At 42.3% G+C, this 121,896-nt stretch overlaps 1 protein-coding gene and 3 long non-coding RNA genes across 7 annotated transcripts; 2 read left to right on the top strand and 2 right to left on the bottom strand.

The window, feature by feature from the left end:
- The first annotated feature begins 3,303 nt into the window (after positions 1 to 3,303).
- On the top strand, positions 3,304 to 47,647 carry LOC137323108 (Krueppel-like factor 5). Of its 2 annotated transcripts, none has more exons than XM_067986545.1 (4): positions 3,304 to 3,639; positions 14,226 to 15,093; positions 26,208 to 26,267; positions 45,257 to 47,647. In XM_067986545.1, exons 1-4 carry the CDS (start codon positions 3,463 to 3,465, stop codon positions 45,433 to 45,435), a joined length of 1,284 nt encoding a protein of 427 aa, XP_067842646.1. In that variant the 5' UTR covers positions 3,304 to 3,462; the 3' UTR covers positions 45,436 to 47,647. The 2 variants fall into 2 exon arrangements, with proteins under 2 accessions (XP_067842646.1, XP_067842647.1); XM_067986546.1 differs by lacking the exon at positions 3,304 to 3,639 and adding an exon at positions 6,077 to 6,157.
- Positions 15,229 to 28,867, bottom strand: LOC137323111 (uncharacterized). Its single transcript, XR_010963311.1, has 4 exons — positions 28,815 to 28,867; positions 28,001 to 28,102; positions 20,602 to 20,671; positions 15,229 to 15,433 (listed from the first exon to the last, which is right to left on the bottom strand). It is a non-coding gene; the product is annotated as an uncharacterized lncRNA (long non-coding RNA).
- On the bottom strand, positions 46,822 to 86,557 carry LOC137323110 (uncharacterized). Its single transcript, XR_010963310.1, has 3 exons — positions 85,898 to 86,557; positions 64,509 to 64,615; positions 46,822 to 47,032 (listed from the first exon to the last, which is right to left on the bottom strand). It is a non-coding gene; the product is annotated as an uncharacterized lncRNA (long non-coding RNA).
- Positions 86,463 to 118,453, top strand: LOC137323109 (uncharacterized). Of its 3 annotated transcripts, XR_010963309.1 has the most exons (7): positions 86,463 to 86,709; positions 103,720 to 103,884; positions 103,989 to 104,022; positions 107,311 to 107,370; positions 111,103 to 111,204; positions 117,098 to 117,391; positions 117,687 to 118,453. It is a non-coding gene; the product is annotated as an uncharacterized lncRNA (long non-coding RNA). The 3 variants fall into 3 exon arrangements; XR_010963307.1 differs by lacking the exons at positions 117,098 to 117,391; positions 117,687 to 118,453 and having other exon boundaries at positions 111,103 to 111,615; XR_010963308.1 differs by lacking the exons at positions 111,103 to 111,204; positions 117,098 to 117,391; positions 117,687 to 118,453 and adding an exon at positions 108,306 to 109,228.
- The last annotated feature ends 3,443 nt before the right edge of the window (positions 118,454 to 121,896 follow it).

The raw sequence follows: 121,896 nt of genomic DNA, 5'->3' as shown, positions 1-121,896 counted from the left end.
AAAACGGATTGTAAGAGTGTCTACAAGTACGTAAAAAGGAAGAGGGTAGCAAATGTAAACGTTGGTCCCTTAGAGGCTGAGACAGGAGAAATTATAATGGGGAATCAGAAAATGGCAGATGCGTTAAACAAATATTTTGTATCGGTCTTCACAGTGGAAGACACAAAAAGCATACCAGAAATAATGGGGAACCAAGGGGTAAATGAGAGCAAGGAATTTAAAACAATTAATATCACTAGAGGAAAAGTACTGTCAAAGTAATGGGACTAAAAGCCAACAAATCCCCTGGACCTGATGGCCTATATCCTAGGGTTCTAAAAGAGGTGGCTGCAGAGATAACGGATGCATTGGTTATGATCTTCCAAAATTCTCTAGATTCTGGAACGGTCCCAGTGGACTGGAAGGTAGCAAATGTTACCCCACTATTCAAGAAGAGAGGGAGAGAGACAACAGGGAACTACAGGCCAGTTAGCCTGACATCAGTCGTCGGGAAAATGCTGGAATCCATTATTAAGGAAGTGGTAACAGGGCACTGAGAAAATCATAATATGATTAGGCAGAGTCAACATGGTTTTATGAAAGGGAAATCATGTTTGACAAATTTGTTAGAGTTTTTTGAGGATGTAACTAGCAGGGTAGATAAAGGAGAACCAGTGGATGAAGTATATTTGGATTTTCAAAAGGCATTCGATAAGTTGTCACATAAAAGGTTACACAAGGTAAGGGCTCATGGGGTTGGGGGTAATATATTAGCATGGACAGAGGATTGGTTAAAGGACAGAAAACAGAGAGTAGGGACGTCATTCTCAGATTGGCAGACTGTAACTAGTGGGGTGCTGCAAGGATTGGTGCTTGGGCCTCAGCTGTTTACAATCTATATTAATGACTTAAGCTGAAGGGACTGAGTGCAATGTATCCAAGTTTGCTGACGATACAAAGCTGGGTGGGAAAATAAGCTGTGAGGAGGACACAAAAAAGAGTCTGCAAAGAGATACAGACAGGTTAAGTGAATGGGCAAGAAGGTGGAAGATGGAGTATAATGTGGGGAAATGTGAGGTTATTCACTTTGGTAGGAAGAATAGAAAAATGGAATATTTTTTAAATGGTGAGAAACCATTAAATGTTGGTGTACAGAGAGACTTGGGTGTCCTGAGAGACATAGAAACACAAAAAATTAGCATGCAGATATCGCTGGCTATTAGGAAAGAAAATGGCATGTTGGCCTTCATTGCAAGGAAGTTGGAGTACAAGAGTAAGGAAGTCTTACTACAATTGTACAGGGCTTTGGTGAGACCTCACCCGGAGTACTGCTTACAGTTTTGGTCTCCTTATCTAAGGAAGGATATACTTGCCTTAGAGGCGGTGCAACAAAGGTTCACTAGATTAACTCCTGGGATGAGAGAGTTGCCCTATGAGGAGAGGTTGAGTAGAATGGGCCTATACTCTCTGGAGTTTAGAAGAATGAGAGGTGATCTCATTGAAACATATAAGATTATGAGGAGGCTCGACAGTGTAGATGCTGAGAGATTTTTTCCACTGGCTAGAGCGTCTAGAAATAGGGGGCATAATCGCAGGATATGGGCGGGGTCAACATTTAAGACTGAGATCAGGAGGAATTTCTTCACGCAAATGGTTGTGAATCTTTGGAATTCTCTACCCCAGAGGGCTGTGGATGCTGAGTCATTGAGTATATTCAAGGCTGAGATGGCTAGATTTTTGGACTCTAAGGGAATCAAGGGATATGGGGATCGGGCGAGAAAGTGCAGTTGAGGTTGAAGATCAGCCATGATTTGATTGAATGGTGGAGCAGGCTCGAGGGGCAGTATGCCTACTCCTATTTCTCATGTTCTTACGTCCCTCACTTCCTCTACACCTCTCAATATCCTCCCATTTATTGTGTATTCCCTTGTCTTGTTTGCCCTCCCCAAATGCATTACCTCACACTTCTCCTGATTGAATTCCATTTGCCACTTTTCTGCCCACCTGACCAGTCCATTGATATCTTCCTGCAGCCCACAGCTTTCCTCCTCACTATGATTTGGAATGCGCTGCCTGAAAGGGTGGTGGAAGCAGATTCAGTTGTGGCTTTCAAAGAGGAATTGGATAAATACTTGAAGGGAAAAAAAATTGCAGGGCTACGGGAAAAGAGTGGGGAAATGAGACTAACTGGATTGCTTTTACAAGAGCGCACACGGGCTCAATGGTCGAATGGCCTCCTTCTGTGCTGTAATGATTCTATGATTCATATACTTATCTAGCTTCCCGTCATGCTATTTGCCTCAACTACTTCTTGTTCCACATTCTTATCACCCTTTGGGCAAAGAAGTTTCTCCTGAATTCCCTGTAAGATTTATTGGTGGCTATCTTATATTTAGAATCATAGAAGTTTACAACATGGAAACAGGCCCTTCGGCCCAACATGTCCATGTCACCCAGTTTATACCACTGAGCTAGTCCCAATTGCCTCTATACCCATTTTACCCATGTAACTGTCCAAATGCTTTTTAAAAGACAAAATTGTACCCGCTTCTACTACTGCCTCTGGCAGCTCATTCCAGGCACTCACCACCCTTTGAGTGAAAAAATTGCCCCTCTGGACCCTTTTGTATCTCTCCCCTCTCACCTTAAATCTATGTCCCCTCATTGTAGACTCCCCTACCTTTGGGAAAAGATTTTGACTATCTACCTTATCTATGCCCCTCATTATTTTATAGACTTCTATAAGATCACCCCTAAACCTCCTACTCTCCAGGGAAAAAAGTCTCAGTCTATCCAACCTCTCCCTATAAGTCAAACCATCAAGTCCCGGTAGCGTCCTAGTAAATCTTTTCTGCACTCATTCTAGTTTAATAATATCCTTTCGATAATAGGGTGACCAGAACTGTACACAGTATTCCAAGTGTGGCCTTACTAATGTCTTGTACAACTTCAACAAGACATCCCAACTCCTCTATTCAATGACCTCTAGTTTTGGACTCCCCCACAAGTGGAAACAATCTCCACTGTAATTGTACAGCAAGCACTTTACAACTCTCTTAAGACAACTGGGGTGGGTTTCTTCCTGTATCTGCAACAGGTAGATGAGTGCCAGGTTGAATCTTATCTCATCATGTACCTGCTCTATTAATATGTAACTTGATGCCTCAAGTTGTATCACCGGTCGGAATTAGTCCCCGCCCCTCTCTCCCCCTTCGTCGATTGGTAATTCAGCGCGTCATTCGGATCGGCAAAGGCTCCCGATTGGCGGGCTGGGATGCCAGTCATGTTGAGATTGGAATACAGTAGTGGAAGGGAGAGTATCAAAGTGCGAGAATGTTTGGACACTCGGCATTCGCTGGGTCCGAGTGAAAGCTTCGGAAGCGCTCGATGCATGCTCGACACATCCTAGCAAAGGTTCCTTTTTCTTAACACACACACACACACACACAGAGGACCACCCACCCACACCCTTGTGTGAAGCAAATGGCCAGCAGCGTGCTGAGGGGCAGTTTGGGCGGGGGCAGCTCCGAGGAGCCCGTCTTCACGCAACTCAAGCCCGTGAGTCTTAACACGGAGGAGCAGGCGGCGATGTTTGAGAGCATGAAGAATCGCACCGTGAGGATGCTGGCGGCGGACAGCCAGGTTGACGATCTGGCGCAGGTAAGGCTCCAGAGGGGAAGGTGCATGGACCAGGGCAGGGTTTTTTTTTAAAGTTACCTGAGGACTGCTGGAGAAGGAATTGCAATACTAACCAATGCCTGACTGATGTCAGAGGAACTGAGAAGAAACTTTCACCTGACTTGGAAAGGCAGTCCAACAATTGGAACAACTTTATAAACTTTTTTTAAAAAACTATCCCATCGCAGAAGTTTCTCATCTAGTTTTTAACCTCACCGATGCGCTGACAGAGAATGCAAGTAGTTTGTAAAAGTTGGAATTATTTTCCATAAAACACTGGAATTGAACAGCGTTTTTTAAAATCTATTTCCAAGTTTTTCTTTCATTTTCTGATCTGGCTTCAAATTTATAAAGTTACCGTCGTCCTTTAAAACGTTTTAAAAAGGAAGAAAAAAACGCCACAGGTTGCGGGAAAAAGCTTCTCCCGCCCATTCATCCTTTAACCTTAGCGGATGGTCATTTATTGGATTTTGAGATACACAATTGCTGAATATTGTGAATGGGTCTGATAACGAGGCGTGTGTAAATACTGCGAGCGGGAATGGCCAGTGAGTGATTGCTGGGGTGGTGATGTTGGTGTCTACCAGTTGGCATTAGACTTCAAACCAGACTCTCTGTCTTACAGGCGAAATACGAGTTGAGATTCTGTTGCACGGCATCGTCGTAGCGTCTCAGTCTCGGGTCCTGGGTTACACTGGCTGGAAGAAATTTGTCGGTTTTGCACCGAATTATAAGTAATGCAGAGTTGGCATAATTTAGCTCGTAGTATTCCCCCCCCCCCCCCCCCACATTTATTGCTTTGAAGATACACAGTAAGGTCTGATAGGCAATTGCATCTCCACTTCCTCCCAGTTACAGGTCACAGGCGGGAGTGGCTCCTTCGTATAAACTCGTAGAGTGGAGCGGTTCAAAGCGACATGCTACTGGCGATCGGATGTGTGGGAGGGGGAAGAGCACAACGTGCTTCTCCATCTCCTCAGACTCCCGCTATTACATTTACAGCATGCACCAGACCGAGGGCGAGGATGTGTTTTATTTTTATTTTTTAATTTTTTTTTTGGGTCGTTGGCTGAGAGCGTTGAGAGCTGCAGCTGGTTTAGCACTTGCCGTGTAGCATTAAAGCATCTGACTCTCTTCTCGCCCACACAGCGAGTCATTGAGACGAGAAAAAACTTCCCAACACTTTGAAACTCTCCCTGAGCCACTGTACCGAAAATATGCCAACGACAGCTGGAAGATCTATAATCAGAAAACTCTAAACGCGCGGCCAGCATCAAACTTCGAAATTTTATTTCTGTGGTTGATGGAATCCTAATTCACTGCATAGTTGTTCAAGTACAGTAATTGATAAGATTTTCCATTAGTCAGCTGATTTTCATTGACGGGCGGGGGAGGTATTGCTGAAAGATATTTGGCATTATGTGGAGCTTTTACAGATGAAGGGGGAATGTAGCATTCGTCTCTCCAACGGCACTGTGCTTGATGAATGTTTTTCCGATGACTCTGTGTGAACACCCCTCCGCCCCCGGCTATGTTGATCGGTGTGTCAGGCCATTACCCAATTGTGTTTTCTATTTCAGATATTTTGATCTATTTTGGAAAATATTTGAACAACTGCTTTGCAGTTTAATTTGCTTCAACTTTATTGAACTGATGAATATATACCCTTATTTCTCTTGTATACGGTAAAGGTATTGGAAAGCCTTATTTATGTGTTATTTTAAACCACATAATGGAATAATATATTTTTTAAAACTAAAAATCTCAATATAGTGTTCTCCCTTAGTAACCAAGTGTGCTGCTTCACATCAAATGGTAGCCTGCACATCATAATCCTTGTACTTAATTCTTTCCATATTTTGTTATTGGCTATCAAAAGTGCTAAGCACTATGGATGTGTTGCATGAAACATTTTAGGATTAAGACTCTCTTTTTAAGGTTTGTGTAATCAAGTGGTTCAAAAGATCAGATTAAAACAAGTAAAGGAATAAGAAGCAGATGAATTAGGTTGCAGTTGTGAGAGTGCAATGAAACGTTTCTGGTACCCTGGAGGTGCCTGCTAATTCCTGGTACCAGTTTCTGATGACTCCCTACAGTCCTATCCCAAACAAATGGACTGGCTAAATTTGCAAGCTGCCAAAAGTTCATGCTTATGGTAGACTCCTATTAAGGATGTGTACATGTGTTAAACATAGAATAGTGTTGTCACTAGGCTTATTGAATCTGTTCATACCAAAGAAAAGGTGCATTTAAGCCAATGTGCATTGAGGTTGTATGATACTGTTAATTCATCACCTCAAATTGCTTTCTCTAAAGTGAAAGACTTGTAATCACCAATACATCACCCTAGTGTTGTATAACCCAGTAAATCGAGAAAAATCTCTAATTGTACTGCTGGTTGTTTTTTTACAGTTCAAGTATGAAAATTTTACATGCCCATCATTATACTTTACTGAAATCCTAGTGACAGCACTAAGGTGTATGCCATCAGCTATATCAGGTTTGTTTTAATCTTTCCAATGATGAGTCACTAACATTATGCCTGCCTTGTAGGGAAAAGCCACCAGTTTTCAACAATGTTATGGATTGTGCGATCTAATTGTTGTTTGGGGCTTGCATGCCCCATAATTAACCTTGTAACTTCTGACTGTACATTTAGAGACTTAGCTGTAAAAAATAGTTTTCTTGCATATGTTACAAACCTGTTCAAGGGTTCAGAGTTCAGTTTTGGGATTACGTAATTTTTGTCTCATGCTGCCAATGCCAGTTTTTCATCCCAGAATTTGGGAGGAAGTAAAGAATGAATTGGCATGAGTGCACAGATTGTGAATTTGAAGTTGACCTCTCCTAACTAATGATGTTGAAAATAGATGTCTTAATGGACAAATATATTGGGTGTGAGGTGGGAGGGAGAAGAGAGATGTTTTTTAAAAAAAATATTACTTAAAAATTTTTCCCTAACATTTGAAGTTCCAGGTATGTGATTATGGGTATTCAAGGTGGAAACCAGCCATGTTGGGCTGAGTGGGGATCTAATGCTTTCCAATTCCAGATGCTGACTGCTAGAAACAATTATCCTCAAGCATAATTTCAAAAAGTTAATTACAAGCTAGGAGTACAGTTAAGATTAGTGTTTGTGAAAATTTAAAATCCTCATCCTAGTATTCAAATCCCTCCATGGTCTCACCCTTCCCAATCTCTGTAACCTCCTCCAGCCCTACAACCCTCCAAGATCTCTGCGTTCCTCCAATTCTGGCCTCTTGTGCATCCCCGATTTCCATTGGCCCACAGTTGCTGGCCCTAAGCTCTGGAATTCCCTCCCTAAACCTCTCCGCCTCTCTAGCTCTCTCTCTTTTTCTTTAAGATGCCCCTTAAAACCTACCTGTTTGACCAAGCTTTTGGTCACTTGTCCTAATATCTTCTTATGTGGCTCGGAATCAAATTTTGTTTGATAATTGCTCCTGTGAATCGCCCTGGGGCACGTTACCATTGTTAAATGCAGTATAAATGCAAGTTGTTGTTGTTGTTGGAAGGATAACAATTTCTGCTTAACATAACTTAGTCAGAGTTGACTGGTTAATGATCCTACTACATATATCATAGAGCAATTCTATTCCAGTTCTTTTTTTAAAAAAAAACCCCTTACCATGTTTTTCCTGGACTTGTATTTAAATTTTCTTAGATAAACCAGTTGTGAACGTGCCAATGCAGGATAGCACCAAGTGTGCAAAGAATACAAGATAAATTAGGAAATTGAGATTAGGAATCTAAGTTTTAAAAGGGTAGGAAGAAGAAAAGATTGAGGCAGGTAAAATATTTCATCATTTTGAGGTCCCAGGAAAGAATGAGTTTAAGTAAGAGACTGTGTGATGATTCTTGATTTCTACACCGCAAGATAGAGGGAGGAAGAGAAGTGTAACATGGTGAAATTGGAGCTTAGCAAGAACAACAAATGGAAGTTCAGAGGATCACCAGCTCTAGGAGCATTGACAAAGTTAAGAAAGATTATAACCAAGAAAGGAATTGAAGCCTAGATCTGAGAGTTTGTCTATCAAGAAATTACCTTTTTCTTGCATCCTGCCCAGGAGTGTGAAACAGTTGTTGGAACCTTTCCAGAAATCAACATTTTTGAAGTCTTGAGCTGCTTTTACACTAATATTTAATGCTGATTCTGGGAGCCCTGCATCCATGAGCTAGTTGCTAGCATTTATGCTGTTAGACAGGTTTTCTATAGCTCATCAGCAAACTTGGAGACCCAGGTAAAATGGGTTTACAAGTATGCTACTGGGCAATGGAAAACTGATTTAATAGCATTAATGCCGAGGGCTGGCTTTGAGAATCTGAATTAAAGAAAAATATATAAAAGCACTTTTGCATAGACTTGGGCTTCGTAGAGAGATAATAGATGTTGAGGGAAAGGAGAAAAGTAAGTTTAGCAATGACTGAGATGTGAGGGTTTCAGTTGAGGTCAAAGGAGGTATGAGAGGCTAAGACTATTGATCAATGAAGGACTGTTGGTTAGACTTTGAAGAAATGATGGTAGCTGTTGGTTAGACTTTGAAGAAATAAGAACATTATGGAACAATAGTCTCTGTACTTTAAAAAAAATAGATTATCAGGGATAAATTAAATTTTGTTTGGTGTGAATTAAGAAAAGATTACATCTTTCATCTGCTATGATTACTGTTAGAATTCCACGTGTAATATGTCATGAATAAACACTGCAGCTAGTGATTGATTTTCAAGTGACGAACAGATTTAGCTAAAGGTCATTCACACAATTGTGTGAAAAAATGATTGGCTGATGACTTAGCAAAAGCAACAGTGAGAATCAAATCTAATTGGCATAGTGGTAATAAAAATCGTACTGAGCCAACTGTATAAGTGGAATTCAAATGTTTGCCCACCAAATATTTTTCCACTTTGCTTCCTTCTCCTTTTCTTCCTTCCTTCTTCGCCTGCTCTGCTCACTGTACAGTATTGCATTCCATTAAAGATTAAACAAGCAAGTTTACCAAAATTCACATATTTCCGAGGGTGACCATGCTCTGATTAATTTCATAATTTTCGCCCACTGCACTTCATTCTTTCCTTTCTCCTAAGAGCAAAATCATTGAATGGTAGAAATATTCAGAAGGGCAAAAATATCTGTTTAGTGGAGTCTCTATTTAGTGATAACTACAACCAGTATTTTTGTAACTCTTGTAATAAGTGGTGTGGCAGGGGCTCCTCTTGCACTTGTGTGTTCATCACACCTGTTGCATATGTGCTAATGATTATAATACAGTGCTAATATGGGTTGTTCCACAAAATAGCAAATCCACACCAAAACAGCTAATTTATAACCTGTGTAATTTTTTCCTATTCACAACTCACAAAGTAAATTTGTGTTCTGTAAGAGGCCACTTATAACTTTCACATTGACAATTATACAAACGATGGTTGGGTAAATATTGGGTTTTAATGCTTTTACCTATGTTTTTTATACATTTTTTTAAAGCTGTTTTCTTTTGGGATTGAAGAGGAGTGGGTAAATGAGCATTACGTATACTACTGAACATTATGGCTAACCCTGAAGTTGCAAGCTGTTTTCTTTAAATAATCTTTTAGCCACATTGAACACTGGTAAGATGATCATACATTTCCTTGCCTTGCAACCTTCCCTCTTAGTCACCCATTAATGATCCAAAGCACAATAATAAAGCCACCAGAAAGTCTTAAGTGGTTTTAGAAAATGAGAAATAGTTGATGTTTTATTTTAAGCAGGGCACATTTTTATGCTTGGGATTTCCTAAGCATTTTTTCTCTTTAAATCTCTGTGTGTCTCTCTCCATTTGTGTGTCTTTTCCTCTTTCTCACTCGTTTTCTTGCACTTGCTCTCTCTCTGCTTCATTCCAGATGTTGTACGATTTTTTTGTTGCAAAAAAGCACAAACAAAATATTTAATAAACACCATAATTTTGTTCCAATTTCAGTGACTTTAAAAATAAAAAAATGCATGAGTTTTAAAGCATACTTCTAAAGCTTGAAGAGAATTGCAGCCAAATGTTCTCTTGTGACCCATGAGTTTGTAAACCATTACCACATTCATCATTTTAAATTATTCTTTCATTGTTTTTGTTCCTGGAACTGTATCCGCTTCATTAAACATTAACTTTTACATGCAGTAACATTTAAAGTGCAGTTCATTGCATTCTTAAGTGTCTGCACCTGGACAGATAAAGTTTATTCTCCAATCTGAATTGTTTGCAGAATTGATATTAGACCAATTCTGTTCAAGCTATACTTTATGGAATAAAGTTAGAAAGGTGAGTCATCTAAACATGCAATATATTAATTTTTTTTCTTCCTGTTGATCTTTTGAAATTGTACATGTACAGTTGACTGTTTCAGATATATATCTTTATAAAATTGAAATTAGACTTATTCTACAGGATGCTTTCCTCGGGTTAGTTTTTATATAAAGAAAATGAGCATTGTTGAAAAAGTGAGATATGTGTTTAAAAATAGATTGTATCTAGGTACAACCATTATCTTATGACGGGTGTTTTGAAGTTTTTCTAGGCGATGCTCAGTTTCTAACCAGTTTGCTTTGGAATCCCGCCCCAATGCTAATGATGGCTGTCTGAGTGTGTTTGGATTGTGGTATATACAATATTTGCTGTATTAATTTTTGCAGTGTAGTCTTTAGATTTTTTTCTGATTTAAAAATCATTAGTTGCAGTTGTGATTTGGTGCTTTTGTTGAATTAGTCACTGTTGTTGAGCCTTCCTTGTAGATATGCATGGTGAAGTGACTTGCAACTTCTAATGTGACAGTAATGTCCGTTTTTCTAATTCTACAGAATCAACATTTGAGCATCAAGCATCTCTCTTTGGATCCAAACTCATATAGAATTCTGTTACTTGTTATAGAAAATAATGTTGTGGAGAGTAGTGTAAAGATCTATTTTCCTTAAACTCTACTTGTATTATACAAACAGTTGGGATTATAGTCACTTGAAATCATTACTTATAGTCTTAATGAGCTGAACTGTGAATGTGATCCTTGGGGGTTTACGATTAGGGTTACCCAGTTAGCTTGTGTATGGGGCATATACAGTTATATTACATTACTCATCCTCGTGAAGCAAATTGTTCTAATATACAGAGGGGTTGCATCTAGAAATATCGTACAGTATTATACTGGCGTCATACTCTTGATTCACAACCATAGAGGGAGAAGTGGGTCGCTTTTTTCTAAAGTCCCATGGAGTAATCAATTCCCTGTGATTTTATATTTTTCTCTCCGCTGCTATGCTTGACAAAGAGCAAGTTCCCAGTAATAATTTACAAAGGTGGTATAACAGACATTATACCAAATGCTAGCTCTATACCAGACTTTAGTATAATGTACTTTCAGATTGAATCTATACTGCATTTTATTCCAGTCACTTTTTTCTGTTATTATATACTTATTGACCAGTAAAAGGGAGAAAAAAATGCCCCCATCTAAATCCTACTGTAGACGATCTGGAGACCTAGACCTAAGTGTCTGCAACTGGTGTCTAATGTTGCTCTATGTTATGTGAAAGCAGCCCAGGATGATGGTTCTATTCTTTCTCTCATATCTCTCTTTTTCTTTCCATTTTTCTTGTTTGGCATGTGGCCTACGCTTGACATCTCCCTGGGGCGGCTTAGTTGAGATTGGGAGCTCGCACTCTAGGGATTTACAGGCGCAGATCTACTTCTTTCTATTCTGTGGCAGTGCCTCTATGTCTAGAAATTATGCCTAGTGTTGTTTGGCTAGCTTTGTGCTTTTATAAAATAAAAAAAACGATGTTGAGACCTGTATTGCACGTTTAATAGATGGTCGTATTTGTAAGTTACCCAGGTTTTGGTCTAGATTTCTCAAACTTAGACAGAGTAGATTTTTTGCCCTAAGCCCAATAGCAGCGGAGCAGAACGGGTGCTCGAGGACCAGGAAATCTGGCTAAGAGCCATGTAACCAAATCTATGCCACTTTTGTGCTGAACATGATTTTCTGGCAGGCATTTTACACCAGCCTAAATTGGTCAAGCTGAAGCTGAGCCGCAGCTTCATTTAACTCTAGATAATGAAGGCTGGCATGATTGTCCATCTACTTGGAAACCGATTGAGCTAGATTGTACCTAAGGAGTGACTGAGCTTTTAGAGGACCAGGTTTTTTTAGACTTATTTTTGTTTTGTAGTACATTTTTATTGCAAACTTCTGTTTTTTAAGCACTGCAAATAATGTTTACGTCAGTTTTATTTTACTTTGAGAAAATGTTTTTATCATCTAACAATGCGTTTAATCGGAACCTGATCTAGCTGAATGTTGTCTGCTAAATCACTGGAAGGCAGATAATATAATTTACATTTAGTCGTTTACAAGACTAGCAGAGCAAGGAGAGCTGAAAAAGGGACAAGGAAAAACTAGCCATACAGTTTTCACAGGAGCTCAGGAAGATGCAAGTTCAAATCGTTGATGTGGATTGGATTTAAAGTATCCTAGTCACAGTATTTCATGATGTGGAGATGCCGGTGATGGACTGGGGTTAACAATTGTAAACAATTTTACAACACCAAGTTATAGTCCAACGATTTTATTTTTAATCCCGAAAGCTTGTGGGATTAAAAATAAAATCGTTGGACTATAACTTGGTGTTGTAAAATTGTTTACAACAGTATTTCATAGTTGAGTAGTACAAGATGAAAAAAAGGTACGTCACAGAGGCAAACAGGCACTAGCGTCAGACTGCTTGCACAAGCCAACGTGCCACCAACTGTATCTCCCGGCCATGGTACACCTATCAGGCCGTGACTAAAGACAACTACCTCCGTAAGCTTTTGGTCAGTACAAAGCTCATTGTATATCAGTACCATATCAGGTAGAAGGACACCTGTAGCCAACTTACATCAACAACAACAACTTGCATTTATATAGTGCCTTTAATGTAGTAAAACGTCCCAAGGCGCATCCATAGGAATGTTATCAGACAACATTTGACACCGAGTCACATCAGGAGATATTAGGACAGGGACAACACTGCTGGTGACGGTGAAGATCACTTCTTCCCTTGACTTTTTTTGCCACCACATCCTGCTGTCCTCTTGGGAGGGCGTCTTGAAGTTTCAAGCAAAGCAGTCCTCCTCACACGCATCTCATGCAGCAGCAACTCTACTTTGCCAGCCATCAAAGTGGGGACTTTGGGTGCTGCATCACTTCCATCAGTCGCCCACTGATTCCATTTCCTGCCTCTGCATTTGTTTTGCCAGTCACTTTTTTTTTGTGCCGCAAAAGGACTTTGGAAAACCTGAAATATACAGCGGAAAGATGTGCACTTTTAAGTTATTTTGCCTCCATGTGCAGCTGCTTACTTTCAGATGGTGCATTTTGTTCATTTTCCCTGCAGCTGTCTAGCGCATGTCATTTCTTGCACCATCTCTTTGGTAAACTCCCATAGCCAGGTTCAATATGGGCTGGGAGCTTGGCATGAATATGTAATTAGAGTCAATCCTGAGAGCCTGGTATGAATATGTAATTAGAGCCAATCCTGAGAGCCTGGTATGAATATTTTATTAGAGCCATTCCAGAGAGCTTGGCATGAATATGTAATTAGGGCCAATCCCGAGAGTTTGGCATGAATATGTAATTAGGGCCAATCCCGAGAGTTTGGCATGAATATGTAATTAGAGCCAATCCTGAGAGCTTGGCATGAATATTTAATTAGAGCCAATCCTGAGAGCTTGGCATGAATATGTAATTAGAGCCAATCTAAAAAAATCCTGGGAGATTGGTCCTCCTGGAGACCAACAAGTGTTGCGTTGGATGTGATTGATTTGCTGCTTTCTCTTGACCTGAGGAAAATCTACCCTAAAACTTATCAACATTCAGTTTTTTTTTTAACAGTTATCAAGCTTAAACTTCAATGATGGAAATTTTTTAAAAAATCACTTAGTTTTATTTTAAACAAGATTAACTGGAATAGTGCGATAGAGTTAGTCACCTTGAAACCGTGCTATGATTGTTGATTTTTACCTCCCTACAGTTGTATTAACTTTTAATGTAATTTGGTAAATAACTGAAATGTATATATTTTGTAACAGTATGAACCCTAATGTGAGAATAACTTTTTGAACTTTGACTAGACTGGGCTTTATGAAAGAGTGACATCCAAGTTGAATGGGTGCTTTTTAAAGTTTAGTCTTGGTCAGTCAACACTGCTAAGATTAACTTACCAAATCTTGGCTCTTCTGTTGGAGTTCTGGTTGTCTTTCCAATATTTCAGCAGAGAAGATGAGAGATGAAACTAACTGTATCGCAAAACAGTGGTTGTTTCTAGGCTGTAATTGTAAACCTGTAAAGCAGTCTGGCTAGGTCAGCAAATATTTTAGTGGGTTTTTAAAATGCCACGCCTTGCACGAAGTGATGTTTGTGGCTTGATTTTATATTGGCAATTCTTCAGTGAGGCCGATTTGAATGCACTTTGTTCCTGTATTTTTTTTAATTGAGCCTTTATTTCACTTGATATATTTACAATCAACTGTCTTTTACTTTTCCTACAGACTAGGTGTGAGATGGAGAAGTATCTGTCACCCCAGCCGCTGCCAATCGCAGAGCTGAAGAAGTACAGAAGAGACAGTGCCTCGGTGGTAGATGAATTTTTCCAGGAGGAAAGGTCCTCGCCTTACAGCGTCAACATCAATGTGATTCTGCCCGACATCACTTATCTGCGAACTGGTCTTTATAAACCCCAAAGGCCATCCATGGTCCAGGCCCATTCAGAACCGGTTACTGTTTTTACCCAGTCAAACAGAACAATTACGACCCAGGCCCTGCCAGAGTTCACCAGTGTGTTTAGCTCATCGCAGTCCACAGATGTCAACACCACGTTTATCAAGCAGGAGCTGCCCTCTCCTGAAATGCATCTGCCTACATCCCCTCAACATGGTCATTTGTACCAGCTACTGAGTTCCCCAGACTTGGTAAGCATTCCTGGTAACACTGCTCATACACAAGGCAATGCAGCTTGTATGGGCAACCTCGCCAATGCTTCCGTAACGACAGGAATGACTGGCATGGACACACTCACCACAGTGCAGCCACAGACGGCAGTGAAACACTTCCACTCTATCTCAGCAGGTGCATTTGCTGTGCCAGCGCAGTTCTTCCCACAACAGCCGACCTACCTGCCGCCCTCGCCACCAAATTCCGAGCCCGGAAGCCCTGACCGGCAACCAGAACTGCTGCAAAATATGACGCCACCTCCATCGTATGCCGCCTCTATTGCCTGCAAGTTGGGGTCACCCACTGCAACCCATGCCCTCCCAGCAACCTTGCAGGTAACGCAACAGAACATCCCACTGGCTAAATTCAACCGGAGGAACAATCCGGAACTGGAGAAGAGAAGGATTCATCACTGTGACTTTCCAGGTATGTTGTATAATTCTAAAAAGAATTCTCCAAGTAAATGGCCAATAGCCTTGGCCTTCATTTAAGGAAGGAATTTTAAATTAAGTTAAAATATAATAATCAAAACAGGAAAGATAATTATAATCTGTTTAATGGTTTACCAAATAATAATTAAAGTACTGCTGTTTTGGAAGTTTGCCGGTTGAAGTAGTGATGGATTTCCTTTAACGGTCTAGTTTTTCATCAGTAAAATATTATTTGAAAAGGAGGATTTCTTGGTAATTACTGCATGCGGATGGATGACATCATCACAGTACAGTTGAATCCTGATGTAAACAATTTGTGAGTCAGACGTGGTTACCTATAAGTAGATGTACAGATTGACTTGATATCAATTTACTTGCATTAGAATTACATTCATAATCTGAGTGCGATAGTAAACAATCAACAGCATATCTGCACAACAATTTTTCAGCCACTATGCCCTGCCCCCTGGAATTCTCTTCCAGAACCATTTTGACTCTCTGCCTCTTTTGCTGGCTCCAACAAACCGATCTCTTTGACCCTGCCTTTAGTTTTTCACACTTTCCCCCCTTTTGTAATTTCAATGACCTCCTGCTTTGTATAGCACTCATCCATTTTATTATGCACAGAAGTGCTTTATAAGTGTATGTTGTCATCCTTCATTACTGTTGAAAATGATGCTGTATAACAATGCATGGTACTTTGCACACAACACAGTTCTTGCAGATACATAAATAGAGAGTATACAGTTTCTCACAGTTTTGAGTTGCTTGCTGGTAGGGCTACGGTCATTCCTTGGCATGAGGCTCAGATCGTATGGTGAGAGCGGAAAGAGATGGAGGATTTGTTGGGTAGTGAGTGCTGCCAGTGGGGGGTGAGGGGGGAGTAGGGAGTTGAAGTCTGCCTATTCAATAAATGCCTGAGATCCCTTTGACTGTGGTGGCTTAGATGCGTATTGAGACAACGGGAAGGGATTTTGTGTTTTCTTAGCTCCTACTGCAGCTTGCATCACTTGCTCTGATTGGCAACTGTCTCGCAAATGTTTTGTCTAAGTGTTTCTTGTAAAGGGATATTGGATTGTGCCAAAGCTCACGGAGGCACCTCCTTGCAGCTTGGAGACTGAGAGTGAATAGGGTTCCTTACTCTGCTGTCAGGTAGGTTGAATAGGCATGAGAATGTATCTAGGGGTTGGTAAGGCTGGTTATTGCCTGCAGACCTTCAAGGTCTCTATCCAGAAATGCTGGAGGAAGGGGCAAGACCACAATTTGTGTTGGTGTGTGCCCTTAATAGTGACTACACTTCAAAAGTGCTTCATTGGTTGTAAAGCACTTTGGGAGTCCTGATGTCGTGAAAGGTGCTATATAGAATTACATGGAATGTACAGCACAGAAACAGGCCATTTGGCCCAACTGGTCCATGCCTGTGTTTATGCTCCACATGAACCTCCTCCCACCCCTCTTCATCTAACGCTATCAGCATATCCTATTCTCTTCTCCCTCATGTGCTTATCCAGCTTCCCCTTAAATGCATCTATGCTATTTACTTCAACTACTCCTTGCGGTTGCGAGTTCCACATTCTTACCGCTCTTTGGGTAAAGAAATTTCTCCTGAATTCCTTATTGGATTTATTGGTGATTATCTTGTATTTATGGCCCCTAGTTTTGGTCTGCTTCACAAGTGGATAAAAACCTCTATTAGGGCACCCCTCAACCTAAGTGCAAGTCCTTTCCTTTCCTATATTTTCTCCAATATTCATCTGATTGAGTTGATTGAAATTTTCAGAAGTTGCGTGGAGCAAGGTATATGCAGTGAAGAATCTTAAGTTAATCCTCTCTCAACCTGTTGCAGGTGGAAGATATGCCAGTCAGCCTGAGCTCCTGTTCCCAGGATGTATGGTAGCTTTGTGTGTATTGTGATGACCAAGAATAGTATTGAGCAGAGGCAGGAGACACTTGGGGGCAGTTCTTGTTGCGGAAGGCCAGTTCTAACGGGGTTAGTTTGTACTGCATTTTAGGCAGCAGTACTTTGATCTGAACACGGTTTTGGATCTGGAGATATAGGATGGTGGAGTAGAATCATCTTGGATAATGTGGAACTTGGCAGTGAGCCGCTGCAAGGACAGGTTTCCGATGCTATAAGTGAACTTATTTTATGCCCTACTACTTATTTGAGTTTCTTGTACAGTTTACTTCATTTGTAGTGGACCTGGCTTGTCTGGATAATCAAGTAAAATGGACGAAAGCTATTTTTTTTAAAGCCAAGTGTATTCGAACTAATACATTTAATTGCTTAAGGTGGACATTTCTTTTACTTAAATTGACTGTAGTTTCAGGAACTGTATATCAATTAAATACAATTTGATTGCAATCCAGATAACCTGGAATCACTTTGCTCTTTGTGTTGCCAACGAAACTGAGCACGATGCTTCTTCTGGAATTTGAGCTCTTAATCTGAGTCTGTAGCTAGTAAACTGCCTGCTCACAGTTTGACTAAATATTTTGCACCAGAAGTTATTAAGATGACAGATTAAAAAAATCTGATGAACATCTACATGCATAAAGGCATTTTTAAAGATTTGGTATAGTCGTCATTACAAAGTCAAGGACAGTTCTGGTTACCAGGGACATCAGTTAAACCAGTCAAATCAGCTCTGATCTATGCAGAGGCATGCACTATTTCAACAGTTAAAAACACTATATAGTTACGAGCATATGTTTTCACTTTACAAAGATAAAGGACTTGAGTACTTGAGTACCTATGAACTGTCTATCTATAGAAAGGACTTCAAAGGTGAGTGATTATGTCTCACCGGTTCATGAGTATTATATGGGCACGATTTTAACATTGAAAAACAGGTGGGTTGGGTGCGGGGTTTCATTCAATATCGCAACCATTTCAGAACTGCCCCCAACCCGCCCACTTCTGGTTTTCACCGGGGCAGGTCGAGGGGCGGGCGAACAACCTGCTCCCAGGAGGTGGGTTGGTGATTAAAACCTTTCAAGGAGGCTGCGGGCCTCCATCTTTGAAGAGTTTCCAATTTCAACACCTGGGGGCCGGGATTCCTGGGCCTTCCCCTTCACACCATGTGAAAGGAGGCGAGAAGACCCGAAACTAACAGGTAAGTGCCTTTCTGGCACAGCTTGTGGGCCCGGAGGAGCAGGCATGCTTCCCCCAAGCCCAACGAACCTACCTGCAGCGAACCCCCTCAACGATCGTGGTCCCCACCCAATGATCACGGACCCCCACGATGACCTTTTTGGCCTTCATTGCAAGAGGATTTGAGTACAGGAGCAGGGATGTCTTACAGCCGTTGTACGGAATATTGTGTGCAGTTTTGGTCTCCGTATCTGAGGAACGATGTCCTTGCCATGGAGGGAGTGCAACGAAGCTTTACCAGACTGATTCCTGGGATGGCAGGACTGACGTATGAGGAGAGATTGGGTCGACTAGGCCTATATTCATTAGAGTTTAGAAGAACGAGAGGTGATCTCATCGAAACATATAAAATTCTAACAGGACTAGACAGACTAGATGCAGGGAGGATGTTCCCGATGGCTGGGGAGTCCAGAACCAGGGGTCACAGTCTCAGGATACGGGGTATGCCATTTAGAACCAAGATGAGGGGAAATTTCTTCACTCAGAGGGTGGTGAACCTGTGGAATTCTCCACCACAGAAGGCAGTGGAGGCCAAGTCATTCGATGTATTCAAGAAGGAGATAGATATATTTCTTAATGCTAAAGGGATCAAGGGATATGGGGAAAAAGCGGGAACAGGGTACTGAGTTAGACGGTCAGCCATGATCATTTTGAATGGCGGAGCAGGCCCAAAGGGCCGAATGGCCTACTCTTGCTCCTATTTTCTATGTTTCTATGTTTCTGTGACCCCCGGTCCAGACACCCATCCCCGATCCCTCCCCCCATGACTGACTCCCCCTCCCCACCCCGTGCCCCCCATGTCCACTGGTGCCCCATGCCCACCAATGCCCCCATCCGACTGTGTCAATCAGGCCAGTCAGTCGGTTGGCAAACTGACAAAAAATAAATAAAAGACGTCCTTACATCAAAATCATAAGGACTTCCGGGCTTCCCGTCTGCAATTTGATCCCCGCCCTCTTCCCAGCTCGGGGTCAAAATCATGCCCAATGTGTCTCTTTCTCTATCTCCTTTAATCCCCTTAAAATTGGATTGTGGGTGTTACCTACCTGATTTTATTTTGTGTGTGTGTGTAATAATTGATACAACAAAGCATTTAAACTTCTATCATTACTAAACTCATAGGCTATAGAATATTGTTTATTTTTGTAACTTTTTTCTCATCAATTTTCTCCCCTTTTCATCTCTACTGAAGGCTGACTTCTTACAAGAGTTCCAGGTGTGCCCTTTGCTCTCTGGTACCTTCACAGCCAACCATTGCTCATATGTGAGCCTCAGAAAAAGCAGCTAAACTCGATTATGCCATTCTCTGACATATCACGTACCACACTTACGGTGGGGTCACCATATCCTAACTCGCACCAAGTCCCGTTCTCCCATCGCCTGTTTGCTCGCTGACCTACATTGGCTTCCAGTCCACAATGCCTTGAATTTAAAATTCTCATCATTGTGTTCAAATCGCTCCATGGCCTCGCCCTTCCCTATCTCTGTAACCTCCTCCAGCCTGACAATCCTCCAAGATCTCTGCGCTCCTCCAATCCTGGTCACTTGTGCAACCCCGATTTTCATCGCTGTGCCTTCAGCTATCTAGGCCATGAGCTATGGCATTCCCTCCCTAAACCTCTCTGCCTCTCTACCTCTCTCTCCTCCTTTAAGACACTCCTTCAAACATGCCTCTTTGACCAAGCTTTTGGTCACCTGCCCTAATATCTCCTCATGTGGCTCGGTGTCAAATTTTGTCTACTGGTTGTAGCTGTCACGAATTTTTTTTAAAATTGTGTTCCACAGTAGCTTAGAACACTACCCTTTCACTTCTGGGACTCGAATTTGAGCCTATCACAAATTGATAACCTCCGTCTGCCACTTTGAATGTATTTGGGATAGGCTGAATCCAGTTCGAGGCTATACCTAAACTGGGAGGACTTGATACTGACATTGAGTTCAAAATGCACAAATATGTTCTAGGTCCAAAACCAATGTTCCAAACCTTGACTAGCACAGAAATTTATCAAAAGTATAATTTAACGTAATGTGAGATTGATTACTCACTATACCATTTATGTTTCAACAGCTTACTTTTCCTAATTGAGGAGTAACAACTCTGTATTTTCTCGAGAGATTATGAGCCCCACTGTAGCAATGCAAATCTAGAGATAGTGTGGGGGTGAAATTGATGTTCAACGGTAGGGAAAAAAGGTAAGCGGGAATCGTCAGCCTTTTTCACCCCACCCAATTTTGTTTCCCATTAAAGCAATAGAAAAGAAAATCGGATGGGTGTAAAATGGGCTGCTGATTCGCTATCGCCTATTTTACGCTAGCACTGAAGACTAATTTCTCCTGCTGTGTGTTTACCTTGAATTCTTAAAAGGGAAGATTCCTTCTTTCGTCCTTTTCTGCTCCTCATCCGCCGCCATGTAGCATCCTATTGAGAGGAGGGAACTTCAAAAAAAAAATATATGTGCATATGTTTTGATAGTGTTGCTGAATTCTCTTTTAGTATGATTCAACACACTGTTGAATTTCAGTGGTTTATTGAACAGTGGATTCCCTTACTGTAGTGCTTGCTTTTTTATGGTGACATTATTGCAGTAGGATAATAATTTTTCTCCATAGCTGCAGAGAAAACTTAAACCTCAATAGTGGACCTATTTTTTTATTTCTAGGTAGGTTTCCAGTTGATTATAGATTATTGTGTTTTTTTGTGCCCGTTTTCTCTCCTCCCTTTCACTCCTGAAGTCATTAGTTGCTGGCTCAGGTATGGTTCCACAGTTTGTGCTCACCTTCTAGCGTCATTGTTAATGGTATGTGTCAACAAGCTATTTGGTCATGGGGTGGGGAGAGTGCGTTTTCTCTTTCATAGCCCGAGGGCACTGAGGCTAAGTGTGTTCCTATTGCCACCCTGGCACGAGATTAAATCAAGCATTTTCCTGGTTTTTATGCTTTAGTTACTCACTAAGCCATTGGGTGCCTTCTGGTTTACTGCTTATCTTTTCAACGCATCTGATATTGGGATTTTTTTAAGGGAAAATCATGGATCAAGGTTTTTTTCCTATAGTTACTGCAAGAAGGAAGGACATTTGGTATAAAAACAGAAAATGCTGGAAAACACTCAGCAGGTCAGGCAGCATCTGTGGAGAGAGAAACAGAGTTAATGGGCTCGATATTGCCAGGGCTGCGGGTTCGCGGCGGGGGGTAGATTGGGCGCGTGGGTTACGCGCCCAGTGAAATCAGTCTGCCCCGCGCGCGATCGCAGCCTAATTGGAGCCACTTACCTGCTCTTCCGGGTTCCCCGCTGCTGATCTGCGCGTCGGGCGGGCTGCGCGTGCCCAGTAAGGTCTGTCAGCTGGAGGTGCTCTATTTAAAGGGGCAGTCCTCCACTGACAGACGCTGCAACAAATAGAAAAAATTACAGCATGGAGCAGCCCAGGGGGAAGGCTGCTCCCAGTTTAATGATGCCTCACTCCAGGTGTCATTAGATGGGGTGAGGAGGAGGGGGAGGACAGAGATCTTCCCCCCGGCGGGCGGGAGGAAACGGCCTGCCTCTGCCACCAGGAAGGCTTGGCTCGAGGTGGCAGAGGAGGTCACCTGCACCACCAACATATCGCCCACCTGCATACAGTGCAGGAGGCGCTGCAATGACCTAAGTAGGTCAGCCAAAATGAGTACACTTACTCATTCCCCTGCACTCTGTCTGCCACATCACCGCCCCCACCCCACATCTCCTTCAGCACTGCCAACACTACTCTGTCACATCACCCCTCATACCCACTGAAACCTCATCCTCATCTTACCTGCACTTATTCACCTCGCCAGTACTTATCCCGCCACTACCACTCAACCCAATCCTCATACAATCTCACCCTCTCATGCATCTCTTTGACGGTCAGCCTCACTCAACCTGCCACTGCTTGTGCTGCAGCCACAGGGCATGCATCACATATGTGCAGTAGGAAGCGTAAGGCAAACGTGTCGTGAGCATGAAGGGGATGCACAAGGATGTTTGAGGGTTTGTCATGGTTTTTACTGCTATTTAATTTCTGACCAACTCACATCACATATTATATTGGCACCACTACTGCCACGTCTTTGTGAATCTTGTCTGGTTTGTGCAATAATGCCCTTTCCTGAGGATCACAATGAAGACCCACACCTGATGCCACCCATTGTGTCACTGCAGAGTGGGTGTAGGTGTATTTGTAGGGCTCTTTTGTGCAGACGACTGAGAGACGTCGGCGATGTCCCCGGTTGCACCCTGGAAGGATGCGGAGGAGAAGTTGTTGAGGGCAGTGGTGACTTTGACAGCGACAGGTAAGAAGATAGTGCTCGGGCCAACCGGGAGCAGCTCGGCATGAAGGAGGCTGCAGATGTCCACGACTACATGTCGAGTGACTCTGAGCCTCCGTGTGCACTGCTGCTGAGAGAGGTCCAGGAAGCTGAGCCTCGGTCTGTGGACCCTGTGGCGAGGGTAGTGCCCCCTGCGACGCATCTCTCTGCGGTTGGCCTCCCTCCTGCTGTACAGGTGGATGTGTCACAGCACTCTGTTGTGGAGCTCCACGTGTCAGAGATGGACAGCGTGGCCGGCAAGCCTGGTGAGGCTGGTGATGCTGTTCGTCCTCCGAGGAGGTCATGACTGCAGCTACGGCGGCCCCCATCCGGAAGATGTACATCTGAGGGGGTCCGCAAGGTAGGTACATGTCTCTGGACCCCGGGGTAAGTGTGCAAGTTGGTGAATTTGATTGTCAGGAGGAGGGTGGTGGAGGCCAAACTTTGTCCCAAGTAACAGAGTGGCCTCCTGCAATGAGTGAGGGTCTCCCCGCCCCCCCCCCCCCCCACCTGTCAAATGGACCTTTGCAGCTGCCACAGGCTGATGGCTGCAACATGTCCATTTCAACTAGGAGTGTTTCCCCCAGTACGGGAAACAGTCCCAGTTGTTTCTAAAATCCCACCCCTCCTGACATATTCCCTTAATCAGGTCTGTTAATGACCTGAAATTCGCAATGTAAATAGTCTTAAGTGGCACCCTGCTGGCTTTAATTGCCTGTGGGAGTCCCACATGCGGGGGCTGTGCGCGCACCTCGGCGCGTCTGTGGGGAACCTGGAAGTGGGCGGGTTGGAGCCGGGCTCCCGACCCGCTCCGGGAATCCCCGATTTTCGGAGCCCCTCCGCCAGGATCGCACCCGATAGCGGGTGCTAAAATGGAGGCCAATGTTTCAGGTCGATGACCTTTTAACAGAACTGGAAGATGTTCGAGATGAACAGCCTTTAAGCAAGTGCAGAGCCAGGCAAAGCTGGAGGAGAAAAGAACAAAAGGTCCTGTGATAGAGTGGAGGGCAGGAGTGATTAAATGACAAACGGGATGATGGTGCAAAGCAAAAGGGGGGTGGTAATGGGACAAATAAAGAAACAAAAGATAGGTCCAGAGGAGGTGTAAACAGCAACAGCAGAATAACAGAGGGCGAGGGAGGCATGGAAAATCTGGCAAGAGGAAAAGGCTTCCCTGGCCTGGGATTGTGGCAGAGAAAGACCACCCTGCCGGCCGTGTACCGAGAGGGGATCCCCGCCCTAAGCACCAGCCCACACCTCCTCCACTCCCAGTGTCTCTGGTTCAGCCGTCCTCCATTGCCAGCACCCGCTGTTGGAGAAAATGGGAGCGGTGGTTAAGATCTAAAGTTGTTGAACTCAGTGTTAAGGTCGGAAAGCCGTAAAGTGTCTAATAGAAAGATGAGGTGCCGTTCCTCGAGCTTGTGTTTGCGAAGCAAATTTGATGCTGTTTGCACTGAATTCCTCCGGGACCAAGTTATAGCGTATTCTAAGAAATTATAGTACTCTGCGATGGTGAAAAAAGGATATTGAAATTCTTCCTTCAAAGTTCTGATGCACCAAAACTAAACATGAAATGATTAGTCACTAGTCTCAACCATGACTTGTTTTGCTTTCGTGGATGAGATTAAAATCTTTCAACAAGTGATGCTCACCTCCAATTTGAGGAAGATGAAAGCTCTATCGTTCTGTTCAATGTACTGCTTGATTGCAGTGACAGTTCTCTCTCTCTCTCTCCCTCTCTTCCCCCTCCCCATCCCAAGAATTCTAGAGCCATTGTGAAATTTTCTTATCAGGAGCCAGGAAGGGGGAATAATTAAAGTAGAGTGTTCTGATTAGAGGAGAAAGAAATCACTGATCACATTGACAGGAATGAAATGGCAAGATTGCTGAATAATAAGATACAGTGGAATTTGGTATATTGGTGATCATTTACATGTAATGGTTGCCAAAACTGTAACCCATATGTATCTTTGTGATTATATTTCCTGATAATGATCAGTTTGGTTTGGTTGTATTAATCAGATTTGTGGTACCATATCTTTATAATCATAATCTATTGCTCCAACCAGGAAATTCTTTCCTTGCTGGCTGATAGATTATAATTAGAGGTACAGCACTGCCAGTCTGTTTGTGGCATAAAGGAACAGGCTTCAGTTTGAATGTTGAGTTTACAAAGCAAGGACCAGCATCTTTGAATTGAAGTTTGGAGTTGTTCTTTTATCAGACCTGAAAATTCACAGGAGGAAACCCAATGCTGTAAGAGCTCCTGGAGGCTGCCTTAGTAAGTCTCGCTGCTCTGCATCTCCCCACCTGCCTACAATTGCAGATACAAGCAGAAGACAGAGGTAAAACAAAAAAGTGAAAGGGGAAAAGGAAAAATGGACTTGGACTTGTTTCTACTTTGTGGCTTTTTATTGGATTGCCCATTGTATGTTTAAATAAAAAATGTGGTTACTGGACATGGCCAGGAAGGCTACAGATGTATGCCAGTATTGAAAGACTCTTTAATAAAATCTGAGGTGATCTGTTTGAAAGCTTTGCAGCTCAGATGAAGTTACCACTCAGCTATAATGATCAAATATGGACCATTCCAAATTGATTATAACTGATCTTCATTGTAACTGGATACCATATGCTAGTAGCATTGAGTTTCACTTTATTAGGAGTGACTACTATGAATATTTTTTTTAAAGTGCATTTCATTGAAACTTTTTCTGAATTGAAGGCTTTTATAGATTGTTGGTCTCCTTAAGAAATAAGAATAATTTAGTCTACTTATGATGGTAATTGTTTGCCTAGATGTTAGCCTTGGCTCAGTGGTAGCAATCTTACCTTTGAGTCAGAAGGTTGGGGTACAAGCCCAATACAGAGACTTGAGAACATAATCTCAATTTCAGTGCAGTACTGAGGGAGTGCTGCACTGGCAGAGGTGGCGTCTTTCAGATGAGACATTAAACTGAGGCCCTGTCTGCCCTCTCAGGTGGATGTAAAAGATCCCATGAGCTTATTCAAAGAAGAACAAGAGAGTTATCCCGATGTCCTGGCCAATATTTACCCCATAGCCAATATTACTAAAACAGATTATTTGATCATTTATCTCATTGGTGTTTGTAGAACCTTGCTGTGTGCAAATTGGCTGCTGCATTTCCCTACATTACAACAGTTGCTACAGCTGATGTATTGAAAGGCATTATTTAAATGCAAGTTTGTTCTTTCTTTCTTTGTACTTGCAGTGAAGAGGAAAATAACATGCATAAGTAGCTTTAAAAAAAACAGGCGAGTTAATGAGTTAATATTTCCCAATTGGCATTTGTGATAAAACCCCTCAAAATGCACTACATTGACTTGCTGGTAGTTTTACTGTACCTGGCTATCGATGATATTTAGCGTGTGTGAAGAGTAAAGGGCAAGCTGTTGAATACATCACCATCAAAGGGCCGAAAGCAATATTGACTTATGGTGCTCATGTGAATAATGTTGATGTGCAGTCGATAGATGTCGGTGTTAAAAGTTGGTATGTGCTGTGTATATAAAGGGTGATCAAAATGATCTAGTGCTGTAGTTAAAAACACACCATCATATTTTTAGCATTTAAGTCAAACATGTATTTAACCATCTGTCATTCTGTTTTCCAGGTTGCTCTAAAGTGTATACCAAAAGTTCCCACTTAAAAGCACACCTGAGAACTCATACTGGTAAGAGCTTTTTTTAATTCTGTTTACTATTTTTAAAATGCCATGAGGGTATTTGGGTTTAAAATAGAGATGGCTGACAACTGAACGCACACTGCTTTGATTTGTTTGGCACAATGTTGTATTAAGGTAGAACTAGTGCATACTGGCGTGACAGTCAGAAATTTAAAAACAATATCAGAAATGCTGATGGGTTTGGTCTGTGCCAAAATATGAGGCCCGGTGCACTGTTTTTTAATCATATAATTTTTATAGCAGCAGTTCACTTTGTTTTGGAATCAGTCTTGCACAATGGTGTAGATCCGGCATAACTACAATAAGATGAAATTCTCACGGTTGCGTGAGCCTGTAGCATGCACATTATCGTAATTTTGTTGTGTTGGGGGCAGGAGAAAAAGAGAAGGATGGAAGATATGTGGAAATCAGATGAAGAGATAAATTTGCAAGAACCTAATCTAAGCTCTCAACTGAAACCCCTGGCTGTGGCTGTATATAGTGCTTCAGCAGGAATTAACATCTAGTAATGCTGCGTTTCAATAACGAGGAAGGTGACTAAGCAATGAGGCACTGAAAGTAGCACAAGGCCCTGCATGGTTCATGAGGAACATGTTTGTGCTGCTAGTATATTTTTACAAGTAGAGGTGGTGCTTGGACTTTAATAATGGTGAGGGACTAGCTGAGAGATTCAACTTTAACCAAACAAAAATGTTTTAATTTACTTTTCTTGGTCCCGTGAAAGCTTTAAGACAGTTAGTAGAGGAGCTTGAAATCTTTTGCTGATCAGAATGACTCACTGGGCTCGATTTCTAACTCCCAGGCTGGAACGTGGCAAAGCGAGGAGCGGGCCCATCCAGGAGTGGCAGCAGGGAAGTTCGGCTGATTGTAATGGCCAGGCCTCATTAATATGCAGTATGCCGACTTCCCGACCAAAATGACCGGGCGTTACAGAGCATTTACAGCACAGAAACAGGCAATTCGGCTGAACAGGTCTATGCTGATGCTCATGCTCCACACAAGCCTCCTCCCGCTCTATTTACTTCATCTCACCCTATCAACATATCTTTCTATTCCTTTCCCCCTCATGTATTTATCTAGCTTCCCCTTAAATGAATCTGTGCTGTTCACCTCAACTACTCCATGTGGTAGCAAGTTCCACATTCTCACCATTCTCTGAGTAAAGAATTTTCTCCTGAATTCCCTATTGGATTTATTAGTGACTGACTTATACTTATGACTCCTAGTTTTGGACTTCCCCACAAGTGGAAACATCTTCTCTACGTCGACCCTATCGAACCCCTTCATAATTTTAAAGACCAGGCCTTATTAATATGCAGTATGCCGACTTCCCGACCAAAATGACCGGCCGTTACATTGCATTTACAGCACAGAAACAGGCAATTCGGCTGAACAGGTCTATGCCGATGCTCATGCTCCACACAAGGTCACCTCTCAGTCTTCTCTTTTCTAGAGAGAATATCCCCAGCATGTTCAGTCTTTCCTGATAGTTATAACCTCTCAGTTCTGGGCAGTTGGCCTGAAGCAGCTACCCGGCCGTTAAAATTGGGAGGCAGAAGGCCATCGCCGGGGACCCAGGGGAACACTTCCCCGGCACTAGGAAGGGAATTCCGGTCGGAGGAGAGAGGGAGGCGGAGGAGAGGAGAGGCCTGAGATTTCCGTGCACTCCTGCTCCTCCTGGCCCACAAGGAAAGCAGCAAATATAAAATTTAAAAACTCACCTTCCTCGGCCTCTTTTGGTTCTGGCTACTGTTCCCAGTTTGCCTGGTGGAGAAGAAGCCACAATCTTGTCTGCAAATAAACGTCACAACTCGTTGCTGAACCTGTTTTCAACAAATATGCTAAAACTGGAAAACCAGGAACACAAGTCACATTTGTTTATTCACAAGTATAGACGAGTAAACTTGTTTCAACTTGACCAGGGCATGACCCTCCCAGTCCATACAAGTGAAAACCAAACTCCCCTCCCAAGTTCTTGATCAACTTGGGTTCAGATCTGGTGTACAATAAAGATATCTCTGCACGAGATCTGAACCTCAAATATAAATCAAAGTGGCTCAGTTTGAGGATGACATTCTTCTTCCCCCCCCCCCAAGACCATGTTTACCTGCACCCCTGAGCATTTATATAAACCACAGTTTTTGTAGCTAAAACACCATGTGACACATGGGTACGAATTTGCAACTGATTTTTAAAAAAATGGATGTCGTTAACAAACAGCAATACTGACAGAATGATTGTGGGTGAAAAACATTTCAAGCATCCCAAACAACTAGCAATTTGCCTATCATGGCCCATGTTTCTGACATCACTTCTGTGAACCAATTTGTTCAACTTCAATACTTTTTACCCTTAGTATTACACTGTAGTTTATTGGCACACGGGTACTGACACTAAAAGATGACGTTCAGGCTAAATGGGTATAAATGGCTTTTAAATTGATTTTTAAGAAACATTTTTTCACCCTATATATTTTTAAAAAAATATCTGAGCATTATAACTTTTTTTTATGAAAGACTTAAAAGGTGAACTTACATGCTGCTGCTGGCGACCCACTTCTCTGTTTCATATAAAATGCAGCTGAAATGGTGCTCAAACAGGAAAGTTTTACAATCAACTAACATAAACTCCCTCCCCAGTTTTCAAGCAATTTTTCTAAACTTTCAAGTGCAAGATCATGCAGGCTCTCTTTTGAATTGCTGCACTGATCTTGTTGTGAGCCAAGTACAGCGTAGAAAAGGGTAGGGTTGGGACATTTCCCATGTCCATACACTGAATAGGAAATAAGTAACAGTATAAAGGAAACTAGGATAAAAGAAAGAATGTAAAACCAATGGAGACAGCAAATTCATTACGAGAATTTAAAAAAATAAAAATGGCACGCAGATGTTGAAAATTTTTATCTGTAAAGATTTGGTACTGTCAACTTTAATCCTCTTGAAATCTTGATATTTCAAAACAAGCACTAGAACTGGTTAGGGCTGAAAAGCTGAAAAGTAGGTTTTGGGTTTTTAACTAGAACAACATAGTGCAAATACAGCTGTTCAACTCCAAAACAAAGCTCAATTTATAAGTTTATCTTTATTTGTGAAATAGTGGAACCCTTTAACTTGGAATTATAGTTAAACTTCAGTTTTCCTGTTTCTGTATGGTGCTGAGTTTCTCTTCGACTATAAATCTGTATTGTTGTATGGGATTTAACAGCATTCAGAATTTGTTTCCAATTTGTATTATTTCAACTGTCTGTCTCATTTTGGAAGGCCGAAAAATAAACGTAGTGAATATAAGAGAATGAATTAATGCGAAATGTTGTATACGCAACTGGGAGAAAGCACCAGCTATAGAACAAATATTTGAAAACTGGCATTGTTGCTTTGAAGTGTTGAATTATAGTGGTGAGAGTGATTCACCTCAGAATAGATATTACGATGGAAATTTAATTTCAGGTAAATGGGGAGTTTATCAGTTGTGTAACGTATGTTTACAAAACTAAACACAAATAAATTTAGAATTGTCTGTACAAAGCCAGTCATTGCTTGTTGGAGTGGAGGACTATAACTTGTCTGTGGTATGCACATATAGTCAACATCTTTTATATCCATAATACATTTTATTTGTACATTTGGCATGTGAGCATAGGAACATAGGAACAGGAATAGGCCATTTAGCCCCTCAAGCCATTCAGTGAGATCATGGCTGACCTCTGACCTAGCTCCATATCCCTTAATACCTTTGGTTAACAAAAATCTATCAATCTCAGATTTAAAATGAACAATTGAGCTAGCATCAACTGCCGTTTGCGGAAGTGAGTTCCAAACTTCTACCTCCCTTTGTGTGTAGAAGTTTTCCCTAACTTCACTCCTGAAAGTCCTAGCTCTAATTTTTAGGCTGTAGTCCTAGACTCTCCAACCAGTGGAAATAGTTTCTCTCTATCTAAGCTATCAGCTCCCCTTAATATCTTGAAAACTTTGATCAAATCACCCCTTAATCTTTTAAATTCCAGGGAATACCACCCTAGTTTGTGTAATCTCTCCTCGTAATTAAACCCTTGGAGTCCAGATATCATTCTAGTAAATCTACGCTGCACTCCCTTCAAGGCTGATATATCCTTCCTAAGGTGGAACAAGTGTTTGAAAATTAAATCTTGCTTTGACCCTCAATATAATTCTCTTACATTGAGCAACTTTTAACACTTGTGCAAATCCACATACTGGAATTGAACAGGTTTGGATTTTGTTTTTGTTTTTGTTAACTGCCACTTAGAAGCACTATTTTTGTCTACCTTGGCTGAGGTCCAAAACAAGTGCAGATAACTTACCTGTCGTACCTTTGTTAAAATCTTCAGTTCAAGCAGATGCCAGTTATACATAATTTCAGCTCAGCACCAGGACTGAGCTAGGAACAAACTTGTACGCAGCTGCAGTTTTTATTTTCACTAAGATACCTGTTTCTGAAAATGACCTGATTTGGTGGGAAATTCTAGAAAAGCAATCTTTAACAGATCACGGGGTGGGGGGGGGCATCCTATTTTATTGGAGTTCTGTACCATTTTTCACTGTTGCAACTTAAAAGGACCTTTTAATTTTCATTTTCATCACATTTATTTGCTGTACTTTTTACCTTGATGACAAAGCTGCAGTGTGTAAAAGAAAATGCAGTTGTATAGGTTTGAAAGGCATGTGTGGTCCTGCTGGCATGTTGATGGCATTCATTTGATCTGTGGCAACCAGAAAAACAGGGTGGAGGACAAGCCCTTCAACAAGAAGTAATTTTGAACTGAACCTTGCAACAAAAGCAGAGACCGTGTCTTTAAAGTAAAAACAAAAGTCTCTGATCACGAACATGAAGTTATCAGTCACTGTCAAAATATGTACAGCTTTTCAATCAATTAATATGGGGGGAGGGGAAGAAATACTTACAATGGAGACATTTTGCAGCATCTATATCTTTTGAACTCAGTGATGTATTATCCTCAGTATAAAATCTGAGATTGCTAAATCTATAATTGGAGTTTTCAACTAAGAGGGTTTTAAGAAAAGTCATTTCTGGGAACACCTGTTTTGTCTCAATATATAAGCCAGTTTGGTAGTAATTAAGGTTCTTACTGCTGGTAAGCATCGGAAGATCTTTATCAAAGTACAGTATTGTGAGTCTCCTGTGATGTTCCGTGTTATTCATTGTATCGTGAAAAGGGCATTAAGGCAGTCGCTGGCAGTCTAAACAGTCTGCGTGCCACTGCTTTTGTTTCTGAAAATCTTCAGACGTGTTTTTAGCTTTGGGATTGCCAAAATACTTGGTTTTATTTTTAAAGGAGCTTCTGTGGAATTATCTGATCAACAGTGAATGTTGAACAGGAATTGATTGTTATGCAGAAGTCAGAAAAATACTGTGGTGGTCTTCCTTGGCAGGTACTCTTACAGCGCTGATGAATCAGCCTGAATCACAGACGCAACACATAACTTTGGGGGTGGGGGTCAAAAGCTAGTGAACAAGGCCAGCTTAATTTCATTTGAAACCCAAGTGCAGCTTTTCGCATGGTGGAAGTGTATTTAAGGGAATGGAATCCGATCACAAGGTTGTGAGTCTTAACTAGAGACGTTCAGTGTAGTTTCTGATGTGTTGTAAATAATGTTTGGTTTATGGAATCCTTTAAAACTTGTCAAAACCTCTTAAAAGTGGTGGTATAGAAAGTAAACAGAATGCGTGACAACTTAAGAGCTCGATTGGTTATAGTTACATACAGGTATGTTAAGTCAGCAGTCTTTAATACATGTTGTTAAGTGTCTGTGGTTATACATTCCATCCTCTCCACATACAGAAAAGTAATAGTCTCACGTGGCCTTTAAACATAACTCGCCTGTCATTAAAAACTTGGAACAGTGCATTTGTCTTTCAAAAAAAAAATCTTAGTCAGTGTTTGGTTGCAAGAGTATAGAACCATGTCAAATCGTGAGCGATATTCCTTAGTATTGAATGTTTGTTACACCATAATTTTGTTTTTTAAAAATTACTTCTGTATCATTAATAAGTTTACATATGCTTCTCTAAATCCATTTTTTTAATAAAAGGTCCTCAACAGAAGAAATTCAGAGGCAATATTAAATGCATAAGGCAGCATGTGGACACGGTGCCAGATAACCAGTTCTCATAACTGGGAGTTTACAAACTCAACCATTGCTGCACAATTAGGGGCTAAGCAGGGGTCAGTTGTTTTCTCAGAGGAAAGAATAGTTAGAAAGAGAATGACCAGGACAAATCTTGCACAACATCTGATTGCAAAAATAAAAGTAAATCCAGTTGTCAGCAGGAGTGGTTCACAGCAAAATCTGCCTCTAATTAAGCAATAAATTGACCTGAGGAAGGAGGAAGCCTCCGAAAGCTTGTAAATCTCAAATAAAATCGTTGGACTATAACTTGGTGTTGTAAAATTGTTTACAATAGGCAATAAATTGGCATTGTTACTGAGATAGGCCAATGTATGCTAGGTGTAACTTCAAACTGAATTGAAAAATCCTTGTCCCCTTTTAATAAATCCCTACATAGCCTTGCCACACAGCCTCTGCAACCTCCTCCAGCCCTGTGTCCAGTTCATGTCCTTTGGCCCTCTGACTGACCTCTTGTGAACGCCCTCCTCCCGCGCATTCCCCGGGGGTGGGGGAGGCAGACTCTTTCTAGAACTCCCTCTTTAAACTTCTTTGCCATTCTACTGCTCCCTGCCTTTAAGTCTGCTCAAAATCTACTTTTATTTCTGTGTCTTTGGCCATCTCTCTTAACTGTTCCAATACTACTTGGCATCAGTTTTCCAGTGTCAAGTGCCTTGGGCCATCTTATTATGTCTTATGTTATTAAAGGTGTTGTGTAAAAAATTAAAAATTTTCACACTGATACTCATCTGAGCTTAGGACTAGAAGGAGTTTTACCGTGGTATTATACCTTTGCTGAGGGTGCCCATAATTGAAATTATTCTATTGGCATCTGGTAGTCGTGGCCAAGTGATTGAGGCGACGGGCTAGAAATCCATTGGGGTTTCTCGGCGCAGGTTCATATCCTGCCAACTACGTTTTTTTTAAGGTATCAGTCTTGGCTCAACTGGTAGCACTCTTGCCTCTGAGTCAGAAGGTTGTGGGTTCATAGTCCCAATCCAGGACTTGAGCACATAATTCTAGGCTGACACTTCAGTGCAGTACTGAGGGAGTGCTACACTGTCAGAGGTGCTGTCTTTCGGATGAGATGTTCAACCGAGGTCCTCCTGTCTACCCTCTCAGGTGGCCAACATTTATCGTTATTTATGCCGATCGGGGCCACAAAAGGCCCAAAAGGTACACAAGGAAAGCTTAGGTCTCTCCTGGAGTGATCTGCACTCCCCACCGCCACTCTCTGAATTCAGGAACCCTCGTGGGACGGCCGGGCAGTCGATCCCAAGACTTACCCGCTGTCAACGGGTGGCCTCTGGGCCATGTGATTTTCCGCCGACTGCCCGCCCGAAATGAGAGGGAAGTCGGCTGGTGGATTTAAATGAGGCCCGAGAGTTAAAATACCCTGGGTCTCATTTTTGGAGCAGCGGGCAGGGTTATAACTTACGGCGCTGGTCACCTGCAGAAAACTGGCCCGCAGTTAAAATTGAGGCCCAATTTAAATAAGATGCAATGAAGCTTGTAATAGTGGAAGATTTCTAGTGGAAGAAACCGAAGAGTTTGGTCACACCATTGGCAGCATCTTGTTCAGGAATGCTGGCTTGTGGTTTGAGACAATGTGGGAATTAAGACATTCCAACGCAGTAAAGATCTGGCTCAACGTATAAAATTACAAGTTACAGCAAATATAATTACACTGGCTTCAGCCTAAGTAGTGTGTTAATGCTATTCTCTGATCTATTGTCACATTTTGTTGCAGGGAAGGTGGAGTTTACTACATTTGTTACTGCTAGAATTTTGCAATAACAATACTGCTAGTTTTAATCTATAATTGCACTAACAAAATTGTGGGGATCTATGGCTTTAAAATATTAGATTTTGTTAGCTGTTCATTAACTAGAGAGGCAAACGGGCATTTTCATTCTTCATTCAAGTTCTCCAACAGGTGAATTTTAATCATGTGCTTCCTAAAATTGTTTCTTAGTAATTCACATCACCTTATTTTTGAGAAGCTTTAACCAAAATGAAAGTTGTGATATGCACCCATTTAACTGTAGAATTACGAATATAATTCCACTACCAATAATCTGGCAGTTTATAGCACTGTTACCCACTTGGAGCAACGCAGAGCTGGTAATGCTGAGTTACATTGCTAGTTCTGCATAGCTCTCTTGCTAGATAAAGCAACGCTCCATGCACAGCGCTCCGCTGACTGGCATTCAAATGTTGATTAATTTTTAATATTACTGAAGGATAGTAAGGGTGATTTCGCGAACTGGCACTCCCGGGTAGGAAGTGAGTCTCAGGGAAATCATGGGTGGGCAGCCAGTGATTTTTCATCAATTTAATATCAATGGGGAGAAAATAACAGGCTGCATGCCCCCAGGTTTTCTGAGATGCGTTTCTGCTGTGGGCCATTCCTTACTGGCAGTATCAGATTGTGGACTAACCCCTGGTCTATTCTCTGCCGACATTTATTAAAAAAAAAGTTGAAATACTTTTGAAAAGTTCGCTTTGTACCAGTTGCATTTATACTGCAGCCAGTGAACAGTCAAGGTGGTGCAATTCCACTTAAGGTAGTCTCACACCACTTTGCAAAACTGGTGACATCAGTCATGAGTTGTGCGGCTTCAAAACTGTGTTTGCATTGATACATGAGTAAACAATTAATAAAATTGTAAGAGAACAGCTTTCTTGTTAATCAACAAGAACCACCATTAAAACTTGGGCAGGCTATGTTACCTTCAGCTGATTAGTCCATGCTTACCACTAGCCTGACCCCTCTCACTCAGGAAGCATGTGATACAACAGGCTGACAGTTACATCTGTTACTCCAGCTGTGGTTGGGAGAATAATTAGAGGTGTGGCAGAAGTTAATTTGGCGGGGGGGGATAAACTGCTCCTTTAAACAGGTTCACAATCTTTCTTGGAACCATGTTTATGGGAACAGATGTGGTATTTTGAAACTTATGCTAAATGGCCATAATTTATATATAACTGTTGTAGAGCAAAATGTGCTGCAGATTAGGATCATGTTAATGCAATTTAGAAATCTGACTCAGACTATTGATTAGCCATATATAACCAGGATTCAATTTGATCTATCTCACTAGGAGAACATTTTGCTCCAAATTGCATCATCCTGCTAAGCTAAACTTTAAATTAAAATTAATTGAAATTAATCTGATGTATAGGATGCATCATGATGATGGAATGAAGTGCATGCAATGTAGACATGTCAATTGTGTGTAAGAGTACACAGAAAGTGAAGTGAACTGTGAGTCTACTCAGGATCAGTTTGATCCAAATTTGCTTCACTGCCTCTGTGTCATTTGAACTAGAGAACCCTCAAATTAATATTTTTTGTCTGGGAACGCTTGCCTCCAACAATAAAACTCAGGAGCCAAGTTTTTAAAAACCCCAACAAACTGGTGGCAAGTCCCACCTGGAGTGTCACCAGTAACTGTAAGTCAAACAGCCAGTAGCAACTGGATAAAAAATGTATGCGTCCTTGTTGGCTAAATTGTAGTTAATTAAGAATAAAATCTTAAAGGGATATTCAAAGGTTGGGTCTATATGGATTCAGCCTTGAATATTTGTTCAAAGTATGGATTTATATAAACTTGCTAAACAGGAAAAAAAGATGTTAAATGTACTTGGAGCTCTCAACTTGTAATGTCTCTTCTTGACATTGCAGTTGTCATGTTATTGCCATTTTTGACCTGGTTGTCTTTAACACTGCACCTCAAGCTCCCAGCATCTTCTGGTGCCTCACCTATAGTACTTTTAATGGAGCAGCAACAGGCTTTAAGACAGTTTAGGAAGTTGGGTTTTAAAAAATTTTCACACGGCAGATCCCACTTAAGATAGAGAGAAAAATCTGTACAACTCAAAACAAAACCTCATGCTTGAAGGAATATTATATAATATCGATATAGAATGGTCTTATTTATGTGTGCATGTATCTAAGTCTTGCATATAGCACACACTTTTCCCACCACACTTTGTTGATAAAGCACCTATTATTATAAAACAACGTATCCTCTGAATCACTGAGCCACGCCATGGGAGATGTGCTAAATGTAGCTTTTACTTCATATTTTTATATCATTTTTATAGCAGTATTTTTAAAAATATGCTTGTGGCTGTACTCTCAATTTCCTCGGTGTAAGTAGCTGGAAGCCCGGCAGCAATAAAGTATGATATTTCAGCAGCCAGCCTTACACAAGTATCACCGCTGGTGCCTCGCAGCTCAGACTCTGCAGCGGTTGACATTGCGGTAGGAAAGGGAGGGGTGGATGGTGTGTTTAAGCGAGGTACTGATACATCTGCAACATAAGAGATTCCTTTTAAGTGTTCACCTATAATAAAACAGAAAGGTACTTTCCATATTCTGTCAGTTAAATATGAAGCACCTGTAGTGGATGCATTGCGAACTAATCGTATTAGATTGTATCCCGCAACACCTATTCATTTTCCCTGAGGTGCCCTTTGTGGTTACACATGAAGTGGAGTGTAAGCAATTCAATTGAACACTTCAATTTTTCAACATACCGCCCTAATCTGATTCCATCATTATAGATTTGTGACTCCTTTTGTAATGATTGGCAGCCTCGGGGTAGCAGCTGAAGCGTATGCATAGCACTCCGTTCTTGGAAGAACTGTCCGACTTAATAAAAGGAAGAAAGACTTGCATTTACGTAGTGCCTTTCATGACCTCAGGATGTCCCAAAGTGCTTTACAGCCAATGAAGCACTTTTTTGAAGTATAGTCACTGTTGTAATGGGGGAAAAATACAATAGCTGAAAGATCATCATATGAAACACTGGGAGATCATTGCATACCATCTGTTTAAAAAAAAGGCCAGAATTCTCGACAGTCATTCCACTGGTGTTCACATAAATTATATACACTAAAGGGGCTTCTGATTTGAGTTTAACAAAAGATCACAATCTGACCTCATTGTAAGTGTATCTAACACCAATTCAGTGTTTAAAACTTATATCACATAGCGCAAGAACCTCATTGGGAATAAAGGCATAATTTGTTTATTTTGTTGGAAAATCTTATCGCATTTTGGAGTTGCAAACTGTTTTCTCAATCAAAACATTTATATCACTACAATCTTTGTTTTGCATGTCCACGGGCACAATTGAGATTGGAAAGAACAGCCAGGGATCTTTTTTTTCTGGAAGAGTTTCCTTAAACGACTGTGCCTTATTCATTGTCATGGAGGTTTAAAAAGAATGTCAATAAAAACAAGAATGGTTTATCTAGAAAATATCTAATAAATTAACTTCTGTTGCAGTCTGGCTTACCGATACTGAGTTATCTACCTTAACCACTTGTGGTGAGAACATCTGCTCTCCATCAAAGTCTCATGCAAATGGATTGGGGCAGGGGTGCTTAGTATGCATTTCTGTGGTTATTGAATCATGATTTTTGTATTCATCACAAACGGGAATGACGAATTGTGCTATAGGTGCTTCTTCCGTCCGATGTAGTCATAAAGTCATCTGGCCTTCAGCAAGAATTGTGGTCATCGTTTTTCCCCTACTTGCGTTTGTACCTGTGGTATATTTGTTTGTGGTGTAATAACTTCTTGTTTCACTTGGGGTACAATGGTGTAGTGGTTATGATGCTATACGAGCAACCCCACCATGGCAAATTGTGGCAATTGAACTCAATTAACCTGGTAATTTGTGAGCCAGCACAGAAAAATAAAATGCCTGACTGGTTCACGAATGGCCTTCCTGCAGGGAGGGGAATCTTCTACCCCCACCCCATCTCATTTACACATAACTCATGAATGCAAAGGATGTGAAGTAAACTTTTATACTTCATTCCTTCAGTAAGCCAGACTTTTTTAAAATTCATTTATGGGATGTGGACGTCGCTGGCAAGGCCAGCATTTATTGCCCATCCTTAATTGCCCTTGAGAAGTTGGTGGCGAGCCACCTTCTTGAACTGCTGCAGTCCGTGTGGTGAAGGTTCTCCCACAGTGCTGTTAGGTAGGGCGTTCCAGGATTTTGACCCAGCGATGACGAAGGAATGGCGATATATTTCCAAGTCGGGATGGTGTGTGACTTGGAGGGGAATGCGCCTGCTGCCCTTGTCCTTCTAGGTGGTAGAGGTTGCGGGTTTGGGAGGTGCTGTCGAAGAAGCCTTGGCGAGTTGCTGCAGTGCTTCCTGTGGATGGTACACACTGCAGCCACGGTGCACCGGTGGTGAAGGGAGTGAATGCTTAGGATGGTGGATGGGGTGCCAATCAAGCGGGCTGTTTTGTCCTGGATGGTGTCGAGCTACTTGAGTGTTGTTGGAGCTGCACTCATCCAGGCAAGTGGCAAGTATTCCATCACACTCCTGACTTGTGCCTTGTAGATGGTGGAAAGGCTTTAGGGAGTCAGGAGGTGAGTCACTCGCCGCAGAATACCCAGCCTCTGACCTGCTCTTGTAGCCACAGTATTTCTGTGGCTGGTCCAGTTAAGTTTCTGGTCAATGGTGACCCCCAGGATGTTGATTGTGGGGGATTCGGCGATGGTAATGCCGTTGAATGTAAAGGGGAAGTGGTTAGACTCTCTCTTGTTGGAGATGGTCATTGCTTGGCACTTGTCTGGCGCGAATGTTAGTTGCCACTTATCAGCCCAAACCTGGATGTTGTCCAGGTCTTGCTGCATGCGGGCATGGGCTGCTTCATTATCTGAGGGGTTGCGAATGGAACTGAACACTGTGCAATCATCAGCGGACAATCCCATTTCTGACCTTATGATGGAGGGAAGGTCATTGATGAAGCAGCTGAAGACGGTTGGGCCTAGGACACTGCCCTGAGGAACTCCTGCAGCAATGTCCTGGGGCTGAGATGATTGGCCTCCAACAACCACTACCATCTTCCTTTGTGCTAGGTATAACTCCAGCCACTGGAGAGTTTTCCCCCTGATTCCCATTGATTTCAATTTTACTAGGGCTCCTTGGTGCTCCACTCGGTCAAATGCTGCCTTGATGTCAAGGGCAGTCACTCTCACCTCACCTCTGGAATTCAGCTCTTTTGTCCATGTTTGGACCACGGCTGTAATGAGGTCTGGAGCCGAGTGGTTCTGGCGGAACCCAAACTGTGCATCAGTGAGCAGGTTATTGGTGAGTAAGTGCCGCTTGATAACACTGTGAATGACACCTTCCATCACTTTGCTGATGATTGATGTAATTGGTTGGATTGGATTTGTCCTGCTTTTTGTGGATAGGACATACCTGGGCAATTTTCCACATTGCCAGTGTTGTAGCTGTACTGGAACAGCTTGGCTAGAGGCACGGCTCGACTGCAAAAGAAATTAATACATTATGATCTATATAAACCATTTTGATTTTATTTACATTTTTTTTAAACCTCCATAATTAAAAATGGAGCTGATTGGAGACCACATCAAAAATATAAAGTTGCTCCTAGTTGGTTTGTGATCATATAGTCTGTGTAGAGCTGGAAAGTTCCCTGCTGATATGCTCCATAGGTTTCCACCTGTGCAACGTTAGCTGAGCCCTTCCACTTCACAAAATGCTCGTCAGCTGGGCTCCATAGAGGATTAATCTTCACAAGTTAAGAATGGGTATGAAACCCACTCTACGTGATGTACAAGTGGACAACTATTGTGTTTGGTGTCCCCATGTGGAAATAGATTCTTGTGTTATATTTTCACTGCCCTTCAGATGCTATGGAGATTTGAGGGAGTAAGAAAAACAAGAATATAATTGAATTTTTCACTTCTCTTTCAGCAAAGTCCTGGTGACAAAGATTCCCTCAAGTCATAAATGGACACTTAACCTGGTCACTTGATCAAAGATTCCCATGAAATTATATATTTTTTCATTTGTTCTCAGAATGTGGGTGACACTGGCAAGGCTGTATTTATTGCCCATCCCTTGTTGTCCTGAGAAGGTGACGGTTGACATTCTAATAGCCATTGTTTTTTTAAAATAACTGAGTGGCTTGCTGGCCACTTCTAGTGGCATTAAGAGCAAAACACATGGGGCACAATTTTAAAAGGGAAAAACGGGTGGGTTGGGGGGGGGCATTCAAAATCGCAACCATTTTGGGCCCACTTCCGACCCGCCCACTTCCGGTTTTCACCGGGGCGGTACGAGGGACGGGCGACCAACCCGCTCCCAGGAGGCGGGATGGTGATTGAAACCTTTCAAGGAGGCTTCGGGACTCCATTTTTCTACACTTTCCGATTTCAACCCCGGAGGGCTGGGGTTCCCAGGCCTTCTCTTTCACGCCACGTGAAAGGAGGCGAGAAGGCCCGAGATGAACAGGTAAGTGCCTAGAAAGGCACAGCTTGTGGGCCCGGAGGAGCAGGCGTGCTTCCCCCAGGCCCAACAAGCCTACCTGCAGCGACCCCCCCCCCCCCCAACGATCGCGGAACCCCGCGATGACCCCCGACCCTCCCCCCCCCCCCCCCCCACGATCGCGGATCCCCAACCCCCCCAACGACCGCAGACCCCCGATCCCTGACTGCCCCCCCCCCCCCCAGCGATCGTGAACCCCCCCAAATCCACCCCCCCTGCACCCCCCATGACTGACCCCGATCGCTCTACCCATGACTGATTCCCCCCCCCCCGTGCCAAACCATCCCCCGTGCCAACCCATGCCCCCCCCCCCCACCCACCATCCATACAAACAAAGACTTACCTGAACACGTCCTCTCCCTGGCTGGTCTCCCGTCCGACTGAGACCAGCCTGTCAATCAGGCTGGTCAGTTGGATGGCAAACTGACAAATAAAGGGACGTCCTTACATCAAAATCATACTTCCGGGTTTCCTGTCCGCAATTTGCCCCTTCCCGACTCGGGATCAAATTCATGCCCATAGTGTGAGCCTGGAGTCAGGTATAGGCTAGGTATATATTAAGGGAATAAAATTCCACCACTAAAACCACCTACTTCCATCTCCCACATCACCCACATTTGCCGCTGGACCCCACATGTATGCCTTTGTCACCTTCAGCCTCGATTATTCAGGTGGAATCCTGGCTGGCCATTCCATCCTCCACTCTTCGTACCCTTTAGTTCATCATAAACTTTGCTGCCTGTATCCTATCCTGCACCAAGTCCCACTCGCCAATCACCCTTGTGCTTACAATGACCAACAATGGCTCCTAGTCCAGTAGGGCTTGAAATATAAAATTCTCATCTTTTGTGGTTTAAGTCCTCCATAATATTATCCTTCCCTACCTCTGTAACCCTGTAACCTCCTCCAGCCCCACAACCCCCGAACCCTCTATTCAATTAATCCCAGCCTCCCCCTTCCTTCGCCTCACCAGTGGTGGGTTTCAGCGGCCAGGGCCCCGTGCTCTGGAGTTCCCTTCCTAAACTCCACCTCTTCATCTCCCTCCCCTCCTTAAAACCCACCGCTTTGATCATGCTTTTGGGCTTACCTCCTAATCTTTGCCTCGGCATTTTTTCTTGCAGCTCTGTGAAGTACCTTGGGGCATTTTTCTATGTTGAAGATACTATACAAATGCTTGTTGGTTGGTTGTTGTGATTCTATTTTGTAGGACATTGTATGTTCAAACAAATGGCATCCCAGTTGTTATTAATCTGTATTTAAATTTGCAAAATTGTCGTCGAGAATTTTTTTTTGAAGAATTCACAAGTTGATAAAATATGTGATAAGCAGAAAACAGTGACACAACATCCAGAACTTGCCACTGGTACATTTATACTGCCAACTGAGGTTTAATACTCAATTTATAATAGAAACATAGGAATTGCTAGACGATAAAAGACCAAGGTCCATCTCATTTGTCTTCTTCCATCCTGGTAGTCGCATGATACAACGATAATGGAGTTATTGACTAATCATAGCAGTCAATCTCTATCAATTCGTCTACAACAGACCTGGACATGTGTCGTGAATGATCTGTGCTTCCATTGCATGACAGATTTGGTAAATTGCGCAACACTGCAAAGACTATGGTGTAGATTTTGACTTTGCGCGATAGTGTAAAACAGGTGACAGTGAATCGGCAGCCCCTTTTACATCTCTCCCCATTTTTATTTCCATTGAAAGCAATTGATAACCGCAGAACTTCCCTGACTCTTTTTACAAAGGGTGATCATCCTATGGAATAGACTTCCAGGAAAGTTAATGGAAGGATTAACCTCAGATATTTAATGAAACATTTGGATACTGCAATAAGGGGATTGTAGGATCTTTCTGGTTGGATGAACCAAGATTGGCACAATGGTCTCCTTCATCTGTAACTATTTTGTGATCTTATGATTTGTAAGTATTTACAGCATTATGATCAGTGAGAATGGACAAACTTTCTGTTGTTGCTCACTTTTCCAGCTATGTAAGTGGTACATTTCTCTTGTGAGCAGATGACATTGTATCTTAAATTATTTTGCAGGGATCGATTGGCCACTTAGGTCGTGAAGGAATTTCTCATTCCATTTTCGGAATGGTCCCTCATTATTCTGATTGTAGAATAAAATTTTAGCCCTGATAAACTATGTGGCAACAAACTTTTGGTGTGACTTAAGAATGTTATTTTTAAAGTCAGTTTAGTTTGCAGTCGCTTTATGCAGGTCATCTGTTAGCCTTGTTGATAAGTTGGGATTCCTGAAATGTGAAGCATAAGGCATCGCAACTATATGGGGCAGGCAGGATGGACCAAATGGTCTTTTCCTGAGGTGCTGTCAGAGGTGCTGTCTTTTTGGCTGAGAAGTTAAACTGAAACTCTGACCACCTGTTCAGGTGTATGTAAAAGATCTCAAGGCACTATTCGAAGAAGAACAGGAAGCTATCCTTGTATCCTGGCCAGCATTTCTCCTTTATCCAACACCATCAAAAACAGATTCATTGATTATTCATCTCATTTGCTGGTTGTGGGATTTTGTAATGTGCAAATTGGCTGCTGTGTTTGCCTGCATAACAACAATGAGTGGACTTCAGAATGTGGAGATGCCGGTGATGGACTGGGGTTGACAATTGTAAACAATTTTACAACACCAAGTTATAGTCCAGCAATTTTATTTTAAATTCACAAGCTTTCGGAGGCTACCTCCTTCCTCAGGTGAACATCGTTGCTGGACTATAACTTGGTGTTGTAAAATTGTTTACAATGGACTTCAGAAGTAATTAATGGGTTGTACAAAGCTTTGGAATGTCCTAAGTACATGATATGGTGCTATATAAATACAAGTTCCTTCTTTGTAATATCGCACTTCATGATTTCAATCTGATTATGTATTACTAGGATACTATAATGGGATAAGATAATCTGCCTATCAGTCAAAGCGCTGTAAAACTGTGGTCACATTGCTTACTTTTTATTTTGTATTTCCAAGACACAAAGGAAGTTAACCAGATAAGTAACCTTATGCAGTGCAGTTTTGTTGCTAAGTCCTAACTTTATCTTTGAAAGCACTAAAGAAATGATGAAAAGTCCAGAAATATTTGGGTGGTATAGCACATTAGTACTCTAGAATGGTAGGATGAGGGGACTCACTCACCTGATCTGAGTCACGCCATTTGGTAAATGCTGAGCAGAGACCAGCGCCTTGCCCTTGAAGAGGAAAATTGTAAAGTCACTCCAAGCTGTTCTTCTGTACCTCCTTAGTAGATTAAAGTGGTATTGGTCAAGTTATGATGTCCTGTGGCCCTCTGTTATGAATTTGTGTAGGTTTGACATGGTGAGACCTGAAAAAGAAAAAGGAGTAAATACAAAATAACTGAGTATGTTTATTAAAGAAATTGTAATCTTGTGTGTCGATTTAGCAAGAAGCAAACTTAATTATCTTTAGCATTAATCTTATAGAGGAAATTGCAAGGAGGATGTATTTCCGAATATTCTAAAGCATGGAAAGAAATGCCATTAACTAAGAAGAACCAGTTGTAAAGCATTATTTTCCATCTCTATGAATATGGGATTGTATTTTTTTGGAGATTAACACACTAATCAACAATTGAAGTTACTTAGTTCTTAGTTAACCATTAGTGAGAGGAACTCTAATGATTTGCAGAGAAGTTCCTTGTGGAATGGGATCCAAGAAATTGACAGTGTCCACTCCTGTTTTTAAATCTGTTGGTTTGTTTTGAGACTCATTGGCAGTTTTTATATAATATAAAAATGCATGCAGATCAGTCCCTCTTACCCTCAAGGTGAAGGCACTATCTGTTTCCTGGATCCCAATCTGTGGAATCTACAATCATTAAGGCTGCTGTTACTAGTGTTCCAAGAATCTTGGAATCACATCATTTACAGCACAGGAGGAGGCCATATGGCCCACCGTGTCTGTCCAGTGCTAGCTCTTCAACTGTAGCTGTCTACTTGAATCCGAGTTCCCTACCCTTTCTCTGCATTGTTTGTATATTCTACTTTTTCAAATACTTATCCAGTTCCCTTTTGGATGATAAATGCACAGTTCTGATGAAGGGTCATACTCCTGAAACATTAATCCAACCTTCCTTTCTCCACAGATGCTGCCTGACGTACTGAGTGTTTTTAGCATTTTCTGTTTTCAGATTTTCAACATATGCAATATTTTGCATTTAGTTTTTCCCTTGTAAATGATGTGATAAAGCATTCTGTGGTCTAACAATAGTACTGTCAGGGGATTATCTTGGTTTACATCACTCCCTAGTGCATCAACTCCAGTCACTTTGGAATGAACTGGATTGTTTTTGAAAAGTAACGCTCTTTTATATGTATGGATGTGATCTACAGGCCTGTTGACCTGCTTTTAATAAAGTGGTGTAAAAGGAGACCATATGCATCTTTATGCAGACCAACCAAAATATCGGTAACATTGCAATCAAGTAATTAATGGCAGCATCCTTTCATTCTAGGGGAGAAGCCTTACAAGTGCACCTGGGAAGGATGTGACTGGAGATTTGCACGTTCCGATGAACTGACTCGCCATTTCCGGAAACACACTGGGGCGAAACCCTTTCAGTGCACGGTGTGCAGCCGCAGCTTTTCACGCTCCGATCATTTAGCCCTGCACATGAAAAGACACCAGAACTAGAAGATGGATCCTCCCCGAGGCTGATGTTCATTATGCAAACAAGACATTGTTGTCCAAACAAAATACCAGACTACCATTGTGTATATGGTAACCTTGCTGCCAGGGCTTCTTTTACTTTGTGTAGTGCAAAGAAGTTTTGATGAATCACATAACCTTGACTTAAGGTTTTAAAACTGGAACCCTGTATATTTTGTATATATTCACTGGGAATTAAGAGCTGTGTTTAATAGGCAAGCTTTATGAAATTTATAATAAAGGGGATTGATTTTTCTTGGTTATCTTAGGTTTGCTATATGTATAAACTAAGCTGACGTCCATTTCATAGACACACTTGCACTACAGTGTAGTTCTGTAGTACATGTATTTACATCTGCCAAGTTCACAGCGTTAGACTTTTTCTAATGTTTTGACCAAAGCACTGTATGGTCTCGGCCGTATTTAGTAAATGTAGCTGAGGACATTGAAAAGATCTCACAAAGGGCACAGTGTGGACTTGAATGCAGATAATATTTTCTGCTGAACACAGAAAGGGAATTCAGCCTAGTTAATACTTGAGGTTACCAAATCACTTTATGGAAGTTCTCATCTCGTCAGAAGGATGTGGGGTGTTGAATTTAACTTTATAACTACAATAAGTTGTCTGGGCTAAGACAACTAACCTGAGTTTAATAAGACAATAATGCAGAATCAACATAAATTTGGGATGCTTTTATACTGCATTTAGCGAATGGAGAGCAAATTGCTTTTGAGATTTTGCAGAGCAGATTTACACTGGCCCTGCCTAACCTTATTCTCGTATCCTCTTTCTGAAGTCAGCTTTCAAGCCCTGTGACGTTCTGACGTGATGTTACAAGGCTGCCCACAACAGGAAAGATGAGTTTGGCCGTGTTTGCTGAAGACCCTTTTCAGACTGCAGTCAGGAAACTGCAGTTTGGGTTTTAAACCCCGAGTTGCTGGAGGTTTCACTTTCCAATTCCAAGTGTGATTAGGAATGCAATTGCATATGTGACTTGGTGTTTACACTCCAATTTTAGCATCACTGTGAGGCTAAAGTTGGTGTGTAAATGTGGCCAGAAATAGCCTCTGCATGGATTGGAAATTCCCAATGCCTTGTGGAATTGGATTAATTCTCAAAAGGCTGACACTTAAGTTTATAGTTATTTTAGCACTCCATTCCAGTTTGAAACTACTGCTGCAATTAAAATATTTATATAAAATATATATATATATATATACTGTACAGACAGTGGCACTGACGAGCAGAATGTCTCATTCTGCGCTCAAAAATAGTGGAATTATTCTTCTATTGTTTATTTTTAAATAATTTTTTTGTCTATTTTTTAAGAACAATTTGACACGACTATTGCTGTTTCTGATGCACCTCTTTATTATGTATTAAGCCCGATCAGGAAGCTGAAGATTTAGATTAACCACACCTAGGCACAGGATGTTGGAGCAGCATTGTATGCGGAAAGCTTCAAAGCAACAGTATCTCTTGTTTGCAGATGTGGGCAGTTCTATCCAAAGAAAACCTAGATTCCTCTTGAATGGACCTTCAGTTCTTCCCCCCTTCTGAACTCCTTTTTTTCTTCATTTCCTGGTGTTGGGTGGGGGCGGGGTGGGGGAACAGGAAAGAAGATGGCAGTTAGTTATTTTACAGTTGAACCATAATGCCATAACTCTTAATTTGTATTGTTGTCAAATTGCTAAAATGCTTTTCTAGTTGAATGAGAATATTATGCATTTACGAGGTGTGGAAATTATTAATTATGGGCTGTGTAGGCTTGGGCTGTCTGATTAAGGAAGGTATTTGAAGCCAAAGGCTAAACTCCACATGGGTCTGACTTTGTGACAAAAAAAATGCCGTTTGAGATAATTATCCTCTTGTTTTATTTATTTCTAATCATAAAATGGCTTTCTAAATGGATCGTTTACAATAAATTATAGTGTTCTTCATTGTGATGGCTTGGCAAAAAAAAATGCAGTTAGAATATGTAAATAGCATTGAAAGATGTACATAATTTTATAAGATGTGGCAAAGTTTATACTTTGAACAAAGGGGCAAAAGTGGTTGCGTCATTTTGCTTCGGCTTGACTTTTTGTTACATTGCATTTCCCTTACGTTGTGGCTGTAAATTACTTTCTACAACCTGCATTAAATAGAATGAGGAGGTTTGTTTTTGTGAGGGGAAAAATGTAAATTAAAAAAAACTTCAGTAATAAACTGTTTTTAAAAAAAAAGCCCTTTGCCCTTCTTTGTCATCACTATAATGGTTTTAAGGTTGCTACAGACAGTTAGCTACATAGGCAGCTGCCAAACTAAGGACATCTGTTAGCACCTTGTATGTTGTTATTTTAAAAACTATCATATATGCAATGCTAAACAATAGGTTTTCTTTCCAACTATCAATCTGATCTCTATGATAGATGTACCATTAACTGGATCTGGTAATGAGTAGATCAGCATGCCTTGTATCCTAAAGTGAGCCTGATAATTAATGAGACCTGAGGCTTCAGAAACAGAACACTGTGGGCTCGATTTTCGCATCAGGTTTCCTGCGGGTTTCCAGCGGGGGGGCCCCGAAAATCCCGATATCCGGTCACTTGACCGGATCGCGCCGAAATCCCGGCCATTTCCGGGTACCGCGCTGACGTGCGGGGCTGCGCGTGCAAGCCCCGCTGGTGGGAATCCCGCAGGCAATTAAAGCCAGCGGGGTTCCACTTGAGTGTACTTACCTTGCTTGTTGAGGTCAGTTAATGAGCTGAAGCAGCTGTCAAAAGAGGAAGTGTGGGATTTTAGGTTCAAGGCAGTGAGTTTCACACACTGGGGGAAACAGTCTCTCTCCAACCAGGCGTGTTGCAGCCAGCAGCCTGTGGCAGGTGCCAAGGTGCACTCCACGGGGGAGAGCCCTCACCCACGCAGGAGGCCACCGCGTCACATAGGGCAACCCCTGCCCTCCACCACCCCCCGCCAAGCCAGAGGACAGACCGACACGAAACCGCAGCCCCAGTCCGAGGAACCACCCACCTACCCTGCGCAACCCCTCAGACCAACACCTGCCAGATGGGTGGTGCGTGGACACCCTCGGAGGACGAACAGCATGACCAGCCCCAGCAGCCTCGCAGTCCACGCCGTCCGCCGCAGAGACGTGGAGCCCCCCAACACGGTGTTGTTGCACGCCCACCTGCACAGCAGGAGGGAGGGCTACCGCAGGGAGAGACGCATCGCAGAGGGCACTACCCTCGCCACATGGTCCACAGACCGAGGCGCAGCTCCCCGGACCTCTCCGAGCAGCAGTGCACAGGGAGGCGCAGATTCGCTCGACATGTAGTCGTGGAGATCTGCAGGCTCTTTCATGCCGAGCTGCTCCTGGCTGGCCCCAGCACCAACTGCTTACCTGTCGCTGTCAAAGTCACCACTGCCCTCCACAACTTCTCCTCCGCATCCTTCCAGGGTGCAGCCGGCTACACCGCCGATGTCTCTCAGTCGTCTGCGCGGAAGAGCCCTGCAAATACACCTGCACCTACTCTGCAGTAACACGATGGGTGGCATCAGTGGTGGGTCCTCATAGTGATACCCAGGAGCGGGCATTATTGGACACAACGGACAGGATTCGCGGAGACATGGCAGTGGTGGTGTCAATATAATGTGTGCTGTTTGTTGCTCTGAAATTCAATATAGGTAACACCCAGGACAAACCCTCAGACACCCTTGTGCACCCCCTTCATGCTCACGACACGTTTGCCTTACGCTGCCTACTGCACATATGTGATGCATGCCCTGTGGCTGCAGCACAGGTGGTGGCAGGTTGAGTGAGGCTGGCCGTGAGGGAGATGCACGAGAGGGTGAGTATGGGATGGAGCAATGAGATTGTATGAGGATTGGGTTGCGTGTTAGTGGCAGGATGAGTACTGGCGAGGTGAGTAGGTGGAGGTAAGATGAGGATGGGGTTTGAGTGGGTATGAAGGGTGATGTGACAGAGTAGTGTTGGCGGTGCCGAAGGAGATGTGTGGTGGGGGCAGTGTTATGGCAGACGGAGTGTAGGGGAAAGACTTTGTGTTCTCACTGTGGCTGACCTACTGCGGTCATTGCAGCGCCTCCTGCACTGTATGCAGGTGGGCGATATGTTGGTGGCGCAGGTGACCCCCTCTGCCACCTCGAGCCAGGCCTTCTTGGTGGCAGAGGCAGGCCGCTTCCTCCCGCCCGCCGGGGGGAAGATCTGTGTCCTCCCCCTCCTCCTCACCCCATCTGATGATACCTGGGGTGAGGCATCATTAAACTGGGAGCAGCCTTCCCCCTGGGCTGCTCCATGCTGCAATTTGTCCCATTGGTTGCAGCATCTGTCAGTGGAGGACTGCCCCTTTAACTAGAGAGCCTCCAGCTGACAGATCGTACTGCGCATGCGCAGCCCGCCCGACGCGCAGGCCAGCGCCGCGGACCCCGGAGGAGCAGGTAATTGATTCCTATTAGTGGTTTGCCTGCTACGATCGCGCGGGCAACCCACTAATTTTGCCGAGCGTGTTGACCACGCTCCCGAAACCCAACCCGCCGGAAACCCGCAGGCCTGGCAAATTCGAGTCCTGTGTCTCCATCTAAGATTTGCGAATCTTCCTACTTAAACCTTGCTAGAGTTACTTTTGTCTACTTGGCCTTAAATGCAATGTTAAATTGGCTTAATGACTGTTTTCTTCAAATGGAAGAATTTGTCTCAACACGAATGTCATTTTTAGTCCTATGCCATCTGTTTCTCAGGGAGGAGAGAAGTAGTTTTATTATTGAATTGAAATTTTCAAGACTGAGATCGATACATTTTTGTTTAGGTAAGGGTATAAATAGGATATGTATCAAAGGCTGGTTAATGGACTTGAGGTAGAGATCAGCCATGATTTAATTGTAAGGAATCTTACAACACCAGGTTATAGTCCAACAAATTTATTTTAAAATCACAAGCTTTCGGAGATTATCCCCTTCGTCAGATGAATGAGTGAAAAGGTTCTCAAATCGCATATCTTATACCATGTTGGGACAGCATCACACCAATCAAAAGGTGTCGTTGTTATTCAAACAGGCCAGTCACGGAGAACAGCACGTCCCAGTACACTGAATATACATTGAGTCGATTACACAGGCAGGCAGAAAGAAACACAAAATGGCAGAGAGAGAGAGAGAGAATATTAAAAAAACATATAATTTTTTTCCCCCTTTTTGCTGGTGGGGTTACGTGTAGCGTGACATGAACCCAAGATCCCGGTTGAGGCCGTCCTCATGGGTGCGGAACTTGGCTATCAACTTCTGCTCGACGATTTTGCGTTGTCGTGTGTCTCGAAGGCCGCCTTGGAGAACGCTTACCCGAAGATCGGTGGCTGAATGTCCTTGACTGCTAAAGTGTTCCCCGACTGGGAGGGAACCCTCCTGTCTGGCGATTGTTGCGCGGTGTCCGTTCATCCGTTGTCGCAGTGTCTGCATGGTCTCGCCAATGTACCATGCTCCGGGGCATCCTTTCCTGCAACGTATGAGGTAGACAACGTTGGCCGAGTCACAGGAGTATGAACCATGTACCTGGTGGGTGATGTCCTCTCGTGTGATGGTGGTATCCGTGTCGATGATCTGGCATGTCTTGCAGAGGTTGCCGTGGCAGGGTTGTGTGGTGTTGTGGACGCTGTTCTCCTGAAAACTGGGTAACTTGCTGCGAACGATGGTCTGTTTGAGGTTGGGTGGCTGTTTAAAGGCGAGCAGTGGAGGCGTGGGGATGGCCTTAGCGAGGTGTTCGTCGTCATCGATGACATGTTGAAGGCTGCGGAGAACATGGTGTAGTTTCTCCACTCCAGGGAAGTACTGGACGACGAAGGGTACTCTGTTGGTTGCGTCCCGTGTTTGTCTTCTGAGGAGGTCTATGCGATTCTTCGCTGTGGCCCGTCGGAACTGTCGATCGACAAGTCGAGCGTCATATCCCGTTCTTACGAGGGCGTCTTTCAGCGTTTGTAGGTGTCCATCGCGTTCTTCCTCGTCTGAGCAGATCCTGTGTATTCGTAGGGCCTGTCCACAGGGGATGGCCTCTTTGACGTGGTTGGGGTGGAAGCTGGAAAAGGAGCATCGTGAGGTTGTCCGTGGGCTTGCGGTAGAGTGAGGTGCTGAGGTGCCCGTCTTTGATGGAGATTTGTGTGTCCAAGAAAGAAACCGATTCTGAGGAGTAGTCCATGGTGAGTTTGATGGTGGGATGGAACTTGTTGACATTCAGCCACCGATCTTCGGGTAAGCGTTCTCCAAGGTGGCCTTCGAGACACACGACAACGCAAAATCGTCGAGCAGAAGTTGATAGCCAAGTTCCGCACCCATGAGGACGGCCTCAACCGGGATCTTGGGTTCATGTCACGCTACACGTAACCCCACCAGCAAAAAGGGGGAAAAAAATTATATGTTTTTTAATATTCTCTCTCTCTCTCTGCCATTTTGAGTTTCTTTCTGCCTGCCTGTGTAATCGACACAATGTATATCCAGTGTACTGGGACGTGCTGTTCTCCGTGACTGGCCTGTTTGAATAACAACGACACCTTTTGATTGGTGTGATGCTGTCCCAACATAGTATAAGATATGCGATTTGAGAACCTTTTCACTCATTCATCTGACGAAGGGGATAATCTCCGAAAGCTTGTGATTTTAAAATAAATTTGTTGGACTATAACCTGGTGTTGTAAGATTCCTTACATTTGTCCACCCCAGTCCATCACCGGCATCTCCACATCATGATTTAATTGAGTAGTGGAATGGGCTCGAGGGGTTGAATGGCCTACTCTTGTTCCAATGATAAAAATGCATTCAAATGCATTTTATTAGAAGTGCATTCAAAAGTTGTGGTGGAGTGACGCTATGACGTGGATGCACGTTTTCTTTCTTTGCTTTCCCCATGAATTCCTGATCTCAGCTATGGGGCGATATAACATTGCCTGGCCTCCTCCTATGCTGCAGAATTCAGAAGGAGCATTGTCACTGAGCATTCGCCAATTGCCGATGGCCAGATAAAGAGCAAATGTAAGGACTTGCACAACACCAGGTTATAGTCCAACAGTTTTATTTGAAATCACAAGCTTTCGGAGCTTTCCTCCTTCCTCACCTGATGAAGGAGGAAAGCTCCAAAAGCTCGTGATTTCAAATAAAACTGTTGGACTATAACCTGGTGTTGTGCAAGTCCTTACATTTGTCCACCCCAGTCCATCACCAGCATCTCCACATCATAGATAAAGAGCAACAGTGGAAGACATCTGGGGCAGAACTCAAAGCCAGTTGTTGCGTGATCTATTTGGTTAGGGGAAAAATATGGCCAGAAAAGCATCCAAAAGGAAAAGTAACTTTCTATTTTGGCACATTCACAAGGTGAAAGAAGTACTACTTGAAGCAAAACATGTGAACAACAAAATCACACTGCAGTGTTTTTGATAGAATGAAACCTATCTTGCATACTCATTGATGGTAGTGATTGCGATAATGATGACCCACCTTTCATATTGCAACTATTGAGCTATAAATCGAGAGAGCTTAAACTTTTGAGAGCGGGTTTCACATTTCCAACTTGCTGGTTCGTGGTGGAATGTTATTTGTAAAAGAACCTGTATTCATGCAGTGTCTTTCACGTCCCAAAGCACTTCACAGGCAATGAAGTACTTTTAAAGTGTAAAAATGTAAGGAATCTTACAACACCAGGTTATAGTCCAACAGTTTTATTTGAAAATCACAAGCTTTCGGAGCTCACTCACCTGACGAAGGAGGTAAGCTCCGAAAGCTTGTGATTTTCAAATAAAACTGTTGGACTATAACCTGGTGTTGTAAGATTCCTTACATTTGTCCACCCCAGTCCATCACCGGCATCTCCACATCATGTCTTTTAAAGTGTAGTCAATGTTCTTACCTCGATAAATGCATCAGCCAGTTTGCACATAGCAAGGTTTCACAAATAACAGTGAGATAATGATCAGTTCTATATTGATCCTGGGCTGATAGTGACATTAGGACAAATACAACTACAAGTGCCCCCTCCCCCAGGAGTAGGACACTACTAACATATAATGAGTGGCCCAGTCAAACTAAAAATTTCTGTGTGTGTGTGTGTGTGTGTGTGTGTCTGGTGTTAAATGACAATCTGGTTCACATAGTCAATAAGGCAGGTTATGTCCTGCGGTGCCCACTGGACATGGAAGGCTTCAAACAAAACAGTGGGCACTGCATGATCATACTCCAAGGTTACCTGGACACACACTAGGATCTAATGAAAAATGAAATCAGTAGTTGAGGACCAGCCACTTCTGGTGTAGCCAGAGGCATTTAAAGAGCAAATGCATCTCTTAAGAGTTGAATTACACCTCGCTTTATGTAAATCTGTGCTACAACTAGGAGGTTTTTGGAGAGCAAGGTATCACAGGTAAGAATACCTCAATTCTCTGTCACAACAGTGGAGATACTTGTGTAGCAGGTGAGGATATGCAAGCAGGTCCTGTTCCCCTTGAATGGCAGGAAGGTGCCCAAGCAGATGCTGTAACAGGCTTGTAGGGAGGTGGCAGACAATATCAATGCCATAACATCACCCTCAAGACATGGGATAAGTGCCCCAAACTCCGCAATGACCTGACCCGAGCAGCAAGGATGAGAATGATGTCTTCCTATCTCTACATTAGATCAGGCCACACCACTTTCCCTTCTCCAACACTCCAAACACTTTCCCACTCCACATACTTCTCCCCCCAGTCACAAGGGGACACTGTACCACCTCTCCTCATTCCAATGACACATTGCTGCTTTCTTCACAACAGGCACAGGCAGAATTCTGCTTTTACCTGGTCGCAACTGCAAAGCATTTCACTCCTCTGCTGACTGCTTTCACATTTCACAGTGGTGCCACTTCCTTGCGCGTGACTACCTGCCCATCCCATTTGCAACTTGCTGCTTCTTCCTCTCAGCATGCACATTATATGAAGCTGCCTCACACACCTGCACAGCCTTTTACAACAACCACACATACTAATTCTCTTCCCTCTTTCTCTGCAGGAGAATCTGGCTCACAATAACTGGGAATGGGCCAGAACCAGGGCAGGGCCAGCCTCCATCTAGGCCCTCACCCAGCTGGAGGAGAAAGACATGGATATCATCAGAGCAGGCAGATCAAGTAGTGATGCAAGTCACATTCAGCAGGTGTCTGCCTATTTTACCTTTTCTTTTTTCTCAAGCAATCACCTAAAGAGATAGCATGGCAACATGGTACCATGGTACTGTGTAGTACTGTCAATCATCTGCTACTGCCTAGCCTTTTTGTCCAATGTTGACCCTTATCCCATGCCCATTTTTCGAGGTCCCTCAGAAGACCTGGACACTTCAGAACACGACTTGGAGGAGGACAATCCTCTGGAAGGAGTGCCGGCACTCGCTTCAACCCTCCCAAGAACTAGCACAGAAATCGGCATCCAAGATAGGATAGAAAGCGAGTTAGAGGGTTTGCACGTGGTGAATCGCAGAGCACAAGGGAGCAGGAAGAGTTGGTAGTGGAAAGGACAACCCAGGAGATGGCTCACCAGCAGGCAAGCTTGGCTCCTAGCTCTGCTAACGAGAACAGAGATGTCAAGTTTAGGGACCCAACCTTCAAAAGAAAAGTGCTCCTCCTTTAAGACGTTCCTTAAAACCGACCTCTTTGACCAAGCTTTTGGTCACCTGTCCTAATATCTAATTAGAGATACTGTACTGATTTCATAGTCCTAAACCTGCAGTCCTTGTTACTGAACAACATTGATTCAAAATTACATAAAGTTCATTTTGCATTGTTTATAGCAAAATGCATGCAATTGTTCACTGTATGTCAGGACCTTCATCATCAGGGCCAGTTTTAAAAGTCAGTTGATAGGGGCTTCAATCATATCACAGATCTCCTACAGTCCAGTGGGAGATCAGTGGGAGTAATGAGCTGCAGACCCATGGGACTGGAAGTGGCGCAATGATGGGAATGGCACATGTTGTTTTCTCTTAGGACGACAGCGCGCCTGCTACCTTTCCACCCCCTCAACCAATGCTCGCCATGACACCAGAAGGCCAGCTGAGCTGCCCTGGCAGCAGCCGAGATGGTGCAGTCTGCAGCTGGGTCCCCTCGGATCCGAGCTCCGAGATGTCAGCGACCACAAGTGTTTGAAGGGCCCTCATCTGAGTGTCATCAGCCTTCCAACACTCATGCTGAAGTCACTGGGGAAACACTTCGCAGAAGTGACAGAATCACTTTTGAAAAGCACTTTAGGTAATCATATGATATTATGGCTCTTCTCTCAGCCATTGAGAAAAAATCGCATATTTTGACTTGGTGACCTTCTCAGCAGAATGGTTCCACAGTAGACACTGAGCCTGCTGTATTATGTATATTAATGTTGGTCAGGACCAACCTCTTCTCTTTATATTGCAGGGTGGAAGGACTGGCAGAAGTGGTATAGAGAAGTGTCCATATAGTGTTTGGGGGTGGAGTGGGGCAGGGGGGAAGGAGTAGATCAGCTAAAGTGTTGCTCAGTTAACTACTGGCGAAGAGCTCTCACCCTCCTACTTCTACTCCATCCCTCGCCACCATCCAGGTCTTCCTTATCACATTGTGGAAGATCACCTTGCTATGCGGGCTCCATTTGTTGCCTCCGTTGTATAGCAGAGTTGTGCAGAATGCGGTAGATGACCACAATCCAGGAAAGTTTCTATGGGCTGTACCGCAGAAAGCCCCCAGACATGTCCAAGCAGCGAATGTGTTGTTTGAGCAGTCCAGTGGTGTGGTCGATGATGGCTCAAGTGGTCCCATGGCTCTGGTTGTATCTCTGTTCAGCGGGCGAGCGTGGGTTTCGTAGAGGTGTCATGAGCCAGGTGTAAAGAGGGTAGCTTTTGTCCCCGTGCAGCCAGCCTCGTGAGACTCGGTGATGTGGGTCAAATAATGGGGCGATGGTGGACTCGCACAGTAAGTATGCACTGGGATAGCTGCCAGGAAACCGGCCACAGATCTGAATAATGTGCTGGTGGTGATCCGGCCATTGAGGAAGTGGAAGGCAACATGGGTTTAGTCAATCACAGCCTGAACTTGGGGGAATCCTGCTATGGCAGCAAAGTCTACTGCTCTTACCTGCTGACTGCTAGCATCCATGGGACATGTTATAACATTTTTGGCCTAGGCAAAGAGGGCATCAGTGTCATGCTTGAGACAGGATCAGATTGACTAATGTGACTGATGTCACTTGCTGCACCCTGGAAAGAGCCGAAGGTGAAGAAATTAAGGGCTGTAGTTACTTTGATTGCCATAGGATATGCAAGGCCAGATCGGGCAGTGGGTTGCAGGTGTTGTTGTAAGAGGCTGCCAGGTGTGTGATAGCCTTTCTGGGGAAGCAGAGCCTCTTGATGCACTGCTCCTTGTACTACTGGCGTTAACTAACTCTAAACCTATCGACCCCATGGGCAGGGTAAGGGGGTCTGCAAGCTGCTTTCCTCGGGTATCTCTCCTCAGAGCTCCAAATGTAGTAGCTTGAGGTTGCCTGACCTCCTTTTGCTCCTCTTCCTCCAACCAGAGTAGAGTGGCCAGAATGATTCCCATCTTGAGCATTGGGCATCTGGAAGATTTTGAAGCAGAAGAAAACTGATTATCATCAAATTCCAGTGGAAAAACTTGTGAAGAAATCCAGCCAGATGAATTACAAATAGATACGAATAATCTGAATAGTTCCAGATGAGTGCCCCTTTAAATAATGCTTCCAATTGCTGTTTCATGTCTGTGTTGCTTAGTAGTACTGCACAGGTCCAGCACTGAGTACAACTTCTGCATTTTTGAGTGAAAATACATTAGGGTCCTATTGACATAATTGGACCCCAATTTAAATTCTTAAATGAGACTCCCACCTGCTTTGAGCAGATGCCTGGACTGCCCGAGTAAAGGCCTGACCAAAATGTCGGCGAGTGGGAACCGGGCGATAAGTACAGCACTCCCATTTTCAGGCCACTACTCGAGTTAAAATCAGCCCTACTACATACGGTCTCTCAAAGCAACAATCAGCAAAGCAAACAGAATTCAGGGCAATATTCCCACATCCGTATAGTATAAGCCTAAGGTTGTCACGCCCAAGCTATACAATGATATGGTCAGATTGCACCTTGGTATCTGCACTCATTTCTGTATCACCAAAACATGAGGAAAACATCCAACCTCCATAACTGGTGCAGAGAAGGAATTAAAGGATGATTTCCAGTATCTGACATTAGATTCTGAGCTATAAAGTTCAGTATTAAAAAGGATTGAGTGAGCAGAGATATACAAGATATTAAGTGGGAATAGAAAAGGGTAAATCTGAGGATTTTTTCAAGTTGAACTGTGACTGCAGGTCAAGGGGACAACATTGGTACAAACTAGTAAAAGGCAAGCTCAGGATTGATTCGGGAAGCAGTCCATCACACAAAGTGATTAATACCTGGAATGGTCTTTGACGTCGGGTACATTACAACAGTGACTACACTTCAAAAGTACTCCATTGGGACGTCCAGAGGTCAGGAAAGGCACTAGATAAATGCAAGTCTTTCTTTTTAGTAGAGGCCAAAACTCTGGAATCATTCCAGATGCAGTTGAATGCTGTGATGGTGGGACCAAAGGTTTTGATGGGCTTCCTCATTTATACTTTATGACTTTTGTGATGAATTCTATCCACTCTGCAACTCACTGCCTTGTTTTGCTTGAAAAACCTCTGCACTGTAGAAGTGGTTATTCTGTTTCAATAAAGCTACAACTTAAAGCTTTGTTTTTCAACTGGCAACTTTCAAATCACTGTTGTTTAGTTGCTTTTACAAACCTCTACCAGTCACATTGTTCACTTAGCAGCATGGTTAGTTGCCAATGAAGTTGATCTGTCTGTCTCAATGCCATCTGTAAACAATTTTACAACACCAAGTTATAGTCCAGCAATTTTATTTTAAATTCACAAGCTTTCGGAGGCTTCCTCCTTCGTCAGGTGAATGCCATCTGGCCAAGTAATACTACGTGTTTAGAACAGTTTTTACAGACTCTTCCAAATACTTGGTAATACAACTACCATTGTCTGCTCACAAGCAGATTCCGGCAACTTTTCAAAAAGAGTGTGTTGCACACGGTACAGGAAAATCCTACTGCTCCGTGACCAGAGCTCATGAAAACTAAATTCCAGAGAAACAATCTAATACGGAGTGGCTGAAGAAGATATTAGAAGGGGTGACTAAAAACTTGGTCAAAGATGTGGATTTTCAAGAGGGTCGTAAAGGAAGTGGAAGGTGGAGAGGCTTAGGGAGGGAATTCCTGAGCATGAGGCATAGATGGTTGAAGGATGGGCTGCCAGTGGGGGAGTTCTGGGGCTGGTAGGGCTGGGCAAGGCCATGAAGGGATTTAAACACTAGGGGGCATAGTCGCAGGATAAGGGGTTGGCCATTCAAGACTGAGATGACGGGGAATTTCTTCATGCAGAGGGTTGTGAATCTTTGGAATTCTCTACTCCAGAGGGCTGAGGATGCTGAGTCATTGAATATATTCAAGGCTGAGATAGATAGATTTTTAGACTCCAGGGGAATCAAGGAATATGGGGATCAGGCAGGAAAGTGGAGTTGAGGTCGAAGATCAGCTTTGGTCTGATTGAATGGCAGAGCAGGCTTGAGGGGCTGTATGGCCTACTTCTGCTCCTATTTCTTATGTTCTTATGTTCTTAGCGCTTAAAAAATGGAGCAGGCATGTTTCCAGCCTATTGCTTGGGCATTTGCACTTGCTGGAGAACACACAAGAAAGAATGGAGCCAAAATTATGGAAAACAAAATATAATGCAATACACGGGAAAGTCTTATGATGCAGAAGAGGTTTTGTACTGTCCAAGGTTTGCAATTGGTTGCATAGAACTACATGGAATGCACAGAAACAGGTCATTCGGCTGAACAAGTCCATGCCGGTGTTTATGCTCCACACGAGCCGTTACTGTTAAAGGACATAGTCCAGGTGTGCTTGTCAATAAAATAAGATATTCCGCAAATCAAATTCAAGATTTAGTGAAGCAAAATGTATGATCAATGTTATGGATTTTGGTATCGTTGACAGTTTTTTAGCTCAACATTATGACTGACTGAATCCCAGTTGCATTAATCACCAATTAGCACATGTTACCCCATCATTATTGATTCTCAAGATGTGGTCACTTTCAACAAGTGAAGTTAGCTTTTGGAATACATTTATCAGGGAGGGGGAAATATTTGCGCAATGCCACAGCATATTCGCTTTTGTCTCTGAATGCTAACCACTCTAATTAACAGTTACCCAATGGTTTTAGATTTATTCAGCTAATTGTCATTGATCTCACACCACAGAGCCTTTAACTCATTACACTCAATTAGACCCAATCAGACTTGTATTGATGTAATAGAATGCTTGAAAGCCGCACAAATACATATTTCAAGTGCCATGTAATCAGCTTGCAAGCTTTAATTGTCTTAATGCACTCTGAGTCTTGAGTAATTTACACACGCCCCTGTTACATGTTTCATAACTCATTTGACAGAGGGCAATATATAATGAGTGCAGCTAAGTGAATTATAAGCAAATGAGAGATTCAAGTTACATAAGAAACTACAAAAGCAAATTTGAGTAGTTTGTATTTTGTCATCGGAACCCCAAGATTACATTACCACCTAAATTCACTGACAGCTTTCTTTCTAATGCAGTGAATTTTCTTTTAAAATTGTGTTGATTAGCTACTGGCTGATACAGTGAGTTTGCAGACTGCCCTTTCTCCTCTAGCGCCGGGTTTAAACGCAGCGCAAACTGAGAGGATAAGAATCTTCGCTATGTTGGCCGCAGAGGTGCATTGTATAATGAGCTTAGTGGTCTCAAGCCAGCTTTTAGTGGACACAGTGCAAAGCACAAAGATTCTCATGATGTGCCATTATTGGCAAACTCACTCAGGCCATGAAGAGGGGAGTGCGGGAGTGGAAATATTATATTATAGTAGGAGGCGCTTTCCTGAGGTTGAGGCTATGGCACTTTGTAGGAGTGGGCTAGAGGCAATTCTCTCTATTTGGCTGCCTTATTCCTGACCAGGGAGTGCTTTGTGCTGACACAGGTTTCCAAGTTGTAAATTGTTCCATGCTCCCATATCCAGATCTCTCAGCTTGTTGAGCAGAAAATAAAGTATTTGTATTATTCTTTGATGAAAATACATTCTGATATTTGAATTTGAAAGTGCCATATAATTTAGGTCAAGTGGTATTACTCTGAAGGGAGGCATGCAGCTGTATTTTATCAAGTGACAGCTCTTGAATATTACCAGGATTTATTTCCACACGAGATAGGAGGGAAATTCACTATCCGTTACATGTAGAGCAAGTAATTTGTTAAGTGATTGTAAGTGATTTATCGCTCAGATCTGCTGAGAATCCACCATTTTCACTGTCTTTATGACTTTTTATGCACAATTGTGGGACTCGGGCTACATCTCTGTACTTCTGGAAGTAGAGGCACATGTAGGGATTATCACAATTCACTTGGAATGTCATTTCCTCAAAGAAATTGAGGAGGTTGGTCAGACAGGATCTTCCCCTTCTGAATCCATGTTGTCTGCTGTTTACTAAGTTAATTTAAAATTCTAATCCTTGTTTTCAAATCCCTTCACAACCTCGCCCCTCCCTATCTCTGTCATCTCTTCCAGCCCTACAACCCTCCGAGATCTCTGCGCTTCTCCAATTCTGGCCTCTTGTGCATCCCTGATTATAATCGCTCCGCCATTGGCGGCCATGCCTTCAGCTGCCTGGGCCCTAAACTCTGGAATTCCCTCCCTGAACCTATTTCCAGCATTTTCTGTTTTTATGAGCAGTACTTAGTTTCTTATTAACTGATCCTTTTAGGAAGCATTTTAGGTTAATGTTAGAATGTGTCGATGATTTAATTTAACTGCACAAAAAACAAATGGCAAAAATTGCAACTGGGCCAGTTAAGAATTGACCAATCAACCCACGGTATCTATTTTCACCTGTCTGCACAGATGAGAATATTGGAGACCATTTTACTTGAGCGGTTTCATAGCCATTTTGACCAGAAATGCTTAAATCCCACAATTTCTTATATTCCTGGCCCGTAGCTGTATGGAAAATGCCATGCCAAGTCAAACACTGTCATCTCTATTTTTTCTGGAAATCCTGAAGCAATCTTAGGTGTCCCTCCTATGGAGTGCTGTTGTGGCATGTGTGAGAACCCTTATTCTATTGTTTCTGTACTTTGGCTGTGCCTCAGTGCTGGTCCTGTGTTCTTGTGAAGACCTGTTGCATGTGTGCCAACAGATTCCGGGCATTCAGCCCAGGTCTCACAGCTGATGTACAGATTACATACATGGGCTGTGTGGTAACATGACAGTTTCATTTCATGAGAACTTTTTAAAATTCAGTTTTCTCCTCATACCCCATTCTCTTAAAAACAATAGTTTCTACGCCAATGGTTACACATATTACCTTCCGAAATAAAAACTCCCCGTTTTATTCAGGCCTTCTCAATTCTGGTCCTAGCTATGAATGACAAGTTTGAAAGATCATTGCGCCATAGCAATTGCTGTAGGTTTGTTTAAAAGTTATTGCATCAAAAATATTCTATGTTCCACCACATAAAAACAACTGGAAGGAAGCCCCAAAAAAACAAGTCAGAGAACATAGACTTAGGTGGTGTTTTTACAATTTCTTGGCTGTAGATAGTACTAACAATAATTTTATCAACTAGACTCTGCAAGAGCAAACGTACATTTTGTTCAAAAGTTCACAGGACATCTATACAACAGAAAATGTATTGAATGCAGCTTTAAAGTTCTCATAGATAAGAAGAAAAATGTGACTTATTTTTCAACCACTATATTGTGGTGATGTGAAATCGTTTTTCAGTGTAGTCAGAAGGAATAGCCTGAACTGAAATTTTATCCATTTTTTTTCTTGCTTGGCATTTTAAACCAGAAAAACACTTGTTTTTTATCAAACACATGAAGTTTGTTTTATTCAGGAAAGGTATATAATATATTCTGTAAAACTACAGTTCTCACTGATGGTAAATAATAGGTATAAGATTAGCCTCTGCACCTGTCGTTGCATCATTGTGAAACTAATCATGATGTACAGCATGACGAATAATGTGTACTTTCTTGCTTACAATCACTTAAATGGAATCTTTATAGTCGACTTTACCATCGTGCCTTGGGTGTACTACACAAGCAACTGTTGAATTTAACCTTTGGACCAGTAAGCTTTGGTAATTATGTTTTGATAAAAGCAGAGAGTCTGAACTTCATAAAGTTTCTTTTCAAAGAGATTCACTGTAGGCATTAACTGACATCTAATTGGTCCAGGTAGTTTATGGCTCATAGGGTCATAGGGTCATAGGCTCATAGGGACAAATAGGGTCATGCAGAAGAAAGATCATTAAAGGCAGATGTCAGAATGTAGCTCAAAATATTTCACGGCCCGGACTTTCCTCTGAGCGGCGAATGATTGGCATCCGCCACTCGCTAGACTTGTACTTGCCCGTAAACTTTTCTTGATTTTTTTTTCACGGCAAGTTCCTCTCATCAGGCGCAGAATCCAGCAAGGCCCCCTCTGCAGGGCATCTGGGACCTGTGTGAACGGGGCAAGCAACTGTCTATCCCCTCAACCAATCTGATTAAAGCATCTGATGTGCAGTGAAGAGTCAGAACCAGGAAGTGTAAATTAGAATAGTGAATTCAAGGTCAAATCAAGTACAGAAAGCGAATTAAAGAGACTTTGAGAAATATTGGATTCAGAGACAGAGATAAAAGAGACAGAAAGATAAAGTAAAAAAATTAAAGTTAAATTGTTTTTAAATGTCCAACTACAATTAAAATCTGAAGGAATGAGACTCCACACTTGTTAAAGTTAATTTTTAGTGCCAGAAAGGTTGTTTGGCAGTCATTAAGACTTACCGCACCGTTAAAAGTGTGCTTAGACTTAAATGACTTGATGTACTGTTTTTTGGCTGGATTAGTCTGTATGTACGGTGTCAGTGCAGGAACTTCATGCAGTTCCATTCATTTGAACGGTGAGTCAGCCGGCGAGATGTCATTCTCGCAAAGCTTACGGAGGAGGGTCGCATCTGGTACAGCAACTTCTGGATTTCCGTGTTTGACTGTGCCTGTGCGGTCGCCGGAAGTTGCTGTACCAGATGCACAGAAATAACGATGAGCCATGTTAGCCTTGCCATTATTTTCACAGGAAAATCCGGCCCATTGTGTTTTCTTAAACTCACAACCTAGTTTTCTCTCATTTGCTAATTACTGTTACCAGTCAATGGACCCTAATAGTTAAAGAATGTAAGTTTTGAAGGGAACGCCAAATATTACCATTACAAACTATACATGTGTAATGCCTGAATGATTATTAACAATCTGAGCATTTTGTGTTTTGTTAATGATCAAAAACTGTAGTAATAATTTAAATTTGTCCGTTTAATTAGACAACATTTTGATTGTTTAATGTCACAAAGTAAAATAAATCTGTAACATTTAAGGATGTTTTCACTCACTAATCATCTGATCCTGAGCCTGACAATGTGGACGAGTTGAGCTAACATCCGTAATGATAAAATCATTAATCCGAGTTGTTTCAGTTTCAATCAGCTTTAACTTTGTGTGTGTGTGTATGTCTGTGTCTGTACATCTGTGTATGTTTCTGTGTCTGTGCGTCTGTATATTTCTGTATGTGTCTGTGTGTGCATCTGTGTGAGTATGTGCACACATGGTTAATTCAATCCCTCACATTGTCTGGATTGGTAATTCCTCATGGCAATTAGTCTTGATGTCACCTACTCCTACTGTTTAAAAACATGGTACTGAAAAACTTAACAGAAAGGTAGAAATAAACAAAAAGGTGTTAAAGCTAGTCTTTTCCCTTTTGTAAAGGATACCAATGGTGACAATAACCTTTTAAGGATAAGAAATAAATTATCTGCTAACTCCTCCTGCAAGTAAACTATTTTTTGTAAAGACTAATGTAAACATTACCACTTCAGTTAATCATAAATGAAGGAAATACTCACATAAACTTTTATTGAGGGCTACTTTCAATGTCTATCTTTCTCTGTTGGGCAAACTGTAAATGGAGGCACATGGGCACAGGCAACAGCAGTTCTTCTGTGGACAACAGCTAAAGGAAACATACGATGCAATATTAATGACTTTGACTAATTCTACTAAACTAACTGATGAATTTTTGGGTTGTATTTTGACAGCCCTTTAAACTTTTACTTCCATTGCAACATCTCTAGTCAGTTTAACTGCTCAAATGGAGATGATCATGTTTGACTTTTGTTTCTGTGAGTCTAAATACTTTGCAATTGTTTCACATTATTTTACTTCCTTTTTCTTATATCTCCCGGAGGGTGTGACATGCTCTCAGAACTCCAACTTTGTAGCTGTTGATCTGACTGATCTTGTGGGATAAATTATAGCCCCGATGAGGGCCAAAGCGATCTACCTCTCTCTCTACCTCTACCTCTATCTCTATCATTTCTTCTCCAACTCCCTACCTAGACAGATAGATAGATAGATAAAAGCACAGCTGAGATCAGTAGCTTTGTGATGCGGGAGCGATATGAGAAGGTGAGTCGGGAGAAGACTCCTTGAGATATACCCATGACAACTTTTAAAATTCAACAAAGATCAAGAAATGTGTCTTTCAAAATCAAATAAAGCTGCCAAACGTACACTTAAAGACACAAGAGAATGCTCTATCTACTCAATAAATATGGAAGCCATGGCTGTCATCTGAAGCAGCTTGTGTACTTCGAACACAATGCTGACTGTGGCAGTAAACAAAATTTGAAGTTGCAGCCAGTTTCTAATATGTATTAAAATAAATCTCTTACTTATAATTAGAAGTAAGACTGAAACTCCATACTTGTCACACAGTACTGGCTGGCAAAACAGCAGAGGAAAAACTAAAGAGGTGTGTATGTTTCTAGAACTGATGAATAATTGCTTCCTATTCAGGCTGTCAAACAGCCAATGCAGTGAGCAGTTATTCCAAAGCTAATCTTTAATGATCCAGGTGTGGGACACAAGGTAGAAGTAGGGACTATTTAGGATCTAGTGATCATAATATTAAACTGAAGTGCTTCTGATAGCATGCAAAATGGGTAGTGACCCAAACTTCAGAATTTAAAAACACCAACTTTAAGGAAATGTAAAAAGTTTTTTATTAAAAAAAACAGCCAGTTGGAACAGAATAATAGTTGAGAGATTTACTCTTAGAAAAGAAGGAAGTATTTAAAGAAGCATTGGTGATGTTATAATCAAGTTTGATTCTGGCCAAATTAAAAGAGATTTAACGGCAACAGAGTCCAATGCAGTTAAATAGGAATATAAAAAATTCTATTATGGATAAGCAGGCAGCTTTCAAAATATACAAGAAATCCAATAGACAAGAGGGTTCATTACATTCTAAAGACTGGCTAATGTACTGGGGAGACTGGGGCCTGGAGCTGTTAACCTGGCCTGCCCCTCCTTGTTTCCCGATCAGGTACTCTGGTGGAAGTGGCTACACAAGATCCATCCAAGCTTGGGAAAGCTGGTGGGACTAGCACAGGTTTTATGTAGTATAAAAGCACTGAAAGAGGTAGATAGCATACAATTAACCAAGGGCAAGCTTATAAAAAGGATAGGTCTCCTTAAAATGGACAAAATATGTGATCTAGACAAATTCAGGACAGATTCCTGACAATTGTGCTTAATATAACCCAATCATTTAAAAAAGGACCAAGGGGTATCCCTAGATGAGTAAGTTTAACATCAGCTGTGCAGAATACTTTTGAAACAATCTTGAGCAATTTAGGGCTACATTTTCCTCCCTACTCTAAAAAGGTGTAATAATGCTTCTATCATTAACATTTATGGCCTGTTAATAAAATAGCAAATGTGTGATTTTTAACTGAGCTATTTCATAAAATCGTATTTTAATAGTGGGAACAGAAAAAGGCTATTAATCATGAAGCTGCCATAATGAAGCTTTATCATTTCTCGAGCAGCTAATGAACCACTTAACTGGGATAAGTGATTAAAAAAATTGCAGTAATCCAGCTGTAGAGCTTGCAATATTTATGACTAATACCCCGAAAGGAATATCAATTTACCCATAAAGACCTCCTAATAGATGTAACATTAATTGATATTATCTGCAATCACTTACAAAATTATGTTCAGGTATATGATCTAATAGTTTCCTATGTTTCAAAATCTTCTAAAATGTTATTGTTGTGCAGTAGTTTAGTTGTCACATTGAATATAGGGTTCAATTGCTTCTTCTAGCAGAAGTAGAGATGGTTAAACAAGACCCTACCCACAGTAAGTTCTTATGTGGTTATAATAAGGAAAAACTTCAAAGGGACAAATAGGATTTTACCATTTGTGAAACTTCTTACGCAATTTGCCTGGAGTTCTATAATCAATCAAGTCATGATGACTGCTACACGTAAATGTGATTAATCTTCCTTTTGTTGTCATTTCCATGGAATTCTGAGCTGGTCTGGTCAGTTATTTTTTTTAAAGATTTCACTTTGTAAATAGCAATACTGAAAATATTGTCAACATTACAGTGCTTAGATCTGAAGAGTAGCTTTCATATTGCAATACCAATGTTGCTTTACTAAGTAATCACATTTGCTTTTTTTTCACACTACTTGCTGTTTTTAATTTTTCACTTATCCTCTTTACCTTCTCTAGTTTTTATTTTCACTATGTGAATTTTTATTTTATACCAGTTCTTACTTTTTTAAAATCAAGGCATTAAACTGAGGTCCCATCTGCCTGTTCTGGATCTGGGTTTGAGTGGATGTTAAAGATCTCGTGGCACTTTTCAAAGGAGAGCAGGGAATCCTCTTAGTGTAATGGTCAATATTCCTTTCTTAGTCAACAACACCAAAAAACAGCTATGCTGCTGTCAGTGGGACATTGCTGATAGAGAATATCTGTTAAATTTTTCTGCGTATCAACAGTCACCATACTTCAAAAGTGAAGCGTTTTGCTGTGATGAGGGGCTATATGATTGCAATTATTATTTTATTAGACTGTTTATTTTAAAATTTGTTTCACCACATTTCTTAATTTTTTACTTTTAAAATATTACACGTTTGTTTGTGCCTTCATGAACCTGGCCTTCATTCCTTAGCTGGGATCAACATTTGTTCTGGAATTGGCTAAAAACCATCTCCAAAGGCGGCTTTTTCAACAATCAGGTTTTAGGACATTGAGAATGACTGGGTTATATCATTGAAGAGAGCAGGGTGATCTTACGATGTTGATTTTTGGAACAACACCGACTGTTGATGAGAACTCGGTGGCCTTGCAAAATGGGTACCACAAAAACGGTCGTCATGTCAGTGGTGCCCAAGGGTTTAAATGGACTTTATCTTTGTAGAACAGTGCTTGGCAAATATTTTTCTCTTCTTTTCAAACACAGAATAAAACACTGGGGCAATTTTCCTCTTCAGGTGTAAATCAGTTCAGATTTGGTTTGCATGGCACCCACTTGAATCTTAATTGCTAATAGCACTCAATTTTCTGGTCTAACCCTATTTGCATAATTATTCACACTTCCAGGTGCAAATGCATGTGGGCCTAGGGATGATATCACCGATAGGAGAGAAAATTGTGTATAAGTCAAATTTAAAGCGACGGGGACAATTAAATGGAAATATCCCAAGGAGGGGGACAAACATTTAGAAAGCTTTCAGAGAGAATTAATTAACCATCTCAACCCATCAGAAACCTTTACCAAGGATGAAGGGGCAGGTATTAAAGAGTGGCCAACCAGGGTAAAGAAAAGGAAATATTCAGCACATGGGTCTGCAGACAAATGTCAGTGCTCTCATTGTGATGCAACCAAAAGTCTGCTGGCACAGCTATCTCTGACAAGAGGAACCTCCACCAATGTCATCTTCCAAAGTAAGGTAAGCTACTTCTCTCTGCACCTCTGGGGCTTCAGGTGCAGGTGGGAGGGCACAGGGCAGCCTGAGCTGCTTGCCATGCCTCCGCATCTCTTCCTCTTCCTCCAAACACATCAGCTCAGCGGATCCCTATTGGTAAACTCTCTGATGTCAATAAACAGAGTCGATACAAAAAAAAAGACAGCAACTGGCTCAAAGGCTCATGAAAGCCAAAGCATCAGGTGGGGGGGAAAAAAAATTTAAAATGACAAGATATGTTTTTAAAAGGTATAATCCACTCACCTGTAAAATTTGCAGGCCATTTAAAGGCCCTTCCTCCTGTAGGTCTCCCTCCCAGGCTTCCCTCTCACCAGGTTTCCACGGGTGTGCTGGAAACGTGACTTACAGCACATGCAGGGGCTGGAAAATGGTGTAGCACCCTTCCCTTAGGGTTAACGGAGTTTCTGCTTGCTTTGGTTGAAAGGTTCAGATACCTGCCTCAGGCTCGACCATAACATATAGCAATTTGGAATATAAAGACGAAACTTGTCCCCGTTTTGATGTGTCAAACACACTATTGCATCACCTTTGACCGATGTTATTGCATCGGTCAAAAATGACACATTGCTTTTCTTCTTTCCTTCCCAAAACAGATTTACCAAACATTTTTATGAAGATAGTGCCCCTTTGAAAGGAGTACTTATGGTAAGACTCCTATTTTAAAACATAGGAGGCACCATACAGCTTTAATTTTAGAGGATAGCTACAAAATATACAGTGCATATGTTTCAATCCATATACAGTGCCTCTGTTTCGGTCCGTGTACAGTGCCTCTGTTTCGGTCCGTGTACAGTGCCTCTGTTTCGGTCCGTGTACAGTGCCTCTGTTTCGGTCCGTGTACAGTGCCTATGTTTCGGTCCGTGTACAGTGCCTATGTTTCGGTCCATATATAGTGTATCTGTTTTAATCCATGATTTTAACTGTTCCTGCTAGCCGAGAAATGGCGGCAGTGGGTCAGCCATATTACACTCCATCCTATTTAAAATCAACCCCCTGCGTGTTTCTTTTTTGACATGTACGGAAACCTGTCACTGTGCTTAAGAATCTGCAAACCAAACTTTTGAGAAACCCACAAGAAGAGTTTCTAATTGACCAACATGGATTCTCACGGACAGAGCCCATTTAGTAACGCCTGAGAATTTCGGTGTAGCGTGGCGGGAGCCAGGATTAGGAACTGCCACATGTGCCTAGGTGGCCTGTTGGAATTTAACTAACTAAAACCAGGCAGCTTACTATTACAGAACACTGGTAAGCTTCCTGCTGCTTTACCAGCTAGAACCATAGAGTCATAGAATCATAGAAAATAGGAGCAAGAGTAGGCCATTCGGCCCTTCCGGCCTGCTCCGCCATTCAAAATGATCATGGCTGATTGTCTAACTCAGTACCCAGTTCCCTCTTTTTCCCCATATCCCTTGATCCCTTTAGCATTAAGAAATATATCTATCTCCTTCTTGAATATATTAAATGACTTGGCCTTCACTGCCTTCTATGGTGGAGAATTCCACAGGTCTATCACCCTCTGAGTGAAGAAATTTCTCCTCATCTCGGTTCTAAATGGCATACCCCGTATCCTGAGACTGTGACCCCTGGTTCTGGATTCCCCATCCATCGGGAGCATCCTCCCTGCATCAAGTCTGTCTAGTCCTGTTAGAATTTTATATGTTTCGATGAGATCACCTCTCCTTCTTCGAAACTTTAGTGAATATAGGCCTAGTCGACCCAATCTCTCCTCATACGTCAGTCCTGCCATCCCAGGAATCAGTCTGGTAAACCTTCGTTGCACTCCCTCCATGGTAAGGACATCGTTCCTCAGATAAGGAGACCAAAACTGCGCACAATAGACTAAAACTGCACACAACCACCCTATCTGTTTGGATATTGGCTTGAATAGGTGTCTGGAGCCAAGTGGGAATACCCCAACCTGATTCCATTAATAAGCCAGGCTGACTGATCAATTATTAACAGTGCCCTGGAGTACAGCAGAACTGCCTGGCTCATGTATCAGATTACTGGATCTACCACACAGGATTGTCTCAGTTCCAATCTTGCTTCTCTAGGTGTGTCACTTTGGCGTCAACATGACCTCAAAGAGACCCCATATGCCTTGAGGAATAACAGCAGTTTGCATTTATATGGCATCTTTAACGTAATAATGTCCCAATGTGCTTCACAAATAGATGTATTGAAAATAATGACAGGTGGTAGTTGGTCATTAGACACTGAGTTTAATCCATCTATTCTTTTCTGTGGACATTTTTTGAATGCTCATTTGATTGTATGTATGTATGTATGTACAGAGAAGACTTATTCCACATGTAATCTCACTACATACCAATGGAGTTGCAGGAACACTTCTGCTCCTCCTGGCCACACAGGAAGGGTTTAAAAAAATATATGAACACTCACCTTTTGTCGGTGGTCATGGGGGCCGCTGAAGAATCCTGAGCAGGGCCGGCCTCTGCCTGGTCACTGCTGATGAATTTGGAAAAGGGGTCTAATACCTTCAATTTCAATCCCAAACTATATTGCTATAGTATGTTCTAAGTTGTTAAGTTGCCATATTCAATGGATGTTATTCTGCAGTTCATGAAGTCATTTTCATGCCATATTTGGCCATGAAGGCAGTTCTGTTTTTTGTTTTGCTTCTTCTTTTGTTCTTTTCTCTTCCCTGTCCCAAACACCATGCATCATTCCCTGAGTGAGAGCAAACAGCCAACATGTCTCCAGGCCTCCGCTGGATGCAATAACACCAGCCATGAGGAGGTGTACAGAAGCAGTCAGTTTGACTTACCTTCCCTTCTTGTGGGAAGCGCCCACCTGTACTTTCCCATGCTTGTAACTGCTCCCGGTAGTCTGGATTAGATCAGGATTTCGCTCTGTGGAAAATCCTGGGTTTGAGCCTGCATCTTACTATTCCATTATGCACCCTATTGATACCCAACATACTGCACCATTAGGTTGTCTAATGTAGCTATTTTGACACAAAAATCCAAAGATAAAATTTGTATTGCGCAATTAAATGACTTGCTCAGTGAAGTTCCGCCTTCAAAAAGTGTCAGTGCATTACATTACACTTCAATAAGCGAATAAGCAAAATTTATTGATCAAAAGATGATCAAGTGATTATATGACAGTAATATCTAAAGATTATTAATAATCTTGTGTAGGGCATGCACTTCTTGTCCACAAACTTGATTTCTTGTCACAATTGGCTGGTAGTAAAACAAAGGAAAATCTGAGCTCTATTGTCTTGTGACTGAATTAAACAAATGGATTCTAAGCTAAGACTAGACAAAACTACTTCATTTTTATCACACCAGGGATCCTGAAACCGGAAATAATCATTAGTGTCAATGCATTATTGGGAAAGCACTGGATTTAAGGTAGGTGATTCACCGATTTTGTCTGTGATTGGACAAACAGTTCAATGGCCTATAGATCGGAAAGCATAACACTGGTATAGATTTTATCCAACAGGTACATCAAACTTCATAATATCATAGTAGGTACAGCACAGGAGGAGGCCATTCGGCCCATCGTTCCTATGCCGGGTCTTTGAAAGAGCTATCCAATTAGTCCCATTCCCCTGCTCTTTCCCCATAGCCCTGTAAATGTTTCCCCTTCAAGTATTTATCCAATTCCCTTTTGAAAGTTACTATTGAATCTGCTTCCACCACCCTTTCAGGCAGCGCTTTCCAGATCATTACAACTCACTGCGTTTCACCTTTCTGCCGCTGGAAACAGTTTCTTCTTATTTACTCTATAAAAATTGTTCATGATTTTGAACACCTCAATCAAATCTCCCCTTAACCTTCTCTGTTCTAAGGAGAACAACCCCAACTTCTCAGTCTCTCCACATAACTGAAGTCTCTCATCCCTGGTACCAATCTAGTAATATTTATATTGCCTCTCCTCATTCTTCCTACCAAAATGCATCACTTCACACTTCTCTGCGTTAAATTTCATCTGCTATGTGTCTGCCCATTTCGCCAGCCTATGTCCTCCTGAAGTCTGTTCCTATCCTCCACATTATTTACCACATTTCCGAGTTTCATGTCATCTGCAAACTTTGAAATTATACCCTCTGTACCCAAGTCCAGATCATTAATATATATGAAAAAGAGCAGTGGTCCTAATACTGACCCCTGGGAAACACCACTGTACACTTCCCTCCTGCCTGAAAAACAACCGTTCACCACTACTCTCTGCTTTCTGTCCCTTAGCCAATTTTGTATCCACGCTGCCACTGTCCGTTTAATCCCGTGGGCTTTAATTTTGCTAATAAGTCTATTATACGGTACTTTATCAAATGCCTTTTGAAAGTCCATATACACAACATCAACCTCACTACCCTCATCAACCCTCTCCGTTACTTCTTCAAAGAACTCAATCAAGTTAGTCAAACACAATTTTCCTTTAACAGATCTGTGCTGACTTTCATTTATTAGCCCATACTTTTCCAAGTGCCAATTAATTATTGTCCCGGAACATCCTTAATTAATTCTGTAAGTGTGATTAGATCCTCAAGGCCTTATACTGGGACCAGTGGTAGTCCTGTTAACACTTTTGGAGCTTTTGATTAATATCAATAGTGGGACTGGGATGAGGTGGGTAGAGGCGAAATACCCATTTTTGGAAATGAGTTTGATATCCTTAGATTGGTTTAAATTTGACTGAACTTGAGCGTAGAACCTCAATGCATGCAGCATTCGCATCAAGGTAGATGTATTGACGGCACAAATAGAAGTAAATGGGTATGAATTAATTGTCATTACGGAGACGTAGCTGCATGGTGACCAAGGCTGGGAACTGAATATTCAAGGATATTCGACATTTAGGAAGGACAGGCAAAAAGGAAAAGGAGGTGGGGTAGCGCTGTTAATAAAGGATGAGATCAGTACAATAGTGAGAAAGGATCCTGGCTCAGAAGATCAAGATGTAGAATCAGTTTGGATGGAGCTAAGAAACAGCAAGGGGCAGAAAACATTGGTGGGAGTTGTTTATAGGCCACCAAACAGTAGTGATAATCTAGGGCATGGTATAAAGTAGGAAATTAGAAGTGCATGTGACAAGGGTAATACAGTAATCATAGGGGACTTTAATCTACATATAGATTGGGCAAACCAAATTAGCACTAATACTATGGAGGACGAATTCCTGGAATGTACATGAGATGGTTTTCTAGATCAGTATGTTGAGGAACCAACTAGGGAACAGGCTATTTTAGATCTAGAATTGTGCAATGAGAAAGGATTAATTAATAATCTTGTTGTAAAGGAGCCCTTAGGGAAGAGCGACCATAATATGATAGAATTCTTCATTAAGTTTGAAAGTGATGTAGTTCAATCCGAAACTTGGGTCTTAAATCTAAACAAAGGAAACTAAGAAGGTATGAGGTGCAAGTTGGCTGTGGTTGATTGGGGAACTACATTAAAAGGTATGACGGTTGACAGGCAATGGCTAGCATTTAAAGAATTAATACAAAATTTGCAACAAATATATATTCCTTTAATGCACAAAAACCCAACAGGAAAAGTGGTCCAACCGTGGCTAACAAGAAAAATTAAACATAGTATTAAATCAAAGGAAGAGGCATATAAAGTTGCCAGAAAAAGCAGTAAGCCTGAGGATTGGGAGCATTTTAGAATTCAGCAAAGGAGGACCAAGAAATTGATAAAGAGGGAAAATAGAATATGAGAGTAAACTAGCGAGAAACATAAAAACAGACTGTAAAAGTTTCTATAGGTATGTAAAAAGGAAAAGACTGGCGAAAGCAAATGTGGGTCCCTTACAGACAGGGATGGGACAATTTATAGTGGGGAATAAGGAAATGGCAGAGAAATTAAACAAATACTTTGGGCTCAATTTTAAACTTAAATTGTGGGTGCGGTGGGGGAGGGGTTGCGAAAAATGCAGACCGGGTTCGGAAGCCGGCTCCAACCCGCTGACTTCCGAGTTTCCCACAGACGTACCTGTGTGTGCGCGGGCTTTCCGAATCCAGAAGTCCCGCTGGCAATTAAAGCTGGCGGGATGATTGTTAAAGAACCGAATGTACCTCATTGAGGTATTTAAGGCACTTTACTTGTGATATATTAGGCAGTTAGAACGATTTTTAACTTCCCTGGGCGGCTTTCCCATGGCTTCTGATTCATGCCTGGTTTCAGGGCCAGATCAGGCAAAAATAAATAAAATAACTGAAATAAAAAACCATTGCACAAACTTAAAACACAAAATCAACCTACCTTTCACCCTGCTCTGATGTCCAATGTCTCCCACTCCAATGTCCCCCTCTCCCCCCACACCCCCCCGATCTTCCCCTCTCCACCCCCCCCCCGATCTTCCCCTCTCCACCCCCCCCCCGATCTTCCCCTCTCCACCCCCCCCCCGATCTTCCACTCTCCACCCCCTCCCCGATCTTCCACTCTCCTCCCCGATCTTCCACTCTCCACCCACCCCCCACCCCCCGATCTTCCGTTCCAGCGCTGGATGATGTCTCGCTCTCTTTCTCCCCCCCTCCCCTCAGCATTGCAGCTCCCGTCAGCAGCTAGCCTGTCAATCAGGGGCTGCCGGGCGCGAAACCCGGAAAGAACTTTAATCACCATCAATTACATTGCTATCGCGTCGGAAATGGTAAGTTTTTTTTATTTGGGTTTGCCATGAGCACATTCACCCCCCGCTCCCCCCACTACCAACCCGTCATCATTTCAAAATTGAGTCCCTCTGTGTCTATCGTCCCGGAAGAAGACACAAAAATCTTCCCAGACATACTAGAGAACCAAGGGTCTGGCGACAATGAGGAACTGAAAGAAATTAGTATTAGTAAAAAAAATAGTACTCGAGAAATTAATGGGACTGAAAGTCGATAAATCCCAAGGACCTGATGAACTACATCCCAAGGTTTCGAAAGAGCTGGCTATGGAGATAGTGGATGAATTGGTTGTCATCTTCCAAAATTCTATAGATTCTGGAATGGTTCCTGCAGATTGGAGGGTAGCAAATGTAACCCCACTATTTAAGAAAGGAGGGAGAGAGAAAACAGGAAACTACAGACCTTTTAGCCTGATATCAGTAGTGGGGAAAATGCTAGAATCTATTATAAAGGATGTGATAACAGGACATTTAGAAAATAATAATAGGATTTGGCAGAGTCAACATGGATTAATGAAAGGGAAATCATGTTTGACAAACCTATTGGAGTTCTTTGAGGATGTAACTAGTAGAATAGATAAGGGGAACCAGAAGCCTTTCGATTAGATCCCACACCGGAGGTTGGTGAACAAAGTTAGAGCACATGGAATTGGGGTAATATACTGGCATGGATTGAGAATTGGTTAACAGACAGAAAACAGAGAGTAGGAATAAACCGGTCTTTTTCAGGTTGGCAGGCTGTGACTAGTGGGGTACCGCAGGGATCGGTGCTTGGGCCCCAGCTATTCACAATACATATCAATAATTTGGATGAGGGGACCAAATGTAATATTTCCAAGTTTGCCGATGACACAAAACTAGGTGGGAATGTGAGTTGTGAGGAGGATGCAAAGAGGATTCATGGGGATATAGACAGGCCAAGTGAATGGGCAAGAACATGACAGATGGAATATAATGTGGAAAAGTGTGAAGTTATCCACTTTTGCAGGAAAAACAGAAACGCAGAGTATTTTTTAAAATGGTGAGAGATTGGGAAATGTTGATGTTCAAAGGGACCTGGGTGTCCTTGTACATGAGTCACTGAAAGCTAACATGCAGGTGCAGCAAGCAATTAGGAAGGCAAATGGTATGTTGTCCTTTATTACAAAAGGATTTGAGTACAGGAGTAAAGATGCCTTACCACAATTATATAGGGCCTTGGTAAGACCGCACCTGGAGTATTGTGTACAATTTTGGTCTCCTTACCTAAGAAAGGACATACTTGCCATAGAGGGAGTGCATCAAAGGTTCAACAGACCGATTCCTGGGATGGCGGGATTGTCGTATGACGAGAGATTGAGTAGACTAGGCCTGTGTTCTCTAGAGTTTAGTAGAATGAGAAGATACAAAATTCTTACAGGACTCGACAGGGTAGATGCAGGGACGGTGTTTCCCCTGGCTGGGGAGTCTAGAACCAGGGGTCACAGTCTCAGAATAAGGGGTAGGCCATTTAGGACTAAGATGAGCAGGAATTTCTTCACTCAGAGGGTGGTGAATCTTTGGAATTCTCTACCCCAGAGGGCTGTGAAGGCTCAGTCATTGAGTACATTCAAAACAGAGATCGATATATTTCTCGATATTAAAGTGATCAAGAGATATGGGGATAGTGCAGGAAAATGGCGTTGAGGTAGATGATCAGCCATGATCTAGTTGAATGGCGGAGCAGGCTCGAGGGGCCGGATGGCCTACTCCTGCTCCTATTTCTTATTTTCTTATGTTCTCAGGTGATCTACTTATCCAATACAGGTCAAATGTCACAATGGCTGAATTTGTATGCAAGTAATTCGTAATAGGCAATACAAACATACCATATTTATTGTTCAATTCTTATTCACTTGTACTTATTGAACCAGAACATAACATAAATAACAACAACAATAAATGACAAACATGCTACTAAAGAGTAGTCTCGGATTTCACGTTGCCTGGACTTCAGATTATTATCAGTGCAGCAATATGTGCCAGATGTTCATCTCAGTTTAAATATCAGGAAATAGAATGGCAAACTGGGTATGATCAATTGGCTAGTTTGCTTTGAAACAAAACATGTATATCATGTATCATATTACAAGTCTGCTGCCATGATCTGTGATGTGGAGATGCCGGTGATGGACTGGGGTTGACAAATGTAAGGAATCTTACAACACCAGGTTATAGTCCAACAGTTTTATTTGAAAATCACAAGCTTTCGGAGATTAACTCCTTCCTCACCTGACGAAGGAGATAATCTCCGAAAGGTTGTGATTTTCAAATAAAACTGTTGGACTATAACCTGGTGTTGTAAGATTCTTTACATGATCTGTGGGGCATCGTAAGGAGCTGAGCATGAATTCAAATCATCCATTCCGGTTTCCTAGATAGTAGTTTGATGAAAGGTTTACTCTAAAATCACATAGGTGTTTAAATAGAGCAATTTGAATTTTGTACCCTCGAGTGGTTCAAATGCTAATGATGTTGCCCCATAACCAGTAGCTTTTGGGTCCAAGCTCTAATGGTATTCACATTGACAACACTAAAGTGTGACTGTATAGAGTATTAGTGCTTGTATGTGAAGCTGAACTCTTACAGTTCGATGACACTAAAAAAAGAACTGACTAGCACAAGCTTCAGGATGTATGCTGCAATACGTGGTAAGTAAAGTATAGGGATGTAAAAGTACTGAAATGTAATCATTTACTATTTTTATATTTGTGCAAGGCATGGTCTTCTTTCCTCCATCTTACTACGGCACATTTATCAACATTGTGGAATAGTTTGCACCAGACTAGATTCCTTTCTCTCAATATTTAAATACTCTGGTTATTTTAAAAAAAACATTTTTCTTTAAGTTCACGATTTCATTCTTTCATGAACACCTCAACAAAACCAAGCCAGACATCACCTAACAAAGAATAAAGTACAACTTGATCTGGGGTAGTGATTTCTGTTGTTTTAGAGTATCAATTAGATTGTAGGTATATCAATGATCAGTGGATTATACAAGTATATGTGATTTCCAACACCAGTAGATGGTTTTCAAACACAAGTAAAATATAATGTACAGTTCCTATACAAAGCAGAATATTTCATGTTTCTCCTTTATGATGTTGAGTCCCTTACATCTCATGTTCCCAGTCGTAATAGATAAATGGGATCTGAGTGACTGGATCTGGGAAGCAGAGTAACGAATAACAATAGGTAAACAAAAGAGCTCCAACTATAACTTCATTCCTCATCTGTCTTCACCGATGTGGAGATGCCGGTGATGGACTGGGGTTGACAAATGTAAGGAATCTTACAACACCAGGTTATAGTCCAACTGTTTTATTTGAAAATCACAAGCTTTCGGAGGCTTTCTCCTTCGTCAGGTCAGTGAGTGTGCACTCTCTCACCTGACGAAGGAGAAATCCTCCGAAAGCTTGTGATTTTCAAATAAAACAGTTGGACTATAACCTGGTGTTGTAAGATTCCTTACATTTGTCTTCTCCGAGTCTTTTTATTTCTTCCACTCCAAACTCCGCAGACTCAAAATCTTAATACCCTTGTGAAAGTTAAGCATGGGATGGTACATTGTTTAAACTGGCCTGAGATCAGTTTATCTCAGGGATTTAGTCACTGCTGGAATGAAAGACAAAAATAAGGAACTTATATTTATACAGTGCCTTTCACAACCTCAGGACATCCCAAAGCACTTCACAGCCAATGAATACTTTTGAATGCAGTCATGTTTGTAATGGTGGTTAGTGCCTCCATTAACATAATGAAAATGTAATTTCAAATGTATGCTTTAGTATATCCCATAGTGCCTTTTCACAGCCTGGTTTCTTCCCTCTTTAGCTTTCTTTTCTTCCACATACTGGTCCCAAGATTCCTTGAGTCATGATCCTGCTGTAACTGCATGAATCATGCCCGGATTCTGATGGGGTCAGTGAGAGGGCGCTTCATTTTCGTGGGTCAGATGGGGCACATTATTGGTGCCCGCCGGCCAGAAATTCCGGTACCTGCCCGCCTTTGGGAGGTTGGATTTTCCAGGTCCCTCTACCTTTGGTCCTGTTGGCCCCATGAGTAAGAGGACCAATCTGGCAAAATTTTTAAAAAAAATTATGTGGGGGTCTAGTCTGCTTGCCTGCCCTGGATCCCACTGGTGGGGGCCCACCTTTGTGAAAGAAAGAAAGACTTACATTTATACAGCGCCTTTCACAACCTCAGGATGTCCCAAAGCGCTTTACAGCCAATTAAGTACTTTTGAAGTGTAGTCACTGTTGTAATGTAGGCAAGGCGGCAGCCAATTTGCGCACAGCAAGGTCCCACAAACAGTAATGTGATAATGATCAAATCATCTGGTTTTGGTGGTGTTGATTGAGGGATAAATATTGGCCAGGACATCGGGGAGAACTCCCCTGCTCTTCTTCGAAATAACACCATGGGATCTTATACGTCCACCTGAGAAGGAAGACCGGGCCTTGGTTTAACATCTCATCTGAAAGGCGGCACCTCTGACAGTGCAGCATTCCCTCAGTACTGCACTGGAGTATCAGCCTAGATTATGTGCTGAGGTCTCTGGAGAGGGACTTGAATCCACAACCTGCTAACATCAGAGGTGAGAGTACTACCCACTGAGCGACAGCTGACACCAGTACACTTCTGCTTCCAGTACTGGCCACCACAGAATGAGCATCAGTGGAGGGAACTCCTGGCTTAAGGAGTCCCTGCCCCTGGCTCTGTCTCAGGCTGTCATTTGCCTTGTAAGGGGTTGATAGAATTTCCGCCCCTTTCAAGGCATTGAAGAAACTCCCAGAAACGAATACAAACAGGTCTCTACAATTTCCCACCAGTCTCCCACCAAAGTTTATGACAGGAGACTAGTGGAATGCCCGAGGAATTTTGGGCCAATCTTACAGCTGAGAAGATGCTTATTCTCAAATCTGTTCCAGTGCAATTCTATAAGCAGTGACAAAGGTGTGCGCCAGAACTTAACATTGATTTATCCATTGTTTTTATTCTCTCTCGCACTCTGGTTTCCTTTAAATAACTCCCTACACCACTCACCACCTGGTGGAAAAATGCCATTTTCTCTCGGGTATGGTTGAGATTAGAAATTGTCTATGTAAAGATTAGGGGCAAGAGCACATGTTCTAAATTATGTTGGTGCAGTGCATTGATCAAATTATCATTTTATGTGCTTTGTTTTGTTAAGTACATGTGATAGTTGTTAAATTTTATTTGCTAACGCTCCTGCGAAATGCCTTGGGACGTTTTTACTACGTTAAAGGCGCTATATAAATGCAAGTTGTTGTTTGTTTTCAACTGCAATGTAGTTTAAAACAAAGTGATAATAGATAATTGATACAAGGGGGTAGATTTTAACCATGGGGTGGCTGACCAATGGAGTGTGTCAGCCGGCCGGCCGATCCTGCCGCCGGGAGGCCTGGCCCATTTTGAAGGCTGGGGCCTCGTTCACTTAAATTGGGGCCCAGAGAGCCACCCGTCCCGGAGGGAGATAGGTGGGTGTGTTGGGAGGGTGGGTGGGGGCGGGGTGGGTGGGCGAGCATGGAGTGAGAACACTCCTGCTTTTCCTGGCCCCACAGGAATAACTTCAGTGCTTATCTTTTCAGGCCTCTTCTGCCAGGTTTTACTGAGTGGAGCTTCTAGGTACAGTCTCCGCACAGTTAGCCGTGAAAAATTCATTGGGGTCCTATAGGACCCCTATCTGCATATATTAATGACGAGGCTCTTGCCTGATTCAGGGGGACACCAGTGGAAAGAGCCAGGAAGAAATGGTGGCAGAGCGCGAATGGGGCAGTAAATCCGCCACCTCCATTTTAACTCTGCTACCGCCTCAATACCGCTGGGCGGAGGGAGTTAAAATCTCCCCCAACAGCTTTTAAGCCTCAAACCACATGCCATGATTCACGAAAATGCCATTGCAGCCCTTGTATCCACTGCAATACGTCATCCTATTGTGACGGTCGTGTAAAAACTGACTGTAATTTTGTGAAATACTTGCCTACATTTATTTTCCATGGTTCCTTCTCTTGAAACTAATGGTAATCTGTGCAGCTGCAGCAGCAGAAATAGCTCAGAATACACAAAATATGACTCAACTGATCAATTACTGGAACACCATGGAACTCGTCTGTACTTGCTGTTTTGTGGCAAGGGAGAGTTCAAGCAGAGACATCCAAAATGCCTGCTGAAGAAGCTCTGGTCATACTGAAACATTTTATTGTTGTGTTTCTGGGATTTTACTCTAAATATTTTTCTTGGGTTTAGCAGCTCAAACTCCTTCCATTGGGTAGCCTCCACTTTCCTTTGATCTGGAGTGGGCCTTTACATGCCCAATATCTAAACAATTTGTAGCGAGCCCAGGGATTGACCAGAAAAGCATTGTTGATGTTTTCGGCATAATGGCTATATTGCATGTCCTCCTGGGATTGTCCCTTAAAATAATCATTCCTCTAGACAGGGGATTATGTCATAACCAGACAGATGGATAAGTGAACAGAACCAATGACATTCTGTACATTTTATATAGTTACAGTCCTAACAAACAGCTTCATCTGCCGCTAGGGTTGTGAACTCTGGTTGGACGTATCCCCAGAGGTGTTATCACATGACTGCCTACCTCCAACCATCCTGCTCCCACGTTCCCGCCATTGGTCGCCCAACACATAAGAAATAGGAGCAGGAGTCGGCCAAACGGTCCCTCGAGCCTGCTCCACCATTCATTAAGATCATGCCTGATCTTCCAGCTCAACACACCCACACTTACAGCACAGTGCCTTGCCCCAGCAATTCGAAAACAAATATACTCTTCATTACCCGATTGACTGGCAGTCAAGAATCATCCAAACAGCCTCTTTTCCCATGTCCAGTATTTTTATAACTAATAAACTAAAGCGTTCAAGGAAAATTTTAAAAAACCACAATTTTTAATGCCCCTATGATTTTTCTCCTGTGTTGCTCACAGCAGTGTCCTGGAGATTAATCTTTAATTCCTAGAGACTCCAGGGCAATCCTGAAGGGTTGGCAACCCTATCTCTTGTGCTAAGCTGCAATGTAAACTGGATCGGGCACAATCTCGCTGAATATTAGCCTTCAAGTGGCAGTTTATTGCTGGCCTTCCATTGAGGCATATTTTTCCTCTCCGATGGCTTCAGACAGAACACCAAATTTTAACAAAGCAGAATGAGAAATACTTTTCCAAAATTTGATCGGGACAAAGGAAATTCAGATTCATGTTCTCAAACTGAAAAAGAAATGTCAGACATAAATACGAATAAAGCCTCGTAAGGTGCTTGTATTTGAATTGAATTGAATTGAGGGGGCTTGACCCCCCTCTCTCAAACACTTAACCAGATATGGTGAGGCCTAGTGACTGGAGAGGGCAGAGTGCAGGCAGATCATGCGTTGGTGGGGAGGAGAGCTACAACTTGGGACAGGACCCAGAGCCACAGAGTTTCTGCCTCATTTAAATCCTGGCCCAATTTCTGATTATGGATGGGAATCAAGCGCGTGTTATGCCTGCTCTCCCCTTCGTCTTGAGGTGCACGTGTTATCCTGGGAATTCAGCCCATTGGGTGTTGACTGGAATTCCACTGAAGGCCTTGTAAGGGGCCAAAGAGAGGATTTGATTATCTTTTTTTTAAAAAAAGGCCTCTTGCTCCTTTAGGAACATCTTAATATTTTAAGAGTGTTTAATCTTCAGCCCTTCCTGGACCTCCGTTTCCAATGTTGGAGCGTCTTGGCATCATTCCGGTTATCCTACTGGCTGCCGGGCCAGGTGCTTCCGAAGTGCTTTTGCAGGGGCTGCTTGCTCACCCAATTATTGTTAGTTTGCATTCAGCCTGGACTGCTTTAAGTCTAAACAACTGGCTGCAATCTGGTTATCTTAACCTTCCAGGGGAGTGGTCTTGATATGCATAACTGGGAAGAAACAGAACATACGTATCTGTCATTTTATGTCTCACCGCTAACCCCATTCTTCATTCTGGTAATTGGGTGCTATTTTGTGTATGGAGACAGGCATGACTGTATATTGCCTAGTGAACTGGATTTTGAGGTTATTTTAGGCCATGAAAGGAATGTAAAAGCTGACATCTTGAAATGTAACAGATATTCAACCCTAAGAAGAAAAAATGTATTTTTCTTTGTAAGCATAAAGAGTGTGTGGTGCGTGTGAAATACCCTTTATTGTTAAGCAGGCTTAATGCAAATCCATAGTAAAGAATCTATCTGGGTTTTATTTACTCTCAATCTTTCCCCAGTCTGTTTAATGAATCAAAGGTTGTTCTTTCTTTGCTCTCATTTGTTAACTGGCTTCCTATCCGTCTCTTAAACTCTATTCCTTTTATTTTTTTCTCATCTCCTCTACTTTTCTTTCTGTTTCTTTTTTATTCATTTTACAGTCTCGTGTTTTTTTGTTTTGTATTTCTGTTTCCATGACTTTGCCTTATTTCGGTTTAATTTTTTAAAAACTTCTCCTGGTTCCTTCTTCTGTGCCTATCGTTATTTCTTTTTACTCAGATCTTACTAAAGTGGTGAGTTAGGGGAACAATATTCATAAGATAGTCATTTTATGGTGGTCCCATATTTACCTCACGGACGCAAGTGGCATGTTAAATAATGTCACCTTGCTCACGCAAGCCCAGTTATACTCATGGTCCGGCAATGCCTCGATTTTGAAATTCTCATCCTTGTTTTCAAATCCCTTCATGGCCTCGTCCCTCCCTATCTCTGTAACCTCCTTCAGCCCCACAACCCTCCGAGATCCTCCAATTCTGGCCTCCTGTGCAACCCCGATTTTATTCGCACCACAGGAGAAAGACTGTTGGTCCCGTTGTTCTTCAAAGTCCCAGACGCCCCATTAACCTCGCCATGCCATTATCAACTCGCACTTCCAGTAATTTGCGGTGCAAAAACCTTTTTGAGCTGAAGGGCGAGGAAAAAAATCCAACTCATGGGGTATGCCGTGAGATGCCCCACTCCAGCAAATTCTGGGCCCATTATCAAAATTCTCTGACACCCCAAAGGTAGAAGGTCTGGTGAACATCAAGGCACACTGTAAAATACTTTAGGAGTACACAGACAAATTAGTAAATGTGCAGACCGATAGCAGATGTAATTTGCAGAGCGAATGAAAAGTGCAAGATACTGCGATTTGAGAAGAAAAACAATGAAACTACCATGAACAATGCAGAAGAACAGAGGGACCTATAGGGTTCAAATGAATAATATCCTTGAAAGTGCGAGTGCAGTTGATAAAGCCATAAAAAGGGCCAATAGTGGATTTACAAATAGGAACATAAAAGTACAAGAGCAAAGAGGTAATGTTACATTTGTACTAAGCAATGGTTAGGATACAGTTGGAAGCTAATGAACGTTCAACTATAAAAAGGGCATGAAAGCAAACAGCAAAGATTTATCAGGATAATACCAGAGATGAAAAACTATAATTATGATATGAGGAGAGACATGAGATAAAGGGACTATTTCAACTGCAGCAGAGAAAGCTAAGAGGAAATTTAATAGAGGTATTTAGAATTATGAAGACCAGTTCCTTTGGTTAGTGTGCCAGTGATGAGAGGTCATTAATTTAAAATTATCACAGAGAGTGAGGAGAAAGGTTAGGAGAAATGTCTTTATGCAGAGTATTGTTACAGCAATGGAATCTTTTCCACAGGTAGTGGTTGAGGCAGAGACTGTTCCATTTTTTAAGGAACAAAATAGATAAATATTCGAAGCAGAGGAAGATAGATGGGAATGGAAAAAGAGGAGGTTAATAAGATTACTTTTGAATTGCTCTCAGTACAGATACAATGGCTGAATAGTTTCCTTCTGTGCTGCAAACATCTATGGTTTTGTGATACTAAAAACTTAACTGGCATTTGAACACAGGTGAGTGGTGGAGTTTTGAATAATACCTCATTACCTTGCTTAAAGTGCCGTACAGATATACAGTGGTAAATTTAAAATGTTCCAGTTACTAATTTTAATGATTTTAAAATGGGGAGAGTTGCAAATTGAGCCCGATTGTCTGATCTGTGCTCCTGTCGAGTGAGACTCCTTGCCAGGAGCACTAACGTACAATGTACTGTACCTGAATATATGCAGGCATGCATACATGGAGTTTCACTCTGCTTGACCAGAGAGTGAAACGACCATTACTGTACTTAAGCACTGCTGTCCTGTATCACTCTGTAAACAGGTACCAAGTTTCAAGCTGGTATGATAGCTCCATTAAGGTTCAGCAGAGGATTTTGAAAACATTTTTAACTAAGTATTAGAGTTCACAAGTTGCTGGCATAGTTCAGCTGCATTCTTTGAAATTTTTCATTGTGATTATAATCACTAAACAATTAACACTGATATCAGTTTGCATGTTACAAATCTATGTTATGGTTTGCAAAACAAAGAAAATTCCAAAGTACAGTGTTTGATAATGGCACAGCCAATAGAACAACGGAGATAAATATCACTGTGTACATATTTCAGTTAAAATTATTTAAAGATGACCCACTTTAACAATGAAGTTCATATTTACGTTGAAAAGCTTTGCACAAATGCTGAAGGATTATACATCACTCCAGCTCAGAGCATACAACAGTGCAAGATGTTTTCTGTAATCATATCCCCAGCAGCAATTGCATTACTGTCCTGTAATTATCACTTGGATGAAAGCCAGATAGGTCATTGGGTTTAAGAAAGAAGGAAGGCGGCGGTAGGGGGAAAGGAATGTAGACAAAAGCTGGCTCAGTCTGACTAACTCACAGATCACTTACCTGTGAGGGTTATTTTTCCTTTTGCTTGACATAGTGTAATAGATAAAATGTCCTTGTACTCATGGAGTCCCCAAATTCCAGCTTGGAAGTGAAGGTCAGTTTTCACTGAGGGCTGCAGTGTTCGATGTCACAAGTGAAACGTGTTGTCCTTTAGTGGTATTGTCCATTTATATATCAGTAAGCATCTATTTGCAGTACAAAAGTGCCACCAGTCCAAAAGACTCCACGTGTGAGACAGTTGAACTAACTGTCCAGAGAGAGGCAATGTCACCAAAGGCTAGTTTTACCTTTCTCTGGTCGAATTGGGAGATCAATTTGCCTTGGTGTTAACTCCATCTTAATTGCTGAACGAGGTAAACATTTTTAAATAAGTGCGAATTATGAAGCCCCACCTCTGTGCAGTTTTTGATTTATCCTCACTCCCAATTTCACCACCCTTCCTACCTCTCCTTTCCTGAAGCTGCTGACTCACTCATGCGGGGGTACAAATCCATGAGCACCAACAGCTGTTGTGTCTATATAAGTCTTTAGAATGAGTGTTCGGAGGTTATTTGATCATGAGAGCATTACAAAACACCCACACACACACGTCTCAGTAGGGTGTAGCTGGGGTCAGAAGCGAAGTCCCTGGCTGATATATTTTCCTTTTACTAGCTCAGAAATGCTGAGGTCACAGTCGCAGAGAGTGTTTTCGGAGCCTTCGGTTACGGCCATCGTGGTGCTACGGAAGGAGCAGTAGCCCGGTTGGAGGGATTCAAACAGTGAGCTGTGGGAGAGATGGTCACGGTTCTGAGAGGTGATAACATATTAAGGTCTGTAGGCACTGATACAATCAAACTTCATTTTTTTTATGATGTTTGGACTTGAGAGGAATGTTTGTGCAGTTGTGTAACTTTAGATTGTAGACACTTTCTTGCAGACTTGGACAAACTCCGAGTGGGCTCTCACTTGATTCCACTCTTACCTGTCCAAACGTATCTAGAGAATCTCCAGCAATGGCTATCTTCCCATCCCGCACTGTCGCCTCAGGAGTCCCCTTGTATGTATCCTTGATCCTCTACTCATCCTTATCTACACAGTGCCCCTTGGCAACATCATCCGCAGACTTGGTGTCTACTTCCACATGTACATTGATGACGTCCAGCTCTACCTCTCCACCACCAAACTTGACCCCTCCACTGACTTGGTGCTGTCAGACATCTTGTCCAGCATCCAACCTTGGATGAGCTTCAATTTCCTCCAGGTAAACATTAGGAAGACTTTAAGCCATCATCTTCATCCCTCGCCACAAACTCCGTACCCTTACCACTGACTTCAACCTCCTTCCCAGACACTATCTCAGCTGAACCATACTGTTCACAATCTTGGCATCCTATTCAACCCTGAACTGCACTTCTAACACTATATTCTCTCTATCACAAATACGACTTGCTTCTATCTCACTAATTGGCCTGCTTTGGCTCCAGCTGCAGCTCATCTGCCACTGAAAATCTCAGCCATGCTATTGTCACATACAGACTTGACTACTTCAATGCTCTCATGGTCGATTTCCCTTCCTCCATAAACTTCAGCTCATCCAAAACTCTACTGCCCTTATCCTATCCCACACCAAGTCCCACTCGCCCATCACCCATGTCCTCGCTGAACTACATTGATTCTGGGTCCCCCAAAGATTGAAACTTAAAATTCTCATCCTAGTGTTCAAACCCCTTCATCACTCATGACTTTGCTCTCCCTATCTCTATAACCTACAACGTGCCCTGCAAGGTCTCCATTCGTCTGACTCTGGCCTCTTGTGTATCCCTCCCTCCCTTTGCCCCAACAGTAGAGGCTGTGGTTTCAGCCGTCCAGGCCCCATAGTCTGGAATTCCGTCCCTAAACCCCTCCATCACTCCGTCTCCCTTCTTTCCTTTAAGACCCTCTTTACAGCTTACCTCTTCGACCAAGCTTAGAATCATAGAATCATAGATTCATACAGCACAGAAGGAGGCCATTCAGCTCACTGTGCTTGTGCTGGCTCTTTGAAAGAGCTATCCAATTAGTCCCCTCCCCTGCACTTTCCCCATAGCCCTGCAAATTTTTCCTTTTTAAGTATTTATCAAATGCCCTTTCAAAAGTTACTATTGAATCCACTTCCATCATCCTTTCAGGCAGTGTATTCCTAAAAAAAAATTCTCTTCATGTTCCCCCCGGCCTTTTTGCCAATTACGTTAAATCTGTGTCCTCTGGTTACCGACCCTCCCGCCAGTGGAAACAGTTTTACCCTATCTACGCTATGAAAACCCCTCATAATTTTGAACACCTCTATTAAATCTCCCCTTAACCTTCTTTGCTCTAAGGAGAACAACTCAGCTTCTCTGGTCTTTCCACATAACTGAAGTCCCTCATCTCTGGTACCATTCTAGTCAATCTTCTCTGCACCCCCTCCAAAGCCTTGACATCCTTTCTAAAGTTTGGTGCCCAGAATTGGATGCAATACTCCAGCTTCTTGTTACCACTTCTAATATGTCCTTCTATGGTTCGGCGTCCATTGTTTTTGATACATCTCCGTGAAGCGCTTTGAAATGTTTTTCCATTTTAAAGGTGCTATATAAATTCATGTTGCTGTTGTTTTTGTTGTAAAAACATGTAACTTCACTGCATTTAGTTCAGGGTCTCCATCCATATCTTTCACTATTTCTGCTTTGTTTAAATATAGTAAAAGTGATAAGGACATATATTTGAGAAGGGATACTTCACCTTTCAGTGTTCTTAAAGGCTCCAGTTTGGTGCAGCTTCTATTTCTGTTACTGTCTGGTATGTCCTATAGGTTAAAAAATAGCACCTTTTTAAAAAAGCAGTTAGCATTAAGTGAAACCAGATCTGGCATCAGTTGTGTTTAAATAGCTGTTTTGTTTTGGGAGTTGTTGGGAAACTGGTAACAGACATTTGACACACTGGGTTTGTTGATCAACTTGAAATCCACAGATGGTGAATAAAAATAACATTGGGTACACTTTTTAATCCACACAAAATATCTCAGTTGCTACATACCGTCAGAGTGATGAAAACTCTTGGCAAACAAGACAACTCTGTTTTAGTATTCAGCAGCAAACAGATTTTTACTCTGAAAAGACTTCATGCCGCAGGCATATCGGATAAACATGAGGTGATACTGTACAGAGCCATCTACAATTCCAGCAAGTTCCACACTCCAACTTGACTAACCTGTATTTCTAGATCCTTCCAGAAGATTCTACAACATAAATTCATTTTTTAACAGGTGCCTGAAGCCCTGCAGGTAAAGTTCTCACAATTTAACAGCCTGCAACACATGAGAAAAAAATAATGGCATTTGACCTTTTTAAAACTCAGATGCAACTGTCTGATTCAACACTGCCAATGGCATTCCTAGTCTTAGCGATAATTATATCCAAACATAATACATACTTTTATTAGAGAGTTCTCCCCAGTGTCCTGGCCAATATTTATCTCTCAACCAACATCACTAAAACAGATGATCTGGTCATTATCACATTGCTGTTTGTGGGACCTTGCTGTGCACAAATTGGCTGCCGCATTTCGTACATTACAACAGTGACTACACTTCAAAAGTATTTCATTGGCTTTGGGACATCCTGAGGCCGTAAAAGACACTATATAAATGCAAGTCTTTCTTTTCTTTTATTAGTTTCAAAATCTTGATGACATATATCACTCAAAACAGTTTTTTTTTGGAGAACTGTAAATCACAACTTCTGTAAAGGCATCATATTATGCTTGCATAATAATGATTTCTGAATTTTTATCCAGGTTGTGAAATAACTAAACAAAAAGCTAAATACTGCAGATGCTGAAAATGTGACAACAAAATCAGACAATGCTGGGAATACGCAGCAGATCGGGCAGCATCTGTGGAGAAACAGGAATCAGTTGGTCGATTGCAACACCAACTGACTGAGTTCTGTCTTTGCACAGATGCTGCTGCCTGACCGGCTGAGAACTTTTTTCCCTTTTTTTTATTAAATAACTATTACCTGTGTTTGAATCCAGCCCAGAATCACTGGATGAACGAGTGTCTCTTCTTTTTGCCCATACGTAATGTCTGGGTGGTGTTCAACTGAGTTCCTAACTAGCCATGAGTCTGCAACAATAATCCACTGCTATTTGGCACTCATTGTCAGTCTCATTCAGAATGGCCACAAGGATGGGCTGGTGTGGAAATAGAAAGAGCACACTGTGTTCTGTGGCATTGCTGTACATTTTCCAACAAATTGAGTAATTGTTACAAGATACACAGTGTATCTCTCTCTTCACATCATGATCCCACAGAAGGGCCAGGGTTTTCTGGTTCTGCCCTCACCAGTCTGCGATTTGTTGGCATCGTTCATTGTAATTGAGATTAAAATCATAGTCTGGTGAGGGCATTTGCAGAAAGCCCTGATTGAGATATCAGAACTTTGGCTATTTCAACAACCATGCCAAAAGTATGCCAAAGTACATTACAGGAGTTTGCTGGATCTGATGTTTATATAACAAGTAAACTCAATAACATACGAATGACAAAGATAACCTAAGTGCGTTGCGACTTTGGGTTTACAAATTACATAAATGTCACACTCAATAGAAACTTACTAAGGATTATATTTTCCTCTGTGAAAAGTTTAACTCCTCCAGCCCTGCAAACTTCCGAGATCTCTGCATTCCTCCATTTCTGGCCACTAACACATCCCTGATTTACATCGCTCCACCAATGGAGGCCGTGCCTTCTCCTTTAAGACGCTCCTTTAAACCTATCTCTTTAACTAGGCTTTTGGTCACCTGTCCTAATATCTCTTTATGTGGCTCAGTATCAAATTGTTTTTGATAACGCTCCTGTGAAACACCTTGGGACCTTTTACTACATTGAAGGCGCTATATAAATGCAAGTTGTTGTTGTAAAAACTGTTAGAAAAGCAGGTAAAAAGCAATAACAGACTCTTCTTCACTTAACCATGAAGTCTCGTTTCCATGCTAAAATATGTTAATGAAGGTTATCGTACAAAAAATAAGAGAAGTTGCTTATTAAGGACTGCCAAGTCTTTGCTACAGGGCAATCAAGGCAAACTTGTGTAATTTGGGATAAATTCGATGACTGACTTCATTATTCAAGATCATACCTGTCAGTTGACTTTGTGAAGAAAGGACAAAATATCAAGATTTAAGCACAGCACTGACAGGTAAATAGTGCAGAGGGGAGTTTTCCATCCCTACAGCAGTAGCCACTGCCGGTTAGTACAGTAGGAGCTCAAGGCAAGGCTGTCTGGGAACGCAGTACAAATGCTGGTCTCACAGGTTTTGGCAGCACTCCCTACTTAGAGCCAGTGGCCATTCTTTGTGAATTAGCCTATTCTGAGTGTCAGCATGATATTCAATCATGGAGAGGCGCCTTGGCTGCTCGACACCTCGCCTCACACACATGCATCTTCGAGTAGGGAATCACTGGATAATGATCAGGTGGAAAGAAAGTGATTGCATTTACATAGCACCTGATCACCTCACCCAGAGACGTCCCAAAATACTTAGCATGTATTTTGTAATGAAATCTGGAAATGGAGTAACCGTCGTTATATAGGCAAATACAGCAGCCAATTTTCACACAACAATATACCACAAACTGCAATTGGATTAAAAAAAACAGCTAATCTGTTTTTTGGTTGAGGGAGGAAAGTTGGCTCACTTTTTTTTTAGCAGTTTAGAATGGAGAGCTTGATGTGAAGGGAGTTGTGGGTGAAATGTATCCTACTGCTCCATGGCTGCTAGCAAGATCTAGATTTTTACAAAGGCTTTTTTAAGAAAACCCAGAGAAGGATCATTTTGCTTTCCATTCCATATTATAAGTGATCGTGCCACTTTAAATATTATAATATATTCGTTTTATATGCCCGGTAATGATGCACCTATTTAACTATACTCAGACATTGCACAAAATAGGATTGTAGTTCTGGTGAGAAATAGATTTGTATAAAATGTGTTTTTTTTGGTTGTGTCATTATAAAACCTTATTTATGACTGCACATAACACAAAAACTAATTTCAGCTTGGTAGCAGTTGGAGTTCTACACTTGGCCAGAGAGTCTCTGGGCCAGACATGGTAAAATGAGTCAGGGTGCCTTATCCCTAATTACTATCCAGTGACCCTGCTGGTAAGTGAGTGTGTGTTGAGGTCGGGTGCTGACAGGATTGGGCTCAGCCATAACGAGCTCCATGCTTGGATACTTGTTGACTGGACTGTTTGGACTCACAGAAGTGAAGATGTGCAGGTGAAGTGCCAAGGGCTGCTGGTGCCCATGAAACTGTACCCCAGGATGAGTCAGTGCCCTCAGGAGAGGAGAGGAGAAAATTGTAACAAAGAATAAAAAGGGAATGGATCTTAATTTGCTTTATTGAAAAATGTAGGCCAACTTTCTCCTTTAGACTTTATTGCATTTTTGTGGTAAAAGGGCCAAGTCTGCATGTTAATGAATACACTCCATCAATTCTGAAGGGCTGCATCAGCAACAACTCTACAAGAATATTTCTGGGCCTTGCGGATGGAATGCAGTTGTGCACAGACTTTGAATAAAGTGAAGAATGAAAACCACAAGTGACTTATCTTGATATGGCCTAAAACAATGGTGTGGATTCGCCTTCAGATCTATACAACAGCAAATGGACTACTGGATTGGGTACCAACAAGCCTACTGCAAACTCTCCATGTTCGTAGCAATGGTGTGTGAGGTTAATGTGGTGGTACAATTTTTAACATTTGTGATGGTGAGGACTAGAAGAACGACAAGTGACTTAATAGCACATTTATACCACAGCTACTGGTCAGAGATTAGTATGGGTTCCACCCAGGTATTATCTAATTAATCCCTCCTGGCTCAAACCACCATTCTCCTGCCCATGGTTATATACCTGCACGGAGCTCCCCTCCCAGCAGTTAAAATTTAAATGTTTAGAAAATAAAGGTAGGAGTGTCTGCAGTGTCTAAACAGGAGCATATTTTTATGTTCTTCAAGGTGAGAGACGTTTTGTGCTGGACAAGAGGACTCTTCCCATTTCAGGCACCCAGTGATATAAGCAAGCATTTCCAGCTCAGATATAGCACAGCCAGATGCAGAGTAAAGCTCCCTCTATTCTGCTCCCTCGCAATGTACTTCAACCCCAAACTTCACCAGTTTGACATTTTTTCCGATTTCCCACACCGGCTATTCAATGGCCTCTCTGAGTGAGATTGTCAATTAGTGCCATATTAGGATAGGATTTGTGCAGTAGGCCCATGCGTACTAGGGACTGGATTGAGACTGCCCAAACTAATTCCACATAGGACTTTTACAGTCAACAGACTGAGGAAACTTCATTTATCAGTCTGGGCTAGATTTGAACCCAGGTCCCAGAATGAGAGGTCAGTGTCACCCATTTCAGGGGGGCACTTTTTAAACTTCTTTTAAACACACTGGAGTTATACTTCGCCTTGAATTTAAAATTCTCATCCTTGTGTTCAAGTCCCTCCATTGCATTGCCCCATCCAGCCCTAAAACCCTCCAAGATCTCTGCTCTCCTCCAATTCTGACCTCTTGTGCAACCCCGATTTCCTTCGCTCCACCAATGGCAGCTATGCCTTCAGCTGCCTAGGCCTCAATCACTGGAATTCCCTCCCTAAGCCTTTCTGCCTCTCTCTCTACCCCTTTTTAAGTCGCTCTTTGACCAAGCTTTTGGTTACCTGTCCTAATATATCTTTATGTGGCTTGTGTCAAATCTTGTCTGACAACGCTGCCACGAAGCACCTTGGGATGTTTAACTAAAGGCGCTCTATAAATGCAAATTGTTGTTGCTGGTGTTAAACCCATGTGATGTGAGGCTACTCCTCCAGGGGTCTCACACTGCTTCTTTCTAGAGCTGGTGCTGTGAATACTTGGTGCAGGAAATAATTTGCAGAAACGCTGAAATCACAGTTCAACTGCATCCGAAAACTCCTAAAAAGTAAGTTGTGAATGAAATGTGAACAAGTTGAAGAAATCTTTAAATATGATGAAGAGAAAGGATCATGCAGACACCAAATTAGATTGTGAAGTCTTTCTATTAGTAGAAGTCTGCCAAAAGCTATGCTTTTAAAACATGTTTGGAATTCAGAGCATGAAACTAGTAAGGTACGTGGAGGGGCAAATGATGGACAAGTTAAGTATAAGCATAGTGATAAGACAAAGCAGTGTGAAATAATAAGATGGGGGTGAGTGTGGTTTGGTTATGGGGCAATGTACCTTAAGGTAGATTGGAGAGTGATTACAAAGAAGGATTGTAAAACAAGGAATAAAAAAGAAAGCTAAGGCAAATTGAAGAGTATGAAGGTTGGATCAAGGTTGCAATGTTTATATATGAATGTGCAAAGCATTAGAAATAAAGTCAGGGAGCTAGAGGCACTAATTAGAATGGAAGGAAATGATTTTGTAGCCTTGATGGAAACTTGGCTTCAGCTGGGATGAGACCGGGAACTAAATATTTCTTGCTATAAAATTTTAAGGGGAGGTAGAGAAGGAAAACAAAAGGATATGATTAATTAAGAACTTGATTACAGCCATACACGGGAGCATTTTAATTGATGGTGGTACTCCGATGGGATCTGTCTGTGCTGAGTTAAGAAATAACAAGAGATTGGTTACCAAATTTGGAGTTCATTATAGGCCACCAAATAGTGAGAAAGAAATCAAAGATGGCATTTGTAGGACATTTAGAGAGGTTTGCAGTAGTAACAGAATTATTGTAATGGGGACTATTAACTAGCCTACGGTAGATAAGATAAAAGTTTGTGATCAAAATATGGACATGCCCCTGTGTCGCCTGCCCATGGTTACTACTGAAGGCCTGGGCCTCATTTACATGCAGCCAGCGGCTGCAGGGGTGAAATGGGCACCCTGCTGCAGCTTGCCAGTCCTGGGAGGGCAGGGAAATAGCTCGCTTCCATATTGAGCTGGCCAGCAGGTCGGCGTAGAGGGGGAGGGTGGAGGGACGGGGGGGTAGAGGGTGGAGGCAATCCTGGAGAGGGGCTGGCAGCTGGCTGGAAGTTTTTTTGTGGGCCCAAGAGGAGCACCCCTGCTCCTTCCACCCTGCAATTAGAAAAGTTAAAAAGAAACTTCAGCCATTTTCCCTTTAAGGATTGCTGGGTAGCCTATTCAACACCTGGCCCAACTGGAACCATCCCCATCTCATCTCAGGACCCTACCCAAGATCTCAGCGTAAATGGGGTGGGAAGTGAAACAGTGCCATTCTCATGCTGCTACTGCCCCGTTTACGTCAAGGTGGGGGCCCTTAAAATTGGCTCTTGTTTTTGTAATCGCAATGGCAAAGGATGTAGTAAAAAAGCAGGACAAGTAAGGGAAGTTAGGGAACACTTAGGAAATAATGATCAGAACCTAATTAGGTTTACACTGAAAACAGGTAAAGATAAAAGAAGTGTTAAAGGTGTTGGACTGTAAATTAGTCAACATCAGTAGGACAAAAAGGGACCTAGTCCAAGTTAGTTGGTTTGAAAAAGTGACAGATCAAATAATGGATTAGCAGTGGGAGACATTTAAATATAAGGTGGACTCTTTAAAAACAATCTAAAATGAAACTTTTATTGTATCAATTTGGAATTAGACTCAAATTTCCAGGGGTGAAAAGACAGTGTGGTAATGCACTGCACCATTCAGGCCCCCTCCAGTTATAGTTTCAGTGATCCTAGTTCATTCAAATGGTCACCATGTGCTGGTGGGGAGAATTACTGTTGGATTCAGTGAGGTGAAAATGCAGAAGCTTCTTAGAATATGGTCCATGCTCATTTCCCATCTCTTGGCCCAGCGCAAGGAGGTACAGTGGCACACAAATGCCACAAGACCCCCTCCACTGAGGATTAGTAGGCTACCACCTCATCTCCTCCACCCATTCAGGGAGCAGTAAGAAGAAGTACTAGATTACATGGTACACTAACCAAGTGGAAGCATTGGGGAAACAAACGTTAGTAGTATACACACAGAACAGTAGTAAGGCAATAAAATTGTTGCACTTTATTTTAGTGTAGCTTCAAGCGTTCTTTTGAGAAGGTGGCAGGTGAAAGATTGATGGCCATATATAGTAAATGAAGTAGAGTTGATTGTAAAGGACAGCATAGTGTTCATAGGGCCTTGTATTAAAGTTCAATATGACAGGATTATTCAAGCAGAGGCCAAATTACATTCTTTGGTAAAAGTTATCAATCAATGATTGTTACACAAGTCTCCCTGGGTGCACTTCACCTTCAACCATTTCTCCCTCTTTTTCCTCCTCCTGCTCTGCTAAGGGTTGACGCTCTGCATCTTGGTCCTCTGTCTGCATGACTACTCCTCTCAGGTTTGTGCCATTGTGCAATAAGCAGCAGGCATAAGTGACATTGGAGCCTTTGTTAGGGCTATGAAGCAGGACCTCTCCCCTTCCGATCTCTCCAAACAATGGCATTTCTGCTTCAGCATGCCAATGGTATGTTCCACCAGAATTTGGGTAGAGGCATGAACTGCATGTACCTACATTCTGCCTCTGTTTGTGGGTTTGTCAACAGGATAACTACTCAGACCTGCAGTGGGTACTCCTTGGTCCCCTAAGTAGCCAACCATCTTGACTATTTGCTCCTTCAAATAATGAGTGCAATGGACTGCTGTGAAATGAAGGAATCATGGCTGTTTCCAGGAATTGTGCATTGTGAAGGAGTTGTGCCAGTCTCCCACTGTATCTCCAGCTGAAGGCTGGTGGAACTGCCCAGGAAAAGGCTGAGACCTGGTTGCATTGGGAGTCCACCATTTCCAGCAGTTTCCTCTTTGCCTTGTTCAAACAATGGCCGGGGACAGAGCCAAGGGTAGGGACTCCCTAAGCCAGTAGTTGTTTCCCCCACTGGTTGGAAGGGAACCTGGAATAATAGTGGCAGCCAGTAAGAATGGGGTCCAGGCCTAGCAAATAGCCTGAACCGCAGAATTTAATTCATTTTTTAAAAACTACAGATTGGCCTCCTTGGTCAGGGAGCCTATAGGACCCTTGTGGGGTTGGGAGGGGGACTGGGCAACACCTCTCCCCATCATGGACGGGTTTCTAGGAGGTGTGAGCAGGTGGATGCTGGAGGCACACCTGAAACGGCACTTGCAAATGAGATACCCTCCCACTGACTTTGCAAACTCCAGTGGGGCCAGCACTGGAATACATGATCAGGTGTGTTCCCGATGTAAGTGCCGGGATTGGGGCCTGAGAAATTTTCCAATGTATTTAATTCATGAAATTGTTGTTAGGGGTTGAGGCCTTCAATGAAGCCCTGAACTTTTGGGAAACCTGCCACCTGGTAAAAATGCTGTGCCCTCTTGTGCTGCTGTCTCCTTTTCGCCTGAAAAGTAATGAAAGCATTTCCCCTTGGCAAGCAAGACTTCTGCCCTTTGTTTCATGCGTCAGTGCGCTGAAGACTGATTGATTTGGAAAATGTTTTGGTTGGTGGATTGCAAAGATTCAGTCATGTAGAAATTTAATGCTATGCTCAGAGCTGCTCCTGTGTTGGAACTTGTGCTGAGGTGTTGTTTAAGGAGCCGGCATAAATTGGACACAGCCAGGTCTCTTCCAACGTACAATGTGCAGCTACTCAGCACCTTTAACATCGAAAATGTTCCAATGTGCTTTACGCATTGTTACCTCGCTGTTACCTCGACCATTCCAATGCTCTCCTGGCCGGCCTCCCACCCACCGCCCTCTGTAAACTTGAGCTCATCCAAAACTTTGCTGCTCATATGCTAACTTGCACCAAGCCCCGTTCTCCCATCACCCCGTGCTCGTTGACCTACATTGGCTCCCAGCTCGGCAATGCCTTGATTTTAAAAATCTCATCCTTGTATTCAAATCCCTCCGTGGCCTCGCCCCTCCCTATCTCTGTAACCTCCTCCAGCCCTCCCAGGTCTCTGCTCTCCTCCAATTCTGGCCTCTTGCGTATCCCTGATTACCTTCGCTCCACCATTGGTGGCTGTGCCTCCAGCTGCCCAGGCCCCAAGTTCTGGAATTCCCTCCCTAAACCTCTCCAACTCTCTACCTCCCTCTCCTCCTTTTAAGTCGCTTCTTAAAACTTACCTCTTTGACCAAGCTTTTGGTCACCTGTCCGAAGATCTCTTTATGTGGCTTGGTGTCAAATGGGCGTTTTACCACATTAAAGGCGTTATATAAATGCCGATTGTTGTTGTTGTTGCACAGCGGCAAGAAGAAGAAAAATAGATAAAAGTGCAAACAGTGGAGAGGTGACTGAGAACTTGTCTAAAAGATGGGTCAGAAATATACACAGGGAGGTATGGATAAGTTGAAACATGGAGCTCCTGGGACAAGGGTGGGTGGGTGTCAAATGCCTCAGGTGCAATTGCACTTGCCTTTTTTCTCTCTACATAAATTCCTCTTCCTCTTCCAAATCTAGGACGGCTATAGGAATGGCCAAAGGAATTCCCATGATGAAAAATTTCTCACTGCAAATGAAATAGCAGCTGTTAGCAAAGCTACTGTGGGGAAACTATTGTGCAAAAGCAAGCCATGCAATGAAAAATTCAGCGCCAAATACCAGTAGCAACTGGTGCACCCGGGACAATGCATAAAGAAATATATATAAAAGCAAAAAAAACCCCAGAGACTGGATGCCATAATTTGATCGAACACATCTTTAAGAGTCAGAAGGTTGTGGGTTCAAGTCCCACTCCAGAGACCTGGGCACAAAATCTAGGCTGACACTCCAGTGCTGCACGGTCGGAGGTGCCATCATTCGGATGACCGAGGACCCGGCTGCCCCTTCAGGTGGACGTAAAAGATCCCACACGACTATTTCGAAGAAGAGCAAGTGAGCTCTCCCCGTTGTCTTGGCCAATATTTATCTCTCAGCCAACATCACTATAACAGATTATCTGATCATTATAACATTGTTGTTTGTGGGACCTCACTGTGCACGAATTGGCTGCCACATTTCCTACATTACAACAGTGACTGCACTTCAAAAGTATTTCATTAGCCATAAAGCACTTTGGGACGTCCTGATGTCGTGAAAGGTGCAATATAAATCCAAGTTCCTTCTTCATTCTTTCAAGCCCAGAGCAACAAGCTCTAGCAATGCCCATTTTACATGGGCAATGAGGGACCAGTGAAAACAATCAGTGGTTTTGGTGTCAGATCAATTTACATAGGATTGAATGAAATTAAGAAGTCTGCTGTGAGGCCTCGGGGGGGGAAAAAAAGGGAAACATTTGGGGACGCTGAACTCAGCACTTGTGCCAACTCCAGTTGAGTTGGTGTGTTTCTGGGATGAATGGATGTGCTCTCAAAATACACCATGGCCGAATCAGCTCGAGAACATAGTACACTGTATTCATGGCATCCTGTCTGCTGCAATTAGAGGAAGTAATAATAGCTTTTATTGTAAAAAGAGACATGGTTATCTTTTCACTTTCAGTTACATATTGTTCCGCTTAATTATAGCCCTGAGTTACGATAATTCAGGAAAATAACGAGAAACCTCCTGAGTTTAATGATTTTTGGCAGCAGGTGAGCAAAGAAGGGCTTTCCAAGTAGAACTGATTGTAGGATACTAATATTTGTACATATGATTCATTTGAAAGTCCCTATTCTAGACTCATATCTGTGCAGACAAGCCGAACGGGAGGCTGAAATCACTGTGGATCTAAAAGCAACAGTTATAGAACACAAAGTTACTTTTTTTTTTAAGCTCACTGCAGTGAGGACTTGGCTCTTCCTTTGCCGGGTTCCTGATTATAATCCATGACATTGCACAATACATTGACAGAAAAGAAATACCACTTTACAGAAGAGAAACAAAGATAAATTTTGAATGCTGGAAATCCGAAATGAAAATAAAGATTACTCAACATCTGAAAGAGAAAGATAAGTTAAAATTTTAGGTTGATCCCTTCATTAAAACAAATTCTAACTCACAGTACCACCCGAAACCTGAACCTCTCTTATTCTTTCAGATGCTGCTTGACCTGTTGTACTTTTCAAATATTTATCTTGGTTGAGTGTACAAGGTATATTTTCTGGTCCTGGCAGTGAGACAGTGGGCTGGAACACCGTGAGCTTTTTGCTACCAGGGATTGACGTTCAATTTTTACTCAAGGTGATCTCTCAGCCAGGATTGGGCGCAGCACTGGGAGCTCAGCAAAGGAAAGAGTGAGAAACCCAACACACCATCAGTTCTTAAGTGGTTACATTCCATATTTGAAGGAACGTAACCACTTCAAGGTTGCTACATGTGGGAACTAATTCTTTTTCTGCCTTTTCAAAGGCTGTATGGGGCACAGGAATTCGTTTTTTAAAAGCTACCTTTACCAAGATAGTGGGTATGTCAAGGCACAGACTAGTTTTAGGGGATGCGAGGTCTGCTTATGGCAATGGTTAGTGATGTTGAGCTCAAAGAGAATAAAGGAGCTGTCCAAATTCAAATTGATGTAATGTACCTGTAATGAATCTGTAATCAATAATCTGTATTGAGTGTAATGCAATGAGGCACCCTAGAGTGTCATGAACTGTAATTATGTACAATGTGTTCATTGAACTGCACTTGATGTAACCTGCAAATTGTATAATCTGTATTGTGTATGTTTGGAATGTGACATGACAACTGTATTGTATGTATTGCTGCAAATTTTATGAATAAAGTATATTTTTTGAAAAAAAAAGGAGCTGTCCTCGACCGAGTGTTGCTGACTGGCACGTTCCAAGGTCCAGGACTACGTGCTGAGGGAACGCACTGAAACTGGGTGCGGCCGCCGCAAAGGCTCTGTGGGGAAAGGCTACCGTTTAGAGCCCTCCCGCCATTGTATACCGAGGGGCTGGAGTCAGGGAAAAACCCCCTCGGGCAGAAGGTCAAATGAAAAATGAATGTAATGAAATGTAATGTGCCTGTAATCAATAAGCTGTATTGATTGCAAAAATGAGGCACCCTAGAGTGTCATGAATTGTAATTATCATGTACGATGTGTAACTGTATTGTTTGAATCATATTTGAACTGTACTTTATGTATCTTGCAATTGTGCAACCTGTATTGTGTATGTTTGAAATGTGACATGACAACTGTATTGTATGTATTACAAATTTTATGAGAAAAGTATATATTTTGAAAAAAAAACTAGCATGAAAATCCAATCACGTAACAGTGACTCACTGGCAGGATATCTGGTACTTAGGAATTATTACCAAGTAATTTCCAATAAAGTTCTATCCATTTGCTACAATCTGTGTATTTTGATGAAAGATTTCCCCAATTTTAATTTTATTCAAAGGACATAAGAAAGTATGGAATAACAAAAGGCCATTGATTAATAGAAGGTTGAGAAGTTACCCAATAGAAGTCTTTAAAATGACGAAAGAGTTCGATAGGGTAGACGTAGAGAAGATGTTTACACTTGTGGGGAATACATTCTATGTAATTCTATATATCAAGCCTTCACCTTCCAATAGAGCCTGTGCAACATGTATAGTCATGGACTCTACCCAACTTATTAAATCTGATTAGAAAAGGACTACCAGAAAAACTTACAAAAGATAAAACTCTTAATTTCTCTTAATCCCCAAAGGCAAGTAGGAATATAGGAACAGGAGTAGGCCGTTCAGCCGCTCGAGCCTGTTCCGCCATTCAATTAGATCATGGTTGATCTGTATTTTAACTCCACCTACTCGCCTTGGATCCAAAACCCCATATATTCCTCTAAGAAAGAAAAAAGAACTTTCATTTATATAGTGTCTTTCACATCTGCAGGACATCCCTAAATGCTTCACAGTCAATCAATTATTTTTGAAGTGTAACAATTGTTATGTAGGCAAAGACAGCAATTAATTTGTGCACAGCAAGATCCCACAAATATCAGGCATTATAAATGACAAATTAATCTTTTTAAAGGAGTTCATCAGGATAGCATTATGAGCCTTTAATGACAATCTGTTCTACATATTCTCCGCTATGCAGAGAAGAACTCTTTTAAACTCTAGTCTTGCCAATTTTGTACGTCCCCCGCCCTATGAATATAGTTCTAGCTAAATAGCTTATTCACAAACTTATCATCAGTGCCTTTCAGCATTTTGCTAGATTACATCTCTTCTTTATTACATAGAATTACATTGAATTTTCAGCAGAGGAACAGGCCATTCGGCCCAACTGGTCTATGCTGGCGTTTATGCTCCACACGAGCCTCCTCCTACCCCTGTCATCTAACCCTATCAGCATACCCTTCTATTCCTTTCTCCCTCATGTACTTATCTGGCTTCCACTTAAATGCACCTATGCTATTCTCCTCAACTACTCCATGTGGTAGCAAGTTCCACATTGTAACCACTCTCTGGGTAAAGAAGTTTCTCCTGAATTCCTTATTGGATTTATTAGAGACTATCTTATGTTCTTCTATCCAATCAGTATAAGTTCCATTCTGTTGCCATCCCTTCAAGAGAAGCAGCTTTAAAATCTCAGAATTATCTGTGTATGTCTTTTGATTTTCTTTTGTATCAATGCGCTTTTGAAAGTTGAAAATTTCAAATATGCCCTTACGAATGAGGTAATAGATTTAATGAAATAGCCTATTTTGATTTATAATTGTTCTGGTTATAATGTCCTCAAGATGCAGCTTTTTGAAAACTGCTTTGCCATAATGGACACTTTCAGCAGTCACACACAATTTTTTTCATTTATCATTTTTCTCAATGAACACCTGTCCATTCTGAGGAAATTTCTTAAGAAAAATATTATTCATCTAAGGGGAGGCACTCATTCATGCTCACCTGTTCAATCCCACACCTTATTGACTTATTTCAAAATAGAACTCATTCATTCTGAACATACATATAATTTTTTCTGTACCAATGTGAATAACTTTACATTTATCTATAAAATATCCTTCTGTTAATCTTTATCGTTTTTATTTAACTTATCTACATCACTTTAAATGGCATTAATCCCAATATACTTCCAAATCACCAACAGGTGAGACTGTTCTGACTTTCCTTTTATCTTGAAGATCACTTAGACAGATTTGCCTCTGTCAAGGTTGACATATTTGCTCAGTACCACTAAATCTTGAATAAGTATGTTTATAGGTGCATTTATCAAATATCTTTATTTGGAACACAGTTTTTAAAAGATACATTTGTCATTTGAGCAGTAAGGTCATATTTCAGCTTACCTACAAATTTAACTGTTGCTGTGTGATTGGGCTTATACAATTTCTATAAATTCTACTAAATCCCTTCTATTATTGAATGGCTTTGTTTTGCTGAAATTGTTGTTGAGCTAATTACTGTACATAGGGTGCCAGATTCTAAATAGTGATCTTGTTTATTTACATTGATTTACATAGAATGTACAGCACAAAAACATGTCGGTGTTTATGCTCCATATGAGCCTTCTGCCACCCTACTTCATCTAACCCTATCAGTATAACCTTCTATTCCTTTCTCCCTCATGTGTTTATCTAGATTCCCCTTAAATTCACCTATGCAGTTCGCCTCAACTACTCCTAGTGGTAGCGAGTTCCACATTTTAACCACTCTCTGGGTAAAGACGTTACTCCTGAATTCCCTATTGGATTTATTAGTGAATATCTTATATTTATGGCCTCTAGTTTTGGTCTCCCCCACAAGTGGAAACATCTTCTCTATGTCTACCCTATCAAACCCTTTGATAATCTTAAAGTTTGTATGATGTAATAGCATAGACAAGAGTAGATGTTAAGATTTAGAGAAATCAGATAATTCAACATTTCTAAACATAGGGGAACATCACTAATTGTTTTTTTCCCCCCAGAAAGACTATAAAATAGCCATAAAGCAGGTGGCCAGACAGAAGAGAAGACTTACAAACAACCATAAACCAATTGGAGAACTACTATTTTTGTTACCAAGAAGACTGGGAAGTACAGGTTCTTTACTCCGAGAAGTCATCTCATCACAACAATAAACTTTTGCAAAGGTAGCTATGAGGAACAACATTATTTTTGGAAATGCTATCCTCAGGGAATTTGGGGTTGGCAACTTGCAGGAAAGCCTTTGTAAAGCTTCATTTCTTCTTTTAAGGTGCTGAGGTGGTAGTCCTTTTATCCGCTACCAGGTGAGTGTGGCTGAGGTCTGAAATTTAGTTTCATGCCAGTAGGTGCATATTGAAACCAGGTTCAGTGATAGATGGCTTCTCTAACATGCAATATGCTTACCAGTAACTCAAAATGTCGCTGTGCAGGACAGAGAAGTATTTATTTGATTTAAGTTGCTTTATTCAGCTGTATATTGAGTGGATCTGCTGAAGCAGGCCTGGTTATGGGCATTGTTTTGTCTGCTTCTAGCATGGCATGTGACTTGGCTGTTTTGTTTAATATCCTGTGTTTCTGTGTCCCAATAAATTGCTTTTAATTTGTCCAACTATGTCCAGCATTCCATCTAAACTGGATCTGGATAATGAAGAACAATTTAGCACCTGTTCCGAGAGTCAAGCTAAAGGCAGCAAGGGCATAAATGTATTAAGAGATAAATATGTTTTTGTTGATACAAAACACTCCTAATTTCCTCCCTCTTGTCTGCTCGACAAGGTCTTTTCAAACAAAAGCCAGCCACTTTCCTACAAGGGAGCTGCAAAGATTGGAGGAAGGGTCATCAGCAGGTCACTTGTACTTTACAACCAGTTTAAGAGTGGCCTCGGACAGAAGCCTGAGAACAGGCCACACAATTGCCCTTTCACACACTGTTGTTGTATGGCCCAAGGAGATCTGAATAGGAGGGAGAGAAAAAGAATAAACGGGTACATAATGAAAGTCCAAATGTTTTGCTATTTATCAGGTTTAGGTCTTACTTTCTGTAGGAATTGGCTTTATATAGCTGTTGTTTTCAGCTGTGAGGTGCTGTTAATGTAATATCTTAGCAGAACAATGGCAAGGTCTCTACCTCATGTAATTGCTTGATAGGTTCTTCTAAATCAGTGGCTATCTGGTTTGTCCATCTCTAGTCTATGGAACAAATGACTTGCATGAGTATTGGAGCAATCAACCATTTTATTACAAATCAAAGAAACGGAAAAAAGATATTAATCAGTTCTATACAGTGGTACATTCACACTTTCCTCTGGTAAACTGGAGATACATTTAGGATTCAATTCTCCAAACATTTGCTGACAGTTTTATTTGAGTTCTTATCCTTGAGATGAAGGTAAATCCATTAGAATCCATCATTCAACTGCGAACAAATCCAATTAGGAACAGTTCAAGCCAATTGACTTACTGAATAATGATCTGAGAGTAAAGCACATTGGTTAACCTTCTGTGTGTTGTGCTTAATTATTCAGCCTCCAAATTGGTGTGGAGGGCTTGCTGCAAATGGTTTTTGTTCAAATGAAATAAAGCGTTACTTATCTGAACAAACAAGAACAAACTCCTATTGCCAGCATCGCGGGAGCCCAGCTGCTAAACTAAAAATAGTTTCAGGTTGGTATGTGAAAAATAAAAAATCTTTAATGGATGATCAATATGATCTTTTTGAGGTTTTTTTTTGCAAATTATCTCTCTTCCTCCTTTTCCGATTTCACTGGGCCATCAGAAATAGTAACTGAGAGGGAAAACCATGTGAACTGAGCCAGTCACAAGGGAGCACGTGAGAGTGGACTGGTGATCCCATCGTCCCTGATTTCTAGCTGTGTCTCCCCATGGCAGTACTTCTGAGGAGAACAATTCAACATTGTAAAAGTTCGTGGGCATGACCCCACATCTTGCCACCGCCTGGCATTGTGGATTGGAGACCCAACACTTTCTGATGGATGCTTACTTGCTGTTGCGTCTGACATCCAATCTTATATCAGCTCATCTCCAACACGTTCTTCAGAACAGAATAAAAGTTGGGATTCTAAATGGTCATATAATTTGTATATATCGAAAGTGACAGCAAGCATTGGGTTTGGATCTGTTCAAGCAGAAGGTGGCACTATCATGAATTCCATTAGATTCAGCCTTATATTTACTCACAATAATACCACTTACCTGAATCATGGTTAAAGTCCACATTTAACCTTTTCACCCTTGTTCCTTTCTGAATTTTCTTTCACTTTTATTATGGTTGTGTTTTACTTGACTACAGAACAGACAGCAAACTGTAGAGGCTCAAGACCGTGCTTAGCAACAAGTTAGACAAAATCAGATAGAAGACAAACAGTGAAGACAAAAAGAAAAACACAAAGTTGGAAATCTGAAGTTAATTAAAGGAGAAAATATTGGAATTGCGCAACAAGTCAATCAGATAGGTTAACATTTCTGGAGTAAATCTTAAATGCTAACATAATTTCTTTTTCAGATGCTGATTGACCTGTGCTGTTCTGCCAGCTCCTTGCTCACCCTGCCATTTCTGGCATTTTCTGCCGGAACTGACAACAGATATAAAATACATCCACCCAAATGAGGAGAATACAGCACAAAACGGCTCTATTCCATGCCTTTGTTACCTCAAGACTTGACTATTCCAATGCTCTCCTGGCTGGCCTCCCATTTTCCACCCTCCATAAACTTGAGCTCATCCAAAACTCTGCTGCCCGTATCCTAACTCGCACCAAGTCCCGTTCACCCATCACCCCTGTGCACACTGACCTACATTCGCTCCTGGTCCAGGAATGCCTCGATTTTAAAATTCTCATCCTTGTTTTCAAATCCCTCCATGGTCTCGCCCCTCCCTATCTATGTACCTTCTCCAATCCTCAACCCTCTGAGATCTCTGCGCTCCTCCAATTCTGGCCTCTTGCGCGTTCCTGATTTTAATCGCTCCACCTTTGGCGACTGTGCCTTCAGCTGCCTAGGCCGTAAACCTCTCGACCTCTCTCTCCTCCTTTAAGACGCTCCTTAAAACCTACCTATTTGACCAAGCTTTTGGTCACCTGTCCTAATATCTCCTTATGTGGCTCAGTATCAAATTATTTTTGAAAATCACTCCTGTGAAGACCTCGGGACGTTTTACTACGTTAAAGGCGCTATATAAATGCACATCATTGTTGTTGTTGTTTGTTGTAATCAATGTCATAAATGACATCCTCTATGACCGTGACCATGGTGCACTATCCCTCCTCATCCTTCTCGACCTGTGCCTTTGACACAGTTGGCCTCCTCTAACACCTCTCCTCCGTTGCTCAGCTGAGTGGGACTGCCCTCGCCCGGTTCCACTACTTTCTCATGGGTGCCCATTATATTGCATTGTGTATTCTTCAGCACTACTCTTCCTTCACTCTCCATCCTATTGAGTTACACAACCACTGACACGATAGTTTGCATAGACCAGCAATTCCATGCCAACTCTTTGGTGAAGGCTACTTGGCAACAATTTGTACTGAGGACATGTTGCTGACACTTTTCCTTTTTTTTTTGTGTGTCTGTAGATCCGGCAGAAGAAACTGTCTTGGGGCCTTTTGAATTGGAGTCATCGATCAGATCACCTGGTACTCAATCTCACTTTTTAAAGCAGCAGCACAGATCCTTTCACCTGGGGAAAACTGTGGCAATGTAGGCAGGTGTGAAGCCATCCACAAGTATAGATCAGAGTACTTTCTAAATGGTGAAAAGCTCGAAACAGTGGAGGTCCAAAGAGACTCAAGGGTCCATGTACATAGATCATTAAAATGTCATGGACAGGTGCAGAAAATATCAAAAAGGCTAATGGAATGCTGGCCTTTTTTATCTAGAGGACTAGAATACAAGGGGGTAGAAGTTATGCTACAGCTACACAAAGCCCTGGTTAGACCACACCTGGAGTACTGTGCTCGGTTCTTGGCACTGCACGTTAGAAAGGATATATTATCCTTGGAGGGAGTGCAGCGTGGATTTACTAGGATGATACCTGGATTTCAAGGGTTTAATTACGAAGGAATATTACACAAACTAAGATTGTATTCCCTGGAATTTAGAAGATTAAGGGGTGATTTGATCGAAGTTTTCAAGTTATTAAGGGGAACTGATAGGGTAGATAGATAGAAACTATTTCTGCTGGTTGGAGAGTCTAGGACTAGGGGACATAGCATAAAAATTAGAGCCAGGACTTTCAGGAGTGAAGTTAGGAAACACTTCTACGTGCAAAGGGTGGGAGAAGTTTGGAACTGGCTTCCGCAAACAGCAGTTGATGCTAGCTCAATTGTTCATTTTAAATCTGAGCTTGATAGATTTTTGATAACCAAAGGTATTAAGGGATATGGGGCTAAGGCGGTATACGGAGTTAGGTCACAGATCAGCCATGATCTCATTGAATGGCGGAACAGGCTCGAGGGGCTAAATGGCCTACTCCAGTTCCTGTATTCCTGTGTTTCCGGTCTGACTGCCCCTCTTCGCCCCAGCATTCACAGTTCTCTCTGTTTTTAAAACCCGATTCCTTGTTTTTTAGTCCAATCGACTATCCCGGAACCCAGTATGGAATCGATCGGCCAAACTTGACAATGTTGACAATGACCCCTGCTGCGTTCAAACGAATAGAATTGTCACAGCGCAGTGGGTGTGAAGGATCACTGGAACGTCAAACCATCTTTCATCGTCTCCAGGATGCTGGTCCAGCCGCCCTGTCTGAAACCTAATCTATACCTATGTGCCCTGCTGTCCTTTAAGTTTAACCCCATAAGAACTAAGTTTAGCTCAATGGTGTCAACATATCTGAAATCCTGAAAAATGATAAGTTCACTCTCTAAGATGACTTCTTTCTCAAGACCAACTATTTCATTTGGCAAAGGCAAGAGAATCCTAGCAAAGTTTGACTGTTTACAGGCAACTTAAAGAAACAAAGTAATCTTTTTCCCCAGATTATAGATATGTCTAACCAAGCTATGTTTAAGCTGGATCTAATTACCATTTTAGTCTTCTTATCATGTTTCCAAAACATAATTAGCATTGATTATATCGTTAAGCAAGGAACCAACACCTGCAGCTACTTTAGGATAAATGGTTGCAGCCTTCACTTTGCCACATCACACGTAACATCCGGTTAAAGTAACATAAACATCAAAGGCAACTAGTTCCAGCCAAAATAAACCGATGCCTTAACATTACAGTCTAAATCAATTTACTGTCCCTTAGAATGATCTTGCTGCTATTCAGAAAAGACACAGGTTAGGTCCTGCACAACGCTGTTTGTTTAAAACTGTTCAGCAAGTCAGTACAGACCCTACTAAAATTAATTGCCTGCAGAGTAAAGCTCGGCTTGTGCAATCATTATAATTTTCATGCGCATCCATCAAGATTTCACTTTCTGTGGCAAGTCAAGATGCATGGAAAAGTGTGGAATAAAGCCAAACCAAAATGAATACCAGTCACATATTTTATGTATGTCTGACTACAGTTTATGAACACATAATGGTACCGTAACCTCTGATACAATTATGCCGCAATCTTTTAGCCACAGATTAATTTGGCGTTAGATATAAGGCCCAATTTTGCAAGACTCTACCAGCGACCCAATTCTTGGTGTGTTTGATTTCAAAACCGGACATCTCAGAGCATTTTTGTATGGCTTTGGTACCAGCATGTGCGGAGATTACTAAGAAATTATTCGGAAACAAATTAGTAAACATATGGAAATGAGGAAGATCAAATCCCATGCCAAATTTCAGAAGTTTTGGTGAGGCTGTACCCATAGTGTTAGCCATGGCCATAAAAATTGAGACCCTCAGTGCTGCACAGGTGAGGCCTGCTCAGGTACCAGCGTCCAGCCAATTCGATTCACTACACGTGACATAAGAAGCAGCTGAGTGCACTGGAAACAGCAATGGCTATGGGTCCTGTCAACATCCCAGTAGTAGTGTTGGGACCTGTGCACCAAAGCTAGCCACTCCCTTTGCCAAGCTGTTGCAGTACAGCTCTGACACTGGCATCTACCCGACAAGGTGGAAGACTGCCCAAGTATATCCAATAAATAAAAAACAGGACAAATCAAACCCAACCAACTACCATCCTAGCAGCCTCCTTCCAATCATCAGTGATGGATGGAGTCATCAATAGTGCCATCAAACAACATCGACTCAGCATTAACCTGCTCACTTATATTGCTCCAGTAATGTGTGGGTGGTTTCTGACCACAAGAATGTCATCCTGCATTTGAATGCTCGTTATCCAAGGCATACCCAGTGGTCCACAGTGCCTGCATTGTCTAAAAGTATCAAGGAATTTATTAGAAGGCTCTTGGGAGCCCAGCATGAACGGGGAGGCCAAGCAGTTAAAATGGCCTCCAAGAACTTATCATTCCATGACCTTAACTGGGCCCTTCTTTTGGACTGTGAAGGGGCCTGTCTAACTCAGGTGGGAGCCTTATTCATACTTGCAAATTGGAGTCCCAAGATGTTATTAGGACCCCATTGGCATTTTAACCACCCCGCCGTAGAACTGTAAAACCTGTCAGGCAAAAAGGAGTAGAGGCCCTAACAGGTATGTCTTACCTCCGAGCCCCACAAGGAAAGTCTGGACCTCTTCTGCACTGGATTTTTGTCCCTTCCAATCCACGAGACCCCACCAAGCCCCCCTCCCCTGCCGGGCCACCTGATCTTCACCTGCTGGCAGACAGCCAGTTGCCTCTTCATGCCCATTTCAAATGGGCTACTGGCCAGTGGGATGTAAATGAGGCCCGGGAATTAAAAGAGCCTAGGTCTCAAATTGACGCCATCAAGGGGGTTTGAGACTCGCCCCACGCCCCCATCTGCCCGAAACCCGCTCCCAGTTAAAATCCCCTTAACAATTTCATGCCTCTCACAAGTCTAGCCAATGAGTACCACCTCTTTAATGGCTCTATTCTTAGTCTTTCTTCAACAACTGACAATCCTGGTCTGATTACCACCTCTGAATTCAAATGGAGCTCTCACTACTCCCAATTGCTATAGCTGCCTCCAAGAAGCTTGGTTCGCTGATTCATGCCTAACACTTTTCCTTTCAACAATTCTCTACTTTCTATCAAGCCCCAATCCATCCAGGACACAAATTTACTAAAGCATTATTAAGTAATTACAAACCAAGGGTTTGATTTTCATAATGAATCTATTGTATCTCATCATTTAGCATTTCAGTGTTCTGCAGGAACTAAATTATTGTGTCCAGAAGCAAAGGGGTCTGAAAATATATCAGTAAGTTATACATTTCTTGGAAGCGCTGACTTATTAACTATGGAAGTAAGTATTTAAAGACATGTTGTCTGCCTCCTATAGATTACTGGACCATCATGGATATCAAACATGAATGCTCAGACGGTGCAATCAAAATGGAGTGTATCCGAAGACAACAGCAATTCCTTCTGACAGTTTTCAAAGGTATAAGGAATCCACCATGATTTCCCAGTTTCAAAACTTCGAAGGAGGCTAAGGATAATGATTTTGGGGTTGATTTGGCCTCATTATCACTGTACTTTCAAAGCCCACAGCCTCTTTGTGATCTCACCTCTATCAGGACAAATTTACACACATTGGCAAGTCCTTTGGAATCATAATCGTACATAGAATTACATAGAATTTACAGGACAGAAACAGGCCATTCCGCCCAATGGGTTCGTGCCAGTGTTTATGCTTCAGTCTGCATTAGGGTTGGGTTAGGGGGTGTGGGCAGGAGGGTGGTTGTCCCCTCTTGTGTTTATATTTTCCTCCCATGCATCTTCATCTAACCTTATCAGCATAACATTAGTTATCAGTTATTCATACTGCAAACAATAATTAATTAAAATTGATATAAGGGAAAACAGTTAACAAAAAGTGTTTGGCCTACCCTTTTTTTTTGCTTGCTAAACACTCAACATGATGTAACTCAATTCGAATGGATGTTGTATTTGACATCAGTGTGACAAAAAAGTCTTTTGGCTCTTCTCCCTCATGAGCAAAAGGTAGTTTGCCAAACATTTTCCCGTGAACAGAGTTCTCCAGTGTAGTACTGAGGGAGCGCTGCACTGTCGGAGATGCCGTCTTTCGGATGAGACGTTAAACCCTCTCAGGTGGACATAAAAGATCCATGGCACTATTTCAAAGGAGAGCAGGGGAGTTCTCCCTGGTATCCTGGCCAATATTTATCCCTCAACCAACATCATTAAAACAGATGATCTGGTCATTATCATATTGCTGTTTGTGGGACCTTGCTGTGCGCAATTTCCTACATTTCCTACATCACCTCAGTGACTACACTTCAAAAGCATCTCGTTGGCTGTAAAGTGCTTTGGGATGTCCTGAGTTTGTGAAAGGCGCGATATAATCATCTTCAGCCAGAAATGCCGAGTGGATGATCCATCTCGGTCTCTTCTCGATATCCCCACCATCACAGAAGCCAGTCTTCAGCCAATTCAATTCACTCCACACGATATCAAGAAATGGCTGAGTGTACCGGATACAGCAAAGGCTATGGGCCCTGACAACATCCCGGCTGCAGTGCCGAAGACTTGTGCTCCAGAACTAGCCGTGCCTCTAGCCAAGCCGTTCCAGTACAGCTACAACACTGGCATCTACCTGACAAAGTGGAAAATTGCCCAGGAATGTCCTGTCCACAAAAAGCATGACAAATCCAATCTGGCCAATTACCGCCCCATCAGTCTACTCTCAAACATCAGCAAAGTGATGGAAGGTTTGTCGACAGTGCTATCAAACGGCACTTACTCACCAATAACCTGCTCAACGATGCTCAGTTTGGGTTCCGCCAGGACCACTTGGCTGCAGACCTCATTCTCGCCTTGGTCCAAACGTAGACAAAAGAGCTGAATTCCAGAGGTGAGGTGAGAGTGACTGCCTTTGACATCAAGGCAGCATTTGACCGAGTGTGGCACCAAAGAGCCCTAGTAAAATTGAAGTCAATGGGAATCAGGGGGAAAACTCTCCAGTGGCTAGAGACATACCTAGCACAAAGGAAGATGGTAATGGTTGTTGGAGGCCAATCATCTCAGCCATTGCTGCAGGAGTTCCTCAGGGCCATGTCCTAAGCCCAACCATCTTCAGCTGCTTCATCAATGACCTTCCCTTTATCATAAGGTCAGACATGGGAACGTTCGCTGATGATTGCACAGTGTTCAATTCCATTCGCAACCCCTCAGATAATGAAGCAGTCCACACCCGCATGCAGCAAGGTCTGGACAACATCCAGGCTTGTACTGATAAGTGGCAACTAACATTCACGCCAGACAAGTGCCATGCAATGACCATCTCCAACCACCTCCCCTTGACATTCAACGGCATTACCATCACTGAATCCCCCACAATCAACATCCTGGGGGTCACCATTGAGCAGAAACTTAATTGGACCAGCCATATAAATACTGTGGCCACAAGAGTAGGTCAGAGGCTGGGTATTCTATGGCGAGCAACTCACCTCCTGACTCCCCAAAGCCTTTACACCACCTACAAGGCACAAGTCAGGAGTGTGATGGAATACTCTCCACTTGCCTGGATGAGTGCAGCTCCAACAACACTCAAGAAGCTCGACACTATCCAGGACAAAGCAGCCCACTTGTTTGGCACCCCATCCACCACCCTAAACATTCACTCCCTTCATCACCGCTGCACCATGGCTGCAATGTGTACAATCTACAGGATGCACTGCGGCAACTCGCCAAGGCTTCTTCGACAGCACCTCCCAAACCCGCGACCTCTACCACCTAGAAGGACAAGGGCAGCAGGCACATGGGAACACCACCACCTGCACATTCCCGACTTGGAAATATATCACCGTCCTTCATCGTCGCTGGGTCAAAATCCTGGAACTCCCTACCTAACAGCATTGTGGGAGAACCTTCACCACACGGACTGCAGCGGTTCAAGACGGCGGCTCACCACCACCGTCTCAAGGGCAATTAGGGATGGGCAATAAATGCTGGCCTCGCCAGTGACGCCCACGTCCCATGAACGAATAAAAAAATATATAAATGCATGTTTTTGTTTTCTTCTTTTACTCTTTAAATAAATGAGCTCTGTAATGGAATGGGGGTAAGCGGTGGCCAGGGGTGTGGGGGAGGGAGGGGCTCAGGGCAGCAATCGGGGGGGGAGCAGCAGCATTTGGGGGAGGAGTGGTGATGATTGGGGGAGGACGGAATGATCGGAAGGAGCGGTGGCAATCGAGGGGAGTGATGGCGATCGGTGGGGGTTAGTGGTGGCGATCGGGGGGAGAATGGTGGCGATTGGGGACGGATGGTGGTGATCAGCTGGATCGATGGTGGTGATCAGGTGGATCGATGGTGATCGGGGGGAGCGATGGCGATCGGGGAAGGGGAATGGTGGCGATTGGGGGGGGGGGTGGGAGTGGTGGTGATTGGTGGGGCGGGAGTGGCAATTGCGGGGGTGGGGGGGATGGCGATCGGGAGGGGGTGCCTAGCATTGTCAGGCAGTGGTCTGCGTTCTTTGAATGTGCAGGTGGGAGGAGCGCTCTTTCTCCTCCTGGTTCCACATTCAGGGAAGTATATTTTAAAGCCTTACCTTGTTGGTTGTGGCCTGCAGTGGTCGCGCATGTAGACCTGTTTTTTTGAGTGCAGCTGGTGTCTGCTGTCTCAGGTCAAACCAATCTTGCAGTGGGGGGCCTCAAACAGGCATGAGATCCCTTATTTGCATATAAAAAGGACCCTATGTTTGTTTAGGCATGGGCACTGCCGTCGATTTTTTGGCCTTTACCAATATGGCGGGCAGTGCTCTTCCGGCTCGTAATAAGTGGGCACCTCCTGCCCGCCACATTGGAGGCTTATGGGAGGCCGTTTACTGCCTGAAAAATGAGCACTGCACTGCTGAATTTCTCGGCCTTCATCTTTTGAAAAGCCAAGGTGTCTGATGTAATTCTGTATCACCTGTTTGTTTAGTATGTTGCTGAACTTTTACATTACTGAAAACAAAAATTCTGCACAATTTTTAAAAAAGTTACTTCAGAGCAATTGTAGGCACTGGCTTTTGTTCCACTGCCTTCTGTTTGTCTGCTCGTGTGTTTCTTTAAGTTATATATTTGCTGTTTATAGCTCTTTTTATCCTCCATTGTTTTCATGAGCACCGTCTTTAGCTGTAAGACTAGTGGAATGGGTCACAGACTTCTCCATGATTTCCAATGCCAATGTTGCTTTGTGCTTGGTTACTGGGGCAAGACGGCCTATCCCAGTTACCCGTTGCCATCTAGAGTAAGACATTTCTTTCCTGCAAAGCATCATACCCAATGATCCAGCTGGGAACTGCCCAAGCATTCTGGACAGATTCAATTATCAAGCCTTTAACTGTAGGAAGCTGAAGTTACTTATTTATTGTTATTTTTCTGGTCTGTACACAAATATTTGTGGGATAAATCAACAGAAGCAAAACTAGGTACAAGCTATTCTGGAACCCTGAACTTCAGCAGGGGCTATTTACGCCAGTGTTGCTCCTCTGAGCTGGGACCTCTCCCTGCCAATGTGGCCAGCCCTGACCCCGTCCTATGTTGTGCGGTCAGCTCATCGAAATAGCCATTGGTGATTCATTGAATCATGGAATCATAGAAATTTGCTGCACAGAAGGAGGTCATTTGGCCCATCGTGTCTGTGCCGGCCGAAAAAGAGCTTTCCAGCCTAATCCCACTTGCCAGCTCTTGGTCCGTAGCCTTAGAACCATAGAAACCATAGAAAAGATACAGCACAGAAGGCGGCCATTCGGCCCATCGTGTCCACACTGGCTCAAAGAGCAACCAGGTGCCCATTCTAATCTCACCTTCCAGCACCCGTTCCATAGCCCTGCAGCTTATAGCACTTTAGGTGCAGGTCCAGGTACTTTTTTAAAAAGTTGAGGGTCCCTGCCTCTACCACCAATTCGGGCAGCGAATTCCATACACCCACCATCCTCTGGGTCAAAATGTTTTTCCTCATGGCCTCTCTAATCCTTCCGCCAATCAGCTTAAATCTATGTCCTCTAGTTCTCGAACTCTCCGCTAGGGGAAACAGGTACTTCCTGTCTACTCTATCTAGGCCCCTCATAATTTTGTACACCTCAATCAAGTCTCCCCTCAGCCTCCTCTGCTCTAAGGAAATCAATCCCAGCCTATCCAATCTCTCGTCGTAGCTGCAATTTTCAAGCCCTGGCAACATTCTTGTAAATCTTCTCTGCACTCTCTCCAGAGCAATTACATCCTTCCTGTAATGTGGTGACCAGAACTGCGCACAATACTCCAGCTGTGGCCTTACCAGCGTTTTATACAGTTCCATCATTACATCCCTGCTTTTGTATTCTATACCTCGGCTAATAACGGAGAGCATTCCGTATACCTTCTTCACTACCTTATCCACCTGTACTGCCACCTTCAGGGACCTGTGCACATGCACTCCAAGGTCTCTCACTTCCTCTACCCCTCTCAATATATTTCCATTTACTGCGTATTCCCTTTTACTGTTTGCCCTCCCTAAGTGCATTACCTCACACTTCTCCGGGTTGAACTCCATTTGCCACTTTTACGCCCACTCCACCAACCCATTGATATCTTCTTGGAGTCTACAGCTATCCTCTTCACTATCAACTACATGGCCAATTTTTGTGTCATCTGCAAATTTGCCAATCATTCCCCCTACATTCAAGTCCAAATCATTAATATATACCACAAACAGCATGGGACCCAACACTGAGCCCTGTGGCACACCACTGGAAACGGATAGCCTTGTAGGTTACGGCCCTTCAAGTGCATATCCAAGTACTTTTTAAATGCAATGAGGGTTTCTGCTTCTACCACCCTTTCAGGCAGTGAGTTCCAGACCCCCACCACCCTCTGGGTGAAAACGTTTCTCCTCAGCTCTCCGCTAATCCTTCTACCAATTGCTTTAAATCTACGGTCCCTGGTTATTGACCTCTCTGCTAAGGGAAATAGGTCCTTCCTGTCCACTCTATCTAGGCCCCTCATAATTTTGTACACCTCAATTAAATCTCCCCTCAGCCTCCTCTGTTCCAAAGAAAACAACCCCAGCCTGTCCAATCTTTCCTCATAGCTAAAATTCTCCGAGCTAGGTTCAGTAATACAACTGCTGCGAAACACTGGACTCGTGTGTTTTGGGGACTGGAGTGGGGGTGGGGGGGGTGGTGGCTAGGAAATTAGGAGCGTAGCTTTTAAAAAGGTCAAAAATGGCTGAAGATTGCAGCAGCAGGCTGGGGGAGCAACAGGCAAGTAGAAGGTTATTTGGCACAGTGAGTTGCCTGTCAGGTAGTTGTAATGGATGACTCATGTGTGATTTTGTTTCCCCTTTTTAAGTAGGCCTTCAAGTGAAGGACTTGGCAGCAAGGCCAAAGAAGGGAGTGGAGCATTGCAAAGGAAGGAGAAAAGAAGAGCACATAATTTCAATGAGACCGACCTTCAGACGCTCCTGGATAAGATGCAACAAAGGAGAGAAAGACTGCCGGGTGACCATGGGAGGATGCCAAAGAGAAATATCTTACATGCTATATGGAGGGAGGTGGCAGTGGCACAGAGTGCCCCTAAAAACTAACCTTCAAAACTGCGGAACATTGCCGGAAGAAGTTCAATGGCCTGGCAAGGGTAGACAAGGTAATAGACCGTTTCTTTATTGGCACCATGGCACTAACGCACCGGTCACTGGCTAAAGGTAACAGCTGCACAAATAACTGTTCAAACTGAACTGTGGTTAAGGGGGGGTCACGAACTCAGAATCTTACAATATGTGTCATTAACTCCCCTGACAACAATTACTTGCATGCAGAACATTACAACTCTTTCCTCCACAGGGTGATATCAACCATTCTATTACAACAACTGTCCGATACCACCTGGGAGACATACCTCAAATGCTAGCCCTTACTTAATTCCCTCAATCTTGTTACAGGAGAAACTTGCCCACAGTGCCTGTGAAAGGCAGGGGACCAGTAGGACTATTCCAGACATCAGAGAGCCGACCATCCCTATTAGGACCAAGCCAAGGAGTTGCCGGGAAGGCATTTTGCTCTAGCCATGGGAGATGGCAAGATGCCTATAAAGTCACCATGGCATTGCTATGAAGCAGCACACAGCCATAACATCCTGCAACCTTCTCTGTCTCCTTAGGCCTATTCTTAGTTTATGCCCTCCTTTCCTGCAGATCCATCACAGAAAAGGAGAGGGGGGCAGAGGATGAGGAAAATAATGAGGATGAGGGGCAGGAGGGAAGAAAATTCTTCCTTGTGTTTATGGTGATGAAGATGAGGAAGATGATGTGGAGGCAAAGGATATTGAGGACAATGCCACACAGGAGTCCCAGGAGCACGTTGCTGCACCATATTCCGCTGACAAAACCCCCTCAACGTCTCCCCCTGTGCCACTGACCCATGCACCAGCTCTGATACGTTCGCCCACGGGAAATTAAATAGTGTAAGTGAGGATGTGAAATTAGGTGATTCATACAGCACAAGGGAGTTGGACGAGTCCTATTTCTTATGTTCTTGTGGACTCTAGGGGAATCAAGGGATATGTTTTACTACGTTATAGGCACTATATAAATGCAAGTTATTGTTGTTGTACAAGGACAATACAACTAAAAATATCACTAAAAAACTTAAACTGGTCATTCATCTCATTGCTTTTGGTGGAACATTGCTGCAGCAGAATGGTTTCCACTTTGGCTTGTTATAATTACAGTCAATGTACAAAAGTAATTTTGTGAAGCACTTTCAGATGTTTCAATGATGTGATAAGGCTGTACATAAATACAAACATTATTTTTTACTTCTATTTTAATAAGAATTGAGAGATGAGCAATATGTCATTCTGTGTATCTGGAAAGGACGTGGCCTACTGTTTCCAGGTAATAGCTCGTACCAGGCTCTGTTTGAAATTTGGATTGTCTTAAAATAAACACCAGGAAATATTCACTTTCTCGGAATAAGGGAGTACAGTTCATTCCTTGTTACAGAATTGTCCAAAGATTTGGCACCTGATAACTTCCAGTCTGCAAGAATCCTATTTCATTTGTGTGCTAAAGAAATTCTGCAAACAGTACAAGAATTAAAGGTGTAGAACTTCCCATTTATCACAACCAAGCTATTGCATATAGTTTATAGAGCTGTTTTTAAAAGGTGTACTGTAGGATATTTTAAAGTTCAGGAATTTCCCTCTTTGCTGAGTGAAGAGACATCCCAAATAAAAGATTACCAGAAAGAACAGGAGTTTTAGAGAGCTTAACTTTCGCTTACATAAAGCAATTAAAAGGGACATTGCTCATTTCATTATAGGAATGTAAATAATAATTCCAAGTAAAAATGAACTGAAAAACTGGCATAATCAGACATGATTACACAATTAGGTCTAGAAAGAGTATCAATGATGTAAAAAGTCATGAGAAATCACATTAGTCCTGAAATGATACAGTTAGTTCCTCTAATTAGTAACTAAGACTTTCAATCAAAACATCCCTCTCAATTGAAATGACTTTGATCAAGATTTAGCTTTCCAATTTTGTAATTCAATCCCAAAATTGGTACACGTGGAGTTTTTTGAAATGTTTCCTAATCGACATGGTTTCATACTAATAATAAAAACTGGACAGATGACTTGTAATTGATGGTTCGCTGACTGAAAAAGGACCTCATGACTTCAGGATTGCACAATCTACAAGCCTGAATCACAGGGTATGTGGTACACACTGATATAGAGTCATAGAAGTTACAACATGGAAACAGGCCCTTCGGCCCAACATGTCCATGTCGCCCAGTTTATACCACTAAGCTAGTCCCAATTGCCTGCACTTGGCCCATATCCCTCTATACCCATCTTACCCATGTAACTGTCCAAATGCTTTTTAAAAGACAAAATTGTACCCGCCTCTACTACTGCCTCTGGCAGCTCGTTCCAGACACTCACCACCCTTTGAGTGAAAAAATTGCCCCTCTGGACCCTTTTGTATCTCTCCCCTCTCACCTTAAATCTATGCCCCCTCGTTATAGACTCCCCTACCTTTGGGAAAAGATTTTGACTATCTACCTTATCTATGCCCCATCTACCTTATCTATTTCTCAGTAAAGCAACCTTCATCATTGTCATATGTAGATCACATTTTATAGTGGAATTAGTAAGCAGTGCCTTGAGTGGTTTGTGCGAGATGTAAACCACAGCTGAGGTAACCACAATTGCGAATCATTTGGTGAAATGCCTTGACTGAGACCCAGGCTTTCAGTGGGTAAGGGATCAGGTCGAAATGGAGAGTGAGGAGTCCACTATTAGGGATTCTCCCTCCATTCAGGGCTTTCCCACCATTACCTCAGGGACTATCACCTGACAGCTGCAGGGAGTGGTAGTTAGAAGAGCAGACCTGAGGGAAATGAGCTTAGAACCTGGGCCCTGCCGTAATTTGCATGTGGCAGATGAGGAAGGGGCGGCCAGCAGTGGGGGGGGCGGGCAGAGGGGGAGGGAAATTAAGGTCGAGGCCGGCAGGCTGGGGTAGGCCTTGCCTGTACAGGTACCTGTACAATCAGTTCACCTTCCCTGGCATTTGGCCTCCCATTTCTTTAAAAAATAAAGAGAGGGAGAGAAAGATTGGAGTAAGAGGGAGAGAAAAAAGAGACAGAAAGGAAAAGTAAGAAAAAAATTTAAAATTTAATATTTAAAAAACCTCTAGTGACAATTTACTACCTGCTGAGATTCCACAGTTTCAATTGTTCCCTTTCTGGGCCTGCAAGGTTGAGATTCATGTCAGGACCATAAATCACGTCATTAAACAGGGTCCTGAAATGTCAGCCCTAAATGTTTGCGGCGAGATTCATTTGTATTTACGGCGCAAATCCAGCAATTTCTTGAAACTCACGGGGAGGTTGACGGTGAGCTCTGGTTTTTGCGAGGGTAGCGGCAGAGCGGCACAAATCGTCCAGCAATTTGTGACGATTCGCAACTCACTGCGTATCTCTTCCTCGCCACAAATTGCTGTTTTTTTTACACACTAATAACGGTGTGCGCCATGAACTCTTTTCTCATCTTGACTTTTCTTATCAGCTATTTCGTGACAGAAATAAATGAGACTTAATTCACACACAGAGCAAACTAGTTATCATAATAATGGTTCTTTTAACAAAATGACTGTATACCCTAAATAATTCTGTGGGTGTAATAGAAACAGTTAAATGATACAGGAGAAAAAATGAGTGATGTGGCAAAGTTAGGAACAAGTTGCAGTTTGCGAATGATCTCATTCGATGAGACATCTAATTCTTTAAATTTGCATATAAGTTGGAATTTGCATCCATGTACGGAATTATGAAAAATCTTGCATCAGAATTACTTACAGCTACAGAGGAAAGCTTCAGGCTAGTAACTATCACAGTGACAGTGAGCCCAATAATGATAGATTTATGCAATAAATTTCAGTCATGGTCTGTTTAAAATTATTAATTGTACCAATAAGAAGATTTAAAGCTTGCCTTTCTAAGAAACACCTGTTAAGTTTTGTTTGAAAAGTTATTCTGAAGAAAGACTTTTAATGGTTTAAATATCAGCATATACTGCTTTATGATGTTAGTAAAAACTTTATATAATTTTCCTCTAGGTGAACTGAAACAAAAAGTCAAATTGCGGTTTTATTGAATTGGAAAATGTGCGGAAATTAGATCCATCTGGTATGGGATGGTGCCCTTTGCTCCCTTAGGAGCAGGTCACCTGAAATACTAACTGTGTTTCTCTCTCTACAGATTCTGCCTGAGTAGATAGGTGTTTCTAGCAATTTCAATTTTTATTTTAAAAAAATGATGTGGTTGCATTTCTTCAGTCTTTCTCTGGCCTTGGGCTCAGCTTTGGTTCAATGGGTAGCACACTCATCTCTGAGTTAGAAAGTTGTGGGTTCATAGTCCCACTCCAGAAATGAGCACAAAAAATCTCGTCTGACACTCCAGTGCAGCACTGAGGGAGTGCCGCACTGTCGAAGGTGCTGTCTTTTGGATGAAACCTTAAACCGAGGTTCCTGTCTGCCCTCTCAGGTGGATGTAAAAGATCCCATGGCTCTATTTTGAAGAAGAGCAAGGGAGTTATCTCTGGTGTCCTGGCTAATATTTATCCCTCAACTAACATCAGTAAAA

This window comes from Heptranchias perlo, chromosome 6, assembly GCF_035084215.1.
Source record: "Heptranchias perlo isolate sHepPer1 chromosome 6, sHepPer1.hap1, whole genome shotgun sequence".
Lineage (NCBI taxonomy): Eukaryota > Metazoa > Chordata > Chondrichthyes > Hexanchiformes > Hexanchidae > Heptranchias > Heptranchias perlo.
This window is presented reverse-complemented; position numbering and strand designations above follow the sequence as displayed.

What these genes read in the sequence shown, in the direction of transcription:
- LOC137323108 (XM_067986545.1), top strand. Translation starts at nt 3,463, where the DNA reads ATGGCCAGCAGCGTGCTGAGGGGCAGTTTGGGCGGGGGCAGCTCCGAG. An exon ending in TCATCACTGTGACTTTCCAG is followed by an intron (nt 15,094 to 26,207) that starts GTATGTTGTATA and finishes TCTGTTTTCCAG; the next exon opens with GTTGCTCTAAAGTGTATACC. An exon ending in ACACCTGAGAACTCATACTG is followed by an intron (nt 26,268 to 45,256) that starts GTAAGAGCTTTT and finishes CTTTCATTCTAG; the next exon opens with GGGAGAAGCCTTACAAGTGC.